Source organism: Ranitomeya imitator, chromosome 2, assembly GCF_032444005.1.
Source record: "Ranitomeya imitator isolate aRanImi1 chromosome 2, aRanImi1.pri, whole genome shotgun sequence".
In the NCBI taxonomy this organism is placed as follows: Eukaryota; Metazoa; Chordata; class Amphibia; order Anura; family Dendrobatidae; genus Ranitomeya; species Ranitomeya imitator.
The window spans coordinates 448860653-449004831 of record NC_091283.1 but is presented as its reverse complement, the minus strand read 5'-3'; the positions used below and the strand labels follow the sequence as shown (position 1 = coordinate 449004831).

Sequence of the window (144179 nt, the reverse complement as noted above, 5' to 3'; positions counted from 1 at the left end):
CACCCTCTCCTCCACCACCCCCATGCGTTTGTCCATCTTCTGCATGGCTGCGTTTATCTGTGCTGTGTCTCCTTTAACCTCCTGTATCTGGAGGGTCAAGGACTGTTTGCATGAGGAAACCAGCACAAAGACATCCCTGAGGGTCGGCTCAGCTCCTGATACCATATCTTCAGGTCCCCCTACTGCCACTGCCATGCTGCTTTCCTCTCTTCCCTCCTGTACCTCTTGCTCTCCTGCTGGGATCTCCTCCTCCTCCTCGATATCAGCTCCAGCTCCCTTCTCTGCCTCCTCCGCTGCTTCCACTCTGGCGAACTGCTGGAGCTTTGCCGCCACCTCCATGCGCTTCTGACATGCGGCATTAGCTTTATCAGCCTCTTCTCTGGCCTCGGCGCCATCTTGGACAGCACCTGCATCTCCGACTCCCGCATCCCTCTGCCGTCTCCTGGTCATTTCCTCCATTGTCGGGGCAGCTACTCAGCACCGTTGCGCTCCCCAGACCTTTAACCAGCCAGTAAGCCCCAACAGAGACCGGTCAGAGGCGACCGCACAGGATTAAAGTATAAATCAGCAGCGGGAGCGCTCTGCTGTACGTCCGCTTACATGGACAGTTAGGCCACGCCCCCCTCACCTTCATTTCTTAAAGTAATGATGGCCAACAAGTGCTAAGCATCTCTGGGAACTCCTTCAAGATTGTTGGAAGACCATTCCTGGTGTCTACCTCTTGAAGCTCATCAAGAGAATGCCAAGAGTGTGCAAAGCAGTCATCAAAGCAAAAGGTGGCTACTTTGAAGAACCTAGAATATAAGACATATTTTCAGTTGTTTCACACTTTTTTGTTAAGTATATAATTCCACATGTGTTAATTCATAGTTTTGATGCCTTGAGTGTAAATGTACAATTTTTATAGTCATGAAAATACAGAAAAATCTTTAAATGAGAAGGGTGTCCAAACTTTTGGTCTGTACTGTATGTTATATTACAGCTATGAAAAATACAAACGCGAAAGACACCTCACCTCACCTCCCCTGTGTACCCCACCAATACCAATTGCTGTATCACAAGAAACTAGTGTGAAACCAAACAGGGTCTTTTCCCCCCATTGCCTAAGCATTACACCATGCCTCAGTTGTAAGCCCATGCATTTCTATGCCATCACTGGGCCATGCTACTATGGTAGACAACACATGTACTATGTATCCTATACTTAATATTAAAGTGCAGAGTTCGCAGCTAGAGGTAGGGAACAGTTCACTAGTTTATTGTGATACAGCAATTGGTATTGGTGGGGTACACAGGGGGGTGAGGTGCCTTTCACATTTGTATTTTTCATAGCTGCAATATAACATACAACTGTCAATTTCTTTTTTAATTTTTCTAATAAAGATTATATAAATTTTACATTGGACTAGTACATCTTTGTTCCCTAGTGGAAGTGGGTTGTCATGTTGCGTTTGCAGAGCCCCTGATGTGCCTAAACAGTAGAAACTCCCCACAAGTATCCCCATTTTGGAAACTAGAGCCCCCAAGGAACTTATCTAGATATGTGGTGAGCACTTTGAACGCTCAAGTGCTTCACAGAAGTTTATAATGCAGAGCCGTGAAAATAAAAAAAAAAATTTCCACAAAAATGATTTTATTAGCCCCCAATTTTTTTATTTTCACAAGGGTAACAGGACAAACTGGACCCCAAAAGTTGTTGTCCAATTTGTCCTGAGTACGCTGATGCCCTATATGTGGGAGAAAACTACTGTTTGGGTGCATGTCGGGGCTCGGAAGGGAAGTAGTGATGTTTTGGAATGTAGACTTTGATTGAATGGTCTGCGGGCATCATGTTGCATTTGAAGAGCCCTTCATGTACCTAAACAGTAGAAACCCCCAACAAGTGACCCCATTTTGTAAACTAGATCCCCCCAAGGAGCTTATCTAGATGTGTGGTGAGCACTTTGAACGCCCAAGTGCTTCACAGAAGTTTATAACGCAGAGCTGTGAAAATAAAAAATCTTTTTTTTCCCACAAAAATGATTTTTTAGCCCACAATTATTTTTATTTTCCCAAGGGTAACAGGAGAAACTGGACCCCAAAAAGTTATTGTCCAATTTGTTCTGAGTACCCTGATGCCGCATATGTGGGGCTAAACCACTGTTTGGGTGCACGGCAGAGCTCAGAAGGGAGGGAGCACCATTTGACTTTTTGAACGCAAAATTGGCTGGAATCAACGGTGGCGAAATGTCGCGTTTGGAGATCCCCTGATGTACCTAAACAGTGGAAACCCCCCAATTCTAACTCCATCCCTAACCCCAATACACCCCTAACCCTAATCCCAACCCTATCCATAATCCTAATCACAACCCTAACCCCAACACACCACTAATCCTAATCCCAACCCTAACCTTAACCCTAATCACAACCCTAACCCCAACACACCCTTAACCCTAATCCCAACCCTAACCATAACCCTAATCAAAACCCTAACCCCAACACACCACTAACCCTAATCCCAACCCTAACCATAACCCTAACCACAGACGTAACCCTAATCCCAACCCTAATCCCAATACACCCCTAACCCTAATCCCAACCCTAACCATAACCTTAATCCCAAACCTGACCCTAATCCCAACCCTAACCCTAATCTCAACCCTAATCCAAACCTAACCCTAATCCCAAACCTAACCCTAATCCCCAACCCTAACCCTAATCTCAACCCCAACCCTATTCCAAACCCTAACCCCAACCCTAACCCTAATCTCAACTCTAAAGGTATGTGCACATGTTGCTGATTTTGATGCGTTTCCACAGCGTTTTTGGACTCGCGGAATTGCCTCAAGTCTACAGTACACACAATGTTAATGAATGGGAAATGCAAAAACGGCTGTGCACATGTTGCAGAAAATTCTGCGCAGAATCGCAGCTGTTCTCTCTCTCTCTCCCAGAAGCGCAAGACACAAAGTTCACAACAAATCTGCACAGCAAAAACGCACTAGAATCCGCATCTATTCCGCAGAAAAAAAACGTAAGAAATCGGCATCAATTACGCTGGAAAAACGCAAGTGTTTTACCCTTTGTTTTCGGCAAAGAGATGCAGATTCTCTGCAGAAAAATCCGCAGGCTAATCCGCAACGTGTGTACATATCCTAACCCTAATTATAGCCCCAACCCTAACCCTAACTTTAGCCTGACTAACTTTAGCCCAACTGTAACCCTATTTGGAAAATGGAAATAAATACATTTTCTTTATTTTATTATTTTTTCCTAACTAAGGGGGTGATAAAGTGGAGGTTTATTTACTATTTTTTTTTATCCCTGTGATAGGGTCTATCACAGTTAACAAAATGAACCAATTGGAAAAATCTTCCTATTGTGCTCGGTGCCGGCCGCCATTTTCTTCCTGGAAAAAGATGGCGGCGCCCATGGGGGGATGCACGATGGCCAAGGAGCACTTGGAGTTACCGGGGAGGATTGGGGACCCTATTTCTCTGTCCTGTGATATTCGATCACATCGGAGGACAGAGAAATTAAATGGCACATCAGACTTTTTTTTTTTTGCGGTTGCCGGTATATAGTTAATACCAGCTATTGCAACCTGGGGGTTGGTAAAAACCGACCCGAATCATGTTCTTTGGGGGTCTCGGCTACCCCTGGCCCGAGATCTGCTGGGTGCATGGTGGGCGCACTGCACATGCACCCGCAATTTTTTCCTGGGAGGACGATGTAAGCAAATTTGAGGAGCTGCATCCTGAGAGCTGTAAGAAGAGCAGCAGAATTCCGCCGCGGATTTGATAAATCCGCAGTGCAAAACCGCTGCGGATTTACCGCGGTTTTTCTGCGGTTTTACAACTGCAGTTTTCCATAGGGGCAGCTGTAATACCAAACTGCGGAATGTAAACCGCTGCATTTCCGCACGTTTTTTTTCCGCAGCATGTGCACAGTGGTTTTTGTTTCCCGTAGGTTTACATTGAACTGTAAACTTATGGGAAACTGCTGCGGACCCACAGCTGCGGAAACGCTGCGGATCCGCAGCGTTTTCCGCAGCGTGTGCACATGCAGCGCCCCAGAGTCCTGGTCATTGCACTAATGTCGCTCTGCCACTAAGGGGAGTGATGTTATGTCTGATTGCACTAAAGGAGTTTACCTGACTAGGTATCACAGGCACACATTACACTTCACACTCCGGCCACCAAGGGGAGCAAAAGGCACTATGTATTAGGCCACTCCTCACACTGGTAAAACTAGGGGTTGGATAGGAAGTTAGGACAGAAAGCAGCCTGGGAGAGCTCCAGGGAGGACCTGTCAGAGGTGGGTTCCTGACAGGGGCCTAGCAGAAAGGACCGATTGTTACAGAGCCGCGCCTGCACTACCTTGCGGCGGCATCTTAAGAAAAGACACGAAGCGAAGTATATTGTGAAGCAGTGAGAAATGGGCTCAGAGTACGAAGGAGGTAGAACCAGAAGGAGTCGTGCCCCTAATACCGCGGCAACATCCTTCTGAGGCGCGTAGCCGGTGGCCGGTGGCAGGTAAAAGTCCTGCGGTTTTGATGCATTTGTTTGTGCGGTTTTTCATGCGGATTTTCATGCTTTTTTGTAGGCTAAATAAAGATTTATTATTCAACAACAAAAAAAAGAATTGTGATGTCATTTCTTGTCCAACCTCTTCATTTACATACTCCATTGAAGAATAATGTTTAATAATAATAATAATAATTTTTATTTATATAGCGCCAACATATTCCGCAGCACTTTACAATTAAGCGGGGACATGTACAGACAATAAATTCAGTACAAGTTAAGACAATTTAAACAGTGACATTAGGGGTGAGGTCCCTGCTTGCAAGCTTACAATCTACAAGGAAATGGGGGGACACAATAGGTAAAAAGTGCTTGTTATTTCAGGTCTGGCAATTATAATAAATAGGGATTTTCGTATAAAGCTGCATGATCCGGTCATCAGCCCGTGTGTTTAAGTGCAATAGTCAAGTATCAAGTGCAGTTATCGTGTGCATGGAGGGTGTGGAGACAGATGAATAGTAGGGTGCAGGTTCACATGCAGATATTTTGAAGGAGGGAACAGGACAAAGTTAGTTTACTAAGTAGTTGATGTGGTAGGCTTGTTTGAAGAGATGGGTTTTCAGAGCGCGCTTGAATAGGTCGGGGCTAAGTATCAGTCTGATCGTCTGGGGAAGTGCATTCCAGAGAGCTGGTGCAGCACGAGAGAAGTCTTGGGGACAGCGGTGCGAGGATGGGATTACAGGAGATGTTAGTCTTAGGTCATTTGTAGAATGGAGGGCACGTGTAGGGCAATAGACAGAGATGAGAGAGGAGATATAAGGCGCTGCAGAACTGTGGAGAGCTTTGTGGGTGAGAGAGATGAGTTTATACTGGACCCTGTAGCTGCAGCGCCCCTGAGACCTGGTCATTGCAGTAATGTCGCTCTGCCGCTAAGGAGGGTGATGTTATGTCTGATTGCACTAAAGGAGTTCACCTGACCAGGTATCACAAGCACACATAATACTTCACACTCCGGCCACTAGGGGGAGCAAAAGGCACTATGTATTAGGCCATTCCTCACACTGGTAAAACTAGGGGCCGGATAGGAAGTTAGATCACAACGCAGCATGGGAGAGTCCAGGAAGGACCTGTCAGGGGTGGGTTCCTGACAGGGGCCTAGCAGAACGAATAGAAAGCAACGGAACCGCGCCTGCACTAACTTGTGGCGGTATCCTAAGAAAGGACACAAAGAGAAGGATATTGTGGACAGTGAGAAACGAGATCAAGCACAAAGGAGAGCCAGTAGGAGTCGTGCCCCGAGAACGGCAACATCCTACTGAGGCGCGTAGCCGGTGACCGGAACACCGAGGAAGTAACTGACTCTATGCCTTACTTCAAATACCGCAGGACAGTTAATTATAGGTTGGCTGTCTACCATACATCACCTAAGCAGACATAGGGGGCAAGCATGGAGAGGGGCGTCTCTAGGGTCCCAGAATAGCTCCGAGCCTTCCCGTCAAACGGGTGCGTCCTATCCAGATAAACTTGGGGGACAGAGAGAGAGAGAGAGAAAGAGAAAGAACGAGAACAGAAGTTGTGAGGACTATCCCGAATGCTCCGCAGGGAAGGACTACAACACACAGGTGCTAGTGGTAGGCACTGATTTCCACCTGCAAAGGGAACTCTGGATGTGCCTTCGGACCGGCCGGTCTCAGACAGCCCTGTTGACAGTGCTCTGGATTGCGGATCCCGAAGTCTTCAGTAAAAGGTAAAGAGACTGCAACCCTGTGTCCTCGTTATTGACTGCACACCACACCATCGCCACCTACATTACTGGGAAGCCCTGGGGATATACTTCACCTGTGGGAAGGTATACCATCTGGCTGCCATCACATCACCCCAGTGGACCCCAAGCAGCGTCGGTCGACCTGACCGAATACCACAGGTGGCATCACGAAACTTTAGCCGACTTTCATCACCCATTTTATTGGACGCCCCTTAGCAGGGTCACGGACTGGGTCCAGTCACCTTGACAACCCAAGAACTGAGACAGAGAGGACCGGTACCGAGTAACCCGCGGCCCTGCGTCTGGGGGCGCTCCAACTTGGCGTCACGAACAGGATCATACTTAAGCCTGAAGAATTGGGTCATGTGTGCCTTGGAACTTTGTTGGAACTGTGCTTGAACTGTGATTTATTGCAAAGACTGTGTATTGCTATTTGCCGCCAAGATTCCCGCCAAAACTGCCGCCATTATAGCACCATGAGGAGCGCAGGAGAAGAAGAAGGAAGTGGAGTTGTGGGTGTGAACGAACTGAGAAGCGCAAAAGTAATGGCAGCCCAATCTAAATATTTCTGTGCCTTGAGGACGTGTCCGTCAGCGGCCGAGATCCGCCTCCTGATCCTCAATGGTGGGCGGGGACCAAAGAAACGAAACCGCCCACGAAGAAGAGAGCGGGAAAAGGATAAAGAGGACAGCAGCCACGTGGAGGACGCCATGACAAGTCACCCGGAGCCGGAGTGTGGGGTCGAAGCCGGAGACTCCCCCGGCTACCCGGAGGAGCATCGTGGCAAAGCCTTCGCTGCTGATACCGAATCCCTGCAGCTTGGAATGGAGGAGCTGATTGATCAACTCCTGCAGCTGCAGGTGGAGACCAAGTCCTCACACTCGGTGGCGCCTGCGGAGGATCCATCATCGCTGATATCGCCCCTTGTGCCGCGACCGGAGCCCCTGCCGATCCCATCGCCGAGCCCGTCGTCGGCAGAGTCGGCCAACCCCGAGGACGTCGTGGTGGCAGGTAAAGACGCCGACCCTGCCCCGGCGGCTGAGGACCTGTTAGTGGGCCCTGTAGCAGCGCCACCTCCCCATGGCACTCACCGCCTCCAGCGCTTTCATCCCTGGGACCAGGTCACGGGTATGGAGCGATTCCTTAAGGCCCCGATGGAGCCCACTATGCTGTCGGGAGAAGTTTATGCTGAGCGGACCGTGTACCGCTGGGTAAACCCCGGGTCAGACTTCATGGGGTTCCCAGGGGCTGAAAAGCAGGAGGGAGAGAAAGTGGAGGTCCTCAGCTAGGAAAGATACCAGGCCCAACTTGCCCAGGAGTGGGAGGAAAAGGAGGCCGAATATCAGGCCAAGCGCCAGGCCTACGACTGGAGAGATCGAGCGGTCAAGGCCAAGGCCCGTAAGGACCACAGCACGGGTCCGGCCCCGTGGAAGCAGGGCCAAGTGGTAGCCTTCCGACTCCGTGGAGGCTGGGGCTTCATTAAATAACTGGGGCTGTACGCTGAGGTGTTCGTCAACCGCAGGGATGTAGAGTCGAATCTCCTGGAGGGACACCCGGACCGGGACCTCTACCCGGGAGACATTGTTACGTACACCAGACACTTTGGGGAGAAGGGCTGGTTTGCATTGGATGTGCATAAAAAGAAAAGCCCGGTGGCGCACCCGACCAAGGCGCCGACCCAGCTGACCCCGGCAGCGACAGTGTCCCCTGGTGGCCAAGCTCCCGCAGTTACCAAGACTACCGTGAACCCTCCGGCATGCACCATTGTTAGGACCACTACCTGCACTGTCACCACTGCAACCGCCGTAGTTGCCAAAGAGTTGGCCGCCCTGACGACTGGTACTCCAGTGACCCCCCAGCGAAGAACTGTGGGTACACAGATCCCTGTGTGGAGTGAAGGAGTCCCTTCTGTGGCACCATGTAGCTGCCGTTGCCTAGCTGGGCTATCCCCTGAGTTGAAATAAACCTCAAAAACCTGACACATGTATATAGTTGACTGTCCCCTGCTCCTAGCTATTAAACCCGTCTAGGGTTAATCCTTCAAGGGGTCCCTTTGTTTACCTGGGATCCCTATTGTTTTATATTTTCTCTTTTGCACAAGTTCATCACTGTTTAAAAGACTGCCGAATCATGGGCGGTGAATGGTTCACAAACTGTGTTGTAAATAGTTTGCACCCTCTTAAGGGTGCTCTCTACTGGTTTTACAAGGAAAAAAGACTTTGCGAAGACACGATTCCAGATGACGACGTGGAAGTTTCTTGAGTCTTGCAGTTCCTTAGTGACTTGATAAATGTTTGAACTACCTCAGAAAAGACTGATCTCCCCTCTTAAAGGGAATGTTATTTGTTATAGTAAGATAGTGATAATGTTTGCATAGTAGATGCCATGTAGCTAGACGAGCTAGAAAGTGAACCCGTAGGGGTTAGTGAGTCTGAAAACCATAGAGAGATGGTTGCTGTGGACCTACTGTAGAAGAAGAGAGGCAGTAAGCCCGGACGAATAGCCAGGCGGTCCTGCATCTGTGTGAAATTAGAGGAAGTAAAGAAAACGTTAGATTTGTACTGTAATATTTTGTAGTAGGCCTTTAGTGGGTTCAGCTTATACGCCCTTAAAGGAGAAGTTAAATTATTGTTCAAAGATTTGCACTTAGTAGAATACCCGGCTGGGTAATAGGAATTATTTATAGTCTGTAGAATAGAATGTTATTTAAAATATTTAAACATGTTTCCGTTTGTAACGTTCAAGTGACCTCACCTCCCATAAAGGTAAGCATTGTAATGTTTACATTGCTTAAAGCATTCCAAAAATTTTGTATGTCCTTTTCTAATAACTATTGTTGTTCTTCTTTTCCCAGTCCGGGAGTACTGGATTTAACCGGGGAGGAGTGCAGCGCCCCAGAGACCTGGTCGTTGCAGTAATGTCGCTCTGCCGCTAAGGAGGGTGATGTTATGTCTGATTGCACTAAAGGAGTTCACCTGACCAGGTATCACAAGCACACATTACACTTCACACTCTGGCCACTAGGGGGAGCAAAAGGCACTATGTATTAGGCCACTCCTCACACTGGTAAAACTAGGGGTCGGATAGGAAGTTAGATCACAACGCAGCCTGGGAGAGTCCAGGGAGGACCTGTCAGGGGTGGGTTCCTGACAGGGGCCTAGCAGAACGAATCGAAAGCAACGAAACCGCGCCTGCACTACCTTGCGGCGGTATCCTAAGAAAGGACACGAAGAGAAGGATATTGTGGACAGTGAGAAACGAGATCAAGCACAAAGGAGAGCCAGTAGGAGTCGTGCCCTGAGAACGGCAACATCCTACTGAGGCATGTAGCCGGTGACCGGAACACCGAGGAAGTAACTGACTCTATGCCTTACTTCAAATACCGCAGGACAGTTAATTATAGGTTGACTGTCTACCATACATCACCTAAGCAGACATAGGGGGCAAGCGTGGAGAGGGGCATCTCTAGGGTCCCAGAATAGCTCCGAGCCTTCCCGTCAAACGGGTGCGTCCTATCCAGATAAACTTAAGGGACGGAGAGAGAGAGAGAAAGAGAAAGAACGAGAACAGAAGTTGTGAGGACTATCCCGAATGCTCCGCAGGGAAGGACTACAACACACAGGCGCTAGTGGTAGGCACTGATTTCCACCTGCAAAGGGAACTCTGGATGTGCCTTCGGACCGGCCGGTCTCAGACAGCCCTGTTGACAGTGCTCTGGATTGCGGATCCCGAAGTCTTCAGTAAAAGGTAAAGAGACTGCAACCCTGTGTCCTCGTTATTGACTGCACCCCACACCATCGCCACCTACATTAATGGGAAGCCCTGGGGATATACTTCACCTGTGGGAAGGTATACCATCTGGCTGCCATCACATCACCTGTTATGATCAGGTGACCTTGGAGCAGCATGAAAACTTTCACTGGAGTAGGTGGTAACTATACTGACCGCAAACCCTGATCTTATCATCGCAACTAGAAGTAGCCGTGGGGTGTGCCTAACAAAACCTAGACACCTCGACACAGCTGGAGGACTAAATACCCCTATAGATGGAAATAGGAATTTCTACCTTGCCTCAGAGCAGAACCCCAAAGGATAGGCAGCCCCCCACAAATATTGACTGTGAGTAGTAGAGGAAAAGACACACGTAGGCAGGAAACAGGATTTAGCAAATGAGGCACACACTAGCTAAATAGGAAAGGATAGGACAGCATACTAAGCGGTCAGTATTAAAAATCCTTCCAAAAAAATCCACAGCAGAAAATACAAAAACTCCACCATCTAACTAAAGATGTGGAGTATATCTGCATCTCCAGAGAATCCAACAAGACTGAGAAAACACTGACACAGTCTAAGCTGGACAAGAGAAAAACAAATGAATAGCACAGAATATAAGCACACTGCATGTGTGCCACAGAAACAAAAACCAGACACTTATCTTTGCTGAATTGACAGCTGAGCAGGAGAAGCCAGAAAGAGATCCAACACTTCAGAAGAAACATTGACAACTGGCAAGGACTAATGAATCCTGCACACCTAAATATCCCAGTCAGAACTGCAATCAGCAGAAACACCTGGCCAGGACTGCGAGTCAGAGACAACTGCATTCCCACCTACAACCACTGGAGGGAACCCAAGAGCAGAATTCACAACAGTACCCCCCCCCCCCTTGAGGAGTGGGCACCGAACCCTCACCAGGGCCTCCAGGACGATCAGGATGAGCCAGATGAAAGGCACGGACCAAATCAGCAGCATGGACATCAGAGGCAAAAACCCAAGAATTATCCTCCTGGCCATAACCCTTCCATTTGACAAGGTACTGAAGACTCCGCCTCGAAAAACGAGAATCCAAAATCTTCTCAACCACATATTCCAACTCACCATCAACCAACACAGGGGCCGGAGGATCAACAGAGGGAACAACGGGCACCACATATTTCCGCACTAAAGATCTATGGAAGACATTATGGATAGCAAAAGAGGCCGGAAGCGCCAAACGAAAAGACACCGGATTAATAATCTCAGAAATCTTATAAGGACCAATAAACCGAGGCTTAAACTTAGGGGAAGAAACCTTCATAGGAACATGACGGGAAGACAACCAGACCAGATCCCCAACCTGAAGCCGGGAACCAACACACCAACAACGGTTAGCAAAACGTTGAGCCTCCTCCTGAGACAACACCAAATTGTCCACCACATGAGCCCAAATCTGCTGCAACCTGTCAACCACAGAATCCACACCAGGACAGTCAGAGGGCTCAACCTGCCCAGAAGAAAAACGAGGATGAAAACCAAAATTACAAAAGAAAGGCGAAACCAAAGTAGCCGAACTAGCCCGATTATTAAGGGCAAACTCGGCCAATGGCAAGAAGGCCACCCAATCATCCTGATCAGCAGACACAAAGCATCTCAAATAAGTCTCCAAAGTCTGATTAGTTTGCTCGGTCTGGCCATTTGTCTGAGGATGAAATGCAGAAGAAAAAGACAAATCAATGCCCAGCCTAGCACAAAAGGCCCGCCAAAACCTAGAAACAAACTGGGAACCTCTTTCAGACACAATATTCTCCGGAATACCATGCAAACGAAGCACATGCTGAAAAAACAACGGAACCAAATCTGAAGAGGAAGGCAATTTAGGCAAAGGCACCAAATGAACCATCTTAGAGAACCCGTCACAAACAACCCAGATAACAGACATCTTCTGGGAAACCGGAAGATCAGAAATAAAATCCGTCGAAATATGCGTCCAGGGCCTCTCAGGGACTGGCAATGGTAAAAGCAACCCACTAGCACGGGAACAACAAGACTTGACCCGCGCACAAGTCCCACAGGACTGCACAAAAAAACGCACATCACGCGACAAAGAAGGCCACCAAAAGGACCTACCAAGCAAGTCTCTGGTACCAAAAATGCCAGGATGACCAGCCAACACGGAACAGTGAACCTCAGAAATCACTCTACTAGTCCATCTATCAGGAACAAACAGTTTCCCCACAGGGCAGCGGTCAGGTTTGTCAGCCTGAAATTTCTGAAGAACCCGTCGTAAATCAGGGAAAATGGCAGAAAGGACCACCCCTTCTTTCAGAATACCGACCGGCCCTAAGACCTCAGGAGAATCAGGCAAAAAACTCCTAGAGAGGGCATCAGCCTTAATATTCTTAGAACCCGGAAGGTACGAGACCACGAAATCAAAACGGGAAAAAAACAAGGACCATCGAGCCTGTCTAGGATTCAGCCGTTTGGCAGACTCGAGGTAAATCAGATTCTTATGATCGGTCAAGACCACAATACGGTGCTTAGCTCCCTCAAGCCAATGTCGCCATTCCTCAAATGCCCACTTCATAGGCAACAACTCCCGATTGCCGACATCATAATTGCGTTCAGCAGGCGAAAACTTACGGGAAAAGAAGGCACACGGTTTCATCAAAGATCCAACAGGATCCCTCTGAGACAAAACGGCCCCTGCCCCAATCTCAGAAACGTCAACCTCAACCTGAAACGGAAGAGAAACATCCGGTTGGCGCAACACCGGAGAAAGTAAATCAACGTTTAAGCTCCTGAAAGGCAGAGACAGCCGCAGAGGACCAATTCGCCACATCAGCGCCTTTCTTCGTCAAATCGGTCAAGGGTTTAACCACACTGGAAAAATTAGCAATGAAACGGCGATAAAAATTTGCAAAACCCAAAAATTTCTGAAGGCTCTTCACGGATGTGGGCTGAATCCAATCATGAATGGCCTGAACCTTAACCAGATCCATCTCTATAGACGAGGGAGAAAAAATAAAGCCCAAAAAAGAAACCTTCTGCACCCCAAAGAGACACTTAGACCCTTTCACAAACAAAGCATTGTCACGAAGGATCTGAAATACCATCCTGACCTGCTGCACATGAGACTCCCAATCATCGGAAAAAAAATCAAAATATCGTCCAAATATACAATCAAGAATTTATCAAGATAAGTCCAGAAGATATCATGCATGAAGGACTGAAAAACAGATGGAGCATTAGAGAGTCCGAATGGCATCACAAGGTATTCAAAATGGCCTTCAAACGCAGTTTTCCATTCATCACCCTGCTTAATACGAACAAGATTATATGCCCCCCGAAGGTCAATCTTAGTAAACCAACTAGCTCCCTTAATCCTAGCAAACAAATCGGAAAGCAAAGGTAAAGGGTATTGAAACTTGACCGTGATCTTATTCAAGAGGCGATAATCAATATAGAATCTCAAGGAACCATCTTTTTTAGCAACAAAAAAGAACCCCGCTCCCAACGGTGAAGGAAATGGTCGAATATGCCCTTTCTCCAAAGACTCCTTAATATAGCTCCGCATGGCGGTATGTTCAGGCACAGACAGGTTGAAAAGTCGACCCTTAGGAAACTTACAGCCTGGAATCAAGTCAATAGCACAATCGCAGTCCCTGTGCGGTGGAAGGAAACTGGACTTGGGCTCATCGAATACATCTTGAAAATCAGACAAATACTCTGGAATTTCAGAAGAGAAAGAAGAGGAGATTGACATCAAAGCAACATCATTATGAACCCTCTGACAACCCCAACTAGTCACAGACATGGAATTCCAATCCAACACAGGATTATGTACCTGCAACCATGGAAAACCCAGCACGATAGCATCATGCAAATTATGCAACACCAGAAATCGAGAATCTTCCTGATGGGCTGGCGCCATGCGCATGGTCACCTGTGTCCAAAACTGGGGCTTATTTTTAGCCAAGGTTGTAGCATTAATGCCCCTTAAAGGAATAGGGTTCTGCAAAAACCACAACGCTTGGCAAACTCAAAGTCCATTAAGTTCAAGGCGGCGCCTGAATCCACAAATGCCATGACAGAAAATGATGACAATGAGCAGATCAAGGACACAGATAATAAAAATTTAGGTTGTACAGTACTGATGGTAATTGAACTGGCGCCGGTCAATCTGAATGGCCAGAGACATAGAATCACTCAGACCGGAAGACGTGGGAAACCCCACCATAACATCTTTAACGGATTCAGAAAGACCCTTTCTGAAAATTGCCACCAAAGCATCATTATTCCATTTAGTCAACACCGACCATTTTCTGAATTTCTGACAGTACAATTCTGCCGCCTCTTGACCCTGAGACAGGGCCAACAAGGTCTTCTCAGCTTGATCCACAGAATTAGGTTCATCATGTAACAATCCCAAAGCCTGAAAAAAGGAGTCTACATCAAGCAAAGCCGGATTCCCAGATACCAGGGAAAATGCCCAATCCTGCGGGTCGCCACGCAGCAGGGAGATGACAATTTTTACCCGCTGAATGGAATCACCGGAGGATCGAGGTCTCAAAGCAAAAAAACAGTTTAAAGTTGTTTTTAAAACTCAAAAATTTGGACCTGTCACCAAAAAACAAATCAGGAGTAGGAATCTTCGGTTCTAAAACAGGAGTCTGAACAATATAATCAGAAATACCCTGTACCCTAGCAGCAAGCTGGTCTACACGAGAAGCTAAATCCTGAACATTCATGCTAGCACAAGGCTCTTCAGCCACCCAGAGATTAAGAGGGAGGAGAAGACAAAGTAGACTGAAGAAAAAAAATGGCTCAAGACCTTTCTTCCCTTATTCTGAGATGCATTTAACTCATTATTGGCCAGTTGTACTGTTATGATCAGGTGACCTTGGAGCAGCATGAAAACTTTCACTGGAGTAGGTGGTAACTATACTGGCCGCAAACCCTGATCTTATCACCGCAACTAGAAGTAGCCGTGGGGTGTGCCTAACAAAACCTAGACACCTCGACACAGCCGGAGGACTAAATACCCCTATAGATGGAAATAGGAATTTCTACCTTGCCTCAGAGCAGAACCCCAAAGGATAGGCAGCCCCCCACAAATATTGACTGTGAGTAGAAGAGGAAAAGACACACATGGGCAGGAAACAGGATTTAGCAAATGAGACACACACTAGCTAAATAGGAAAGGATAGGACAGGATACTAAGCGGTCAGTATTAAAAATCCTTCCAAAAAAATCCACAGCAGAAAATACAAAAACTCCACCATCTAACTAAAGATGTGGAGCGTATATCTGCATCTCCAGAGAATCCAACAAGACTGAGAAAACACTGACACAGTCTAAGCTGGACAAGAGAAAAACAAATGAATATCACAGAATATAAGCACACTGCATGTGTGCCACAGAAACAAAAACCAGACACTTATCTTTGCTGAATTGACAGCTGAGCAGAAGCCAGAAAGAGATCCAACACTTCAGAAGAAACATTGACAACTGGAAAGGACTAATGAATCCTGCACACCTAAATATCCCAGTCAGAACTGCAATCAGCAGAAACACCTGGCCAGGACTGCGAGTCAGAGACAACTGCATTCCCACCTACAACCACTGGAGGGAACCTGTTATGAACAGGTAATTCAGAACCACAATGGACCTAGTGGTTAAGAGCACACAAGTGACCTGATAGTTACTAACATAGGACGAGCTCTGAGACGTGGAAACTCTGCTGACCGCAATCCCTAATCCTATCATACCACACTAGAGGTAGCCGTGGATTGCGCCTAACACTCCCTATGCAACTCGGCACAGCCTGAGAAACTAACTAGCCCTGAAGATAGAAAAATAAGCCTACCTTGCCTCAGAGAAATACCCCAAAGGAAAAGGCAGCCCCCCACATATAATGACTGTGAGTTGAGATGAAAATACAAACGCAGAGATAAAATAGAATTAGCAAAGTGAGGCCCAACTTACTGAACAGACCGAAGATAGGAAAGATTGCTTTGCGGTCAACACAAAACCCTACAAACAACCACGCAGAGGGGGCAAAAAGACCCTCCGCACCGACTAACGGTACGGAGGTGCTCCCTCTGCGTCCCAGAGCTTCCAGCAAGCAAGAAAAACCAATATAGCAAGCTGGACAGAAAAAATAGCAAACAAAAATAACACCAGCAAAACTTAGCTTATGCAGGATAGACAGGCCACAGGAACGATCCAGGAGGAAGCAAGACCAATACTAGAACATTGACTGGAGGCCAGGATCAAAGCACTAGGTGGAGTCAAATAGAGCAGCACCTAACGACTTAACCTCATCACCTGAGGAAGGAAACTCAGAAGCCGCAGTACCACTCTCATCCACCAAAGGAAGCTCATAGACAGAACCAGCCGAAGTACCACTCACGACCACAGGAGGGAGCTTGGCCACAGAATTCACAACAGTACCCCCCCCTTGAGGAGGGGTCACCGAACCCTCACCAGAGCCCCCAGGCCGACCAGGATGAGCCACATGAAAGGCACGAACCAGATCGGCAGCATGGACATCAGAGGCAAAGACCCAGGAATTATCTTCCTGACCATAACCTTTCCACTTAACCAGATACTGGAGTTTCCGTCTCGAAACACGAGAATCCAAAATCTTCTCCACTATATACTCCAACTCCCCTTCAACCAAAACCGGAGCAGGAGGATCAATAGATGGAACCACAGGTGCCACGTATCTCCGCAACAATGACCTAAGGAACACGTTATGGATGGAAAAAGAAGCTGGAAGAGTCAAACGAAAAGACACAGGATTAAGAACCTCAGACATCCTATATGGATCAATGAAACGAGGCTTAAACTTAGGAGAGGAAACCTTCATAGGAATATAACGAGATGACAACCAAACCAAATCCCCCACACGAAGTCGGGGACCCACACAGCGCCTGCGGTTAGCGAAACGTTGAGCCTTCTCCTGGGACAAAGTCAAATTGTCCACTACATGAGTCCAAATCTGCTGCAACCTATCCACCACAGTATCCACACCAGGACAGTCCGAAGACTCAACCTGCCCTGAAGAGAAACGAGGGTGGAACCCAGAATTGCAGAAAAACGGCGAAACCAAAGTAGCCGAGCTGGCCCGATTATTAAGGGCGAACTCAGCCAAAGGCAAAAAGGACACCCAATCATCCTGATCAGCAGAAACAAAACATCTCAGATATGTTTCCAAGGTCTGATTGGTTCGTTCAGTCTGGCCATTTGTCTGAGGATGGAAAGCCGAGGAAAAAGACAAATCAATGCCCATCCTAGCACAAAAGGCTCGCCAAAACCTCGAAACAAACTGGGAACCTGTTATGAAAGGTAATTCAGTACCACAATGGACATAGAGGTCAGCGCACATACAGTGACCTGGCAATAACCCAAAAAACAAGAACGAGCTCTGAGACGTGGGAACTCTGTTGACCGCAATCCCTAATCCTCTCCAACCACACTAAAGGCAGCCGTGGATTGCGCCTAACGCTCCCTATGCAACTCGGCACGGCCTGAGAAACTAGCTAGCCTGAAGATAGAAAATAAGCCTACCTTGCCTCAGAGAAATACCCCAAAGGAAAAGGCAGCCCCCACATATAATGACTGTGAGTTAAGATGAAAAGACAAACGTAGAGATGAAATAGATTTAGCAAAGTGAGGCCCAACTTTCTGAACAGAGCGAGGATAGGAAAGGTAACTTTGCGGTCAACACAAAACCCTACAAAAACCATGCAAAGGGGGCAAAAAGACCCTCCGTACCGAACTAACGGCACGGAGGTACACCCTCTGCGTCCCAGAGCTTCCAGCAAGCAGAAACAAACAAATTGACAAGCTGGACAGAAAAAAAACAGCAAACAAATAGCAAAGAGTAACTTAGCTATGCAGAGCAGCAGGCCACAGGAACGATCCAGGAGGAAACAGGTCCAATACTAGAACATTGACTGGAGGCCAGGATCAAAGCACTAGGTGGAGTTAAATAGAGCAGCACCTAACGACTTCACCACATAACCTGAGGAAGGAAACTCAGAAGCCGCAGTACCACTTTCCTCCACCAACGGAAGCTCACAGAGAGAACCAGCCGAAGTACCACTTGTGATCACAGGAGGGAGCTCTGCCACAGAATTCACAACAGGAACCTCTGTCAGAAACGATGTTCTCTGGAATGCCATGTAAACGAACCACATGCTGGAAAAACAATGGCACCAAATCAGAGGAGGAAGGCAATTTAGACAAGGGCACCAAATGAACCATCTTAGAGAAGCGATCACAAACCACCCAAATGACCGACATTCTTTGAGAGACGGGGAGATCCAAAATAAAATCCATAGAGATATGTGTCCAAGGCCTCTTCGGGACCGGCAAAGGCAAAAGCAACCCACTGGCACGAGAACAGCAGGGCTTAGCCCGAGCACAAATCCCACAGGACTGCACAAAAGAACGCACATCCCGCGACAGAGACGGCCACCAAAAGGATCTAGCCACCAAATCTCTGGTACCAAAGATTCCAGGATGACCAGCCAACACCGAACAATGAACCTCAGAGATAACTTTATTCGTCCACCTATCAGGGACAAACAGTTTCTCCGCTGGGCAACGGTCAGGTCTATTAGCCTGAAATTTTTGCAGCACCCGCCGCAAATCAGGGGAGATGGCAGACAAAATCACCCCCTCTTTGAGAATACCCTCCGGCTCAGGCAAACCCGGAGAATCGGGCACAAAACTCCTAGACAGGGCATCCGCCTTCACATTTTTAGAGCCCGGAAGGTACGAAAGCACAAAGTCAAAACGGGAGAAAAACAGCGACCAACGAGCCTGTCTAGGATTCAACCGTTTGGCAGACTCGAGATAAGTCAAGTTCTTGTGATCAGTCAAGACCACCACGCGATGCTTAGCTCCTTCAAGCCAATGACGCCACTCCTCGAATGCCCACTTCATGGCTAGCAACTCTCGATTGCCAACATCATAATTTCGCTCAGCAGGCGAAAATTTCCTGGAAAAGAAGGCGCATGGTTTCATCACCGAGCAATCAGAACTTCTCTGCGACAAAACAGCCCCTGCTCCAATTTCCGAAGCATCAACCTCGACCTGGAACGGAAGCGAAACATCTGGTTGGCACAACACAGGGGCAGAAGAAAAACGACGCTTCAACTCCTGAAAAGCTTCCACAGCAGCAGAAGACCAATTGACCATATCAGCACCCTTCTTGGTTAAATCAGTCAACGGTTTAGCAATACTAGAAAAATTACTGATGAAGCGACGATAAAAATTAGCAAAGCCCAGGAACTTCTGCAGACTCTTCAGAGATGTTGGCTGAGTCCAATCATAAATGGCCTGAACTTTAACAGGGTCCATCTCGATAGTAGAAGGAGAAAAAATGAACCCCAAAAATGAAACCTTCTGAACACCAAAGAGACACTTTGACCCCTTCACAAACAAAGAATTAGCACGCAGGACCTGGAACACCATTCTGACCTGCTTCACATGAGACTCCCAATCATCCGAGAAGACCAAAATATCATCCAAGTATACAATCAGGAATTTATCCAGGTACTCTCGGAAGATGTCATGCATAAAGGACTGAAACACTGATGGAGCATTAGAAAGCTCGAATGGCATAACCAGGTACTCAAAATGGCCTTCGGGCGTATTAAATGCTGTTTTCCATTCATCGCCCCGTTTAATACGCACAAGATTATATGCACCACGAAGATCTATCTTGGTGAACCAACTAGCCCCCTTAATCCGAGCAAACAAATCAGACAGCAGCGGCAAGGGGTACTGAAATTTGACCGTAATTTTATTTAGAAGGCGGTAATCAATACAAGGTCTCGGCGAACCATCCTTCTTGGCCACAAAAAAGAACCCCGCTCCCAATGGCGACGATGACGGGCGAATATGATCCTTCTCCAAAGACTCCTTCACGTAACTCCGCATAGCGGCGTGCTCAGGTACAGATAAATTAAACAGTCAACCTTTAGGAAACTTACTACCAGGAATCAAATCGATAGCACAATCACAATCCCTATGCGGAGGTAGGGCATTGGACTTGGGCTCATCGAATACATCCCGGTAATCAGACAAGAACTCTGGGACCTCAGAAGGGGTGGATGATGAGATAGACAGAAATGGAACATCACCATGTACCCCCTGACAACCCCAGCTGGACACAGACATTGATTTCCAATCTAATACTGGGTTATGGACTTGTAGCCATGGCAACCCCAACACGACCACATCATGCAGATTATGCAACACCAGAAAGCGAATATCCTCCTGGTGCGCAGGAGCCATGCACATGGTCAGCTGGGTCCAATACTGAGGCTTATTCTTGGCCAAAGGCGTAGCATCAATTCCTCTCAATGGAATAGGACACTGCAAGGGCTCCAAGACAAACCCACAGCGCCTGGCAAACTCCAAGTCCATCAAATTCAGGGCAGCGCCTGAATCCACAAATGCCATGACAGAATAGGAAGACAAAGAGCAGATCAAAGTAATGGACAAAAGAAATTTCGACTGTACCGTACCAATGGTGGCAGACCTAGCGAACCGCTTAGTGCGCTTAGGACAATCGGAGATAGCATGAGTGGAATCACCACAGTAAAAACACAGCCCATTCTGACGTCTGTGTTCTTGCCTTTCAGCTCTGGTCAAAGTCCTATCGCACTGCATAGGCTCAGGTTTATGCTCAGATACTACCGCCAAATGGTGCACAGATTTACGCTCACGCAAGCATCGACCGATCTGAATGGCCAAAGACATAGACTCATTCAGACCAGCAGGCATAGGAAATCCCACCATGACATCCTTAAGGGCTTCAGAGAGACCCTTTCTGAAAATAGCTGCCAGCGCACATTCATTCCATTGAGTGAGCACAGACCACTTTCTAAACTTCGGACAATAAATCTGTATCTCATCCTGACCCTGACACAGAGGCAGCAAATTTTTCTCTGCCTGATCCACTAAATTAGGTTAATCGTACAGCAATCCGAGCGCCAGAAAAAACGCATCAATATTACATAATGCAGGATCTCCTGGCGCAAGGGAAAATGCCCAGTCTTGAGGGTCGCCACGTAATAAAGAAATAATGATCTTAACTTGTTGAACTGGGTCACCAGAGGAGCGGGGTTTCAAAGCCAGAAATAGTTTACAATTATTTTTAAAATTCAAAAACTTAGTTCTATCTCCAGAAAACAACTCAGGAATAGGAATTTTAGGTTCTAACATAGGATTCTGAACCACTAAATCTTGAATATTCTGTACATTTATAGCGAGATTATCCATCAAAGAGAACAGACCCTGAATGTCCATGTCCACACCTGTGTTCAGAACCACCCTGATGTAAAGGGGAAAAGAAAGACAGAACACAGTGCAAAGAAAAAAAAATGGTCTCAGAACTTCTCTTTTCCCTCTATTGAGAAGCATTAGTACTTTGGGCCTCCAGTACTGTTATGAACAGGTAATTCAGAACCACAATGGACCTAGTGGTTAAGAGCACACAAGTGACCTGATAGTTACTAACATAGGACGAGCTCTGAGACGTGGAAACTCTGCTGACCGCAATCCCTAATCCTATCATACCACACTAGAGGTAGCCGTGGATTGCGCCTAACGCTCCCTATGCAACTCGGCACAGCCTGAGAAACTAACTAGCCCTGAAGATAGAAAAATAAGCCTACCTTGCCTCAGAGAAATACCCCAAAGGAAAAGGCAGCCCCCCACATATAATGACTGTGAGTTGAGATGAAAATACAAACGCAGAGATTAAATAGAATTAGCAAAGTGAGGCCCAACTTACTGAACAGACTGAAGATAGGAAAGATTGCTTTGCGGTCAACACAAAACCCTACAAACAACCAAGCAGAGGGGGCAAAAAGACCCTCCGCACCGACTAACGGTACGGAGGTGCTCCCTCTGCGTCCCAGAGCTTCCAGCAAGCAAGAAAAACCAATATAGCAAGCTGGACAGAAAAAATAGCAAACAAAAATAACACAAGCAAAACTTAGCTTATGCAGGATAGACAGGCCACAGGAGGAAGCAAGACCAATACTAGAACATTGACTGGAGGCCAGGATCAAAGCACTAGGTGGAGTCAAATAGAGCAGCACCTAACGACTTAACCTCATCACCTGAGGAAGGAAACTCAGAAGCCGCAGTACCACTCTCATCCACCAAAGGAAGCTCATAGACAGAACCAGCCGAAGTACCACTCACGACCACAGGAGGGAGCTTGGCCACAGAATTCACAACAGGAACCCAAGAGCAGAATTCACAACAATCACCCCAGTGGACCCCAAGCAGCATCGGTCGACCTGGCTGAATACCACAGGTGGCGTCACGAAACTTTAGCCGACTTTCATCACCCCTTTTATTGGACGCCCCTTAGCAGGGTCACGGACCGGGTCCAGCCACCGTGACAACCCAAGAACTGAGACAGAGAGGACCGGTACCGAGTAACCCACGGCCCTGCGTCTGGGGGCGCTCCATAGCGAATGGGTAGCCAGTGTAATGACTGGCACAAGATGGAGGCATCGGTGAAGCGGCTGGACAGAAATATGACCCTGGCTGCCGCATTCAAGATGGATTGGAGAGGAGAAAGTTTGGAAAGAGGGAGACCGATCAGAAGAGAGTTGCTGTAGTCCAGACGAGAATGAATAAGAGCGACAGTAAGAGTCTTAGCAGTTTCAAAGGTGAGAAAAGGTCTGATTCTGGAGATGTTTTTAAGATGCAGGTAACAGGAGCGAGTGATCGGATATAGGGAGTAAAGGAAAGTTCGGTGTCGAATATGACCCCAAGACAGCGGGCATTGTTGTGAATTCCGCTTATGGGCTCCCTCCGGTGGTTTTAAGTGGTATGGCTCTCCTTGGATTTAGCAGTCTGCAGCTGCTTCCACTGATTGTCTTTCTGCTTGGCTATTTATGCCTGGCTCTTTCCTTCAGCCAGTGCCACTTGTCAATGGTTCCTGGTTGGTTTCACATCTCTGCTTGGATTTCCCTGATATCCTGACCAGTTCAGCAAAGATAAGTCCTTGCTTTGCTCTTTTCTGTCCACATGTAGTGGACTTAATTGTTCTGTACATTCTATGTTTTTTTTTGTCCAGCTTGTCAGTATGGATTTATTCAGTTAAGCTGGAAGCATTGGGAAGCAGATTTACCCTCCACACCTTTAGTCATGTGTGGAGATTTTTGTAAACTCTGTGTGGATTTTTCTAGTTTTTTTAATACTGACCGCACAGTATTCTGTCCTGTTCTATCTATCTAGCTAGACTGGCCTCCTTTGCTACATCCTGGTTTCATTCTACGTATGTCATTTCCCTCTCCACTCACAGTCATTATTTGTGGGGGGCTTTCTATCCTTTGGGGATTTTCTCTGAGGCAAGATAGCTTTCCTGTTTCTATCTTTAGGGGTAGTTAGTTCTCTGGCTGTGACGAGGTGTCTAGGGAGTGACAGGAACATCCCACGGCTACTGCTAGTGTTGTGTTAAGCTTAGGAACTGCGGTCAGTACAGGTACCACCTCCTTCAGAGCTCGTCCCATGTTGCTCCTAAACCACCAGTTCATAACAGTACAAGTGGCCAAAAATGAATTAAAGGCATCTCAAAAAAAAATTCTGAGCCATTTTTTTTTCTGCACTCTGTTTTGTCTTATTTTTTCCTCTTAATCTTTGGGTGGTTCAGGATTTTGGCGCTGGCATGGATGTTCAGGGTTTGTTTTCTCGTGTGGATCAACTTGCTGCAAGAGTACAGAGTATCCAAGATTATGTTGTCCAGACTCCGGCTTTACTCCTGATTTGTTTTTTGGGGACAGATCCAAGTTTTTGAACTTTAAAAATAACTGCAAATTGTTTTTTGCTTTGAAACCCCGTTCCTCTGGTAATCCCATTCAGCAGGTTAATATTGTCATCTCTCTGCTGCGTGGTGACCCTCAGGACTGGGCATTCTCCTTTGAATCAGGGGATCCGGCATTGCTGAATGTAGACGCATTTTTTCAAGTGCTCGGATTATTGTATGACGAACCTAATTCTGTGGATCATGCAGAATAAACCCTGTTGGCCCTGTGTCAAGGTCAGGAAGCGGCAGAATTATACTGCCAGAAATTTAGAAAATGGTCTGTGCTCACTAAATGGAATGAGGAGGCTCTGGCTGCAATTTTCAGAAAAGGTCTTTCTGAAGCCCTTAAAGATGTTATGGTGGGCTTCCCTACGCCTGTTGGTTTGAGCGAATCTATGTCTCTAGCCATTCAGATTGATCGGCGTCTGCGCCAGCGCAAAGCTGTGCACCATATGGCAGTGTCCTCTGAGCAGAGTCCTGAGCCTATGCAATGTGATAGGATTTTGAATAGAGCAGAACGGCAGGAATTCAGACGTCAGCATAGGCTGTGTTTTTACTGTGGTGATTCTGCTCATGTTATTTCTGATTGCCCTAAGCGTATTAAGAGGGTCGCTAGGTCTGTTACCATCAGTACTGTCAGCCTAAATTTCTCTTATCTGTGACCCTGATTTGCTCATTATCGTCCTTTTCTGTCATGGCATTTGTGGATTCAGGCGCTGCCCTGAACTTAATGGACTTGGAATTCGCCAGGCGCTGTGGTTTTTCCTTGCAGCCTTTGCAGAGCCCTATTCCTTTGAGGGGCATTGATGCTACACCATTGGCCAAGGATAAACCTCAGTACTGGATGCAGCTGACCATGTACATAGCTCCAGCACATCAGGAAGATTGCCGTTTTCTGGTGTTGCATAATCTGCATGATGTTGTTGTACTGGGTTTTCCATGGTTACAGGAACATAATCCGGTGCTGGATTGGAAAACTATGTCTGTGACTAGTTGGGGTTGTCAAGGGGTACATAGTGACGTTCCTTTTATGTCAATTTCCTCTTCCCCCTCTTCTGAGGTCCCTGAGTTTTTGTCGGATTTCCAGGATGTATTTGATGAGCCCAAGTGCAGTTCCCTTCCTCCACATAGGGACTGTGATTGTGCTATTAACTTGATTCCTGGCTGCAAGTTCCCTAAGGGCCGACTGTTCAATCTGTCTGTGCCAGAGCATGCCGCCATGCGGAGTTATGTTAAGGAGTCTTTGGAGAAGGGGCATATTCGGCCGTCTTCGTCACCATTGGGAGCGGGTTTCTTTTTTGTTGCAAAGAAGGATGGCTCCTTGATACCCTGTACAGATTATCGTCTTCTTAATAAGATCACGGTCAAATTCCAATACCCCTTGCTTTTGCTTTCTGATTTGTTTGCTCGGATTAAGGGGGCTAGTTGGTTTACTAAGATTGACCTTTGAGGGGCATATAATCTTGTTCGTATTAAACAGGGTGACGAATGGAAAACTGCATTTAATACGCCCGAAGGCCATTTTGAATATCTTGTGATGCCTTTCGGGCTTTCTAATGCTCCTTCTGTATTTCAGTCCTTCATGCATGATATTTTCCGCAATTACCTTGATAAATTCATGATTGTGTATTTGGATGATTTTTTCCGATGATTGGGAGTCTCATGTGAAGCAGGTCAGGATGGTATTCCAGATCCTTCGTGATAATGCTTTATTTGTGAAGGGGTCTAAGTGCCTATTCGGAGTTCAGAAGGTCTCTTTTTTGGGTTTTATTTTTTCTCCCTCGTCTATAGAAATGGATCCTGTTAAGGTCCAAGCCATTCATGACTGCATTCAACCCACATCTGTGAAGAGCCTTCAGAAATTTTTGGGCTTTGCTAATTTCTATCGCCGTTTCATTGCCAACTTTTCCAGTGTGGTTAAGCCCCTTACTGATTTGACGAAGAAAGGCGCTGATGTGACGAATTGGTCCTCTGCGGCTGTTGAGGCCTTTCAGGAGCTTAAACGCCGATTTACTTCTGCCCCTGTGTTGCGTCAGCCAGATGTTTCTCTTCCTTTTCAGGTTGAAGTTGACGCTTCTGAGATTGGGGCAGGGGCCGTTTTGTCTCAGAGGAATTCTGATGGTTCTTTGATGAAACCGTGTGCTTTTTTTTCCAGAAAGTTTTCGCCTGCGGAGCACAATTATGACGTCGGCAATCGTGAGTTGTTGGCTATGAAGTGGGCATTTGAGGAGTGGCGACATTGGCTTGAGGGAGCCAAGCACCGCGTTATGGTCTTGACTGATCATAAGAATCTGATTTACCTCGAGTCGGCCAATCGGCTGAACCCTAGACAGGCTCGATGGTCCCTGTTTTTCTCCCGTTTTGATTTTGTGGTCTCGTATCTTCCGGGATCTAAGAATGTTAAGGCTGATGCCCTCTCTAGGAGTTTTTTGCCTGATTCTCCTGGAGTCCTTGAGCCGGTTGGCATTCTTAAGGAAGGGGTAATTCTTTCTGCCATCTCCCCGGGTGCTTCAGGAATTTCAGGTTGATAAACCTGACCGCTGTCCAGTGGGGAAGCTGTTTTTTTCCTGATAGATGGACAAGTAAGGTAATTTCTGAGGTTCATTGTTCAGTGTTGGCTGGTCATCCTGGGATTTTTGGTACCAGAGATTTGGTTGCTAGGTCCTTTTGGTGGCCTTCCTTGTCGCGGGATGAGTGTGCTTTTGTGCAGTCCTGTGGGACTTGCGCCCGGGCCAAGCCTTGCTGTTCCCGCGCTAGTGGGTTGCTTTTGCCTTTGCCGGTCCCTGAGAGGCCCTGGACGCATATTTCCATGGATTTTATTTTGGATCTTCCTGTTTCCCAGAAGATGTCTGTTATCTGGGTGGTTTGTGACCGGTTCTCTAAAATGGTGCATCTGGTACCTTTGCTTAAGTTGCCTTCCTCCTCAGATTTGGTTCCATTGTTTTTTCAGCATGTGGTTCGTTTGCATGGCATTCCGGAGAATATTGTGTCTGACAGAGGTTCCCAGTTTGTTTCTAGGTTTTGGCGGGCCTTTGGGCTAGGATGGGCATTGATTTGTCTTTTTCTTCGGCGTTTCATCCGCAGACAAATGGCCAAACTGAGCGAACTAATCAGACCTTGGAAACCTATTTGAGATGCTTTGTGTCTGCTGATCAGGATGATTGGGTGGCTTTCTTGCCGTTGGCCAAGTTTGCCCTTAATAATAGGGCTAGTTTGGCTACTTTGGTTTCACCTTTCTTTTGTAATTTTGGTTTTCATCCTCGTTTTTCTTCGGGGCAGGTTAAGCCTTCTGATTGTCCTGGTGTAGATTCTGTGGTGGACACGTTACAGCAGATTTGGACTCATGTGGTAGACAATTTGACGTTGTCTCAGGAAAAGGCTCAACGTTTTGCTAACCGCCGTCGGTGTGTTGGTCCCCGGCTTCGTGTGGGGGATTTGGTTTGGTTGTCTTCTCGTCATGTTCCTATGAAGGTTTCTTCCCCTAAGTTTAAGCCTCGGTTTATTGGTCCTTATAAGATTTCTGAAATTATCAATCCGGTTTCTTTTCGTTTGGCCCTTCCAGCCTCTTTTGCCATTCATAATGTTTTCCATAGATCTTTGTTACGGAGATATGTGGTGCCCGTTGTTCCCTCGGTTGATCCTCCTGCCCCGGTGTTGGTTGAGGGAGAGTTGGAATATGAGGTTGAGAAAATTTTGGATTCTCGTTTTTCGAGGCGGAGGCTTCAGTATCTTGTCAAGTGGAAGGGTCATGGCCAGGAGGATAATTCTTGGGTTGTTGCCTCCGATGTCCATGCCGCCGATTTGGTTCGTGCTTTTCACTTGGCTCGTCCTGATCGGCCTGGGGGCTCTGGTGAGGGTTCGGTGACCCCTCCTCAAGGGCGGGGGTACTGTTGTGAATTCCACTCTTGGGCTCCCTCCGGTGGTTTTAAGGGGTATGGCTGCTCCTTGGATTTAGCAGTCTGCAGCTGCTTCCACTGATTGTCTTTCTGCTCAGCTATTTATGCCTGGCTCTTTCCTTCAGCCAGTGCCACTTGTCAATGGTTCCTGGTTGGTTTCACATCTCTGCTTGGATTTCCCTAATATCCTGACCAGTTCAGCAAAGATAAGTCCTTGCTTTGCTCTTTTCTGTCCACATGTAGTGGACTTAATTGTTCTGTACATTCTATGTTTTTTTGTCCAGCTTGTCAGTATGGATTTATTCAGTTAAGCTGGAAGCTCTGGGAAGCAGCTTTACCCTCCACACCTTTAGTCAGGTGTAGAGATTTTTGTAAACTCTGTGTGGATTTTTCTAGTTTTTTAATACTGACCACACAGTATTCTGTCCTGTTCTATCTATCTAGCTAGACTGGCCTCCTTTGCTACATCCTGGTTTCATTCTATGTATGTCATTTCTCTCTCCACTCACAGTCATTGTTTGTGGGGGGCTGTCTATCCTTTGGGGATTTTCTCTGAGGCAAGATAGCTTTCCTGTTTCTATCTTTAGGGGTAGTTAGTTCTCCGACTGTGACAAGGTGTCTAGGGAGTGACAGGAACATCCCACGGCTACTGCTAGTGTTGTGTTAAGCTTAGGAACTGCGGTCAGTACAGGTACCACCTCCTTCAGAGCTCGTCCCATGTTGCTCCTAAACCACCAGTTCATAACAGGGCATGCTGTTTGGGAGTTATGGTTGAACCCTCCAGGGTAATTTCGATGTTGGGTAGAGTGAGGTTAGTAGAAGGGAGAAATACAAGTAGTTCAGTTTTGGAGAGATTTAGTTTCAGATAGAGGGAGGACATGATGTTAGAGACAGCAGACAGGCAATCCTTGGTATTTTGAATTAGGGTAAGGGTGATGTCGGGGGAAGAAGTGTATAATTGGGTGTCGTCAGCATAGAGATGGTACTGGAACCCAAATCTGCTGATTGTTTGTCCAATAGGGGCAGTGTATAGAGAGAAGAGGAGGGGGCCCAGGACTGAGCCCTGCGGAACCCCGATATTTAGGGGACGAGGAGAGGAAGAGTAGCCGGAAAAAGATACAGTGAAGGAGCGGTCAGAGAGGTAGGAGGAGAACCAGGAGAGGGCTGTGTCCTTGAGGCCTATGGAGCGGAGCATGGTGAGAAGGAGCTGGTGATCCACAGTATCAAATGCGGCAGATAGATCAAGGAGAATCAGCAGAGAGCTGATTTAGCTGTTATTAGATCATTAGAGACTTTTGTGAGGGCAGTTTCAGTAGAGTGTAAAGAGCGGAAACCAGATTGTAAGGGGTCAAGAAGAGAGTTATCCGTGAGATAGCGGATTAGACGGGAGTGGACCAAGCGTTCCAGGAGTTTAGAGATGAAGGAAAGGTTAGAGACAGGTCTGTAGTTAGCCGTGCAGTTCTGGTCCAGGGATGGCTTTTTAAGTAAAGGGGTAATGATGGCATGTTTAAATGAGGAGGGAAAGATGCCTGAGGAAAGAGAGTGGTTAAATATTTTAGTCAGGTGAGTGGTGACCACTGGTGAGAGAGACTGCAGGAGAGGTGAAGGAATGGGGTCACTATAGCAGGTTGTAGGCCATGCAGAAGTGAGGAGCTTGGAAACTTCTTCTTCTGAAACAGGCTCAAAGATGTCTAATGAGCTTGAGGTGCGGCAGGGAAGGGGATCCAGGCACTGAGGAGATTGGGCTGAGATATCCTGATGGATGTGGTTGATTTTTTCTAGGAAATAAGTGGCCAGATCCTCACCACTGAGATTGGAGATGGGGGCCTGTACTTTAGGTTTCAGGAGGGAGTTTAAGGTTTCAAAAAGTAGTTTTTGGTTGTTGGATAGTGAGGTGATGAGGGTGGTGAAGTAGGATTGTTTGGCCAGAGAAAGGGCAGAGTTATAGGCTTTGAGCATGAACTTATAGTGGATGAAGTCTTCTGCTAAGAGAGATTTTCTCCACTGCCACACTGCACACCTTGAGCAACGCTGAAGAAAGCATGTTTCCATAGTGTGCCAGGGCTGCCGTTGTCTGTGTCGGGTCTTTCTGCGTGTAGAAGGTGCTGATTCATCCAGGGCATTCTTCAGTGTAATATTGAAGTTTAACAATGCTAAGTCTGGACAGGAGAGTGAGGAGATGGGGGCTAAAGATGTGTGGGGGTTGTCCATAAGCTGCTGGGTATTAATGGTACGTGTATTCCGATAAGTGTGGTTGCGAAGGAACATATTAAGAAAGATTCTCCATTTTGTGCTTTTCGACTCCATTTTGTTGTTTTGATATACATTTTGTTGGTAGGCTACAGTTTACAGATGTTATGAGACCTTGATGAGACCTTGATTGTTGCAATCTTCCAGGACATGAGACTGAGGGTGCATTGTTCTACGAGACTTTGACGTACAGACTGTTCCTGCATTCTTATAGGTTAAGAACTCTGAACGTGTTCTTATGCTGATTGGTTGAAGTATAATTTCTATGACTATGAAAAGTCAGACAATAAACGGGGGCCCAGAGATCTGCTCGATCCCCCACACAGAGGCACGCGTCTCCGTCTGGTCATTTTCAGTTTCCGGCAACGCCCTGTAGATTAATTTGGAAATCACTGAGTTAACCGTGAAGGATCACTTTAGATCCTCCCTCGACAGTTGGCGCCCGAAACGTGGGGCCCCAACCAGGAACGCCTCTGCCCCCCGGAGGACAACAAGGCAAAGGACCCTTGGAGCGGACACAGGCACTGGAAATTGGGACTGATCACCCTGATCATCCCCCACAACAACCACGGTAAGTTGGCAGTTATACTGCCAGACTGACCGTTTGGTGTGGTTTTCCAGTGTTTGTTGCTGCAAAGAGAATCTGAGGTTTGTCCCCGATGGTGGGGTGATTCTTGGGTGGAATCATATAGAGGTGTAGTTCCGTTGGGAGCCCAGTGCTTGAACCGTACCTCATAAGGGACGGACACCCCGGATTGACCAGTGATTAAATTCTCTTTATAGTCAAAATATCCTGAATTCCTGATCACTGTTAGAATCAGATGCGGTGAGGTGATCGAAGATGGGTAGGATGCGTAACTCAGGAATATATAGATATATATGTGTATTTCTAGAGGTATCCGGAGGGTTAGTTTGAGACACCCTCCTCCTTTCGCTGAGTACCGCGTTTTTGGGTTGTCCCAGAGGGGGACAGGTAAACCTAGTGAAACAAACTAAAACGGCCGCTCTGGTATTGTGCACGACAAAGTAAGGATATTTAGCTCTAAAGTAGAATCAGTTTCCGTGTGTGTGATGAATCTGATATTGTTAGCCCAAAGATGGGGAAAGAAATCTGTCAGGAATGCAGGAAATTATTCTGAATCATTGGTTTTTCTAAGGTGTTCTGGCATGTGAATTGTGTGATGAAGGTTTTGTAGAAATTAATTAAGTCTGAGAACTGCTGTATTCTGTTTCTGTGTGTAGATTTCCAAAATATCCGATGGGAGGGGTAGGTCAAACAGCTGCGCTGTGCCTTTCTTCTTTCTGTGTTGAGGAATGCTGTAAATTCTTATCTCTGTTTCTCTGGTATGGAGGGGGCACCTCGCTGCATTCTCTCTGAATTTTATGTCCTTGTTGTAGAACGCGCTGGGAGATCCGTGTTTTGTTTAAAACAACAATATTGTATTGAATTACAAAGAATTAGGCCATGTTCACACAATGCGTTTTTTACTGCGGAACCGCCGCAATTTTGCCGCTGCGGGTCCGCAGCTGTTTTCCATGCAGGGTCAGTACAATGTACCCTATGGAAAACAGGAACCACTGTGCCCACATTGCGGAAATGCAATAAAAAAGCCGCGCTGAATAGCTGCGGTAAAAAAGAAGGACCATGTCACTTCTTTTTGCGGAACTGCAGTGGTTCTGCACCCATTGACCTCCATTGTGAGGGTCAAACCCGCAGTAAAACCCGCAGACGAAAAAAATATCTGCGGGTTTTCTGCGGTTTGTGGTGCAGAACCGCTGCAGCAGGAAGTGCGTGGGCGGAGTGTGGCTGTCCCCCCGTGCCCCAATCCCACCCCCCCATGCTCCGATGCCACCCCCCGTGCTCCGACGCCCCCCGTGCCCTCATCTCCCCCCCTTATACTTACCGGGCCTCCCGGTGTCCGTCCGTCTGTCTTCTCCCTGGGCGCCGCCATCTTCCAAAATGGCGGGCGCATGCGCAGTGCGCCCGCCGAATGTGCCGGCCGGCAGATTCGTTCCAGGCACATTTTGATCACTGCGATAACCTCACAGTGATCAAAATAAAAAAAAAAGTAAATGACCTCCCCCCCCCTTTATCACCCCCATAGGTAGTAACAATAATAAAATAAAGAATTTATTTTTTTTTTTCCCCCACTACAATTAGAACTAGGGTTAGGGTTAGGGGTAGGGTTAGGGGTATGGTTAGGGTTAGGGTTAAGGGTAGGGTTAAGGGTAGGGTTAGGGGTAGGGTTAGGGGTAGGGTTAGGGTATTTTCAGCCATTTTAATCCTAAAAAAAACTTCCTAGAAAGCACACAGACTCTGCAGAGAAAACTGCATAAAAAACCGCACTAAAAACCGCATAAAAAACGCATCAAAAAACGCACCAAAAACGCACCTGCGTTTTCTGCCAAGAGCTGCGGTTTTTAGTGCAGAAAAAACAGCAGGGAAATCAGGAACGTGTGAACATGGCCTTATTGTAAGTTTAAAGTAAAATATGGTGTCTTGATTTAGAAGGAAACTTGTAAGTGATAGTTTGGTTATCAGTGTGATTGAAAGATTGGTAAAAGATTCACCTGCTTCAAGTTGAGTGGTTGATATATAGCAAATTAAGGATTAACAGAGGACGTGAATTCGGATTTGTTTTTGTTACGTTGAAAAAGGAAAGTTGTCTATTACTATGACAAAAAACTGGATGTTTGTGGTGCAAGAAGGAACTGAGAAAGTGACTGAGATTAATGTGTTGGGAAAGCAAACAATTAAAAATTTGGGACAGGGGGGCTCCCTGCTAGATAATATTGTCCCTACCTAGGAAATTAAGCCTCTACTCCCGACTGTAAGCCCTATGCCCCTTAACCCCAAGGCACCAATATATCCTGGACTGGGCTTCTTATGGTAGTATTTAAAGATCTGGGATTCTCATTGTAAAATAAAGCTCATACACACGTTTTTGTAGTAGCTTTGATGTCCGGCCTTAAATCTGAATCGAAAGAGGCAATAATGTCAGTCAGATCCGATATTGAGACTTCCACTCCGGATGATGCATTAAAAGTAGTAAGAAAGAAAAAAAAAAAAAGTTTTCAGAACTTAACCTGCTCTGCATCAACAGGGAAAGCAAGGGTTAAACCAGTAGCCATAGCGATTTCTGCTCCAATCTCAGCCCCCCCCCCCCACAGTTACAAGGACGCAGCTGATTCCTTATCAGTGGCTCAGACTCCAGCTCCAGCCCTCCTGCCTTACACAAATCCAGTCCCATACTCTCCCTCCCAAGCCCTGCCATATTAATTCTCAGATCAAGAGCTTGTTTTAATTAGAGTAGATGGCAGACCCAATAAATATACTCTCACAAAACCCATCCCTGTGGGACCTTTCCCTGAAGTTACTGCTCAGTTCGTAATCTCTCTCTCATGTCCGGTAAATTTACAGGGGGCAGATTTATTATCACAGTTCCGCTCCAGAATATAATTCCAAGATGATAGTGAGATGGTACTTACGTTATATAACCCCTATGTAGATGAACATAATGAGATGTGTATCTTACATGCCCTTCCCACGGTTATGATGGCCCTGATAGGCCCAGATCCACCCCCAATAATGGCTATAGAACCAGTAAAAGTGTTTCTCAAATCTGGTGCCCCTTTGCCCAAAGTCCATCAGTACCCATTGAAACATGATCAGGAGCGGAGCCTCAAAGGTCAAATACAAACGTTACTCGATAATGGTACAGTGTTTCCCCATGTAACACACGCCTTTGTTTTCCATTAACAAAAAGACCCCACCCGGCCAACCCCCTGTGTACCAGCTGGTACAAGATCTATGGGCAGTTAATGCAGCTACTGTTCTGGAAACTCCGGTGCCTAATCCATATACTCTCTTGTCCCAGATATCTCAGGATGCTGCTTGGTTCACAGTCATCGACCTCTCCAATGCCTTCTTCAGCATTCCATTACACCCAGATTGCCAGTTTCTGTTTGCATTCACTTATCAGGGATGACAATTGACGTGGACAGTTATGCCACAAGGGGCCCAAAACAGTCCCAATCAGTTTGCAAAAAATATGGGCGAGTGTCTATTACCCTGGCAATTAGAATATCCTTATGTCACGCTGCTTCAGTATGTGGATGATCTTTTGTTGTGTGCACGGACAGAGCGGGAAGCCATTGTTGCCACTGTTAGTCTCCTCAAGTATCTGGCAGATCTGAACTGTCGGGTTTCGGCCTCGAAACTTCGGTTCTGCCTTGGTCAAGTGATATTTTTGGGTCACTGTCTCCTTCAGGGTGCCAGACACCTCACAGAAGAAAAAACAAAATAGCCGTCAGCTCCCTTCCTTTCCTAAAAGATGAGACTGAACTCCAGCGTTTTCTTGGACTATGTACTTATTGTGTCAGTGCATACCGGACGCATCCCGCATAATGCTACCCCTCTACAATGCCCTGAAAGACGGTTCAAGGTATGATGAGTTTGGCAGATTCCACACTGGATACGCTGTTACTACGGAAGACACTGTAGTGCACGCAGCTGCACTCCCTCCCTCCCTGTCAGGACAAGAAGCAGAACTTCAGGATCTGTCTACTGCATGTGTTCTGGCCAAAGACAGGTGGGCTAATATGTACACGGACTCACAGTATGCATTTGGAATTGCTCATGATTTCGGAGCCCTATGGGCCAATCGAGGGTTTATTACCACCGCCGGGACTCCAGTGAAGAATGTTGAAGCTGTTAAAACCCTCATGGACTCAATCAAATTACCTACCCAGGTGGCCATTATCAAAGTTAAGGCACACGGTCCTAGTAACAGTCCACAGACTGTTGGTAACGCCTTTGCGGATATGCAAGCAAAAGCTGCTGCTCTCCTAGCCGTTGAATAGACCATATCAGCTATGGTGACCACACGCTCTCAGTGTAAACAGTTACAAGAAACACTGACTCTACAGAAACCTGATGATCCACGACAGACTGAGGTTTTCTGTCGGACCCCGCGAGACCGCTTAATGACGATGCAGAGAATGTCCCCAAAAGGAAGAAGTGAAGCGGTGGAAGGCTGATGGAGCACGTATGGACATGGTCTCTGGAAAAAGGACGTACCCTGCTATTGCCATGTGGGCACATGGGCCCACACATCGAGGAAAAAACAGGCCCTAGCCCTGGTACAAAAATTCTACTGGACTCCAGGTGTTTCTACAGTCCTGACAGCACTCAACCGTGCATGTAACATCCCGGTCAACTGCAATCCCGGTCAACTTCAACGTGTACCCCCGAAGCATCTTGCTACGCCTGACTATCCTTTCCAAAAGCTCCAGGTGGACCACATCATGTTGCCTAAGTCTGGAAGGTATGAATATTGTCTGGTGGTTGTCGATATGTTCTCCAGTTGGCCAGAAGCATTCCCCGTTACCAACATGACTGCAAAGACCACAGCAAAGAAACTGATTATGGAAGTTATATGCAGATATGGTGTTCCAGAAGTTGTTGAAAGTGACCAAGGCCCGGCCTTTTCTTCTCATGTGTATCAGGAGGTTCTGACAATGCTTGGATCCACTGTAGCCCTCCATACGCCTTACCATCCACAATCTAGTGGGAAAATTGAGAGGCTGAACGGCACACTGAAGGGACAATTGACCAAAATGATGTAGAAGACTACGGCTCCATGGCTAGAGCTCCTACCCATTGTACTGTACCACATTCGTACTACCCCTATTGCAAAACATGGCCTGTCCCCTAATGAGATATTGTTTGGTGCTAGGCCCCCAGTTGCAATTTTCCAGTCTCAGTAGTTGTCAGAAGAAACTGACCGTGCTATTCAATATGTTATTCAGCTTAGTAAAAATCTTGCTAACACCCATGTTTTAGTTTATTCTTCCCTTCCAGATTCAGCAGAAACCGACACTTGTCACAATTTGAAGCCTTGTGGTTTTGTGGTCGTGAAAAAGGCATGTCAGAAAACACGGACTAGAACCCTTGTATGACGGTCCCTACCAAGTCCTCCTCATTACTCCTATGTCAGTAAAGCTGGAAGGAAGGCCGACGTGGATCCACGTATCGCACTGCAAGCTGGTCAAACAGACTAGTAGCAAATAAGGGGGACAATGTTTTGGTTTTTCGTGTTTCCATATAATAATATTGATAACCGCATGGGACAGCCTAAATTCCCCAACATCCTTGAATAATAAGTTTGTACAATATCATGAAAGATTAGTAATACAGATGGGTATAGCCAATAAAATTGTCAGTTCTATTTTCATTTACCCTATGATTACACAAATATGGGATAAATTGCTTAGGACCACAGATTATCTAGATGATCAAATTTGGTGATATATTGGATATATACTTAATACTACTACTGTTGTCCAAAACCAACTTATCATAGTCACTAATCAACACACTGTAGTACTGGACTACTTAACAGCACAGGGTGGTATGTGTCAGGTTATTGGACCCGCATGCTGTGATTATATAGATCCTAATAGTACTCTAAAGTTAAAATTAGAGGATATTCAAAGACTCAGAGATCAATATGATAAAGACAATGACCGTAATAAGGACAGTTGGTGGGCAGACACCTTCTCCTTTCTTAATCCAGCCAATTGGTTTGAGGGACTTTGGGGCTGGATAGCTGGAATCTTGCAAAGTTTGTTACACATCGTTGCCTTTATCCTTGTCATGTATGTAATACTAAAACTTGTTTTTTGGTGTATTTCTGTATGTATTAGGAAATTCTGCACTAAGACAACTAATGATGAAACCAAAAGCGTTGCCACCCCTGCTCTTCTCTATACCGATTTCACAAAGTTACCTGATGAAGATGTTGAAGCCAAGCGCATGGCTATCTTCAAAAGATCCCAATCACTGTTATCAATAATTGTTATTCGTAAATTCTAGTATACAGGGGGGGGATGGGTACGTCGCAACAGCCATGGCTGGTAACATGGCACCAGTCATGTGAAGACCAGTACCCCTCGAGCTTATAGCTTGGGATAGTACCTGTGATGCTGGACATTAGTTAACAAAATTTATCAAGGGGGGAATGCGAAGGAACATATTAAGAAAGATTCTCCATTTTGTGCTTTTCGACTCCATTTTGCTGTTTTGATATAAATTTTATTGGTAGGCTAAAGTTTACAGATGTTATGAGACCTTGATGAGACCTTGATTGTTGCAATCTGCCAGGACATGAGACTAAGGGTGCATTGTTCTACGAGACTTTGACGTAAAGACTGTTCCTGCATTCTTATAGGTTAAGAACTCTGAACGTGTTCTTATGCTGATTGGTTGAAGTATAATTTCTATGACTATGAAAAGTCAGACAATAAACGGGGGCCCAGAGATCTGCTCGATCCCCCACACAGAGGCACGCGTCTCCGTCTGGTCATTTTCAGTTGCCGGCAACGCCCTGTAGATTAATTTGGAAATCACTGAGTTAACCATGAAGGATCACTTTAGATCCTCCCTCGACATGGTAAGTGGGGGTGTCCCGGGTGAGGAGACAATTCTTGACAGAGAAGGAAAGAAGGCTGTGGTCCGATAGCGGGAGAGTGGAGTTAGTAAAGTCATGCAGCGATCCGGGATGGGAGAAAACCAGGTCCAGAGTATTCCCGTCCTCATGCGTAGGAGAATTAGTAAACTGTGAGAGGTTGAATGAAGAAGTTAGAGAGAGAAGATGAGGCAGATTGGGAGAGGGGATCATTGATGGGGATGTTAAAGTCTCCCATGATGAGGGTGGGGATGTCACAGGATAGAAAGTGAGTAAGCCAGGTGGCAAAGTGGTCTAGAAACAGGCGGGAGGAGCCTGGAGGGCGATAAACAACCGCCACCCCCAAGGGGAAGGGCTTAAAGAGTCTGACGGCGTGGACTTCAAAGGAAGGAAATGTAAGTGAGGGAACCGGGGGATGACCTGGAAAGCACATTGTGATGAAAGGAGTAAACCAACACCTCCACCCTGTCTGTTCTCAGGTCTGGTGGTATGTGAAAATTTCAGCCCACCAAACGAGAGAGCGGCAGCGGCGGTGGTGTCTGAGTGCTGGAACCAGGTTTCTGTAATAGCTAGAAGGTTAAGGGAATACACAGCTAGCTAGATAGATAATAGATAGATGATAGATAGATCTATAGATAGATAGATAATAGATATGAGATGGATAGATAAGATAAATCTATAGATAGATATGTAGCAGGCATAGCTGGATGGGAATAGTAGTTCCATCGGATAATGCCTGCCTACACACAGACATGCACACACACACAGCCCTGCACACATACAGATACACACAAACACCCGCACACAGACACACCCATTTTCTCCGCTCACACACAGTATCTGCCCACACACAGACTCTGCCCACACACTCTTCCCCCTCCGGATCTGCAGCCTTTCTCACAGGCACATCTGAAGCAAATCCGCAGATCTCTTTTAACCCCTTAACCCCCGAAGCTTTTTTCGTTTTTCACTCCCCTTCTTTCCAGAGCCATAACTTTTTTATTTTTCTGTCAATATGGCCATATGAAGGCTTATTTTTTGCGGGACGAGGTGTCCTTTTGAATGATACCATTGGTTTTACCATGTCATGTAACAGAAAACGGGAAAAAAATTCCAAGTGTGATGAAATTGCAAAAAAGTACAATCCCACACTTGTTTTTTATGTTTGTTTGTTTTGGTTCACTAAATGCTAAAACTGACCTGCCATTATGATTCTCCAGGTCATTATGGGTTCATAGACAACAAACATGTCTAGGTTCGCTTTTATCTAAGTGGTAAAAAAAAAATTGTGCAATTTTCTGATACCAGTAGCGTCTCCATTTTTCATGATCTGGGGTCGGGGGAGTGCTTATTTTTTGTGTTTTTAATTATACCACTTTTGTGCAGATTCGTTCTTTTGATCGTCTGCAACCAAAAAAAATGTAATTTTGGTGTTTTGATTTTTTTTCTCGTTACACCGTTTAGCGATCAGGTTAATCTTTTTTTTATTGATAGATTGTTCGATTCTGAATGCGGCGATGCCAAATATGTGTAGGTTTGATTTTTTTTTTATTGTTTTATTTTGATTGGGGCAAAATGGGGGTGATTTGAACTTTTAGATTTTTTCATATTTTTAAACACTTTTTTTATTTTTATTTTGGCATGCTTCAATAGCCTCCAAGGGAGGCTAGAAGCATCCACTACTCGATTGCCTCTGCTACATAGAGGTGATGCACACATCACCCCTATGTAGCTGAATTACAGCATTGCTATAAGCGCCGACCACAGGGTGGCGCTCACAGGAATCCGTCATCAACAACCATAGAGGTCTTCAGGAGACCTCTGATTGTGATGGCAACGCACCGATGACCCCCGATCATGTGACGGGGGTCAGCGGTGCGTGTACTTCTGGCTGCGCGGCCAGCAGCGCTTGTTAAATGGCGCTGTCAGTTTGACAGCGGCATTTAACTAGTTAATGGGCGTGAGCGAAGGCATCGGATGGATCCCCGCAGCTCCGCTTCGCTGCTGTCAAGGCTCCCGGGTGGAACTACTGCCAGGAGGTTATTCACCGCGGTAAGGTTGCCCAGAGCAGAACGGCGGAGAACTCACCGGGTAGCAAGCAGGACCTGAACCATGTGACAGAGGGGAGTGGCCAGGGGTAGAGCCAGGTGCCAGGGTGCAAAGGAGGTGAAAAGCATCGGAGAGTAGTCAAACGTGCTGAGGTCAATAACTAGGGGACAAGCAAGGCACTGGAGGGTGAGACAGAAGGATAGTCAGGTGGAATCCGGAGGTCAGAAAGCCCAGTAAACAAATGAATAGAAAGACAAAAAGCAGAGAAGCCGAGAGGATCAGACAGACCAGATCAAGCTTGAGAGCAAACAACACAGTATGCACAAGCACACCAGGGGGCCAGGCATACAGACAAAAGGAAAGTATAACTGACAGAGAATCCTAGTCCAGCTTGGGTATAAATATCCTTCCCAGATCCAAAAGGAGGCCACAACAATTAACCCTGAGAGGGCAGGGCATTAACCCTGTCCAAATCATGACAGCTGCCAAGCTGCAGGGATTAGCCGCACTGCAGGGGCCCATCTCCGTGGCCCCAGTGCAGCCGCTCCAGATTTACATGCGGGCAGAGTTAGCCTCAGCCTGCGGCTAACACTCCCCGTTATGTGAAATGAATACTCACTTCTCTCCATGCCCATGGGGGTTTGGGAAGCGTGAATATTCATTTCTCTTTAGCAGGGGACAGGCTCCTGTCTCCAGCTGCTGCTCAGCTGACACTGGGCAGGCCCCCCTGGCTCAGGGGCCCCTTAGCTGCTGGCTGTGCTATTAGGGACACACCACTGGCTGGGGGCCCCTGAAGCCGTGGGGGCCCTAGGCAGCTGCTGGCCAGTATGCCAGCAGGTGTCAGTGCCTGGGCCCACCGGAGAATCCTCTGGTTCTCCAATGGGCCAGTCCGACCCTGCGCAGAAGACATCATAGAAAAATGTCAACTACATGAAGTGCAAGGTATTGTGCTGCCAATCCGGTCACAACTTTTTGCATCAGTAGAATTACATGAAATTCACTACTGCCACTTTTACTGACTACTGCAGTCTTACAATTATTCACGAACCCCCCACACACACCTCCCGTCAGGACAAGCATTATTAGTAATAGAGCCCCTTTGGTTGTTAGAACCTGTCTCAAACGTGATGCATAGCCAGTCACCAGCTTCTGGCAGGGTTCCTAAGGGATCACAGCCCATTGCTCATGACCTGCTGCTTCTAAATCACTAATATTCCATAGTATGCTTGTGGTAACCATCTTCAAATCCCACCAAAAAGTTTTTCAATGTGATTTAAGATAGGCGACTGTGATGATCATTCCAGAATCTTCCAGGATTTCTTCTGAGCTTAACCTTGGCGAACTGTGAGTTCTCCTTGGTAGTTTTGTACTATTGGAAGGTGCAATGACAACCAAGTTTCAGCTTCCTAATAGAAGACATGAAGTTTTCTACTGGATTTTCCTTGTTACTTGGTTTATTGTAGGTATCACTGAGCCTCCACCATGCTTCACTGTTAGAAGGGTGTTTTTATCAGCAGATGCTTCATTCTTTCTTCTAAATACATACTACTGATTGACAGGACTGTAAAGTTCTAGCTTTGTTCCGTAGCTTCATAGAACAGAATCCTAAAACTTCTGTGGCTTATCTATATGGTTTTGAGCATAGTGGAGCAGACTTTCTTTGGGTTTTTGGGTCAGTATTGATGTCTTGGAGTCTAGGCATGGCATTTAGTTGACCCTTATTGTATATACCAACTGTATATACCTCGGGGCCTGCTGACACCAGATCATGCTGTAGCTCCTCAAGGTTTTTGACCACCTGCTTCCTCAAGAATCTAGTGGCAGCCGGTGACTGCTCCCTTTTTTTTGCCTTGTCCAGGAAGTGTTCCTGTAACTTTGACCTTATGAATTTTGCTTCCAACTGTATCTCTAGGAACATTCAATGCCTTTGTATCTTTTTGCATTCTTTACTTTGTGCAAAGCAATAATCTCTTCCCTTAAAGGGTTTGTCTGGTCACAACATGTTGATAACCTATCCACAAAGTAAGGCATCGGTATGAGATCGATGGGGTACAACACCTGGAATTTCAACCGATCTGTTATTTGCTCTGGCAGCCACTGGATGTAAAGATTGTAGGGTGAGCCACGCAACCCAGTTACAATCAGTGTTCTGCAGTTCCTGGCAGCAAGAACTGCAAAACATGGAGTTCAACAAAGAGTTTTGCCAGTTTTCTGGTATAAAACACCTCGAAATGTTGCAAAATGTTTACACAAAGCGAAGCTGCTCAAAAAATTTGTGATAATTGTAGTTTTTACACCAGTCACAGCCAGCTTAGCTTAAGAGAGCAGAGCTTGGACAGGGCAAGCTGAAGCCTGCCCAGCAAATTCATCAAAATTTAGGTCACCTTAGTGGCATAAATGGTGCCAGAAATGCACTCCAGTCCCTGACTGTAGTAACATCTCTGTCAGAGGCTCGCACAGCAGATGGGGATTAAATATTTCTGAGACCACAATAGGCAGAAAAAACTTAATCATTAGATCCTAATTTAATAAGACTGGAGATTTGTACATCACCATTCAGGAATAAGATGCAAATTCATTAAGAACTACACACCACTTACTAGTCTGCTGGTGGAGACACTGTGTACATACATTACATTACTTATCCTGTACTGATCCAGAGTTACACCCTGTATTATACTTCAGAGCTGCACTCACTATTCTGCTGGTGGAGTCACTGTGTACATATATTACATTACTTATCCTGTACTGATCCTGAGTTATATCCTGTACTAGATGGTAGCCCGATTCTAACGCATCGGGTATTCTTGAATATGTATGTAGTTTATTTATGAAGATTAATGGAATAATAATGCAAGAATAATGCAATGAATACACAGGATTCGGCCGGGCGCGACCAATTAGGTTCAAATCCCGCGCCAATTCACGGCCAGACTCAGGGGCAGATTATAAGAGGGTCAATCTGGGCGGTAGCCCAGGGCCCAGTGGTGTGGGGGGGCCCTGGGCTACCGCACAGATTGCCCGCCGTCATCAGGGCATTACTATCCGTGCCCTGACTGGCGTATCATTTATGGGCCCGGTGGGCAGAGAGAGGGGGCCCGCATTGGGCCCCGTCTCATCTGCTCACCGGGCCCCTACCGGCGTTGCGGCGGTTTCCTATTGACGTGCGGGCGACGCGCCCGCACATCAATGGTTAACAACAGCCGCCAGCCAATTGGAGGCTGGCAGCTGAAGTCGGCCACAGGCGCAGCGCACACGTCGCCGGCGTCTGACGTTATTGTCAGTCGCTGGCGAGTGCGCACTGCTGGAGGGAGCTCGCCGCCTGGAGCGCTGGTCAGGTGAGGAGAACTCGGTTTGTTTTTTTTGTTTTTTGCTAACGGCAATCCAAGCGGGCCAGAATTCTGGACAGTGACACTGTTTGACTGGGGGCAATATGCTGGAGCCGGAGGACACACTGGGGCAGATGATAGCTGGACACACTGGGGCAATGCTGGAGACACTGGGGCAGATTGCTGGACACACTGGGGGCAATGCTGGAGGACACACTGGGGCAGATGATTGCTGGACACACTGGGGCAATGCTGGAGACACTGGGGCAATGCTGGAGACACTGGGGCAGATTGCTGGACACACTGGGGGCAATGCTGGAAGACACACTGGGCCAGATGATTGCTGGAGACACTGGGGCAGATTGCTGGACACAGTGTCTGAGGGCAATGCTGGACACTCTGGGGCAATATGCTGGAAATACTGGGGCAGATTGCTGGACACACTGGGGGCGGGACTGGAGGCATGGGCAGAATGTAGATACGGGGCATGATTGGAGACACGGGGCAGAATGAAAGACATGGGGCAGGATTGGATCATGGGGCAGGATGGATACGATAGAGACAGATGGGGCAGGATGGGGAGATCATATGGGGTAGAATGGATACTCATGAGGGTAGGATGCGAGAACATATTGCAGGAGCCAAGAATGAGATACACGGGGCCAGGATGGGGAATATTATTACCATAGGGGCTAATTAAGGGATATTATTACTGCAGTGATGTATTTATTTTATTTTTTGAGTATACTGTTTTAAATGGGGGGGCGGTCCTGTAACTGTGCAGAGTGACACTATATTGCCTTTTTTTCTTCATGTGGTGTAATGTAGAAATTGGGAAAAATTAAGTAATGTGTTCTGCAAGCGGACCTTGAGATAACTGTGTTATTTTCTGCAGAAACGAGCCCTGGCTGGAAGAAATGATGGCGGTCTGTGCTGAATGAAAGATGAAGGACTTCACCTAGAGACGTCACTGGTGAGTCAGTGTTACCTATACACTGACACTATACACTGTATACTATATACAGAGCTCCTGTGTAAAATGTCACCGGTGATCACTGTATTACCTCTACACAGACACTGCATACTAAGTACAGAGCTTCTGTGTATAATGTCACCAGTGATCACTGTATTACCTGTATACTATATACAGAGGTACAGAGGTGCTGTGTATAATGTCACCAGTGATCGCTGTATTACTTGTACACAGACACTGCATACTAGGTACAGATCTCCTGTGAATACTGGCACTTATGGCGATATTATTGTGTTTTTTTTTTTATTACTGATCCGTATTGTAGTATTCAGTCACTATGTGGTGGTAATATGTGGTCTGGAAATGGTGTTGCGGTATTTGTCCCTTGTACGTGCTACTTGGTCACCAAGTGGTGGTAATATGTGGTCTTGACATGGTGTGGTGGTATTTGTTCCGTGTATGTGAGAATATTCGATCACTGTGGTTGTAATTTGTGGTCTGGTCATGGTGCGGTGGTATTTGTTCTTTGTATGTGATATTGGTCATTTTAAAAATTGAAAAATAAATCAAAATATACCTAAATTGTATTGCATATTTTAACAAATATTTAATAGGTTACACTAGAGTAGGGCCCAGCCATTTTTCTGGAATAATCTGGTTCAGGTATATCATGACCCCCGTCACATGACCCCCGTCACATGACTCCCGTCACATGACCGGGGGGGCCCACAATGTCTGAACAGCCCGGGGCCCTGGCTACCCTTAATCCACCCCTGGCCGCACTGCGTCTGTCGCTGATTGTTCGTGGCCGGCCGGGCACAACCAATCAGTGAAGCCAGGGCAGGCTCCAGGTTTTTGAGGGCCCCGGGCGAAAGAGTCTCACAGCCCACGTAGCATATAACAGCCCACATAGTATATAGCACAGCCACGTAGTATATAGCACAGCTATGTAGTATATAACACACCAATGTAGTATATAGCACAGCCTTGTAGTATATTGCACAGCCACGTAGTATATTGAACAGCCACATAGTATATAGCACAGCCCCGTAGTATATACACAGCCCACACAGTATTTAACACAGCCCACATAGTATATAGCACAGCCCACGTAGTATATAGCACAGCACACGTAGTATATAGCACAGCCCACGTAGTATATAGCACAGCCCACGCAGTATATAACACAGCCCAGACAGTATATAACACAGCCCACGTAATATATAACACAGCCACGTAGTATATAGCACAGCCACGTAGTATATAGCACAGCCCACATAGTATATAGCACAGCGATATAGTATATAACACAGCCCACGCAGTATATAACACAGCCCACCTATTATATAGCAATGTGGGCACCATATCCCTGTTAAAAAAAGAATTAAAATAAAAAAATAGGATAGCGATGCTCCTCGTGATGCTCTGTTCCCAGTGATGCTTTGCGGCAATAACCCGTGATGATGTAGCGGTCTCGCAAGACCGCTACGTCATCTGGGGTCATTGCCGCAATGCATTCTTGGGACCGGAGCATCGCGAGGAGCGGGAAAGGCTGCCGCGGACGCCGGAAGGTGAGAATATAATGATTTTTTTATTATTATTTTTAACATTATATGTTTTTACTATTGATACTGCATAGGCAGCATCAATAGTAAAAAGTTGCTCACACTTACAGGGTTAATGGCAGCATTAACAGACTGCGTTACACCGCGTTATGCCGCAGTGTAACGCAGTCCGTTTAACGGGCTGCTAAAACGCTATGTGGGCGCTGACTGGAGGGGAGTATGAAGAGGGCACTGACTGCAGGGGAGTTTGGAGGGGGCCGGACTGGTGGGGAGTAGGGAGGGGCCAATTTGCGGCCGGACTGTGCCTGTTGCTGATTGGTCACGCCCAGCCGGCCGCGGCCTATCAGCGACGCGGGATTTCCGTGACAGACAAACAGACAGATAGACAAACAGACTGAAGTAGACCTTAGACGATTATATATATAGATTATACTCCAGAGCTGCACTCACTATTCTGCTGGTGGAGTCACTGTGTACATACATTACATTACTTATCCTGTACTGATCCTGAGTTACATCCTGTATTATACTCCAGAGCTGCACTTACTATTCTGCTAGTGCAGTCACTGTGTACATACATTACATTACTTATCCTGTACTGATCCTGAGTTACATCCTGTATTATACTCCAGAGCTGCACTCACTATTCTGCTGGTGGAGTCACTGTGTACATACATTACATTACTTATCCTGTACTGATCCTGAGTTACATCCTGTATTATACTCCAGAGCTGCACTTACTATTCTGCTAGTGCAATCACTGTGTACATACATTACATTACTTATCCTGTACTGATCCTGAGTTACATCCTGTATTATACTCCAGAGCTGCACTCACTATTCTGCTAGTGCAGTCACTGTGTACATACATTACATTTCTTACCCTATACTGATCCTGAGTTACATCCTGTATTATACTCCAGAGCTGCACTCACTATTATGCTGGTGGAGTCACTGTGTACATAGATTACATTACTTATCCTGTACTGATCCTGACTTACATCCTGTATTATACTCCAGAGCTGCACTCACTATTCTGCTAGTGCAATCACTGCGAACATGCATTAAAGGGAATCTGTCACCTCATTCTTTGTATATAAGCTGCGGCCACCGCCATTAGGGGCTTATCTACAGCATTATGTAAATAAGCCCCTGATGTAACCTGAAAGATAAGAAAAACAAGTTATATTATACTCACCCATGAGCGGTTCGAGTCCGATGGGTGTCACAGGTTCGGGTCCGGCACCTCCCATCTTCATCCTCCTTGCTTCGTGTCGCGGCTCCTGCACAGGCGTACTGATTTGCGCTGTTGAGGGCAGAGTAAAGTACTGCAGTGCGCAGGCGCTGGGCCTCTCTGAGCTTTCCCAGCGCCTGCGCACTGCAGTATTTCGATCTGCCCTCAACAGGGCAGAGAATTACACCTGCGCATGAGCCGTGACAGAAGGAGGAGGACGTCATTGCATGAAGATGGGAGGCGCCGGACCCGGACCGCACCAGACCGCCCCTGGGTGAGTATAAATCTAACTTGTTTTTCTTATTTTCAGGTTACATCGGCAGCTTACCTACAGCATTATAGAATGCTATAGATAAGCCCCTAATGGCGGTGGCCGCAGCTTTTAAGCGAAAAATGAGGTGACAGATTCCCTTTAATTACATTACTTACTTACTAGTGCAGTCACTGTGTACATACATTACTTATCATGTACTGATCCTGAGCGAAACATAGAAGAAAACAGAAGACTGTCATTCGAAAGGATAGAAGAATAGCCAGAATGGCAAAGGCTCAGCCAATCATCAGCTCCAGGATGGTCAAAGACAGTCTTAAGTTACCTGTGACATGAGTACTGTGACAGTTAGAAGACACCTGTGTGAAGCTAATCTCTTAGCAAGAAGTTCCCGCAAATAATAATAATAATAATAATAATAATAATAATAATAATAATAATAATAATAACATATACACTACCATTCCAAAGTTTAGGGTCACCCAGACAATTTTGTGTTTTCCATGATAACTCATACTTTTATTAATCAAATGAGTTGCCAAATGAATTGAAAATCTAGTCCAGACATTGACAAGATTAGAAAAAAATGTTTTTATTTGAAATAATAATTTTCTCCTTCGCACTTTGCTTTCGTCAAAGAATGTTCCCATTGCAACAATTACAGCATTGGAGACCTTTGGCATTCTAACAGTTAATTTGCTTAGGTAATCTGGAAAAATTTCACCCCATGCTTCCAGGAGCCCCTCCCACAAGTCGGTTTGGCTTGTTGGGCACTTTATGCGTACCATACTGTCAAGCTGCTCCCACAACAGCTCAATGGGGTTGAGATCTGGTGACTGTGCTGGCCACTCCATTACAGATAGAATACCAGCTGCCTGCTTCTTCCCTAAATAGTTCTTGCATAATTTGGAGGTGTGCTTCGGGTCATTGTCCTGTTGTAGGTTGAAATTGGCTTCAATCAAGCGCTGTCCACAGGGTATGGCATGGCGTTGCAAAATGTAGAGTTAGCCTTCCTTATTCAAAATCCCTTTTACCTTGTACAAATCTCCCACTTTACCAGCACCAAAGCAACCCCAGACCATCACATTACTCCCACCATGCTTGACAGATGACATCAGGCACTCTTCCAGCATCTTTTCAGTTGTTCTGCGTCTCTCAAACGTTCTTCTGTGTGATCCAAACACCTCAAACTTGGATTCGTCTGTCCATAACACTTTTTTCCACTCTTTCTCTGTCCAATGTCTGTATTCTTTTGCCCATATTAATCTTTACTTTTTATTAGTCAGTCTCAGATATGGCTTTTTCTTTGCCACTCTGCCCTGACGGCCAGCAAATCGGAGTTGCCTCTTCACTGTAGAAGTTGACACTGGCGTTTTGCGTGTACTATTTAATGAAGTTGCCAGTTGAGGACCTGTGAGGCGTCGATTTCTCAAACTACAGACTTTATTGTACTTGTCTTGTTGCTCAGTTGTGCAGCAGGGCCTCCCACTTCTCTTTCTACTCTGGTTAGAACCTGTTTGTGCTCTCCTCTGAAGGGAGTAGTACACACCATTGTAGGAAATCTTCAGTTTCTTGGTAATTTCTTGCATGGAATAGCCTTAGGCTATGTGCACACGTTGCATATTAGGCTTAGGAATTTCTGGTGCGGATTCTGCCTCTCCTGGCAGAAAACGCACCTGCGGTTCCGCAGCGGTTTTTGTGCGGTTCCGCAGCATTTTTTTTGCGTTTTTGCTGCGGTTTTCTTGCAGATTTGCTGCGGTTTTTACCCCTGCGGTTTTCTATAATGGAATGGGTACAAAAATGCTGCAGATTCACAAAAAAGAAGTGACATGCTACTTCTTATAAACCGCAGCGTTTCCGCAGCGGATTTTCCGCAAAGTGTGCACAACATTTTTTTTTCTCATTGATTTACATTGTACTGTAAATCAATTGCTGATCTGCAGCGTTTCTGCACCTCAAAAAACGCTGTGGATCCGCAGAGAATCCGCAACGTGTGCACATACCCTTAATTTCTAAGAACAAGAATAGACTGTCGAGTTTCACATGAAAGTTCTTTTTTTCTGGCCATTTTGAGAGTTTAACCCCTTAACCCCCAAGGGTGGTTTGCACGTTAATGACAGGGCCAATTTTTACTATTCTGACCACTGTCCCTGTATGAGGTTATAACTCTGGAACGCTTCAATGGATCCTGATGATTCTGACATTGTTTTCTCATGACATATTGTACTTCATGATAGTGGTAAAATTTCTTTGATATTACCTGCATTTATTTGTGAAAAACATGGAAATTTGGCGACAATTTTGAAAATTTTGCAATTTTACAACTTTGAATTTTTATGCCCTTAAATCACAGAGATATATCACACAAAATACTTAACCCTTGTCAGGCTGCATAATTTTACAACCTTAACAGGCTGCATAGGTACAATTGTACCTTCACATATACCTCCACTGTGGGAAGACTTTACTTGGTTTCAGAAACTAAAGTTCATTCAGCTACAAATGTTATGCTGATATCTATTGTTCAGTGTTGTTACTGGTCACTTATTTTGCTGTCAATTAAGTTAATTCAAACTGGGAGTGGCTTCTACTTGTCTTCCTGCCTCCCTCCTCTCATTAGCCATTTTGCTGTTCATCTCATTGCTGTGAGCACACATTTCTAGGCTTGTGAAGTCTTCAATTTCTTGGAAACGAAGGTAGGAAAGTCTCACAGCATCTAACAGCCAGTTATACCTTTATTCTCATTATGTGGGGACAGAACAGTCAAATTGTCTTTCAGCCTGGACTTGGCTTACATATATTTTGTATGAAACTTATCACTATAGGTATAATTTTTATACGAAAAATGGATAATAATTAGTATCTACATATTGTTTTACGATGTTTTATTTATATTCAGCACAAAATACGAAGCCAAAATTCATCTAGCAAGTCATCATGAGTGATAGTAATGCTGGATCTAGTTTCCGCCATAATCCAAGAAAACGTGTTTGCAGGTTAGTATAATTTTGTGAAAAGCCAATAATGTAGTATTTCGGAAAATTATTTATTTTACATTTTTTCATATTTACAGATTTACGTCTGACGAAATAATGCGAATGCTAGAAGAATCTGATTCTGAGCATGAGGATGAACCATATGTTCCATCTGATGATGAAAACTATGTACCACAAGTGGATGTTACTGAAGAAGATTCAGACATTGAACAAGAAATGGTCATAGAGCATGAAAATGAATACGAATCAGACGAAAGTGTTGAGGATGATTCTGTGCCTCAAAGTGCAGGCGACATTTGGACTGCTAAGGATGAAACTCAATGGTGCAGTAATCCACTGCCAAATGCACAAACAAAATCTCGTAATGTCCTACGACAAAGAGGTGGCCCTGCAGCAATCAGCAACCTATATACAGCAAAAGAGCTATTCAAGTCCATCATGACTCCCGAGATGTGTGACATCATATTACGGGAAACGAATCGAAAGGCCAAGAGAGTTTGTGATGCTTACAACAACGAACTGGTACAACGTTTTCCTGATTCTTCCAAACGGCCACCACAAAAAACATTCAAGCAATTTACTGAAACTGAACTTCATGCATTTTTGGGCATACTGATTGCTGCTGGTGTGCACAGAGCCAACAAAGAGAATCTGGAGGAAATGTGGAATGTTGCTGCTCTGCCTCTTATACGTGCAGCCATGTCTCGTGACCGCTTCAAGATGATACTCAGATTTATCAGGTTTGACAACGAAAATACACGTGCAGAACGTGTGCAAACAGATAAAGCTGCACCAATACGGGACATCTGGACAATGCTGAACAGTAATCTGGAGAGAGCCTACAAGCCATATCATTGTATCACCGTCGACGAGCAATTATTTCCATTTAGAGGTCATACTAAATTTACCCAGTATATACCTTCAAAACCAGCTAAATATGGCATAAAGATTTTCTGGGCTTGTGACTCATCAAATGCCTACCCTTTACAAGGTCAGCTCTACACTGGGAAACCAACTGATGGTCCTCGACAAGTAAACATTGGAGAACGAACAGTATTGGACCTAGTGAGCTCGTATAAAGGCTCTGGAAGAAATGTCACCACCGATAACTTCTTTACAACCATGGAACTAGCTAAGGTATTGAACTCCTGGAACATGACACTAGTTGGTACAGTGAGAAAAAACAAAAGGTTCCTACCTAACAACATGCAGCCTGCCAAAGAAAGGCCTGTATACTCGACAAATTTTGCCTACAATCATGATGCAACAGTCTGTTCATATGTACCAAAGAAGAACAAATCAGTCGTGCTTCTATCATCTATGCACATGACGGGAGAAGTTGAAGAGACACTAGCAGCCAAGCCAGAGATAATAAAATACTACAACATAACAAAAGGTGGCGTTGATGTTATGGATAAAATGTTGGGAGAGTACACTGTGAAACGACGAACATCACATTGGACTTTGGCATTTTTCTACAATATGATTGATGTCAGTGGGTTAGCATCCTACATCATCTACAGAGAACACAATCCAAGCTTCAGGGCAAAGGATCAACGAAGAAAGTTCCTGAAAGATCTCGCAAATCAGCTGTGTATGATTGCAATTGAAGATCGTAGTACAAACAAAATGATAATGAGAAACCATTTTCTTCGAGGTGCAGTAGAAATGGTGCTTGGACGATGCATTGTGGTAGCATCGCAGCCAGCAGCTGGCCCCAAAATACCTCATGGTAGTCGTGGACCCTCCCCTGTTGTTGGTAGTTGCTATGTCTGCAGAGACCTGAGGCGAAAACAACGCAAGACTAGAAAGTCTTGTGTGGTTTGTGTGAAACCCATTTGCGATGAACACTCTGTAGCAAAGCCAACATGCATTACTTGCAAAGAAAATCAATAAAAAAAAGTTTCTTACATTTTCTTTTATAATGTAAATGAACAGTTTTCTACTTGTTTATAATAGTTAAATAGCATTATCATTAAAAAAAAATTTATGCTTTTTCCCTTGCATTATCTTCATTCAAAATATATGAGGTACATTTGTACCTATGCAGCTTGTTATGGATGCAAAAAGATCTCGACCCCTTATCTCGGAAGCGGGTGGAGATATTTTATTGAAATTTGGCCAATATATTCTGGACCAAAAATGTAGAGATGTCACGAAATTTCAGCCCTCTACGTCTTTTCAAAAAAAAGTTATTGCAATTTTAAAACGGAATAGTTACAATTGTACCTATTCAGCCGGATAAGGGTTAATAAGCAACATTTCCCACATGTCTACTTTACATCAGCACAATTTTGGAGCCAACATTTTTTTTAGTTGACCAGCAATTTCTCATTTTTTCAACACCATTTTTTTTTAGGGACATCACATTTTGAAGTCACTTTGAGGGGTCTATATGATAGAAAATACCAAAGTGTGACACCTTTCTTAAAAATGCACATCTCAAGGTGCTCAAAACCACATTTAAGAAGTTTATTAACCCTTCAGGTGTTTCACAGTAATTTTTGGAATGTTTTTTTTTTTTTTTTTTTAAAAGAACATTTAACTTTTTTTCACAAAAAACTTACTTCAACTCCAATTTGTTTTATTTTACCAAGGGTAAGAGGAGAAATTGGACCCTAAAAGTTGTTGTACAATTTGTCCTGAGTACGCTGATACCCCATATGTGGGGTAAACCACTGTTTGGGCGCATGGCAGAGCTCGGAATGGAAGGAGCGCCATTTGACTTTTCAATGCAAAATTGACTTGAAATGGGATGCCATGTCGCATTTAGAGAGCCCCTGATGTGCCTAAACATTGAAACCCCCCACAAGTAACAGCATTTTGGAAAGTAAACCCCCTAAGGAACTTATCTAGAGGTGTGGTGAGCACTTTGACCCAACAAGTGCTTCACAGAAGTTTATAATGTACAGCCGTAAAAATAAAAAATCATATTTTTTCACAAAAATGATCTTTTCGACCCCAATTTTTTATTTTCCCAAGGGTAACAGAATAAATTGGACACCAAAAGTTGTTGTGCAATTTGTCCTGAGTACACTGATACCCCATATGTGGCGGTAAACCACTGTTTGGGCGCATGGCAGAGCTCGGAAGGGAAGGAGCGCCGTTTGACTTTTCAATGCAAAATTGACAGGAATTGAGATGGGACGCCATGTTGCATTTGGAGAGCCACTGATGTGCCTAAACATTGAAACCCCCCCCACAAGTGACACCATTTTGGAAAGTAGACCCCCCTAAGGAACTTATCTGGATGTGTGGTGAGCACTTTGACCCACCAAGTGCTTCACAGAAGTTTATAATGCAGAGCCATAAAAATAAAACATTTTTTTTCCACAAAAATTATTTTTTAGCCCCCAGTTTTGTATTTTCTCAAGGGTAACAAGAGAAATTGGACCCCAAAAGTTGTTGTCCAATTTGTCCTGAGTACGCTGATACCCCATATGTGGGGGGAACCACTGTTTGGGCGCATGGCAGAGCTCGGAAGGGAAGGAGCGCCGTTTGGAATGCAGACTTGCATCACGTTGCATTTGCAGAGCCCTGATGTACCTAAACAGTAGAAACCCCCGACAAGTGACCCCATATTGGAAACTAGACCCCCCAAGGAACTTATCTAGATGTGTTGTGAGAGCTTTGAACCCCCATGTGTTTCACTACAGTTTATAACACAGAGCCATGAAAATAAAAAATCCTTTTTTTTCCACAAAAATTATTTTTTAGCCCCCGGTTTTGTATTTTCCCAAGGGTAACAGGACAAATTGCACCCCAAAAGTTGTTGTCCAATTTGTCCTGAGTACACTGATACCCCATATTTTGGGGTAAACCCCTGTTTGGGCGCACGGAAGAGCTCAGAAGGGAAGGAGCACTGTGTTACTTTTTCAACGCAGAATTGGCTGGAATTGAGATCGGACACCATGTCACGTTTGGAGAGCCCCTGATGTGCCTAAACAGTGGAAACCACCGAATTCTAACTGAAACCCTAACACAAACACACCCCTAATCCCATCCCTAACCATAACCCTAACCACACTCCTAACCCGAACATGCCCCTAGCCCTAATCCCAACCACACCCCTAACCCCAACACACCCCTAACCCTAATCCCAACCCTAACCACACCCCTAACTCCAACACACCCTTAACCCTAATCCCAACCATAACCCTAACCACACCCCTAACCCTAATCCCAACCCTAATTCCAACCGTAAATGTAATCCAAACCCTAACTTTAACGCCAACCATAACTTTACCCCAACCATAACTTTAGCCCCAACCCTAACCCTAACTTTAGCCCAACCCTAACCCTAACTTTAGTCCCAACCCTAACTGTAGCCCCAACCCTAACTTTGGCCCCAACCCTAACCCTAACTTTAGCCCCAACTCTAACCCTAACTTAAGCACCAACCTTAACCCTAACTTTAGCCCCAACCCTAACCCTGACTGTAGCCCCAACCCTAACTGTAGGCCTAACCCTAACTTTAGCCCCAACCCTAACTTTAGCTCCAACCCTAGCCCCAACCCTAACTTTAGCCCAAACCTTAACCCTAACTTTAGCCCCAACGCTAACCCTAGCCGCAACCCTAAACCTAGCTCCAACCCTAACCCTAGCCCCAACCCTAACCCTAACTTTAGCCCAAACCCTAACCCTAACTTTAGCCCCAACCCTAACTTTAGCCCGAACCCTAACCCTAATAGGAAAATGGAAATAAATACATTTTATTATTTTTCCCTAACTAAGGGGGTGATGAAGGGGGTTAGATTTACTTTTATAGCGGGTTTTTAGCAGATTTGTATGATTGGCTGCCGTCACACACTAAAAGACGCTTTTTATTGCAAAAAATAGTTTTTGCGTCTCCACATTTTGAGAGCTATAATTTTTTCCATATTTTGGTCCACAGAGTCATGTGAGGTCTTGTTTTTGTGGGACGAGTTGACGTTATTATTGGTACCATTTTCGGGCACGTGACATTTTTTGATCGCTTTTTATTCCTATTTTTGTGAGGCAGAATGACCAAAAACCAGCTATTCATGAATTTCTTTTTTTTTTGGGGGGGGGGAGGGGGCGTTTATACCGTTCCACGTTTGGTAAAATTGATAAAGCAGTTTTATTTTTCGGGTTAGTACGATTACAGCGATACCTCATTTATATTTTTTTTTATGTTTTGCGCTTTTATACAATGAAAACTATTTTATATAAAAAATTATTATTATTGCATCGCTTTATTCTGAGGACTATAACTTTTTTATTTTTTCGCTGATGATGCTGTATGGCAGCTCGTTTTTTGCGGGACAAGATGACGTTTTCAGCGGTACCATGGTTATTTATATCTGTCTTTTTTATCGCGTGCTATTCCACTTTTTGTTCGGCGGTATGATAATAAAGCGTTGTTTTTTTCCTCGGGTTTTTTTTTACGGTGTTCACTGAAGGGTTTAACTAGTGGGACAGTTTTATAGGTCAGGTCATCATGGATGCGGCGATACTAAATATGTGTACATTTATTGTTTTTTTATTTAGACAAAGAAATGTATTTATTGGGACAATATACAGTTAGGGCCAGAAATAGTAACATACATAGTAACATAGTTAGTAAGGCCGAAAAAAAGACATTTGTCCATCCAGTTCAGCCTATATTCCATCATAATAAATCCCCAGATCTACGTCCTTCTACAGAACCTAATTGTATGATACAATATTGTTCTGCTCCAGGAAGACATCCAGGCCTCTCTTGAACCCCTCGACTGAGTTCGCCATCACCACCTCCTCAGGCAAACAATTCCAGATTCTCACTGCCCTAACAGTAAAGAATCCTCTTCTATGTTGGTGGAAAAACCTTCTCTCCTCCAGACGTAAAGAATGCCCCCTTGTGCCCGTCACCTTCCTTGGTATAAACAGATCCTCAGCGAGATATTTGTATTGTCCCCTTATATACTTATACATGGTTATTAGATCGCCCCTCAGTCGTCTTTTTTCTAGACTAAATAATCCTAATTTCGCTAATCTATCTGGGTATTGTAGTTCTCCCATCCCCTTTATTAATTTTGTTGTCCTCCTTTGTACTCTCTCTAGTTCCATTATATCCTTCCTGAGCCCCGGTGCCCAAAACTGGACACAGTACTCCATGTGTGGTCTAACTAGGGATTTGTACAGAGGCAGTATAATGCTCTCATCATGTGTATCCAGACCTCTTTTAATGCACCCCATGATCCTGTTTGCCTTGGCAGCTGCTGCCTGGCACTGGCTGCTCCAGGTAAGTTTATCATTAACTAGGATCCCCAAGTCCTTCTCCCTGTCAGATTTACCCAGTGGTTTTCCATTCAGTGTGTAATGGTGATATTGATTCCTTCTTCCCATGTGTATAACCTTACATTTATCATTGTTAAACCTCATCTGCCACCTTTCAGCCCAAGTTTCCAACTTATCCAGATCCATCTGTAGCAGAATACTATCTTCTCTTGTATTAACTGCTTTACATAGTTTTGTATCATCTGCAAATATCGATATTTTACTGTGTGAACCTTCTACCAGATCATTAATGAATATGTTGAAGAGAACAGGTCCCAATACTGACCCCTGCGGTACCCCACTGGTCACAGCGACCCAGTTAGAGACTATACCATTTATAACCACCCTCTGCTTTCTATCACTAAGCCAGTTACTAACCCATTTACACACATTTTCCCCCAGACCAAGCATTCTCATTTTGTGCACCAACCTCTTGTGCGGCACGGTATCAAACGCTTTGGAAAAATCGAGATATACCACGTCCAATGACTCACCGTGGTCCAGCCTATAGCTTACCTCTTCATAAAAACTGATTAGATTGGTTTGACAGGAGCGATTTCTCATACACCCATGCTGATATGGAGTTAAACAGTTATTCTCATTGAGATAATCCAGAATAACATCCCTCAGAAACCCTTCAAATATTTTACCAACAATAGAGGTTAGACTTACTGGCCTATAATTTCCAGGTTCACTTTTAGAGCCCTTTTTGAATATTGGCACCACATTTGCTATGCGCCAATCCTGCGGAACATTTCAAAAACCTGACCTGCACATCCAAACATGTTTGGATGTGCAGGTCAGGTTTTTGAAATGTATTCTCTAGCCTTCTGATCGTGCACTCCCCGCCTCCTAGCTTCAGGTGTTTTAATTATAGTAGGTCCAATACCCCTCCACATAGAGAGAGAATTTGAGTCCAAGAAGAGGTTTTTACATGTACCCATTCAGATGGAGACGTTTATTCTCAGTGAGGTAGGTCAAGCGTAGGACCTCGTATAAGAGAGATGCCTTAACGTGGCTACGAGGTACACATAAAATTGGCCATTTTTGTGCGCTAAAAGCTCTCATTTTTCATATTTCTAGTGCAGTAATGCAGTTCAAATTTCGTTTTTTCAAGTTTGCATGTTTTGGCGCTGCAGTGTGCTGCCCTATTTATTTAACTAATCCTGCGGAACAGACCCTGTCGCTATAGAGTCCCTAAAAATAAGAAATAATGGATTATCTATTACATTACTTAGTTCTCTTAGTACTCGTGGGTGTATGCCATCCGGACCCGGAGATTTATCTATTTTAATCTTATTTAGCCGGTTTCGCACCTCTTCTTGGGTTAGATTGGTGACCCTTAATATAGGGTTTTCATTGTTTCTTGGGATTTCACCTAGCATTTCATTTTCCACCGTGAATACCGTGGAGAAGAAGGTGTTTAATATGTTAGCTTTTTCCTCGTCATCTACAACCATTCTTTCCTCACTATTTTTTAAGGGGCCTACATTTTCAGTTTTTATTCTTTTACTATTGATATAGTTGAAGAACAGTTTGGGATTAGTTTTACTCTCCTTAGTAATGTGCTTCTCTGTTTCCTTTTTGGCAGCTTTAATTAGTTTTTTAGATAAAGTATTTTTCTCCTTATAGTTTTTTAGAGCTTCAATGGTGCCATCCTGCTTTAGTAGTGCAAATGCTTTCTTTTTACTGTTAATTGCCTGTCTTACTTCTTTGTTTAGCCACATTGGGTTTTTCCTATTGGACAGTGACACAATTTTCGCGAGTTGGGCTCTGCATGCCACCACATTGGATTTGAAATGAAACCTCTACAACAGAATTCAAGTGCAGATTGTAACGTTTAATTTGAAGGGTTGAACAAAAATATCTGATAGAAAATGTAGGAATTGTACACAGTTCTTTACAAACACTCCACATTTTAGGAGGTCAAAAGTAATTGGACAAATAAACATAACCCAAACAAAATATTTTTATTTTCAATATTTTGTTGCAAATCCTTTGGAGGCAATCACTGCCTTAAGTCTGGAACCGATAGACATCACCAAACGCTGGGTTTCCTCCTTCTTAATGCTTTGCCAGGCCTTTACAGCCGCAGCCTTCAGGTCTTACTTGTTTGTGGGTCTTTCCGTCTTAAGTCTGGATTTGAGCAAGTGAAATGCATGCTCAATTGGGTTTAGGTCTGGAGATTGACTTGGCCATTGCAGAATGTTCCACTTTTTGGCACTCATGAACTCCTGGGTAGCTTTGGCTGTATGCTTGGGGTCATTGTCCATCTGTACTATGAAGCGCCGTCCAATCAACTTTGCAGCATTTGGCTGAATCTGGGCTGAAAGTATATCCCGGTACACTTCAGAATTCATCCGGCTACTCTTGTCTGCTCTTATGTCATCAATAAACACAAGTGACCCAGTGCCATTGAAAGCCATGCATGCCCATGCCATCACGTTGCCTCCACCATGTTTTACAGAGGATGTGGTGTGCCTTGGATCATGTGCCGTTCCCTTTCTTCTCCAAACTTTTTTCTTCCCATCATTCTGGTACAGGTTGATCTTTGTCTCATCTGTCCACAGAATACTTTTCCAGAACTGAGCTGGCTTCTTGAGGTGTTTTTCTGCAAATTTAACTCTGGCCTGTCTATTTTTGGTATTGATGAATGGTTTGCATCTAGATGTGAACCCTTTGTATTTACTGTCATGGAGTCTTCTCTTTACTGTTGACTTAGAGACAGATACACCTACTTCACTGAGAGTGTTCTGGACTTCAGTTGATGTTGTGAACGGGTTCTTCTTCACCAAATTAAGTATGCGGCGATCATCCACCACTGTTGTCATCCGTGGACGCCCAGGCCTTTTTGAGTTCCCAAGCTCACCAGTCAATTCCTTTTTTCTCAGAATGTACCCAACTGTTGATTTTGCTACTCCAAGCATGTCTGCTATCTCTCTGATGGATTTTTTCTTTTTTTTCAGCCTCAGGATGTTCTGCTTCACCTCAATTGAGAGTTCCTTTGACCGCATGTTGTCTGCTCACAGCAACAGCTTCCAAATGCAAAACCACACACCTGGAATCCACCCCTGACCTTTTAACTACTTCATTGATTACAGGTTAACGAGGGAGACGCCTTCAGAGTTAATTGCAGCCCTTAGAGTCCATTGTCCAATTACTTTTGGTCCCTTGAAAAAGAGGACGCTATGCATTACAGAGCTATGATTCCTAAACCCTTTCTCCGATTTGGATGTGGAAACTATCATATTGCAGCTGGGAGTGTGCACTTTCAGCCCATATTATATATATAATTGTATTTCTGAACCTGTTTTTGTAAACAGCTAAAATAACAAAACTTGTGTCACTGTCCAAATATTTCTGGCCCTAACTGTATATATATATTTTTCTTTATTTAGGAATTTTTTTTTTTTACACATGTAATTTTTTTTTTTTACTTTTTAACATATGGCCCATCCCAGGTGGGGGCATCATACTACAGTGTCAGATCGCTGATCTGACACTTTGCAAAGCAGTGTGTCAGATCAGCGATCTGGCAGGCACTGCAGGGAGGCTTCCCAGCACCTGCTCTGAGCAGGCGCTTGAAAGCCATTTTGGATCTGGGGCCTGCAGGGAGGAGGAGGTAGGAGACCCTCGGAGCAACGCGATCACATCACTTTGCTCCGAGGGTCTCAGGGAAGCACGCAGGGAGCCCCCTGCCTGCGCGATGCTTCCCTATGCCGTCGGAACGCTGCGATCATGTTTGATCGCAGTGTTCCGGGGATTAATGTGTCGGGAGCGGTCGGTGACCGCTCCTGGCACACAGTGCCGGATGTCAGTTGTAATAATTAGCTGACACCCGGTGGCGATCAGCCGCGCTCCCCCCGTGAGCGCGGCCGATCGCCTATGGCGTACTATCCCGTCACTGGGAATTAAGTCCCAGGTCACCTTGATGGGATAGTACGTCATATGGGATAAAGGGGTTAATGAATGCAACAAATGTAATGCTCCAGATTCTCAACTAGCTCAAAGGAAGGTCAGGTTTATAGGTTCTCTAATCAGCCAAACTGTTTTCAGCTGTGCTAACATACTTGCACAAGAGTTTTCAAGGGTATTCTATCCATCCATTAACCTTCTTACACAATTAGCAAACACAAAGTACCATAAGAACATTGGAGTGATGGTTGTTGGAAATGGGCCTCTATACACCTATGAAAATATTGCATTCCAAATCAGACGTTTGCAGCTAGAATAGTCATTTACCACATTCATAATGTATACAGTGTATTTCTGAATCATTTAATGTTAGCTTCATTGGAAAAAACTGTGCTTTTCTTTCAAAAATAAGGAAAATTCTAAGTGACCCTAAACTTCTGAACAGTAGTGTATATATACCGTATATACTCGAGTATAAGCCGAGAATTTCAGCCCATTTTTTAGGCTCAAATTGCCCCTCTTGGCTTATACTCGAGTCATTCCCAGGGGTTGGCAGGGGAGGGGGAGCGGCAGCTGTCTAATAATACTCACCTGCTCCCGATGCAGTCCCTGCAGGTCCCTGGTTCCCTGGGCGCTGACAGCTTCTTCCTGTATTGAGCGGTCACATGGCACTGCTCATTACAGTAATGAATATGGACCCGACTTCACTCCCATAGAGGTGGAGCCGCATATTCATTACTGTATTGAGTGGATCCAAGTGACGACTCAATACAGGAAGAAGCTGTCAGCGCCCGGAGAACCAGGGACCGCGCCGGGAGCAGGTGAGTATAACGGGGCATATTCACCTGTCAAACGTTCCACTGTCGGCGCCGCTCCGTTTTCCGCGTCCTCTGCAGTGACACTCAGGTCAGAGGGCGCGATGACGCAATTAGTGTGCGCGCCGCCCTCTGCCTGAACGTCAGTGCAGAGGACGCGGAAGACACAGCGGCGCCGATGGTAGAACGGGAAAGGTGAGTATAGCAAGTGCCGGGGGCCTGAGCAATGAGAGGTGAGCATGTGATTTTTTTTATCGCAGCAACAGCATATGGGGCAAATATCTCTATAGAGCATCTTATGGGGCCATGTGCAGCATTATATGGGGCAAATATTTCTATGGAGCATCTTATGGGGCCATGTACAGCATTATATGGGAGCAAATATCTCTATGGAGCATCTTATGGGGCCATGTGCAGCATTATATGGGCAAATATTTCTATGGAGCATCTTATGTGGCCATGTGCAGCATTATATGGGGCAAATATTTCTATGGAGCATCTTATGGGGCCATGTACAGCATTATATGGGGGCAAATATCTCTATGGAGCATCTTATGGGGCCATGTGCAGCATTATATGGGGCAAGTATTTCTATGGAGCATCTTATGGGGTCATGTGCAGCATTATATGGGGGCAAATATCTCTATGGAGCATCTTATGGGGTCATGTGCAGCGTTATATGGGGCAAATATTTATATGGAGCATCTTATGTGTTATGTTTGCTAATGACAGGTGTTATGAAGGCAATCCAGAAACACAGTGTGCTTAGCGATCAGAGCGCACACAGTGATCTGACAAATACCCAAAAATACAAGAACGAGCTCTGAGACGTGGAAACTCTGTAGACTGCACACCTGATCCTATCCTAAACACAACTAAAAGCGGCTGTGGATTGCGCCTAACAACTACCTAGGCAACTCGGCACAGCCTAAGAAACTAGCTAGCCTGAAGATAGAAAAATAGGCCTGACTTGCCCCAGAGAAATTCCCCAAAGGAAAAGGCAGCCCCCCACATATAATGACTGTGAGTAAGATGAAAAGACAAAACGTAGGGATGAAATAGATTCAGCAAAGTGGGGCCTGATATTCTAGGACAGAGCAAGGACAGTAAAGCGAACTTTGCAGTCTACAAAAAACCCTAAAGCAAAACCACGCAAAGGGGGCAAAAAAAACCCCACCGTGCCGAACTAACGGCACGGCGGTACACCCTTTGCGTCTCAGAGCTTCCAGCAAAACAAAAGACAAGCTGGACAGAAAAAAAAGCAACAAAAAAGCAAAAAGCACTTAGCTATACAGAGCAGCAGGTCACAGGAACAATCAGGAGAAGCTCAGATCCAACACTGAAACATTGACAAGGAGCAAGGATAGCAGCATCAGGCGGAGTTAAGTAATGAAGCAGTTAACGAGCTCACCAGAACACCTGAGGGAGGAAGCTCAGAAGCTGCAGTACCACTTGTGACCACAGGAGTGAATTCAGCCACAGAATTCACAACACTTATGGGGCCATGTGCAGCATTATATGGGGCAAATATCTCTATGGAACATCTTATGGGGCCATGTGCAGCTTTATATGGGGCAAATATTTCTATGGAGCATCTTATGGGGCCATGTGCAGAGTTATATGGGGCAAATATCTCTATGGAGCATATTATGGGGCTATAATCAGCATTTGTACAGCATTATACGGGGACAAATGTGTCTATGGCGCATCTTAGGATACTTTCACACTAGCGTCGTTTGGCCTCCGTCACAATGCGTCGTTTTGGAGAAAAAATGCATCCTGCAAAGTTGACTGCAGGATGCGTTTTTCTCCATAGACTTTCATTAGCGATGCATTGCGACGGATTGCCACACGTTGCATCCGTCGTGCGACGGATGCAACGTGTTTTTGCAGTCCGTTGGGACAAAAAAACGTTGCTTGCAACTTTTTTTGTCCGTCGGTTCCGCTTTTTCCGACCGAGCATGCGCGGCTGGAACTCCGCCCCCTCCTCCCCGGACCTTACAATGGGGCAGCGGATGCATTGTAAAACTGCATCCGCTGCCCCCGTTGTGATTTTACTTCACAGCATGCGTCGGTACGTCGGCCCGACGCACTACGACGGGCCCGTACCGACGCTAGTGTGAAAGTAGCCTTATGGGGCCATAATCAGTATTTGTGCAGCATTATATGGGGGCAAATTTCTCTATGCAGCATCTTATGGGGCCATAATCAGCATTTGTGCGGCATTATATGTGGCAAATGTGTCTATGGAGCATCTTATGGGGCCATAATCAGCATTTGTGCATCATTATATGGGGCATATTTTAAGGTGGAGCATCTTATGGGGCCATAATCAGCATTTGTGCAGCATTATATGGGGCAAATGTGTCTATGGAGCATCTTATGGGGTCATAATCAACATTTGTGCAGCATTATATGGGGCATATTTTAAGATGGAGCATCTTATGGGGCCATAATCAGCATTTGTGCAGCATTATATGGGGCAAATGTGTCTATGGAGCATCTTATGGGGTCATAATCAACATTTGTGCAGCATTATATGGGGCATATTTTAAGATGGAGCATCTTATGGGGCCCATCATAAACTGTATGGAGCATAATATGGGGGCATATTTTGTATGGAGCATTATATGGGGCCCATCATGAACTGTATGGAGCACTATATGGGGCTCCTGATACAATATGGATATTCAAAAACACTTAACCTACTGATGTCTCAATTAATTTTACTTTTATTGGTATCTATTTTTACTTTTGACATTTACCGGTAGCTGCTGCATTTTCCACCCTAGGCTTATACTCGAGTCATTAAGGTTTCCCAGTTTTTTTGTGGTAAGATTTGGGGTCTCGGCTTATACTCAGGTCGGCTTATACTCGAGTATATACAGTACATTCGGACTGTTCAGAAAAAGACATGTACTGAAGTGGATACAATTTGCCAAAGAACACATCAACTGGCCCAAAGAGAGATGGAGAAACATTTTGTGGACAGAACAAAGTAAAATTGTTCTTTTTGGGTCCAAGGGAAGCAGACAGTTCATCAGACGACCCCGAAACTCTGCATTCAAGCCACAGTGAGGCATGGTGGTGCAAGCATCATGATATGGGCATGTTTCTCTTACTATGGTTCTAGACCTATTTACCGCATACCAGGGATCATGGAACAGTTTCCATATATAAAATAGTGAACACACCAGCGCTAACTAAACCAAAGTGTACTCCTTTGCAGCTGGACTCAAACCGGGAAGACGCCACCCCTGATATAAACAATGTATAAAAAAAAAAAGCTAGAGACCGTGCATAAGGGAAAAACACTAGGAGAAAAGAAGGGAATGTGTTAAATCCTAACACAAAGAGTCCCACAGTGGACCCAAACAAACCCCTGAATTAATGTAAGCCCAGGTAAAAAGACTGGTGCGCTGGCGCAAACACATAAGACATAATAAACAGTACTGTGTCAGACTCAAACAGAATCAGCAATGCCCCCGACCCCGTGTAGAAACAATACCTGTAACCATAAGGATGTACCGAGCAGTGTGGCTGGGCGATGGATCGGAGGGAGGCCCCGCTGGATCCAGTGCGGAGCTGAGCCTGGCGCCGCAGAAAGAGTTGTCCGACGTGAAGTGTAGAGATGCGGTGGGGGTCTGCAGGGTCCTGGTGCGGAGCTGCACGCGGCAGTAGCAGGGAGGCTGCGTAGAGCCAGGGAAAGCCCCGGCCGGTGGTGTCACTGGATACGAGCACAGGAAAGATGGCTGACGGAGAACTGAGCGTGTGACGTCACAGCTGGAGAGCTACGGAGTGGCACTGAGGACAAGGTAGAAACCAACGCATTTCGAAGGAACAGCGTCCTTCTTCGTCAGGGTTACAACCTGTTCCAACCCTGACGAAGAAGGATGCTGTTCCTTCGAAACACGATGGTTTCTACCTTGTCCTCAGTGCCGCTCCGTAGCTCTCCAGCTGTGACGTCACACGCTCAGTTCTCCGTCGGCCATCTTTCCTGTGCTCGTATCCAGGGACGCCACCGGCCGGGACTTTCCCTGACTCTACGCAGCCTCCCTGCTACTGCCGCGTGCAGCTCCGCTCCAGGACCCTGCAGACCCCCATCGCATCTCTACACTTCACGTCGGACAACTCTTTCTGCGGCGCCAGGCTCAGCTCCGCACTGGTTCCAGCGGCGCCTCCCTCCGATCCATCGCCCAGCCACACTGCTCGGTACATCCTTATGGTTACAGGTATTGTTTCTACACGGGGTCGGGGGCATTGCTGATTCTGTTTGAGTCTGACACAGTACTGTTTATTATGCCTTATGTGTTTGCGCCAGCGCACCAGTCTTTTTACCTGGGCTTACATTGATTCAGGGGTTTGTTTGGGTCCACTGTGGGACTCTTTGTGTTAGGATTTGACACATTCCCTTCTTTTCTCCTAGTTTCCATATATGAAAATACTTGAAGAGGTCATGATGCCTTTCGCTGAAGAGGATATGCCCTTCAAATGGTTATTAGAAGACTTGTGGGGTGACATTAAAAATGTCGTTTCTGAGGCAAAGCCAACAAATGCCACAAAATTGTGGGATGTAGTCCAAGCATCCTGGGCTGGAATAACAGATCACAGGGACCAGAAGTTGGTTGACTCCATGCTATATGTGAACCAGCTCTAAAAAAAATGTGGGTGTACAACTAAATATTAGGTAAGTTCTAAAAAAAATTTGGGTGTACAACTAAATATTAGGTAAGTTCTAAAAAAAATTTGGGTGTACAACTAAATATTAGGTAAGTTCTAAAAAAATGTGGGTGTACAACTAAATATTAGGTAAGTTCTAAACAACTGTGGGTGTACAGCTAAATATTAGGTTAATGATCCTCAAACAAAAAAAAAGTTAATATTGTACTGTAATTTTGTAAATACAAATGCAGACACCATTATTTTTTCAGAATAGCCCAATGTTCATTTCTGTAAAGTAGTTAAAAGTCTTATACATTTCTCCATGTTTTGAATTAGAAAGCAGTGTGCAATGTTCCCAATGCTGGAAAGGAAACAGAAACTAGTATAAAGATTTTGTGATTAACTCATGTTTTTGAACACACAGCGATTATTTTGAACGCACTGCATCATTGTGATGTATGAGGGAAGGCAGGTGCCATATTCCCTCTGAATACAATTGGGCATTCAGGGCTGGGCCCAGTGTGTGGGCGGTGGGCCCGCTCTGTGTCTATTCATGTGCACACAGTATGTATCAGTGCATATGTGTACATGCTGTAGATGTGTCACAACAAGTCTGTTTACAAGTCAGTCTTGGCATTTTCTGTCTTGCATCTTGTAGGGGCATCTGTCCCTTTGTTCCTCTCTGCAGGGGGCTTCAAATGATACAGGACTGCAGACTTGCTGGAGTCAGAACTTCATTGACTTTCATACCTTGATTTAAATGTATCTGATGTTTCAGGGGGTGTGGTGTGAACACCTCTGCCCACCCAAGGATCTGATCCCAAGAAAAGGGTAGATAGGCACAGACACATGGATGGGGAGGTTGTTTAACCTTGAGTCTTGGAAGGTTGAAGATCTCCTGCTGAAGCCAGATCATGGTGCCACTGTATGGACTATAGGAGATTTGGGATCATCTACCAGGTACTGTTGTCACCCGCTTGAGCTATCAATCTATCACACTACATTTGTGCCCCCTTTTCTTCCACTACCCCATGAGCTCCCACACCCCATTACACCTGGTCCTCCTCTTTCCCCCTGAGCTCTCATTACATGTATGTGCCCCTTCTTGCTCCCATTACATCTGTGCTCCCTCTTATCCCCATTTCACTTGTGCCCCTTCTTTCCCCCATTACACCTGTGCTTCCTCTTCCCCAAGCTCTCACACTCCATTAATTCTGTGCACGTTCTTGCTCCCATTACATCTGTGGTCCCTATTCTCCATTACACCTGTGCCCCCTCCTATCCTCATTTCACCAATGCCCCTTCTTAATCCACTACACCTGTGTCCCTTCTTTCCTCCATTACCCAAGCTCTCTCCTCCATTACACATTTGCCCCCTCTTCCTCCAATATGCCAGTGTCCCCTCTTTACCACATTACCCCTGTGCCCCCTCTCTCCCATTACACTTGGGCCCCCTCTCCCCCATTACATCAGTGACCCCTCTTTACCCTATTACCCCCTTTCCCCCATGACATCAGTGACCCCTCTTTACCCCATTACACTTGTGCCCCCTCCATTTCCCCTGTGCCCCCTCTCACCCATTACACTTGTGCCCTCTCTCTCCCATTACACTTGTGCCCCCTCCCTCCCATAACATCAGTGACCCCTCTTTACCCCATTACACTTGTGCCCCTTCATTACCCCTGTGCCCCTCTCCCCATTACATCCGTGTCCCCTCATTACCCCTGTGCCCCCTCTCCTCCATTACATCAGTGACCCCTCTTTACTCCATTATACTTGTGCCCCCTCCATTACCCCTGTGCCCCCTCTTTACCCCATTACACTTGTGCCCCTCTCCCCATTAGCCCTGTGCCCCTCTCTCCCATTACCCCTGTGCCCCTCTCCCCCATTACCCCTGTGCCCCTCTCTCCCATTACACTTGTGCCCCCTCTCCCCCATTACCCCTGTGCCCCCTCTTTACCCCATTACCCCTGTGCCCCTCTCTCCCATTACACTTGTGCCCCTCTCTCCCATTACCCCTGTGCCCCTCTCCCCCATTACCCCTGTGCCCCTCTCTCCCATTACACTTGTGCCCCTCTCTCCCATTACACTTGTGCCCCCTCTCCATTACCCCTGTGCCCCCTCTTTACCCCATTACCCCTGTGCCCCTCTCTCCCATTACACTTGTGCCCCTCTCTCCCATTACCCCTGTGCCCCTCTCCCCCATTACCCCTGTGCCCCTCTCTCCCATTACACTTGTGCCCCTCTCTCCCATTACCCCTGTGCCCCTCTCCCCCATTACCCCTGTGCCCCTCTCTCCCATTACACTTGTGCCCCTCTCTCCCATTACCCCTGTGCCCCTCTCCCCCATTACCCCTGTGCCCCTCTCTCCCATTACACTTGTGCCCCCTCTCCCCCATTACCCCTGTGCCCCCTCTTTACCCCATTACACTTGTGCCCCTCTCCCCCATTAGCCCTGTGCCCCCTCTTTACCCCATTACACTTGTGCCCCTCTCCCCCATTAGCCCTGTGCCCCCTCTTCTCCTGAGCTCTCCCCCACTACACTTTATCGCTGTTTCCTTCTCCCCCGAGCCCAGGATCGTTTCTCCGGTCTCCAGCACACACATCGCCCCCGCTCCTCACCATCACCACGGTGTCGCCCCGGTCAGGATAACGACTCCCGGGCGAGGCTGCGGTGACGAGAGCGAGAAGTCACATCCCAGAGAGAGGAAACGAAACTACAGACGTGAATCACACGATAGACTGTAAAGAGAGAGCAGCAGCACAGAGAGAGCAGAGGCGGCAGACATCACCGGGCTGCGGGAGGGACTGTAATCCCGGGGAGAGGAGACACCGCAACCGCCGAGACTGCTCAGGTGAGAGAGAGGGCGGCAGGACGGGGAGAAGAGAGACACTGCAGCCACAGGGAGAATGTGAAGCGGAGACTGCTCATTATATAGAGAGACGCCATCCTGCCGGCAGGGACCGCAACACTGGTAAATAGCAACAGAGTCCTATGTACACAACAACAGCCACAATGTAACCGCGCAGACACGTGGCTCCAGGACTGAGACAGTTAAAGGGAACCTGTCACCCTGTTTTTTGAGATTGAGCTATAAATACTGTTAAATAGGGCCTGCGCTGTGTGTTCCTATAGTGTATGTAGTGTACCCCGATTCCCCATGTATGCTGAGAAATAACTTACCAAAGTCGCCGTTTTCGCCTGTCAATCAGGCTGGTCAGGTCGGGAGGGCGTGGTGACATCGCTGGTTCTTCCTCAGCTTTACGTTGGTGGCGTAGTGGTGAACAAGCAGCGCGCGATCTGCGCTGCAAACCCATCGCGGTTTTTACTGCGGATTTATCGCGGTTTTTACTGCGTTTTCTTCTGCGGATTTCTATTTGAGCAGCTGAAAATCCGCAGAAAAGAAGTGACATGCTGCGGAATGTAATCCGCAGCGTTTCCGCGCGGATTTTTCTGCAGCATGTGCACAGCGTTTTTTGTTTCCCATAGGTTTACATTGAAATGTAAACTCATGGGAAACTGCTGCGGATCCGCAGCGGTCAAATCCGCTGCGGATCCGCAGCAAAATCCGCAAAGTGTGAATATAGCCTTAGGGTATGTGTCCACGTGCAGGAAACGCTGCGTGTCTGGCGCTGCATAGAGCCGCAGCGTCAGACACGCAGCGTCCAGATGTTACAGCATAGTGGAGGGGATTTAATGAAATCCCGTCTCCACTATGCGTGGTAACACGCACGCGGCGGCCCTGCGACTCCGGACATGCTGCACGTCTTTTCAGATCGCAGCATGTCCGTATATCTTGCGGCGACGCTGCGTCGCCGCAAGATATAGCACAGGGCCCTATGGTGGGGAGCGATGATGCCGGATGTGTGCTGTGAACACATCCGGCATCATCGCGTCCCAGAAAGGGGGCGGGGCTACCGCAGAGCGGCTAAGCCGCTCCGGCGATACCGCCGGCCATCCTGAAAGTGGACACATACCCTTAGAGGAAAAGTATAATAGAAACATATGCACCACTTCTGTATTTATCACCCACTCCTGGTTTTGGCTTACAAATACTGAGGTAAAATACTGACCAAATACTGCTAGTGTGACGGCAGCCTAATACTTGGGATACAGAACAATGACACTGACACTTGGGGTACAGGACACTGATACTTGGGGTACAGGACACTAATACTTGGGGTACAGGACACTGATACTTGGGGTACAGGACACTGATACTTGGGATACAGAACAATGACACTGACACTTGGGGTACAGGACACTAATACTTGGGGTACAGGACACTAATACTTGGGGTACAGGACACTAATACTTGGGGTACAGGACACTGATACTTGGGGTACAGGACACTGACACTTGGGATACAGAACAATGACACTGACACTTGGGGTACAGGACACTGATACATGGGGTGCAGGACACTGCAACTTGGGGTACAGGATAGTAACACTGATACTTGGGGTGCAGGACAATGACACTGACATTTGGGGTACAGGACACTGATACTTGGGGTACAGGACAGTAACACTGATACTTGGGGTACAGGACAATGACACTGATACTTGGGGTACAGGACACTGATAGTTGGGGTGCAGGACACTGATACTTGGGGTACAGGATAATGACACTGATACTTGGGGTACAGGACACTGATACATGGGGTGCAGGACACTGCAACTTGGGGTACAGGATAGTAACACTGATACTTGGAGTACAGGACAATGACACCTACAGTTGGGATATAGGACAGTAACACTGATACTTGGGGCACAGGACAGTAACACTGATATTTGGGGTACAGGACAGTGACACTGATACTTGGGGTACATGACAGTAGTAACACTGATACTTGGGGTGCAGGGCACAGATACTTGGGATACAGGACAGTAACATTGATACTTGGGGTACAGGACAATGACACTGATACTTGGGATGCAGGACACTGATAGTTGGGGTGCAGGACACTGATACTTGGGGTACAGGATAATGACACTGATACTTGGGGTACAGGACACTGATACATAGGGTGCAGGACACTGCAACTTGGGGTACAGGATAGTAACACTGATACTTGGGGTACAGGACAGTGACACTGATACTTGGAGTACAGGACAATGACACCTACAGTTGGGATATAGGACAGTAACACTGATACTTGGGGCACAGGACAGTAACACTGATATTTGGGGTACAGGACAGTGACACTGATACTTGGGGTACATGACAGTAGTAACACTGATACTTGGGGTGCAGGGCACAGATACTTGGCATACAGGACAGTAACATTGATACTTGGGGTACAGGACAATGACACTGATACTTGGGATGCAGGACACTGATAGTTGGGGTGCAGGACACTGATACTTGGGGTACAGGATAATGACACTGATACTTGGGGTACAGGACACTGATACATAGGGTGCAGGACACTGCAACTTGGGGTACAGGACACTGATACTTGGGGTACAGGACACTGATACTTGGGATACAGAACAATGACACTGACACTTGGGGTACAGGACACTAATATTTGGGGTACAGGACACTAATACTTGGGGTACAGGACACTAATACTTGGGGTACAGGACACTGATACTTGGGGTACAGGACACTGACACTTGGGATACAGAACAATGACACTGACACTTGGGGTACAGGACACTGATACATGGGGTGCAGGACACTGCAACTTGGGGTACAGGATAGTAACACTGATACTTGGGGTGCAGGACAATGACACTGACATTTGGGGTACAGGACACTGATACTTGGGGTACAGGACAGTAACACTGATACTTGGGGTACAGGACAATGACACTGATACTTGGGGTACAGGACACTGATAGTTGGGGTGCAGGACACTGATACTTGGGGTACAGGATAATGACACTGATACTTGGGGTACAGGACACTGATACATGGGGTGCAGGACACTGCAACTTGGGGTACAGGATAGTAACACTGATACTTGGAGTACAGGACAATGACACCTACAGTTGGGATATAGGACAGTAACACTGATACTTGGGGCACAGGACAGTAACACTGATATTTGGGGTACAGGACAGTGACACTGATACTTGGGGTACATGACAGTAGTAACACTGATACTTGGGGTGCAGGGCACAGATACTTGGGATACAGGACAGTAACATTGATACTTGGGGTACAGGACAATGACACTGATACTTGGGATGCAGGACACTGATAGTTGGGGTGCAGGACACTGATACTTGGGGTACAGGACAGTGACACTGATACTTGGGGTACAGGACAGTGACACTGATACTTGGGGTACAGGACAGTGACACTGATACTTGGGGTGCAGGACACTGATACTTGGGGTACAGGACAGTAACACTGATATTTGGGGTACAGGACAGTGAGACTGATACTTGGGGTGCAGGACACTGATACTTGGGGTGCAGGACAGTAACACTGAAACTTGGGGTGCAGGACACTGATACATGAGGTGCAGGACAATGACACTGACAGTTGGGGTATAGGACAGTAACACTGATACTTGGGGGAGAGGACACTGATACTTGGGGTACAGGACAGGACACTGATACTTGGGGTACAGGACAGTAACACTGATATTTAGGGTACAGGACAGTGACACTGACACTTGGGGTACAGTGACTCTGATACTTGGGGTACAGGACAGTGACACTGATACTTGGGGTACAGTACAGTGACTCTGATACTTGGGGTACAGGACAGTGACACTGATACTTGGGGTACAGTACAGTGACTCTGATACTTGGGGTACAGTACAGTGACTCTGATACTTGGGGTACAGGACAGTGACACTGATACTTGGGGTACAGGACAGTGACACTGATACTTGGGGTGCAGGACACTGATACTTGGGGTACAGGACAGTAACACTGATATTTGGGGTACAGGACAGTGAGACTGATACTTGGGGTGCAGGACACTGATACTTGGGGTGCAGGACAGTAACACTGAAACTTGGGGTGCAGGACACTGATACATGAGGTGCAGGACAATCACACTGACAGTTGGGGTATAGGACAGTAACACTGATACTTGGGGGACAGGACACTGATACTTGGGGTACAGGACAGGACACTGATACTTGGGGTACAGGACAATGACACTGACACTTGGGGTGCAGGACACTGATACTTTTGGTACAGGACAATGACACTGACACTTGAGGTACAGGACAGTGACACTGATACTTGGGGTGCTGGACACTGATACTTTTGGTACAGGACAATGACACTGACACTTGAGGTACAGGACAGTGACACTGATACTTGGGGTGCTGGACACTGATACTTTTGGTACAGGACAATGACACTGACACTTGAGGTACAGGACGATGACACTGACACTTGGGGTACAGGGTATTCAGTCACCGTACAGGATAAAGACACTGACACTTGGGGTACAGGACAATGACACTGACACTTAGGGTACAGAATATTCAGTTATCGTACAGGATAAAGACACTGACACAGGATACAGGACAGTGACACTTGGGGTACAGGATAATGACACTGACACATTGGGTTCGGGATAATAACACGGACGCTTGGGGTACAGGACAATGACAAGAACACTTGGGGTACAGGGCATTGATATTTGAGGTATATGATACTGATACTTGGTGTACAGGATAACAGCACATTGATATTTGGGGTACAAAATAATGACAATGGTACTTTGGGTACAAGATAATGACACCATGATACTTGAGGTACAGGACAATGACACTGACACTTTGGGTACACGACAATGACTCTCGGGGTACAGGAAATTGATATTTGGGTACAAAACACTGATACTTGAGGTACAGAATAATGGAACATTGATATTTGGGGTACAAAATAATTGCAATGGTACTTGGGGTACGAGATAATGACACTGACTCTTTGTTCAGGATGATAGCACATTAATATTTAAGGGACAAGACATTGACTCTGATACTTGGGCTACAGGATAATGACACTGACACTTGGGGTACAGAACAAAGATACACTGATTCTTGGGGTACAGGGAAATGACACTGACACTTGGAGCACAGGAGAATGGCACACTGATACTTGAGATACAGGACAATGACACTTGACGTACAATATAATGGCACATTTATATGTGGAGTACAGGATAGTGACACACTAAAGGTACTGTCACACTAGACGATATCGCTAGCGATCCGTGACGTTGCAGCGTCCTCGCTAGCGATATCGTCCAGTGTGACAGGCAGCAGCGATCAGGCCCCTGCTGGGAGATCGCTGGTCGGGGAAGAAAGTCCAGAACTTTATTTCGTCGCTGGACTCCCCGTAGACATCGCTGAATCGGCGTGTGTGACACCGATTCAGCGAAGTCTTTGCTGGTAACCAGGGTAAACATCGGGTAACTAAGCGCAGGGCCGCGCTTAGTAACCCGATGTTTACCCTGGTTACCATCCTAAAAGTAAAAAAACAAACACTACATACTTACCTACAGCCGTCTGTCCTCCAGCGCTGTGCTCTGCTCTCCTCCTGCTCTGGCTGTGAGCGTCGGTCAGCCGGAAAGCAGAGCGGTGACGTCACTGCTCTGCTTTCTGGCTGCCCGGCGCTCACAGCCAGACCAGAGAAGCAGAGCGCCGAGGACAGACAGCGGAAGGTAAGTATGTAGCGTTTGTTTTTTTACTTTTTAGGATGGTAACCAGGGTAAACATCGGGTTACTAAGCGCGGCCCTGCGCTTAGTTACCCGATGTTTACCCTGGTTACCGGGGACCTCGGGATCGCTGGTCGCTGGAGAGCTGTCTGTGTGACAGCTCTCCAGCGACCAAACAGCGACGCTGCAGCGATCCGGATCGTTGTCGGTATCGCTGCAGCGTCGCTATGTGTGACGGTACCTTAACACTTGGGTACAGGACAATGACACTGACACTTGGATTATATGATAATGACCCTTGGTGTGCAGGACAATAGCACTGACACTTGGGATACATGATAATGACACTGACATTTGGGGTCCAGGACAGTGACACTTGGATTATAGGACAATGACACTTGGGGTACAGTATAATGGCACATTTATAAGTGGAGTACAGGATAATGAGACTGACTCTTGTGGTACAGGATAATGACACTGACACTTGGATTATAGGACAATGACACTGACATTTGGGTATAGGACAATGACACTTGGTACACTGTATAGTGACACTTGCGGTACAGGATAATGACACTGACACTTGAATTATAGGACAATGACACTTGGGGTACAAGACAATGACAATTGGATTATAGGACAATGACACTTGGGGTACAGGACAATAACACAACAACATTCGAGGGAGTACACAGTGATGACCAGAACAACAGATCTTGGTTGCTTGCCCCATAGGTTAGTAAATGTCAGTATCTGAGATGATAACTATTTAATGGAATCTTTATTATTGTTCTAGGAACAGCGATGGGGCAATCTCTGGTGCCAGATCTCCCCAATCTGACAAAACTTCTAGAAAAGGTGGAATTACACTTGGCTTGTGTCACCTGCAGCAGAAAAAAGCAAATAATCACGTACATCTACCAACCCTTGCAGCACAACTGTTTTGCTCAGCTTCTCCTTGCAAGAAGTAAGGAACGTAGTAGTGAAGAAGATTGGTATGAGGTGAGACAGCGCCCATCATACCCACTGCCCGCCCGCTATGATTTGTGCTGGCACTATCGACCTGGAAAGGGTTGTATTAAGCATCAACAGAATTGCACATTTGCTTGGTCTAAAGAAGAAATTCTTGTTTGGTCTTACGAGAGGGAAAATAATCTTGAAAGTCAGCAACTCAGGTCCATTTTACTTCCAACACCATCACCTGCCACTGCTGGTAAGAAACCGGAGAACTTGAAAGATATTTCGAGTCAATTTGGGGGCCAATTTCGGGACATTTGTGAGCAATGCTTCTATCAGAGCCCACCAAAGGTCATCCTTACTGATTCATGCCAATGTCATCCTCGCCCTATTCCACTACTCGCTCACATTGTGATAGACGACACTAAGAAACAGTGTGACATCATTCGTCCATTGCCTTCTTCTTCACACCACATCCGCTTGTGTAGCCAACGTTCTCGTGGACTTCTGTGCTCAACTGAGAAAGGACAGTGCCCAAATGCCCACAGCGAGGTAGAGCTTGCAGTTTGGAAAGCAGAACAGACCTGTGGATTCACCCGTGGGAAGATTAAGGAGGACCAAGAGTTGAATATGGGTTTTTACTGTCGTCTGTGCCTGATTAGTGCCAACACTCAAGAAAGTTTTGAGGTTCACTGTGCTTCTTTGGAACATGGGCGCATGATGGCAGCTGATTCTTTGTCAGGATGGAATCATCGCGCACCACCATATGGCATCAGTCGATTTTCTCTCTGTGAAAGGTGAGTCTCGCTTAAGAAAAAATTAGCTGTCAAAGAATAGGAGTTGATGTCCGGTCTTGAAAATAGAAAATTACTACCAATCTACAGCATAAAGGGGCTGTGATGCCTAAGAGAGGGTGCAGATAAACACGGGAAACATGTACCACAGCTATTCCTAATAATTATAAATTTAATTAGAGTAGGACGTCAACATGTCCTATTCTTGTTCTCTTCTTTTACCCTTTGTCATTGATGACTCATCAGACATCATTTGCCTGGGGAACTTTTTCATGTTCTCTTCCTGTTTTTGACTGAGAGTTACAGAACCATAATGGGGGTATACACTACCCCATTTAGTTTAGTCATTGTTGAATATACCTGAAGAATATTGGGGGAGTTGTCTTTATATTCTGTCAGAATTTAAAAATTCATTGCATAATTATCAGACTGTATTTCACAAAACATTGAATGCAAATGAACCTAAAGCATATGGTTTGATCCCATTACTTTAGCACACCAATAATGTAGTCTTCTACTGGAAATGTATCGAGCAATTTTTAATTGGAATGTGTTTTTTACTTTTTGTTATGTTAAGCCCTTTGCAGTGTATATATGGGCATGCTTGTCAGAAAGCTCACAGCCAGGAAGAGTTGCAGGAGTGGATTCTCAGGGTCAAAGTCAGCAGACGAACTAAGCAGTTAGTGGTGGAAGAGGGTCTCCAGTCTTATCAGGACCGCCTTGTTCAGGAATATCAGCTCTACAACAGTGAAATGGAAGTGGTGAGTTGTACACAGTCTACCTTCAGTAGACATATATTGCACCTATGAGTGTTTTGTGTTAATAATTGGAACCGTTGTTGCCTTTTGTACAACCGGTTTTATTGACGTATTGCAGTGAACAATTAAAATTTGCAATTTCTTTGTGTTCAGGGGTTATTTTCAGTCTCTTAGTGATCTGAACTTTTAGAGTTTGATCTGAATATGTTTCGATTTTTTTCATTGCAGCTTTCAGAAAAAGTAGAAGGCGTTAAAATAATATGTAACCAACTTCTAAAAATCCATTCCAAAGATAAGGATGTGCAAAGAACATGGGATTTTACTCTACAATCAAAGGTAACTTTTGTGATGTCTGAACATGTGCAGGGCATATCCATGGTGGAGTTACTCTAGTGATGTAATCTATGCTATTTGTGCCTGCCCTAAGATATAACTTGTTATTTACTGTAGATGCCACTCCTCCATGTTGCCTTGTTGAAGACCGATCCTGGAGCCATCTTTTCTTTGAATGCTGAGGGTTATCAAAAACCCTGCCATTATGCCGGAGGACGTTGTTTCCTGGTTAAAGGGTCTCGGACACAATATAAACTGACCATACATTTCCAATCCTTGGCCTTTGGATTTTTCGAGCAGTGGTTGACTTTGGATTTTGGAATTCGTCCAGTTTTGCTTCAGAAGATCTGCATACAGGTTGGTGGTCAAGAAGAAACCGTGAGTTGCCAGGTTGAAAACTCATGCCAACATGAAAGACCACTATCATCCTCAGAACGTTGGTACCCAGACAAGATCCTCTGCATCCCATGCAAGGAGAGGACACTTGAGGAAAAAAATCTTCTTGAATTATACAAACCTCCTTCCAGGAATCCTTATTATGTTCCATCAACTGCTGATAGGTTGCCACTAACGGTGGAAAACTACCGCCATATGATGCATGGTGGTCTTCTCCAGGAGGAAGCAGCAAGAGAACAGGTGATATCCAGGTGAGATAAAGTACAACAAAGCTCCATCAATAGCAGAGACCTTGCATTAACACCTCTCTTATAGTGCCATAGTGGTAGATAATCACATCCTTTCTGCAGTCATCATTAGCGGGATCGTAGTGCATATAGATTTACACAGCTCAGGATTAATTTAATAGGAATTTGTCACCAAGTTTTTGCTATGTCATTTGAGAGCAGCCTGGTGTAGTGTAGGGGCTGAAACCCTGATTCTATTGATGTGTCACTTGCTGGTAACATGCTGTCACTTTAATACAATCACAGTTTTCTCTACTGCTGATCAAGCAGTGATAAGAATGCTGAGCCCTGTATAAATGTGCCCATACCACTGATAGGCAGCTTTTTGTGTATACTGTGCATAGGCAGAAAGCTGTGAATCAGTGGTGGGGATGTGTTTTGATTAGGAGGCACAGGACACCCAGTCCAGCAGTGATAATCTCCTGCTGATAAAACACTGATTTTATTGAAACAGCAATACACATCCTAGTAAGTGAAACATCACTGGAATCGGGGTCTTGGGCCCTACATCATGCTGCTATCAGATTGCCTGCTATCAGATTGCATAGCAAAAAACCTGCTGACAGATTTCAGTGAGTTCCCTGTAGTGGTAACTGCAAGGAGCTAACAATTTATTGCTGTCCATGCTGGGAATTTGGTGCTGTGATTAGTAAAGTGGAACTCCAGTCAGATTGTGAAGCGTAGCACCACTAACCATAGCGATGTGTCCTTTTTCATAGGTTAAACTTAAAAGTCTCAATAACCTTTATGAAAATGGTGAATGCTCAAAATGGAATGAAGATTGCAGCTCCCGGCGAGCTCTTCGCAGAGGTTCCTCTACCTACTGGGATGACTCAAGATACTGAAGAAGGGTATTTACTGCAAAGATCTGTGTCCACAGCCCTCATTGCCCCTTGCCCTATGCAAAATGACAAAGTCTATGAAGTCCTCAAGGACTGCAATGTCGAGTTAGAGGGCAGTGTTTTACTGACATTAACAGAGAGGTGTTGCAAAGAGCTGTCTTTGGAGCTAAATGCATCTGCGCAGCTGGAGATCCAGTTCCAGATCGATCGTCACGAGTTCTGCATTTACCATGAAGCCGTTGACCGCTTATTGGATGAGAAGTTAATACTACCAGATCTGTCCAAGTGCCAATTACCAGTCTACCAGGAGAACATGTCATGGGGCAACAAGAAACAGCAGCGGGCAATCTCTTACATAGCTGGATCAGTGACGGGGGATAAGCCAGTAGCCCCTCTCATTATCTATGGACCATTCGGTACAGGGAAAACATCTACTCTGGCCCAGGCTGCTTTACACGTGATAAGACAACCACACACCAGAGTGCTGATCTGCACCCGTAATAACAGGTACCAGCGATGTCATTGCGTGATTTATAGGGAATGTGTTAGTTTAGATAATACTTGTATCAAATCATTCTGGAGCATCTTTTCTTAGAACTCTACGTTGTTTCATTCCTCTGTTATTCCTCCTGGGAATGTATGAACACATTGAGAACTTAGTGTTTTAATTTCCCTAGTCATTGGGATGTGCCCCAACACATTCTAAGGGTATGTGCAAAAAGTCGTAAAAATTAACCTTTCAGTCCATTCTAAAAAATATGAATATGAAACTAGCAAAGTATTTTATTAATCACACTGCAGTAAATTAGTGGTGAATATCTACGGCAATTGGACAACATATAGGTTTCCATTCATTGTCCACTGAAGTATGATCTGCCAGTTCATTAAGAAGTGTGTCAGGACTGGAATACTTTATGATGAACTTAGCTGTGCCTGGCCATGTACCCATACTGGCAAGTTTGTTACAAAAAAAATGGCAAAAGTCAACAAATTGTTTGCACAAATTGTGCAACAATTCTAGCAGATAGAGAATTTGGCCCAAAGGATTTTCTGCAGATTTGAAAATGTATTCGCATGGATTCCATAATTGAAAATCCTCAACAAATAAGTGGAGAATCTACCATGACACCGTCTATGGTTGGAAACATCATGATAAAATAATTTGCAGGACTAATAACAGACGAGAATACTAAAGTATGCATTGATCTATAGCTATAAAATATAACTAAGGAACTCCTACTAATAAATTTTCTTAACCACATCTCAGTAGAGATCAATTTTCGATACTCTAATTGCCCTTAAGTAATGTATATACTTTACTTGGCTTGTCATTTGGGCCCTAGTGCTTTAAGGGTGTGTCCACTTTTGGGTTAGGCTAATGGGGGGCAGTACCATAACAAATTACCCTTGTTATTGGAAAGGTGGCTTTAAGGTACCTTCACACTAAACGATATCGCTAGCGATCCGTGACGTTGCAGCGTCCTCGCTAGCGATATCGTTCAGCTTGACACACAGCAGCGATCAGAATCCTGCTGTGATGTCGTTGGTCGGGGCTAGAGGGCCAGCACTTTTCTTTGGTCGCTGGCTCTCCCGCTGACATCGCTGAATCGGCGTGTGTGACACCGATTCAGCGATGTCTTCGCTGGTAACCAGGGTAAACATCGGGTTACTAAGCGCAGGGCCGCGCTTAGTAACCCGATGTTTACCCTGGTTACCATCCTAAAAGTAAAAAAAAACAAACGCTGCATACTTACCTTCGGCTGTCTGTCCCCGGCGCTGTGCTTTCCTGCACTCACTGTGAGCACAGCAGCCGGAAAGCAGAGCGGTGACGTCACCGCTCTGCTTTCCGGCCGCTGTGCTCACAGCCAGTACAGAGAAGCAGAGCGCCGGGGACAGACAGCGGTAGGTAAGTATGGAGTGGTTGTTTTTTTTTACTTTTAGGATGGTATCCAGGGTAAACATCGGGTTACTAAGCGCGGCCCTGCGCTTAGTAACCCGAAGTTTACCCTGGTTACCGGCATCGTTGGTCGCTGGAGAGCGGTCTGTGTGACAGCTCTCCAGCGACCAAACAGCGACGCTGCAGCGATCCGGATCGTTGTCTGGATCGCTGCAGCGTCGTTTAGTGTGAAGGTACCTTTAGAGTCTGGGTCTAAAGGTACCTTCACACTAAACGATATCGCTAGCAATCCGTGACGTTGCAGCGTCCTCGCTAGCGATATCGTTTAGTTTGACACGCAGCAGCGATCAGAATCCTGCTGTGATGTCGTTGGTCGGGGCTAGAGTGCCAGACCTTTCTTTGGTCGCTGGCTCTCCCGCTGACATCGCTGAATCGGCGTGTGTGACACCGATTCAGCAATGTCTTCGCTGGTAACCAGGGTAAACATCGGGTTACTAAGCGCAGGGCCGCGCTTAGTAACCCGATGTTTACCCTGGTTACCATCCTAAAAGTAAAAAAAACAACCACTACATACTTACCTACCGCTGTCTGTCCCCGGCGCTGTGCTTCTCTGCTCTGGCTGTGAGCACAGCGGCCGGAAAGCACAGCGGTGACGTCACCGCTCTGCTTTCCGGCTGCCCGGCGCTCACAGCCAGAGCAGAGAAGCAGAGCGCCGGGGACAGACAGCGGTAGGTAAGTATGTAGCGTTTGTTTTTTTTACCTTTAGGATGGTAACCAGGGTAAACATCGGGTTACTAAGCGCGGCCCTGCGCTTAGTAACCCGATGTTTACCCTGGTTACCGGCATCGTTGGTCGCTGGAGAGCGGTCTGTGTGACAGCTCTCCAGCGACCAAACAGCGATGCTGCAGCGATCCGGATCGTTGTCTGGATCGCTGCAGCGTCGTTTAGTGTGAAGGTACCTTTAGGACATTGATGGACAGTCGACTTGCATATTCATATTACTCCTTTTCTTTTGCTTTGTCTTCATAGTGCCGCTGACCTGTATATCCAGGAACATTTCCATCCATATGTGGAGAAAGGCCACCCTGAAGCTACGCCTCTGAGAGTGAAATTCATTGATAGTCCCATAAACAGAACACAGCCTATCACACTCCAGTACTGCCCACTCAGCCCCGATAATTCTACCTTTGTCATCCCCCTTCAGCACACTCTTGACAATTATCGCATTATTGTGACAACCGCGGTCACTTCCCGAGATCTGAATGTGCCGCGGGGTTACTTCAGCCATATCCTAATAGATGAGGCGGCACAAATGATGGAGAGTGAGGCTTTGATCCCGTTGGCTTTGGCAAACCATCATACACGTGTGGTCGTGGCTGGAGACCACATGCAGGAGACCCCACGGTTCTTCAATAAAAAAGCTGAAGAGGAGCACACTATACTCACCCGTCTGTTCTCCCATTACCAAGGTAAAGACTCTCAAGTGGCCAAAAGTGGACGTATAATCTTCCACCAAAACTACCGCTCTGTCCCCGACATCATCTCATTTGTGTCACGATGCTTCTACGTTGGCCGCAAGAATGCTATTGAGGCTTGTGCAGACAAACCAATGGAACCGCCAAATGGCAGCCACGCGCTGGGGCTTTACCATTGTCATGGCACTTGTTCACTTGAAGGAAATTCATGGGTGAATCAGTCAGAAATGTTTCAAGTGATTGAGATTGTCCAAGATATTCTCAAACGATGGCCTGAGCAGTGGGGAAGAGTGGACAGAAGGAAAATTTGTGTGGTGTCCCATGGAAGTCAGGTACTGTGGAAAAAGTAATTTCTACCTTTTCTAGATTTCATCTCATTGAATGGTGTTTAAAGTAGTTATATTCTTGTACATAGGGGGCAGTATTATAGTAGTTATATTTTTGTACATGGGGCAGTATTATATTAGTTATATTCATATACATAGGGGGGCAGTATTATAGTAGTTATATTCTTGTACATAGGGAGCAGTATTATAGTTATATTCTGTACATAGGGAGCAGTATTATAGTAGTTATACTCTTATACATAGGGGCATTATAAAATAATTATACTCTTATATATGGGAGGCAGTTTTATAGTAGTTATATTCTTGTACATAGGAGCAGTATTATAGTAGTTATATTTTTCTACATAGGGGCTGTATTCTAGTAGTTGTATTCTTGTACATAGGGGGCAGTATTATAGTAGTTATATCCCTGTACATAAGGGCAGTATTATAGTAGTTATATTCTTGTACATAAGGGCAGTATTATAGTAGTTATATTCTTGTACATAGGAGCAGTATTATAGTAGCTATATTCTTGTACATAGGAGCAGTATTATAGTAGTTATATTCTTGTACATAGGAGCAGTATTATAGCAGTTATATTCTTGTACATAGAAGGCAGTATTATGGTAGTTACATTCTTGTACACAGGTGGCAGTATTATAGTAGTTATACTCTTGTACATGGAGCAGTATTATAATAGCTATTCTTGCACGTAGGGGCAGTATTATTGTCATTGTATTCTTGCCCATAGAAGCACTATTATAGTAGTTATATTCTTGTACATAGGGGCAGTATTATTGTAGTTATATTTTTGTAAATAAGAGGCGGTATCATAGTAATTGCGTTCTTGTACATAGGGGCAGTAGTAGATTTATACTTGTACATAAGGGACAGTATTATAGTACTATTGTACATAGGAACAGTATTATAGTATTTATATTCTTGTACATAGGAACAGTATTATAGAAGTTATGTTCTTGTACATAGGGGCAGTATTATAGTAGTTTTTCTTGTACATAGGGACAGTGTTATAGTGGATGTCTTGAATTGTGTTTCTTGCTTTTTTCCCTCACTCTTCAGGTGAAGCTGATCCGACAGGAGCTTCGCAAGTTAAAGCTATCTGATGTCACAGTAACAAACTACAGCAACATTATTGGTATGCACTCCCTATAATGAAACAGTTCAACTTTTTAAAAGGCTCTTCAGAAGTTTTTAAATTGCTTTAGTTAGACAGCGTGAAAATAAGCAAGTTTGCATTTGACTTGCTTTTTCTATCTGCTGTCTCTACTGTCATTCTCTTGCACTGAGCTTGGCTTCTATTGCATGGAGAGTGTGCAGTAGCTACATTGCAGGAGAGAGGTTAGCTCCTAACATACCAGCCACCTCTATCCAGACCATTTATTTCAGTAAGCTGCTCATCTCCATCCCCCCTATCTTTCATCTTCTGGTGAGTTATAGTTATACATCATCAGTCGGCAGCTTTCAGAGCAAGTCTCTTAGGCTGGGTTCACATTGCGTTAATAGCAGCCCGTTAAACACATACGTTAACTGGCTGCTGTTAACGCAAGTGTCGTTATGACAGCACACTAGCGCAGATAGAGCATCTGCTAGCTCTATTTGCGCTAGCAGTGACGGACCCGGAAACGCTGCAGACCGTGTCTCGGGGTCCGTCACTCAATGACGGCACATCGCTAGCGCACGCCCATTGTGGGCGTGCGCTAGCGATGCGTCCGACATTGCATTCAATGGCGGCGCTAGGAACGCAATGTGAACCCAGCTTTAATTTCAGTTCCCAGAGCTGTATGATTGTTTAAATGCATTGTCTCTATATGTAAATGCAGGTATAACAGTGACAAACCACTGATAACTGAATGTGTTTCAGCAGAATGTGTGCTGAGCTTTATAGCTCTACTAATACTACAGTTCTATTCACCAAAAATGTCACTCGAGGAGGTGAGGCCTTTTAGAAACCAGGAAGTCAGGAGAATACCTCTTTAAGTTCATTCCTAAGTGACAGGTGTAGGGTTAGTTTCACTGAAACCTATATAACCAGAGAGTTACCATGTGAACACCATGCTAATGTTGCTCTAGATAGATTTAAATGCACATCACCAGTAACAACTGAGTCCAACCAACTGCCCAATTGTTCAACCTATGGCAATTTTGATCAGTTTCTAATGTTTTATTTTATATTACATTTTATTCAGCTTTTTCCTTTAACTGTACTAATCTTTTTTTACAATTCTCCTTTACAGGTTGTGAATACTTTGTCATCATTCTTAGCACTGTTCGGTCTGTGGACAGTCTGCCTGTTCAACCTCCATCCACATCTACCTTCAGCTTAGACTTTTTCTGCGATCCTCGAGTTCTGAACACGATCCTGACACGTGCTCGTGCCCAGGTCATAGTAGTTGGAGATGTGGTGGCCTTGTGTTCATTTGGTGGGTGCAGCCGTATCTGGAGGAACTACCTGCGGGATTGTGTGAAGGCAGGGAGTGCAGTGCCAACAGACCTTAATGTGGAAGAAATAAAACAGGTCGTGTGTGACCTGGAAGCCTGGAGGCTACCGCAAGGAGAAAAATACACTGATGGAGACACCGACTCTTGGATATCTGACTTGGACATCATTGCTGAAGATGCGATTCTTCAGGAATTGCTGGATAGCAAAACAGAAACTTTTGTCAGTGTGACAGAGGAAGGAATGGTGGAAATTGAGCCAAGAACCAATATAGTACAAAAAAGAGACCAATATACCCACTTTTCTACTCATAAACTTGAGCAGTACCTGAAGTTGCAACCCAATACCTACAAAGTTTGTCAATTGATCAAGGAAAGCTTTGACCGTGGCTATGCTGTCACTGTTGAAGAGCGTCCACCCCGACGCATAAATATTACTGGTCGCCTCAACTGTGGACTCGCATTTAGTGGGGACAAAGTGGTTGTCCAGTTGTTTCCAAACACTAATAATCAAGCTGGAAAAGTTGTTGGAATCTTAGAGGCAGGAGAAGAAAATCGTCGCTTTATATGTGTCATGGACCCTAGGGATCATAAGATTATGATTCCCATTGACAGATCAGTCACCAAGATTTTTTGTCCACATTGTAAAGGAGACCCAAACCTAATTCCAATCCGTAAATTGAAAAGTAGTCTTATTGTTACAGAACGTTTTCAGAAGCTGACCAAGGAAATGGGACGGGACCAATTGTTCCTGGTGGAAGTGGTATGTTGGCGGGAGGGTTTCTACTTTCCCTTTGGCATCGTAAACAGCATTTTACCTCCTGTGCTAAGTTTAGAACAAGGCCTTAACATCCTAAACCTGGAATATGGGATTGAAAATGGCAGTAATTACCCTGACGAAGTCATGGCAGAAGTAAACAAAATTATTTATTTCAACAAGGACAAAGACAGAAAGGACTGCAGAAAGATTCTTACCTTCACTGTGGACCCTGCACATGCCAAAGACTTGGACGATGCCATCTCTGTACAAGATCTAGGTGACCACTACGAGATTGGTGTCCATATCACGGACCTGGCTGCTGTGATTCCCCAGGGTAGTGCTTTAGACACTGAAGCCAGAAGACGAGGAGTCACCTTCTACTCCGCTATACATGATGCAGTCCATATGCTACCACATAAGTTGTGTTCAGATCTATGCAGCCTTAAGCCAAATGTGGACCGGCTGGCAATATCGCTATTTGTGAAAGTGAAGAAGGACACTGATGAAATGGTGGATGGCTATTTTTGTCACACCATTATCTGCTCTAAACGTCAGTTATCCTACGAGGAGGCCAATTCCATTCTGCAAGCTAAGACAGGAGATCCTCCAATATTTAGCACAGTAGAAGGTTGCTTGTGTATCGCTGGGAAGTTTTCAGATGTCCATCGCTTGTTCCGTCTTGAGAAAGCTTCTAATTACAAACAGCCTGATGAAGATCGTCCCCCGGGTTTTAGGAAAGCTCAACTGATGATTGAGGAATTAATGATAATGTATAACAGCTGGGTGGCAGACTATCTAACCAGCAAAGACAAACTGATGAATCTCACACCAGTACGATGCCAGAATGGGCCAAGCTTTTCAAAGATTGAAGAGCTGCGAACCAAGTTTCAGCACCTTTTACCATTTTCTCCCTTCTTGTCACACCATCTGCTGGATGTTCCCGAATTACCAAGTCCCTCATCTAAACACAAAGTCAACATGCTAACCTCAGTCTGGAATCAGCTGCAAGATGCAGCAGAAAAGGAAGACCATGTCAGAATCACTGACCTTCTAGCCACTGAAGACCTGCACCCTCAGCTGAGCTATGCCGTTCGAGAATTTAGAACCCAACTGGGCCGTTCATTTTTCATCCAGGCAGGCTCACCAAATGCCAGTGGGCATTACTCCCTCCAACTATGTGCCTATACCTGGGCTTCATCGCCGCTTCGACGTTACATGGATATTGTGGTACAGAGATTGCTTCGAGGAGATCTAGGAAAAATGTCAACATCCCTCATTTCCCCTAAGGAGATGGACTTGGTATGCCTTAACTTTGATTTGAGGGTTAAAAAGAGTTCATCCTATGAAAGGAGGGGGCATGCACTCAAATTGGCAATATCCCTCCATGAAGAAGTGCAGCAAAAGGTGGCAGTGATCATTAGTGCCGATGCCAGGAATAAAAGTGTTAAGGTAGCTTTCCCACTAAATGGTGATTCCTTGTCGAGTCCAATGTCACTAGATTATAGCAGTTTGCAGCCAGTAGATAAACCAACATCTATAGAAAATGGCTCCAGTTTGACTTGGAGACGCAGGATATATTCCTACTCAACCTACCGAGAAAAACCTCTAAAACAAAATGTACGCAAAGATATGATCTCTTTTAATTCCAAAGCCTGGCATGAAGCAGTCTCCGCAATAAGCCAGGGGAAGTCATTTCAGGCAATAAATGCCTTGAAACAAGGTATTGAAAAATTTGACCCCATGAGTTTTGTGGATCACAGTCACTGTGGCCACTTCTTGGAAGTTACACTCAATTTGCAACCAGGGAACTGTCTTCCTATCCAGCTGTGCAGCGTTCTTGACCGCGGGTTACCTTTGCCCAGTCCTCAGCTCTGCTCTCCGGCACCAGGAATAGAACTTTGCTTGGAACATACATCTCGACCCATTGACTGCTTCTCTAGTCTGGCCAAACAAGCTCCTCTTCAACGATACCGAACCATTAAAGAATACCAGTCAGTGTGGTTACCACTCTGTGCCATGGAAGCAGTGGATTCAGCTGTCGGTGAAGGTGGTGGAATATTCTTGAGAGATGTCCCTGTGAAGTGGAAGAAAACGGGAGGTAGCACGCAAGCGGTGGGACTGAAAGGATCCTTTAAACTGTCCTTGCATATAATTCAAGATTGTGACCTTGACATGGACTTTCGTAATTGTTACCTTTGCATTCGGATGGAAGGGTTGAAGAGATGCATCACCTCAGACCTTTCAGAATATGACACCTACACATGGGTGGCACACGGCCTGACTGAAGTCAGCAACGATATTTCCAAAGAGGAAGGTGGCAGAGTGTCCTTCTGTATACATCAGGCCACCATGAAGGAAGTTCCCAAAGCAGCCTTAGGACAGGATGCCAGATTCACTGTGGAAATCATACCGAAGCTGCTACCAGACATGTAAGGAAAAAAATCCTATTTCTAAATTTCTAAATGGTAAATCTTCCAATGTATGCTGTAGAGACCTAATCTATCTCACGTCTGAAGGTTTGTTACAGTTGTATCCAGTCTACACAATCCCGTGTGACACCAGAATGACACATTGTACCTGTACTGATACACTGTAACTATCAGGACAGAGAATTGTGCTGCCGATCTGTTCACTCATAGATGGCACTGTCTAGAATAGATATATTGTAACAAACATTCAGCTGTGAGAAGTATCGGTTCCGGACTGGTTTTCACCCACTGGACGTAATCAGAATGTCTTCCTTCAATGAAAACAAGCGGAGAACCTGAAAATTACTAAAAAATTGAAGCACAGAGTATATTGGGAAGTTGCAGAATATTTTTGCTTAATGATTAACTCCTATAATGAATACAGTTAAAGAATGTGAGCTGAAAAGTACAGTTGTAAGGATATCAGTATCTGTAAGGCACTTAAAGGGAACCTGTCACCTGAATTTGGCGGGACTGGTTTTGGGTCATATGGGTGGAGTTTTCAGGTGTTTGATTCACCCTTTCCTTACCCGCTGGCTGCATGCTGGCTGCAATATTGGATTGAAGTTCATTCTCTGTCCTCGTTAGTACACGCCTGTGTAAGGCAAGGGTGAATCAAACACCTGAAAACTCCGCCCATATGACCCAAAACCAGTCCCGCCAAATTCAGGTGACAGGTTCCCTTTAAGTGGGTTTTCCAGGCTTATCATATTGATGACCTGGTGGTCTGACACCCTGCACTCCCACCAATAAGCTGTTATTAGCTTCAGATGGGGCTGGATATAAACAGTGAAGGAAGCTGACCGGCACAGCGCCCTTCACTGTGTAGTGGCCGTTCCCGAGTACTGCACGACATCACGTATTCAGGAGCTGAGCTGCCGAAACACTACAGGACATCAATAACCTTGAAAACCCCTTTATGGCTGGATCTAAAGACCTCATTAGGATGGCTTATCACAACTGTTAAATTGCACAAGAATGCAGCCCAAAATCCTGTGCTATACTTGTTCTGCATTTTGGGCTACATTCCCACAATGAGATTTTGGTGCGGTTTTTGATCTTTCATATTTTTTTTATATCAAATTCGCAGCGTCGTAGGCCTCTTTCACACTTTCGTCTTTCAGCTCCCGTCACAATCCGTCGTTTTTTGAGAATGCAGGATCCTGCATTTTCTCATAGACTTGTATTAGCGATGGATTGTGACGGATGGCTATCCGTTCCATCCGTCTTTCACTGGATCCTGCATAAAAAAACGGGAAATTCTTCCATGCACGCTCTCTTTGAAAAGACGGGACCCATCGCTGGATTCCTGCTTTTCACAGTCAGCGGCGCTGCCCGTCACTGGCTACAATGGAATCCTATGGGCGCAGGATGCGTCGCTGTGAAAAGCAGGAATCCAGCGACGGGTCCCGTCTTTTCAAAGAGAGCGTGCATGGAAGAATTTCCCGTAAGGGAAATTCTCTCTCGCTCGCTCTCTTTCTCTTTTTACTATTGATGCTGCCTATGCAGCATCAATAGTAACAAGATATAATGTTAAAAAAAATAAAAAATCGCAATATTCTCACCTACCGGAGTCCCGCACAGACTCACCGATGTTCCCGGCAGCTAGCGTTTACTTCCTAGTAATACATTGCGAAATCTCGCGAGATTTCGCAATGTATTACTAGGAAGTAACGCTAGCTGCCGGGAACATCGGTGACGCTGCGCGGGAACTCCGGTAGGTGAGAATATTTCAATTTTTTTATTGTTTTTAACCTGGTTTGTGTTGTGTATGCGGAAAACCGCTGCGAAGACTCATACACAACAGGTGCACATAGGCTAGACAGGTCCGTCAGAAAGACGGGCCCAGTGCACACGTTTTCCACAATCTGCACAGGATCCGTCATTTCAACGTCTTGACGGATCCTGTGCAGATTTGGAAGACGGAAGTGTGAAAGAAGCCTTACAGTTCCAGCAAAGTGGATGGGATTTCTAGAAATATTGTGGCCATTGCGCTTTTATTTTACTTGGCGTAAACTGACCTGCGGTGCAAGGTTCACATCTGCAGCATGTCAATCTCTCTTGTGGGTACGCTGAGGTTTCTGTGCAAATTTTCCCTATAGACTTGCGTTAGATGCGGAACATCCGCAGGTAAAAATCGCACATGCATTTCCACTGCAGAAATAGATAAAAAAAACGCGATAAAAACGCAGTGAAAATAATGCAAATGTCCTAATTTAAATAATATATTTAGAAATTCTGGAGCATCAAAAACTCACCAAAAGCTCACTGTGTGAACATAGCCTTACGGAATGAGGCCTCGGTGAGCCAAAGCTGGGCCAAACAGGATTCCCTTTAACAATTAATGCCTTCATTTTAAAATTATATATATACATTTTTTTCTGCGTATGTCATATCTGTTGTTTATCCCTTCAGACGTAAGGAGGAGGCTGTGAATCAGCTAAATGGCGCCTCAGACCTGGCGAAATGTATTGTCCTGGGAAAGCAGGTTCCTGATAAAGGTGCGTAATGACTGGCAGGAGGGGAGATGAGGACGTGTGGCTGGACGGAGACCAGTGCAGGAGTGACTGTGCGCTGTGATACTATCGTCACATGTCAGATACGGATATTAATTTCTGATTTCCTGTATTGTAGATTTGAACGTGAAATTCAAGAAGCAAAACTCGTTCACCGTCCCCGAGCTCTCTGCCGGGCTGAATGTCAGTCAGACTAGAGCTGTAAGCAAAGCCCTGATGCAGCCCTTCACTCTCATACAGGGACCCCCTGGTTAGTGCATCTAAAACCATCATGTGATAATGCCTGCTGAGCTTCTGTATCTAACCCTATCATGTGACAATGTCTGCTGAGCTTCTGTATCTAAGCCTATCATGTGTGATGCTATATGCTGAGCCTCTGTATCTAAGCGTATCATGTGATAATGTCTGCTGAGCTTCTGTATCTAAGCCTATCATGTGTGATTCTGTATGCTGAGCCTCTATATCTAAGCGTATCATGTGATAATGTCTGCTGGGCTTCTATATCTAAGCCTATCATGTGTGATTCTGTGTGCTGAGCTTCTGTATCTAAGCCTGTCATGTGATACCTGCTGAGCTTCGGTTTCTAACCCTATCATGTGTGATACTGTCTGCTGAGCTTCTGTATCTAAGCCTACCATGTGTGATTCTGTGTGATGAGCTTTTGTATCTCACCCTATCATGTGTGATTCTGTCTGCTGAGCCTCTATATCTAAGCGTATCGTGATAATGTCTGCTGGGCTACTATATCTAAGCGTATCATGTGATAATGTCTGCTGGGCTTCTATATCTAAGCGTATCATGTGATAATGTCTGCTGGGCTTCTGTATCTAAGCCTATCATGTGTGATACTATCTGTGGAGCCATGTGCCTAAACCTATAATATATGAAACTGCTGAGCTGTGTATCTAAGCCGGTCATGTGTCATACTGTCTAGTGAGCCATGTAAGTAAGCAAATCATGTATGATATGGGCTGTCGAGCTGTGTGTCTAAGCTTTTCATGTGTGATACAGTCTGATCAGCCATGTATCTAAGCAGATCATGTATGATAAGGCCTCTTTCACACTTCCGTCTTTCATTTTCCGTCATTATGCGTCATTTTGTGAAAAAAAAACGGATCCTGCGAATTTGCCCCAGGATGCGTTTTTTTCTCTTTCTCATAGACTTGTATTAGCGATGCATGGCCACACGTTTCGTCCGTCGTGCACTGGATCCGTCGGAATTTGTTGACACGTCGTCTGGAAAAAACATACAAAGAAACGTTTTTTGTCTGTGTCGGAAAAATGTGCCACAACGGATCCTGCGGCATACGTCGTTGGCTAGAATAGAAGCCTATGGACGCAGGATCCGTCGTGGTACGTCATGTGAATCCAGCGCTGGATTCCGTTTTTTTACATTGAGCATGCTCCAAATCAGTATTTAGTAGCCAATTGGCCAGACAGAGCCAAATGTATAAAAACCTGGCCTGTGGCTTCATTCCTCAATGTGCCAGCAAGAAGCATACAAGCAAGAAGCCTGCCGGCAGCCTGCCTGATGGATAGATGCATAGACCAAAAAGGTCTATCTTCCTCTCATCAGACCAGAGACACTTATTTCTCATAGTCTGGGAGTCCTTCATGTGTTTTTTACGAAACTATGCTTGCTTTCATATGTCTTGCACTGAAGAGAGGCTTCCGTTGGGTCACTCTGCATAAAGGCTGACTGGTGGAGGGCTGCAGTGATAGTTGGCTTTGTGGAACTTTCTCCCATTTCCCTACTGCATCTCTGGAGCTCAGCCACAGTGATCTCCAAGGCTCTACTCCCACGATTGCTGTTTGGCTGGATGGCCAGGTCTAGGAAGACTTCTGGTGGTCCCAAACTTCCTCCATTTAAGGATTATGGAGGCCACTGTTCTCTTAGGAACCTTGAGTACTGCAGAAATTCTGTTGTAACCATGGCCAGATCTATGCCTTGTCACAATTCTGTCTCTAAGCTCCTTGGCCAATTCCTTTGACCTCATGATTCTCATTTGGTCTGACATGCACTGTGAGCTGTGAGGTCTTATATAGACAGGTGTGTGCCTTTCCAAATCAAGTCCTATCAGTTTAATTAAACACAGCTGGACTCCAATGAAGGAGTAGAACCAGCTCAAGGAGGATCACAAGGAAATGGACAGCATGTGAATTAAAGGGGTTGTCCACTACTTTCAATTAACCCCCCAATGTACCCCCCCCCCCGGGGCCCCTAATGAATTGTGCAATTACCTTCCGTTGCTGTTTTTGCCTGTGAGCGGCGCTATTCTGGCTGCTGAGTCCGGGTGACGTGACCCCCAGGCTGCAGCCGCCGCACATTTCCGCCGATGTCACGTCAATTTCCAGACTCTAGAAATTGACGTGACATCAGCATCAGGCGTGACCAACCTCCACAGTCAGCAGTCACTCATCAAGAGTGACTGGGCTGTGGGCGGTGCTGGGGGGCGGCCTGCAGGGCTGTGCTGGGGGCGGGCGGTGCGGCGGTTGCCGGGGGTCTGCGGGTCGGCGCCGGTGTTTGTGAACCGGCGCCGGTGTCTGCCCGCCGGCGCCGGTGTCTGCGGACCGGCGCCAGTGTCTGCCTGCCGGTGTTTGCGGACCGGCGCCGGTGTCTGCCTGCTGGCACCGGTATGTGCGTGTCGGCGCTGTGTGTGTGTGTGTGCAGGCATCGTCCGATGGGACTACAAGTCCCATCGGGCTATGCCTGCTACACTGACAGTGAGTGACACATTAGCCAATGATGGGACAGTAGTAGTCCCATCATCCGGCTAATGTGTTGAATGTAAAAAAAAAAAAAAACATACACAGTACATTCTTACATACATACAACACACACCATGTGACACCATGCGACGACATGCACCATGCAACATGCACCATGCGACGACATGCTACATGCGATATGCTACATGCACCATGCGACGACATGCACGATTTGACGACATGCGCCATGCGACGACATGCACCATGCGACGACATGCTACATGCTGCATGCACCATCTGACGGCATGCGACATGCACCATGTGACGGCATGCGACATGCTACATGCACCATGCGACGACATGCACCATGCGACGACATGCTACATGCACCATGCGATGACGTGCACCATTTGACATGCGACATGCTGCATGCACCATGTGACAGCATGCGACATGCTACATGCACCATGCGACAACATGCACCATGCGACAACATGCACAATGCGCTGACATGCACCATGCGACGACATGCTGCATGCACCATGTGACGGCATGCGACATGCACCATGCGACGACATGCTACATGCACCATGCGCCGACATGCACCATGCGACAACATGCACCATGCGACGACATGCACCATGCGACTAAATGCACCATGCGACTAAATGCACCATGCGACGACATGCACCATGCGACGAAATGCACCATGCTACGAAATGCACCATGCTACATGCACCATGCGACGACATGCACCATGCGATGACATGCACCATGCGATGACATGCACCATGCGACGACATGCACCATGCTACGACATGCACCATGCAACGACATGCGACATACAGTACATACATACTACAGACATACAGTACATATAACATAGAGTACATACTCACCATCACTTGTCACTTTGTTCCCCGAAGCCATTGTCACCTGTAAAAAATATTAAAATAATAAACAAACACTATACTCCCTGTCCGCAGAAATCCAATTAAAACGAGTGTCCCATGACGATCTCCCGTGGAGAGGAGGAGCATCAGCTGATGCGATCACTCTCCAGGGGCTCCAGGAACACAATGATGGCAGGTATCCTTCCATCATGTATTCCTCACAAGAAAATAGTCCCTAGTCTCACTATTGGCATTGCTGGGTGAGACATTTTCCCACGCAGCAATTGCCATAAAGTGAGACCAGTGAACTAGAGTAACCTCAGTGATGCACTGCAGGAGCCATTGTCTCCTGTCAGTGTGTCACTGACGGTCCTATAGAGCAGTGACATCACCCGATGTCACTGTTCTATAGGGGAGATCGTCGTGGGACACTCGTTATTAATTGGACTACGGCGGACAGGTAGTATACGGTTTATTATTTTACTTTTTTTTGCAGGCGCTGAAGTATGGTAAGTATGGTTAAATGAAGAATATTAAAATACTTTTTTCCAAATGTGTGTGTGTTTTATTAACCCTTTCTTACTATTGGATTAATAATGGATAGGCGTCTTATTGACGCCTCTCCGTTATTAACCCGGCTTAATGTCACCTTACAATAGCAAGGTGACATTAACCCCTTATTACCCCATATCCCACCGCTACTCAGGAGTGGGAAGAGAGGGGCTAAGTGCCGGAATTGGCGCATCTTACATTTTCTGGGGCGGCTGCGGACTGGTATTTGTAGCTGGGGGGGGGCAATATCCATGGCCCCTGTCTAGGCTATGAATATCAGCCTGCAGCTGTCTGCGTAGCCTTTCTGGCTATAAAATAAAGGGGGACCACACGTCATTTTTTTGGGGGTCCCCCTATTTTAATAGCCAGTAAAGGCTGGTTTCATAGCAGGCTACAGATATTGGCCCCGGCCGTCGGCTTTCCCCCTCTGGCGTAGAAAATTGCGCAGGAGCCCACGCCATCTGAATTTGCTGAGTATAATGCAGCCACCCCAGAGTATAATGTAACCCCCCAAAGAATATAATGCAGCCCCCCATAGAGTATGATGCAATCACCCATCATAGAATATAAATATAATACAGCCCCCCATAGAATATAATGTAGCCCCGAATAGAATAGAATGCAGCCCACCTCCCCATAGAATATAATGCAGCCCCATCAAAGAGTATGAGGCAATCATCCCTCATAAAATCTAATACAGCCCCCCATAGAATATAATGCAGCCCACCTCCCCATAATATATAATGTAGCCCCCATTGAATATAATGTAGCCCCCATAGAATATAATGCAGCCCCCCATAGTATGTAAGACAGCCTCCCCCATAGAATATAATATACCCCCCACAGTATATAAGACAGTCTCCCCCATAGAATAGACTATACCCCCGCAATAGTATATAACACAGCCACATAGTATATAACACGGCCTCCCCCATAGAATATAATATACCTCCCATAGTATATATCAAAGCCCGCATATAATATAGCACAACTTGCATAGTATATAGCACAGCCTGCATAATATAGCACAGCCCGCGTAGTAGTATTCAGCACAGCCCGGGTCGTAGTATATACAGCACAGCCCGCGTAGTAGTATATACAGCACAGCCCGCGTAGTAGTATACACAGCACAGCCCACACAGTGGTATATACACAGCACAGCCCACACAGTGATATATACACAGCACAGCCCACACAGTGGTATATACACAGCACAGCCCACACAGTGGTAAATACACAGCACAGCCCACACAGTGGTATATACACAGCACAGCCCTCACAGTGGTATATACACAGCACAGCCCACACAGTGGTATATACACAGCACAGCCCACACAGTGGTATATACACAGCACAGCCCACACAGTGATATATACACAGCACAGCCCACACAGTGATATATACACAGCACAGCCCACACAGTGGTATATACACAGCACAGCCCACACAGTGGTATATACACAGCACAGCCCACACAGTGGTATATACACAGCACAGCCCACACAGTGGTATATACACAGCACAGCCCACACAGTGGTATATACAGCACAACCCACATCTCATCCCCCCGATAATGGCTCCACAGTCCAGTAAAAAAAAAAACCACTCTCCTCACCTCTCCTCTTGCCCGCGCTGCTCCTGGCTCTTGTCTCCAGTCTCGGCGGCTGCAGTCTGCCCGGGACACAGCAGGTGTGCGATGATATGACGTCATCGCGCACCCGCAGTGTCAGAGGCAGAGCGGGGAATGATGGGAGAGGGAGCGTCAGCGGACGCGCTCTCCTCCATCATTGCACTGAACTATACTGGCATCATAGACGCCGGTATAGTTGAATGCGGCAGCGGCACTGGCGGGAGTAGGGGGGAAAGAGTGCAGCGGCCCACTACTGGCACCGGCCCTTCTGGCATTTGCCGGAAGTGCCCGATGGCCAGTCTGGCCCTGGTCACCGCCCACACACTTCCCTCCTCCTGAACTGCAGCGTTTCTCGGACCCACATCCGCAGCAAAACTGCAGATATTTTTTATATCTCAATGAAAGTCTAAGGCCGGAGTCACACTACAGGGAGATACGGCCAAGTCTCGCAGGTTAAATACAAGCTCTGGCACCGGCACTCCGGAGCGGAGCGTGCGGCTCCATGTATTGCTATGCGGCCGCACGCTCCGCTCCGGAGTGCCGCTGCCAGAACTTGGTTTTAATCTGCGAGACTCGGCCGCATCTCGCTGTAGTGTGACTCCGGCCTAAGGGTGCAGAAACGCTGCAGTTCGGCACAAAAGAAGTGACATGCTGCGGAAAAAAAAAAAAAGCTGCGTTTCGGTGCGGCCTATTCCGCAGCATGTGCACAACAAGTCTGTGGCTCCCATAGACTTACATTGGTTGTGCACTACACTGCGGATTTGATGCAATTCCGTACGGCAAAAAACGCTGCGGATCTGCAATCAAATCCGCAACGTGTGCACACAGTCTTAGCATTTAGTGAACCTAGCAAAAAGGCAAGCAAAAAACAAGTGTGGGATTGCACTTTTTTTGCAATTTCAATGCACTTTGAATTTTTTTCACATTTTCTGTTACACAACATGGTAAAAGCAATGGTGTCATTCAAAAGTACAACTTGTCCCGCAAAAGATAAGCCCTCACATGGCCATATTGACGGAAACATTATGGCTCTGGAAAGAAGGGGAGCGATAAACGAAAAAAGTTCCAGGGGTGAAGGGGTTTAGAAACATGGATATGGACATATCTATGGAAATAGATATATAGATATATCTGTATGTATCTATCTATCCCACATCTATCTATCTATCCCATATCTATCTATCTATCTATCTATCTATCTATCTATCTATCTATCTATCTATCTATCCCATATCTATCTATCATCTATCTAATATCTATCTATCTATCTATCTATCTATCTATCTATCTAATATCTATCTATTCATCTATCTAATATCTATCTAATATCTATTTATCTATCTATTTATCTAATATCTATCTATCTAATATCTATCTATCTAATATCTATCTATCTATCCCATATCTATCTAATATCTATCTGTCTATCTATTTATTTATCTATATATTATCTGTATATCTAATATCTATCTATCTATCCCATATCTATCTAATATCTATCTATTTATCTAATATCTATCTATAATCTATCTCTCTATCTAATATCTATCTATCTAATATCTATCTATCTATCTATCTAATATCCATCTATCTATCCCATATTATCTATCTATCTATTTATCTATCTATCTAATATCTATCTATCTATCCCATATCTATCTATCTATCTATGTATCTATCTATCTAATATCTATCTATCTATCCCATATCTATCTATCCCATATCTATCTATCGATCCATCTATCCCATATCTATCTATCTATCTAATATCTATCTATCTATTATCTATCTATCTAATATCTATCTATATATCTCTCTACCTATCCCATATCTATCTATCTATTTATCTATCTAATATCTATCTATTATCTATCTATCTATTTATCTAATATCTATCTCTATCTATCTATTATCTATCTATCTAATATCTATCTATCTATCTATCTATCTAATACCTATCTATCTAATATCTATCTATCTATCTATTATCTAATATCAATCTATCTATCTATCTCTCTATCTATCCCATATCTATCTATCTATCTAATATCGATCTATCTAATATCTATCTATCGATCCATCTATCCCATATCTATCTATTTATCTAATATCTATCTATCTCATATCTATCTATCTATCTATCCCATATCTCTCTATCAATCTATCTATCTATCTATCTATCTATGTATCCCATATCTATCTATCTATCTATCTATCTATTTAGCTATCTATTATCTATCTAATATCTATCTATCTAATATCTATCTAGTTATCTATGTTGTATCTATCTAACATCTATTTATCTAATATCTATCTATCTAATATCTATCTATCTATTATCTATCTAATATCTATCTATCCATCTATCCCATATCTATCTATCTATTTATCTATCTATCTATCTATCTATCTATCTATCTATCTATCTATCTATCTATCTATCTATCTAATATCCATCTATTATCTATCTATCTAATATCTATCTATCTATCTATCTATCCCATATCTATCTATCTAATATCTATCCCTCTATCCCATATCTATCTATCTAATATCTATCTATCTATCTATCTATCTATCTATCTATCTATCTATCTATCTATCTATCTATCCCATATCTATCTATCTAACTATCTATCTATCTATCTATCTATCTATCTAATATCTATCCCATATCTATCTATCTATCTATCTATCTATCTATCTATCTATCTATCTATCTAACATAGTAACATAGTAACATAGTTAGTAAGGCCGAAAAAAGACATTTGTCCATCCAGTTCAGCCTATATTCCATCATAATAAATACCCAGATCTACGTCCTTCTACAGAACCTAATAATTGTATGATACAATATTATCTATCTATCTATCTATCTATCTATCTATCTATCTATCTATCTATCTATCTATCTATCTATCTATCTATGTGTGTAATGGAGTGTGGGTTGGACAAATGTAAAAGAGGAGTTGGACAGAAATGACATCACAAATCTTTTTGAAGAGAGAGGAGGGAGAGGAGGGAGGGGGTTGGGTGTGTTTTTAGAGTGGGTGTGCTAGGTTCAGGCTTAGTGGCAGTGCAAAGCATCATGGAACTTGTAGTATTAGAGCACAATAACTCAGGAGAAAGGAAGTTGTCGATTAACCCCATGAGAGCTGAATCCAGCACTGAAGATGTGCTGCTACAGCATGATAACAGGTAATATTGCTAAAATAAACACAGTAGATGTTTTCAGTGGCACATAATAGCAAGATTTATGAAAAAAAAAAACAACTTTATAGTAGTGGACAACTTCTTTAAGTATGAGTGTCTGAACAAAGGGTCTGAATACTTATGACCATGTGATATTTCAGTTTTTCTTTTTTAATAAATATGCCAACATTTCTACATTTCTGTTTTTTCAGTCAAGATGGGGTGCAGAGTGTACATTAATGTGAAAAAATGAACTTTTTTGAATTTACCAAATGGCTGCAATGAAACAGAGTGAAAAATGTAAAGGGGTCTGAATACGTTCTGTACCCACTGTAATACTGTCTTCCTTGTTACTGTATCTGAACCTGGCTTGTGTGATTCTGTCTGCTGAGCTGTTGTATCTGAGCCTGCCTTGTGTGATACAGTCTGCTGAGCTGTTGTATCTAAGGTGTGCAGGGTACATACAGGTAACCTATGGGCTCTTACCTTCCATCAGGAACTGGGAAAACTGTAGTTGGCGCTCACCTGGTTTATTGGTTCAATGAAGCGAATGAAGATCTAGAGATTGTGACAACGGATGAAGAGGAAGGAAAAGTGGGTGACCGACAGGTGCTTGTATATTGTGGCCCCTCCAATAAGTCTGTGGACGTCGTAGCCGGTAAGTTAGGCGCTTATATGTTGCCTAATTCACCAGACAAGGGCAATTACACCATGTTCCAAATTATTATGCAAATGATATTTTTCTCGGATTTTCCTAAATGGTCGGTGCAAATGACAGTCAGTCTAATAAAAGTCATCACCCGTTAGATTACACATCAAATTTTATTGAAGAAACCTCCCAATGGTAACAGTATAATCTCCATAATGAATAAGAACTCAAAATGCACTGTTCCAAATTATTAGGCACAGTAGAATTTCTAAACAGTTGATATGTTTTAAAGAACTGAAAATGCTCATCTGTGGAATTTGCAGCATTAGGAGGTCATATTCACTGAAGAAATAAACTATTTATCTCCAAAACCTCCTAACAGGCCAAGTTACATGTTAACATAGGACCCCTTCATTGATGTCACCTTCACAATTCTTGCATCCATTGAACTTGTGAGCTTTTGGAGAGTTTCTGCTTGTATTTCTTTGCATGAAGTCAGAATAGCCTCCCAGAGCTGCTGTTTTGATGTGAACTACCCTCATAGATCTTGTGCTGGATGATACTCCAAAGGTTCTCTATAGGGTTGAGGTCATGAGAAGATGGTGGCCACATCATGAGTTTATCCCCTTTTATGCCCATAGCAGCCAATGACTCAGAGGTATTATTTGCAGCATGAGATGGTGCATTGTCATGCATGAAGATGATTTTGCTCCTGAAGGCACGTTTCTGCTTTTTATACATGGAAGAAAGTTGTCAGTCAGAAACTCTATAAACTTTGCAGGGGTCATTTTCACACCTTCAGGAACCTTAAAGGGCCCTACCAGCTGTTTCCCCATCATTCCGTCCCAAATCATGACTCCTCCACCTCCTTCCTGACGTTGCAGCCTTGTTTGGGAAATGGTGGCCATCCACCAACCATCCACTACTCCATCCATCTGGACCATCCAGGGTTGCTCGACACTCATCAGTAAACAAGACTATTTGCAAATTAGTCTTCATGTATGTCTGGGCCCACTGCAACCATTTCTGCTTGTGAACACTGTTTAGGGGTGGCCAAATAGTAGGTTTATGCACCACAGCAAGCCTTTGAAGGATCCTACACCTTGAGGTTTGAGGGACTCCATAGGCACCAGCAGCTTCAAATAACTGCTGCTTTGTAATGGTATTTTGGCAGCTGCTCTCTTAATCCAATGAATTTGTCTGGCAGAAACCTTCCTCATTATGCCTTTATTTGCATGAACTCTGTCTGTGCTCAGATTCAGCCACAAATCTCTTAACAGTACGATGATCACTCTTAAGTTTTCGTGAAATATCTAATGTTTTCATGCCGTCCAAGGCATTGCACTATTTAACGCTTTTCAGCAGCAGAGAGATCCTTTTTATTTCCCATATTGCTTGAAACCTGTGGCCTGCTAAACAATGTGGAACATCATTTTTAAGTAGTTTTCCTTTAATTAGAATCACCTGGAAAACTAATAATCACGTGTTTAAGATTGACTTCAGGGATCCATTGAGCCCTGAGACACAATACCATCCACAAATTTATTTGAAAAACAAAACAAATAAATCTTTATGACTCGTAAATCCAATTTGCATAATAATTTGGAACACAGTGTATGGGCAATGCTTCATTTTAGCACAAGTGTGAACATCATGGGGTCAGGACTGAGGTGACAGAACTGGACAATCCTCATATTGGTCTTATTCTTTCTAGAAAAGCTCCTCCCACTTCGTAACAAACTCCGCCTACTGCGTGTATATAGTGAGCAAATGGAGCTGTCTGAATTTCCTTACCCTGGGAGCAACCTCAGAGTATCCGGATACCTCAGGGAGGGCAAACCACTGGAAGGTCTCAGGTAATGCACTCCTAGACTTCTAGTCATTGTACAGGCAGATGATAGGAGGACTAGTCCCATACAGTACTAAGTGCATGTTGTCTCTCACAGATCGATCACTTTGCATCATCGGATCCGCCAGCCCTTAAATCCGTATTCCAAGCAAATTCAAGAAATGGATGCACAAATTCAGAGAGGAGATGAGATATCACTGGAAAACGTGGCTAAGTAAGGAGCAAGGGGATAAAAGAGGCGGAATGTCTAGTTGTGAGGGGGGAAGGGTGGGAGGGAGAGTTGGGATAGGGGGGGTTAGGGAAGTTAGACAGCTCATGGTCAAGAATAATGATACATTTAGAGAAGATGAGCCAATTGATGGGGGGCCGTTTTAAGATTTTGAGCTGGAATGTGAGAGGCCTGGCGGAGAAATCCAGACGAGCCGCGAGTTTGCAGTATGCAAGAGACCAACGGGCCTCAATGATATGTTTGCTGGAGACGCACTTGGTAAGGGAGAAAGTGGATGTCTTAAATAGATGTTGGATTCAGAAGGGATATCACTCTACCTTCTCCACGTATGCAAGAGGAGTGTCAATTTTGGTTCCAGCGGGAGTACAGTATGAGGAGGTGAAGGTTTGTGTGGATGCGGATGGTCAGTATGTACTAATACAGTGTATATTGTATGGAGTGAGAGTATGTATTGCAGCAATGTATATTCCACCTCCCTACTCAAGCAGGAAGATTAGAGAAGTATTGGAGCGAGTGGAACGATGGGGGCCGACACCACTGATGATTATTGGGGACCTAAATAACATCTGTGATGACTTTTGGGATAAAAATAAAAACACCCAGAATAGGTCGGGGGGACATACTACAACATTTGGCACCTATATACATGAGATAGGTATGATTGACCTTTGGAGGGTCAGACGTGGGGAGAGAGGGTATTCATGTTACTCGCCGGCGCATGCCACGCTCTCTAGAATTGACATGGCTCTGGGTAATAGGCTCTTAGACACACTGGTTGGGGAGGTGAGATATCTGCCAAGGGCCTTATCGGACCACAGTCCAATTGAGGTGGAGTTTAAATTGGCGGGGACACAGTCTGTAAATGGGAGAGAATGGAAGATTCATCCTAGTTGGTTACATAGTATTGAGTTGAAAAGTATAGGACGGGAGGTGGCGGAGTTCTTTGTTTTAAATGATGGGAGTACAGATGCTCTTACGATTTGGGATGCAATGAAGGCGTATCTGAGAGGACTACTGTTTAGAGATATTAGTAGGTGTAAGCGGAGGACGAGAGAGGCAGAAAGGGCGGCAGTTGATGAGTTGAAGGATGCAGAGGATGGGATGGCTACACTGGGAGCTCCTGAGGCTGGGAAAAGGCTGAAAAATGCACAAAATCAATTGGAAAAAGTACTGTTGGAAAATGCTGAGAGGAAGCGGGAATTTCAAAGGGTGCTGTATTATCAGGAGGGATAAACAGTGGGTCATATGCTGTCGCTGGTGGCAGCTGCTCAGAGAAGTACTTCATATGTGCACTCGTTGGAGCCTGTAAGTGGAAGCAGAGTATCTGAAACACCTGAGATTTTGAGGATTTTTGCGGACTTTTATGCAGACTTATATTCCTCCCGGTTTGATGAGTCGGTCGGAGATACATTGACTTTCTTGGAGGGTCTGGATCTGCCGAGACTGAACGAGGTAGATAGGGAGAGCTTGGAAGCCCCTATCACGGAGGAGGAACTGAGTCGGGCATTGATGTCCATGGCCAATGGGAAGGCGCCTGGTGTCGATGGATTACCCGCCGAGATCTATAAAAGTTTGGGAGAAGTGTTGATTCCTAGATTAAAGACGGTTCTGGAGGAAGCTAGGTCCCGGGGGTGTTTGCCAGCTTCTATGAGAGAGGCCATTATAGTGGTTATTCCAAAGGAGGATAAGGATTTGGGGAAACCTGAGTCATATCGCCCAATCTCTTTGCTAACTATTGATGTCAAGCTTCTGGCCAAGGTGTTAGCTTCCCGTCTGTCTAGTGTCATTACGGGCCTGGTGCATCCGGATCAGTCTGGCTTCATGCCTGATAGGTCAACGGCGATTAATCTACGGAGGTTATATGTGAATCTGCAGATGAAGTCTTGACAACTGTGGCCGGAGGGTGATTGCGTCATTGGATGCCCATAAGGCGTTCGACAGTGTAGAGTGGGGATATCTCTGGCAGGTGTTGAAGTGTATGGGTTTTGGTCCGCAGTTTGTGGCTTGGATTCAGCTGTTGTATTCATTACCGACGGCCAGAATCAGAGTGAACGGGGAATTGTCTCAGCCTATAAAGTTGGCTAGAGGCACTAGGCAGGGATGTCCGCTTTCGCCTCTCTTGTTTGCTTTGGCTGTGGAACCTCTTGCCGCCAAGATTCGACAATCTGATGGGGTCCCTGGGTTTAGATATGGGGAAGTTGAGGAAAAGATAGCGTTATATGCAGATGACGTTTTGCTGTTTCTGGCTGATCCGGATGATTCACTGAGAGGGGCCATTGAAATTGTTGAAAGATTCGGTTCCGTATCGGGGCTAACAATTAACTGGGGCAAATCGGTTCTGTTTAGGGTGGATGGCGTAGGAGAGAATGCGAGTGAGACTGTGGGTGATGAGCGGCTTAAGGTGGTATCTCATTTTAAATACCTTGGGATATGGATTTCGGTTCCAATCGCGGAGTTCTTACATAGGAATCTGACTCCTGTTATGGGGGTGCTCAAGGCAAAAGTAGATGCTTGGAATAAGTTACATTTGTCGGTGGCTGGTAGGGTTAATCTTATTAAAATGGTCCTGATGCCTAAAATTCTATACGTTTTACATAACGCGCCAATTTGGATCCCGCGGGGGAAATTCCGACAGATTAATGCCCTCAGATTAATGCCCTCTTTAGAAGCTTGATATGGGGGAGACAATACCCACGTATTAGCCTGGAGACGCTTCAGCGACCCAAGGAAGATGGTGGTTTGGCTTTGCCCAACCCTGAAATATATTTTCTGCAGCCCAGAGTCAGCATTTGAAGGGCTGGGCGCGGGAGGCGTCATCCAGTGCAGTACAACACCTGATGGAAGGGGTGACAGGCCGACGCCCGGTAATACAATGTTTGGAAGACGGCTCCTTGGGAGCATTGGGGAAACTATATCCAACCCCGTTTCTGATACGTAAATTGTGGAACAGACTGAGGCAGATTCGGGGGGTTACAGGGCTAACCAAATTTACACCGATATGGTCTAACAATAACTTAAAGGAATTTGCGGCTCTGGGAGGTCTGATAGAGTGGCAGACTAAAGGAATTTGCTTTGTATACCAGATAGTCCAACAACGAGTGTTGAAATCCTTTTCCCAATTGCAGGCAGAGTTTGGTCTGAGGCCCACAGGGGAATATCAGTATGCACAGATGAGACATGCTTTTGGAGCTCAAAATAAGAGTACTGACATCAGGATTCAGGAGGACATAGTATTGGAGTATGTGTGTGGTGACGGGACTACAAGGGGAGTTATTTCCACCCTATATAAGGACCTTATGCACACGTATCTGTTAGATTTCCCTATAAAGGCAAGAGCTAAGTGGGAGAGGGACTTGGGTCCGGTGGAGAATGAAACCTGGGAATCTGTGCTGGAGTGGGTTCCACGATTATCATTGAGTGAGCCGTATAGGCTGTCGCAGCTCTATATTTTGCACAGAGTATATAAATCTCCGGAAGTGTTACACAGAGCGGGGTTGCGTGCCGACTCTGAATGCCCGAGGTGTGGGAGTGAGAATGCAGGAATATATCATATGATGTGGACGTGTCCTAGACTGGCCGCTTTTTGGGTGGTGGTTTTGAGTCGGGTGGAAGGAGCGTATAAATGTAGAGTCCTGAGAGATCCGATAATATGTTTGTTGGGATATGTGGATGAAATAGGAGTGGACAACACCTGGAAGATTGCAATTGCTAGGTTACTATATATGGCTCGGAGAGTGATAGAACGGAACTGGATAAAGGTAGAACCACCTGCGAGGAGGGAATTTCTTCAATATGTACAACACGGTCTAAAGCTGGAAAAAGGGGTTTACAAGAGACGGGGGAAAATAGAAATGTTTAATAAAATGTGGTCTCCATGGCTTGAGTTGGGATGAGGAGTAATAGAAGTTGGGAATTATAGGCTTCTGATAGGCGAGAACTACTTGAGGCATTGGCGGCCTCAGGGGAGTTTAGATTGGGGATGAGCTGTCCTGTGGGGGGGGGGGGGGAGGGTTGTTGTGGGTATGTTGGGGTTTCTTAAAATTAAGAAAAGGTATATGTAACATATTGAAATGTGGATCAGAATGTGATGTTTTTTCGTTTATTGTTAATAAAAATCTATTTAAATTAAAAAAAAGGAGCAAGGGGATGCCTCGTCACCTGGGTCTTGTCCCCTCTCTTCTCACCTGTCTGTACCTCCTCTCCATCTGCACTCACCTGTCTGTATCGCCTCTCCCCCTGCACTCACCTGTCTGTATCTCCTCTCCCCTGCACTCTCCTATCTGTATCTCCTCTCCCCCTGCACTCACCTGTCTGTATCTCCTCTCCCCCTGCACTCACCTATCTGTATCTCCTCTCCCTCTGCACTCACCTATCTGTATCTCCTCTCCCCCTGCACTCACCTCTCTGTATCTCCTCTCCCCCTGCACTCACCTATCTGTATCTCCTCTCCCCTGCACTCACCTATCTGTATCTCCTCTCCCCCTGCACTCACCTGTCTGTATCTCCTCTCCCCCTGCACTCACCTATCTGTATCTCCTCTCCCCCTGCACTCACCTATCTGTATCTCCTCTCCCCCTGCACTCACCTATCTGTATCTCCTCTCCCCCTGCACTCACCTCTCTGTATCTCCTCTCCCCCTGCACTCACCTATCTGTATCTCCTCTCCCCCTGCACTCACCTCTCTGTATCTCCTCTCCCCCTGCACTCACCTATCTGTATCTCCTCTCCCCTGCACTCACCTATCTGTATCTCCTCTCCCCCTGCACTCACCTGTCTGTATCTCCTCTCCCCCTGCACTCACCTATCTGTATCTCCTCTCCCCCTGCACTCACCTATCTGTATCTCCTCTCCCCCTGCACTTACCTATCTGTATCTCCTCTCCCCCTGCACTCACCTCTCTGTATCTCCTCTCCCCCTGCACTCACCTATCTGTATCTCCTCTCCCCCTGCACTCACCTCTCTGTATCTCCTCTCCCCCTGCACTCACCTATCTGTATCTCCTCTCCCCCTGCACTCACCTATCTGTATCTCCTCTCCCCCTGCACTCACCTGTCTGTATCTCCTCTCCCCCTGCACTCACCTATCTGTATCTCCTCTCCCCCTGCACTCACCTCTCTGTATCTCCTCTCCCCCTGCACTCACCTATCTGTATCTCCTCTCCCCCTGCACTCACCTGTCTGTATTTCCTCTCCCCCTGCACTCACCTATCTGTAGCTCCTCTCCTCTTGAGCTCACCTGTCTGTATCTCCTCTCCCCCTGCACTCACCTATCTGTATCTCCTCTCCACCTGCACTCACCTCTCTGTATCTCCTCTCCCCCTGCACTCACCTATCTGTATCTCCTCTCCCCCTGCACTCACCTGTCAGTATCTCCTCTCTCCCTGCACTCACCTATCTGTATCTCCTCTCCTCTTGAGCTCACCTGTCTGTATCTCCTCTCCCCCTGCACTCACCTGTCTGTATCTCCTCTCCCCCTGCACTCACCTGTCTGTATCTCCTCTCTTCCTCCACTCACCTATCTGTATCTCCTCTCTCCCTGCACTCACCTGTCTGTATCTTCTCTCTCCCTGCACTCACCTGTCTGTATCTCCTCTCCCCCTGCACTCACCTGTCTGTATCTCCTCTCCCCCTGCACTCACCTGTCTGTATCTCCTCTCCCCCTGCACTCACCTGTCTGTATCTCCTCTCCCCCTGCACTCACCTGTCTGTATCTCCTCTCCCGCTGCACTCACCTGTCTGTATCTCCTCTCCCCCTGCACTCACCTGTCTGTATCTCCTCTCCCCCTGCACTCACCTGTCTGTATCTCCTCTCCCCCTGCACTCACCTGTCTGTATCTCCTCTCTCCCTGCACTCACCTGTCTGTATCTAGTCTCCCCTTTCCTAACCTGTCTGTATTTAGCAAACTGGTCTAGCTTCGCACCTTTGTACTCACTTCTGTTTGCTTTTCTGTGTTCTTCTGTCCTATATTTCTACCCTTACATTTTTTTATCAGTCTGTGTAACTCCTTATTTACAGCTGGGATGCAAAAACTATGTATCCTTTCCCTCCAAGTTCTCATCTTTATGCCCTCCTGCTTAAATATTTCCCCTGGCCATCACTCCTCCCCTCAGTAGTCACCTACCCATCACTCCTCCTGTCAGTAGTCACCTGCCCATCACTCCTCCCCTCAGTAGTCACCTACCCATAACTCCTCCCCTCAGTAGTCACCTGCCCATCACTCCTCCCCTCAGTAGTCACCTGCCCATCACTCCTCCCCTCAGTAGTCACCTGCCCATCACTCCTTCCCTCAGTAGGCACCTGCCCATCACGCCTCCCCTCAGTAGGCACATGCCCCTCATTCCTCCCCTCAGTAGGCACCTGCCCATCACGCCTCCCCTCAGTAGGCACATGCCCCTCACTCCTCCCCTCAGTAGGCACATGCCCCTCACTCCTCCCCTCAGTAGGCACATGCCCCTCACTCCTTCCCTCAGTAGGCACCTGCCCATCACGCCTCCCCTCAGTAGGCACCTGCCCATCACTCCTCCCCTCAGTAGCCACCTGCCCATCACTCCTTCCCTCAGTAGTCACCTGCCCATCACTCCTCCCCTCAGTAGTCACCTGCCCATCACTCCTCCCCTCAGTAGTCACCTGCCAATCACTCCTCCCCTCAGTAGGCATCTGCCCATCACGTCTCCCCTCAGTAGGCACATGCCCCTCACTCCTCCCCTCAGTAGGCACCTGCCCATCACTCCTCCCCTCAGTAGGCACATGCCCCTCACTCCTCCCCTCAGTAGGCACATGCCCCTCACTCCTACCCTCAGTAGGCACCTGCCCATCACGCCTCCCCTCAGTAGGCGCCTGCCCCTCACTCCTCCCCTCAGTAGGCACATGCACTCACTCCTCCCCTCAGGCACCTGCCCATCACACCTCCCCTCAGTAGGCACCTGCCCATCAGTCCTCCCCTCAGTACGCACCTGCCCATCACTCCTCTCCTTTTAACTCATCTGTATTTTCTGAAATAGGTACAAAAAATTACTGGCCGATGCTCGAAAATGGGAACTTGAACACCACGACATCATTCTGTGCACCTGCGTTACCTCATCCAGCAAAACCCTGACAAATTTGCCAGTGTCTCAGATTATTATAGATGAGAGTGCGATGTGCACGGAGCCAGAGACGCTGGTTCCCATTGTCAGCCACAAGAATGCACAATCCGTAAGTGAGCCTATAGCTGCTGCCCATCATTTTCCGAGCTTTATGATGTGACTGTCACTCATAGACTTTCTCTACCACAGATTGTTCTGATTGGAGATCACCGCCAGCTGCGGCCTGTGATCAAGAATGAAGTTTGCCGTACTTTGAAAATGGATCGTTCACTGTTTGAGAGATACCAGGAGAGGGCGCTGATGCTGGACACACAGTACCGCATGGTGAGTGGCTTTTACCTACCATAGAGGCGGATCTCGCTACTGCGAAATAGCAGTGTTATAAATTTACCTGTAGACACCTCTACTGGGTGTTAACTACAAGCAGAGTTCTACTGGTCTCTGTACCAGCTGCCAGGATTAGAATAACATGGCTGTTCTCAGAACAACACCACCTTGTCTAAATGAGTGTCTGAGCAATTTAATTGAATCAGAGTACAAGCTAGCGAAGGGGATGGCTGCCGCAGGCTATACACTTAGAGGGGCCCACTAGCAAATTGGTGAGCTGATGCTCGAGCAGATCACTCAATACTTCATTATGATGGCTCTGGGCCCCACCTCATCTGTGGCGCAGCTAAGGTCCCTGCCTCCTCAATGGCATGGCGCAGAGCCTCCACGGTGGCACCTTTCAGGGTCCTGCCTCCTCAGTGGCACTGTTCAGGGCCCTGCCTCCTTGGTGGCACCACTCAGAGCCCCACCTCACCTGTGGAGCAACTAAGGGCCCCACCTCCTCAGTGGAATGTCTCTCGGGGGGGCTCCTTTGTGGCACCTTTCAGGGCACTGCCTCCTTGGTCGCACCCTGCCTCCTCGGTGGCACTCTTCAGGGCCCTGCCTCCTCGGTGGCACCACTCAGAGCCCCACTTCATCTGTGGAGCAACTACGGGTCCCACCTCCTCGGTGGAATGGCTCGGGGCCTCCTTTGCGGCACCTTTCAGGGCCCCATCTCCTTGGTCTCACTCCTCAGGGCCCTGCCTCCTCGGTGGCACTGTTCAGGGCCCCACCTCCTCGGTGGCACCACTCAGGGCCCCGCCTCCTGCAAACAGCAGTGTGGGCATGCACATTCCCAAGGCTCTCTTGCGGTGGAATGACACGTGACCTGGCAGCCAGTCAGCGTCACTGTCTCCGCCTTCGGACAAATCAAACATCAAGAGGAAGTCCGGGCTGCAGCTGCTCTCACTTATTCTTGATGCTCGATTCATCCAATGGTGGGGACAGTGACGTCAGTGCTGATTCGGTACTGGGCTCACATGTCATAACAACCGCACGAGAGCGCCAAGAATTTGCCGACACTTCGGGAACGGCGCCGGTACAGGAGGTGAGTATAGGCTTTATTATTTTATTGGTGCCAAGCATTTAGATGAAGAAGAGGTTGTCCTACTAGTGGACAACCCCTTTAATAGATTTTAGCCGCTGAGGCCTTGAGCGGGTCGGTCATTATAAGTAGCAGATTGTAATAAAGCTCATGTCTCCTGCTTTCTCTCTGTCTCCAGCATTCGGATATCTGTGAATTCCCGTCCAATCAGTTCTACGATGGTCGGTTGCGCACTTCAACCTCAATCACCCTACAGCCCAGTCTATTCTACTACCAAAACTACTGCTGCCCCCTGCTGTTTGGGAAGGTGTTTGGACAGGAGCAGAGTCTGACAGTAACCAGTGAAGAAGGGAATATTAACTCAAAAGCAAACACTAAGGAGGCTGAGCAGGCGGTATGTATACATCGCCCCCTGTCCCTTTACTTTGCTGCCTAAAGTGGCCATCCTGTAGCTACCACTACCGTACAATATACTATAAAACTGCTTCTTAACAGGTCTGTGCAATATAATGGTGACCTGAATGGAGTGAAAAGGATTATTCCCAGGGCTATTTAATTTCTAATCCATAATTTGGTATTTACTAGGCGCATGCTCACACAGTTAAATTATAGCATTTGTTCTGACTTTAGCCACCACTAGGGGCAGGAGTGGGATGAGAATTGTTTAACAGGTTTCTCTATTCGTGTTAGGAAACCGTGCCCATTTAATTGCCATGACCCTTTTGGTAGCCACACGTATTTTCAAGCACATTTTCCTCAACCAGAAAATACAAGTAACAGTAACTAAAAGTAAAGGTGCTTTACCCTCTTTACCCCACCTCATATTCTCATTGCCGCCTGTCAAGTATATGCTGTTCCAGTGAACCTGTCAATCACGTCTTACTATAGTGAATAGTATTAAAGAGGTTTTCTACAAGTTTTTAAAATTGGTACCAAAGGAACCCTGCTCAAATTGGAAAGGGTGACCTCCTGTCCACCTGTCACCTCAACTGTCTGCTACACCTAATCTTTCACCTCAGAAGCCAAATATGCACGAAATAACATCACACTGTGATCAGACCATATATTATCACTATACCAAATAATACCACATACAAGGAACAAATACCGCCACACCATGACTACATATTACCACCACATAGTGACCAGATATTACAATACTGAACATTAATAAAAACCACAATAGTAATAACACTAATATTACTATCAGTGCTATTATATGTAAATGCTCTGTATATAGTGTAAGTGTACAGGTAATAAATACAGGGATCATTAGTGACATTATGCACAGGATCTCTATATATAGTGTACAGGTAATACTGTGATCACTATAAACAGGAGCACTGTATAGTGTATAGTGTACAGGTAATACAGTGATCACTAGTGAAATTATACACAGGAGCTCTGTATGTAGTGTACAGGAAATACAGTGATCACTAGTGACATTATACACAGGAGTTTTGCATATAGTGTCAGTGTACAGGTAATATAGTGATCACCAGTGACATTATATAGATAAGTTCTGCATATAGTGTCAGTGTACAGGTAATATAGTGATCACCAGTGACATTATACACAGGAGCTCTGTATATAGTGTAAGTGTACAGGTATTAAATACAGTAATCACTAGTGACATTATACACTAGAGCTCTGTATATAGTGTATAGTGTACAGGTAAAACTGATCACAAGTGACATTATGCTGTATACACTATATAGTGTACAGGTAATACAGTGATCATTGGTGACATTATGCAGAGGAGCTCTATATATAGTGTACAGGTAATACAGTGATCACCATTGACATTATACACAGGAGCTCTGCATATAGAGTATAGTGTACAGGTATTGCCGTAATCTCCGGTGAAATTATACACAGGAGCTCTGTATATAGTGTATAGGTAATACAATAATCACTGGTGACATTATACACAGGAGTTCTGTATATAGTATACAAGTGTGAACTGGAGTGTTCTATATACTGTATAGTGTAAGTGTACAGTGACTCACCAGTGACATGTCTAGTTGAAGTAATTTATCTTCACTTTTCTTCTTCATCTTGCGCAGAAGGCTATCACTTCTTCATCTTAGCTGATCGTTTCCTGGACATATTCCCCAATTTTTTCCCCCCGACTTCAACACTTCACTAGATGGAAGAAAAAAAGCAAGAGAAGCAATAGTGTGTGATAATCACACCATACATATACCCTCTGGCTCAAGACAGAATCAGCTGTGGAGGATATCCACTAATAAAACATAACCTTTAATGATAAATACTAAAATATGCACACCCAACAGGACACAAACAAAAAGAAAATATAAAGTGCTCAGGTGAACCAGTGCTCAATTTAAAATGTAATGGTTTGATCTCACCCAAGCTGCCGGACACTGTATGCTTCCGCACGACACAGTAGAGATCCAGGTTTGTGAAAGGAGGCAGGGCTGAAATTCACATATCTACCCTGTAGCCCCTGTGTAACTCCTGTCCTGACAAGGACAGGCCCCAAATGGACCTCACTATAGGGGACCAACACACCCAATGTATATGAAGGCAGGGTCCCAAATCCTCTTGAAATATAGTTTCCTCCTCCCTACGCGTTTCAGCTCTGGTCATGGAGAATCATCAGGGGAGTCACATAGAAGGAAGTGCCAACAGGCACAGAAATTATAAGTGTAAGTCCGTACAGAATATGGGGCCTGCAGTGGCTAGGCATCCCAAGCTGGAGGTGACAGACGGTGAGATCAAACCATTACATTTTATATTGAGCACTGGTTCACCTGAGCACTTTATATTTTCTTTTTGTTTGTGTCCTGTTGGGTGTGCATATTTTAGTATTTATCATTAAAGGTTATGGAAGAAAAAAAGCAACATAGTGAAGCCCTGCACACTAACAGGACATCCCTCCTCCCCCATTGAAAACAGTATCCTCAAAAGTAAAATATATTATAGCAGTAATAATGTCCCTTAATTGGCCCCTACCGTAATTATGTCCCCCACTTGCCACCATAAACTAATTATGTAATGTTCCTCATTCTGGCCTCTATACAGTAAATATGTCACTCATCTTGGCTTATTCCTGTAGTAATGTCCCCCATCCTATAATAATGTCCCCATTGTGGACCCATCCTGTAATAATATCCCCCATACTGGGCCCCTTTCTGTAATAATGTCGCCATCATGGGCTCTTCCTGTAATATCCCTCATCCTGGGTCCCTTGCTGTAATAATGTCCTCATCCTGGGCTTTTCCTGTAATGTCCCTCATCCTGGGCCTCTTCCTGTAATAATGTCCCCATCTTGGGCTCTTCATGTAATGTCCCTCATCCTGGGCCTCTATATAATAAAGTTCCTCATCCTGGTCCCCACGTGTCACCAATATTGCTGGTCTTCTGTAGCAAAAAAAAAAAGATTCTTCTTTCTTGTCCTCAGGCTTGTGGCGTCCTCTTTCTGTTCCATATACAGTGTGGACGGGCTGGAGCATGGCAGTGCCACCATATGCTGGTGACTTTGCACCGACGTCAGCTGCCAGCCTCTGGTGGCTATTTTAACTGTTTTCTCAATTACGTTTTCAGGTGCGTTTGGCAAAACTTCTGATCAGTCGGTCTGTTTCTGCCAAAGACATCGTTATCCTGACCCCTTACAATGCCCAGGTGGCATTGGTCACAAAGAAACTGCAAGAACAGGGACTGAGGGAGGTCACCGCCTGCACCATCATGAAGAGCCAAGGTTACTATTAGCCCATTATATGGGTATTACGGTATATTAGTGGTGTCTTACAGCAGTATTACATATACCTTTCCTCCACCTGCAGGGAGTGAGTGGCGATATGTCATCTTTTCCACCGTCCGTACAACTTCGGCTGAAGAGTACGATTCTCGACCTACGTACAGTTGGCTGCGGCATTATCTTGGTTTTCTTTCAGACCCAAACCAGATAAATGTGGCACTTACAAGAGCAAAGGAGGGACTGTGTGTCCTAGGTAAGGAGAATGCATACATGGCGGAGCACGTCATCTATCACAGTATACAGAGCAGAGCACGTCACCGATCACACAGTATACAGAGCAGAGCGCGTCACCGATCACACAGTATACAGAGCAGAGCACGTCACCGATCACACAGCATACAGAGCAGAGCACGTCACCGATCACAGTATACAGAGCAGAGCACGTCACCGATCACACAGTATACAGAGCAGAGCACGTCACCGATCACACAGCATACAGAGCAGAGCGCGTCACCAATCACAGTATACAGAGTAGAGCACGTCACCGATCGCACAGCATACAGAGAAGAGCACGTCACCAATCACACAGTATACAGAGCAGAGCACGTCACCAATCACACAGTATACAGAGCAGAGCGCGTCACCGATCACACAGTATACAGAGCAGAGCACGTCACCGATCACACAGTATACAGAGCGCGTCACCGATCACACAGTATACAGAGCAGAGCACGTCACCGATCACACAGTATACAGAGCACGTCACCGATCACACAGTATACAGAACAGAGCGCGTCACCGATCACACAGTATACAGAGCAGAGCACATCACCGATCACACAGTATACAGAGCAGAGCACGTCACCGATCACACAGCATACAGAGCAGAGCACGTCACCGATCACACAGTATACAGAGCAGAGCACATCACCGATCACACAGTATACGGAGCAGAGCACGTCACCGATCACACAGCATACAGAGCAGAGCGCGTCACCAATCACAGTATACAGAGCAGAGCACGTCACCGATCACACAGCATACAGAGCAGAGCGCGTCACCGATCACAGTATACAGAGAAGAGCACGTCACCGATCACACAGTATACAGAGCAGAGCACGTCACCGATCACACAGTATACAGAGCAGAGCGCGTCACCGATCACAGTATACAGAGCGGAGCACGTCACCGATCACACAGTATACAGAGCAGAGCACGTCACCGATCACAGTATACAGAGCAGAGCACGTCACCGATCACACAGTATACAGAGCAGAGCGCGTCACCGATCACAGTATACAGGGCAGAGCACGTCACCGATCACACAGTATACAGAGCAGAGCGCGTCACCGATCACAGTATACAGAGCAGAGCACGTCACCAATCACACAGTATACAGAGCAGAGCGCGTCACCGATCACAGTATACAGAGCAGAGCACGTCACCGATCACACAGTATACAGAGCAGAGCGCGTCACCGATCACAGTATACAGAGCAGAGCACGTCACCGATCACAGTATACAGAGCAGAGTGCGTCACCGATCACACAATATACAGAGCAGAGCACGTCACCGATCACACAGTATACAGAGCAGAGCACGTCACCGATCACACAGTATACAGAGCAGAGCACGTCACCGATCACACAGCATACAGAGCGGAGCACGTCACCGATCACAGTATACAGAGCAGAGCACGTCACCGATCACACAGTATACAGAGCAGAGCACGTCACCGATCACAGTATACAGAGCAGAGCACGTCACCGATCACACAGTATACAGAGCAGAGCACGTCACCGATCACACAGCATACAGAGCGGAACACGTCACCGATCACACAGTATACAGAGTGGAGCACGTCACCGATCACACAGTATACAGAACAGAGCACGTCACCGATCACACAGCATGTGGCACTTACAAGAGCAAAGGAGGGACTGAGTCCTAGGTAAGGAGAATGCCTACATGGCGGAGCACATCATCTATCACAGTAAACAGAGCAGAGCACGTCACCGATCACACAGTATACAAAGCAGAGCATGTCACCGATCACACAGTATACATTGCAGAGCACGTCACCGATCACAGTATACAGAGCAGAGCACGTCACCGATCACACAGTATTCAGAGCAGAGCACGTCACCGATCACACAGCATACAGAGCGGAGCACATCACCAATCACAGTATACAGAGCAGAGCACGTCACCGATCACACAGCATACAGAGCGGAGCACGTCACCGATCACACAGTAAACAGAGCAGAGCACGTCACCGATCACACAGTAAACAGAGCAGAGCACATCACCAATCACAGTATACAGAGCAGAGCACGTCACCAATCACACAGTATACAGAGCAGAGCACGTCACCGATCACACAGTAAACAGAGCAGAGCACATCATCAATCACAGTATACAGAGTGGAGCACGTCACCGATCACACAGTATACAGAGCGGAGCACGTCACCGATCACACAGTATACAGAGCAGAGCACGTCACCGATCACACAGCATACAGAGCGGAGCACGTCACCGATCACACAGTAAACAGAGCAGAGCACGTCACCGATCACACAGTATACAGAGCAGAGCACATCACCGATCACAGTATACAGAGCAGAGCACGTCACCGATCACACAGTATACAGAGCAGAGCACGTCACCGATCACACAGTAAACAGAGCAGAGCACATCATCAATCACAGTATACAGAGTGGAGCACGTCACCGATCACACAGTATACAGAGCGGAGCACGTCACCGATCACACAGCATACAGAGCAGAGCACGTCACCGATCACACAGCATACAGAGCGGAGCACGTCACCGATCACACAGCATACAGAGCAGAGCACATCACCAATCACAGTATACAGAGCAGAGCACGTCACCGATCACACAGTATACAGAGCAGAGCACATCACCGATCACACAGCATACAGAGCGGAGCACGTCACCGATCACACAGCATACAGAGCAGAGCACATCACCAATCACAGTATACAGAGCAGAGCACGTCACTGATCACACAGTATACAGAGCAGAGCACGTCACCGATCACACAGCATACAGAGTGGAGCACGTCACCGATCACACAGTATACGGAGCAGAGCACATCACCAATCACAGTATACAGAGCGGAGCACGTCACCGATCACACAGTATACAGAGCAGAGCACATCACCGATCACACAGTATACAGAGCAGAGCACGTCACCGATCACACAGTATACAGAGCGGAGCACGTCCCTGATCACACAGCATACAGAGCAGAGCACGTCCCCGATCACACAGTATACAGAGCGGAGCACGTCACCGACCACACAGTATACAGAGTAGAGCACGTGACCGATCACACAGCATACAGAGTGGAGCACGTCACCGATCACACAGCATTCAGAGCGGAGCACGTCACCGATCAGACAGTATACAGAGCAGAGCACGTCACCGATCACACAGCATACAGAGCGGAGCACATCACCAATCACAGTATACAGAGCAGAGCACGTCACCGATCACACAGCATACAGAGCGGAGCACGTCACCGATCACACAGTAAACAGAGCAGAGCACGTCACCGATCACACAGTAAACAGAGCAGAGCACATCACCAATCACAGTATACAGAGCAGAGCACGTCACCAATCACACAGTATACAGAGCAGAGCACGTCACCGATCACACAGTAAACAGAGCAGAGCACATCACCAATCACAGTATACAGAGCGGAGCATGTCACCGATCACACAGTACACAGAGCGGAGCACTTCACCGATCACACAGTATACAGAGCAGAGCACGTCACCGATCACACAGCATACAGAGCGGAGCATGTCACCGATCACACAGTATACAGAGCAGAGCACATCACCGATCACAGTATACAGAGCAGAGCACGTCACCGATCACACAGTATACAGAGCAGAGCACGTCACCGATCACACAGTAAACAGAGCAGAGCACATCATCAATCACAGTATACAGAGTGGAGCACGTCACCGATCACACAGTATACAGAGCGGAGCACGTCACCGATCACACAGTATACAGAGCAGAGCACGTCACCGATCACACAGCATACAGAGCGGAGCACGTCACCGATCACACAGCATACAGAGCAGAGCACATCACCAATCACAGTATACAGAGCAGAGCACGTCACCGATCACACAGTATACAGAGCAGAGCACATCACCGATCACACAGCATACAGAGCGGAGCACGTCACCGATCACACAGCATACAGAGCAGAGCACATCACCAATCACAGTATACAGAGCAGAGCACGTCACCGATCACACAGTATACAGAGCAGAGCACGTCACCGATCACACAGCATACAGAGTGGAGCACGTCACCGATCACACAGTATACGGAGCAGAGCACATCACCAATCACAGTATACAGAGCGGAGCACGTCACCGATCACACAGTATACAGAGCAGAGCACATCACCGATCACACAGTATACAGAGCAGAGCACGTCACCGATCACACAGTATACAGAGCGGAGCACGTCCCTGATCACACAGCATACAGAGCAGAGCACGTCCCCGATCACACAGTATACAGAGCGGAGCACGTCACCGACCACACAGTATACAGAGTAGAGCACGTGACCGATCACACAGCATACAGAGTGGAGCACGTCACCGATCACACAGCATTCAGAGCGGAGCACGTCACCGATCAGACAGTATACAGAGCAGAGCACGTCACCGATCACACAGCATACAGAGCGGAGCACATCACCAATCACAGTATACAGAGCAGAGCACGTCACCGATCACACAGCATACAGAGCGGAGCACGTCACCGATCACACAGTAAACAGAGCAGAGCACGTCACCGATCACACAGTAAACAGAGCAGAGCACATCACCAATCACAGTATACAGAGCAGAGCACGTCACCAATCACACAGTATACAGAGCAGAGCACGTCACCGATCACACAGTAAACAGAGCAGAGCACATCACCAATCACAGTATACAGAGCGGAGCACATCACCGATCACACAGTACACAGAGCGGAGCACTTCACCGATCACACAGTATACAGAGCAGAGCACGTCACCGATCACACAGCATACAGAGCGGAGCATGTCACCGATCACACAGTATACAGAGCAGAGCACATCACCGATCACAGTATACAGAGCAGAGCACGTCACCGATCACACAGTATACAGAGCAGAGCACGTCACCGATCACACAGTAAACAGAGCAGAGCACATCATCAATCACAGTATACAGAGTGGAGCACGTCACCGATCACACAGTATACAGAGCGGAGCACGTCACCGATCACACAGTATACAGAGCAGAGCACGTCACCGATCACACAGCATACAGAGCGGAGCACGTCACCGATCACACAGCATACAGAGCAGAGCACATCACCAATCACAGTATACAGAGCAGAGCACGTCACCGATCACACAGTATACAGAGCAGAGCACATCACCGATCACACAGTATACAGAGCAGAGCACGTCACCGATCACACAGCATACAGAGCAGAGCACGTCACCGATCACACAGTATACAGAGCAGAGCACATCACCGATCACACAGTATACGGAGCAGAGCACGTCACCGATCACACAGCATACAGAGCAGAGCGCGTCACCAATCACAGTATACAGAGCAGAGCACGTCACCGATCACACAGCATACAGAGCAGAGCGCGTCACCGATCACAGTATACAGAGAAGAGCACGTCACCGATCACACAGTATACAGAGCAGAGCACGTCACCGATCACACAGTATACAGAGCAGAGCGCGTCACCGATCACAGTATACAGAGCGGAGCACGTCACCGATCACACAGTATACAGAGCAGAGCACGTCACCGATCACAGTATACAGAGCAGAGCACGTCACCGATCACACAGTATACAGAGCAGAGCGCGTCACCGATCACAGTATACAGGGCAGAGCACGTCACCGATCACACAGTATACAGAGCAGAGCGCGTCACCGATCACAGTATACAGAGCAGAGCACGTCACCAATCACACAGTATACAGAGCAGAGCGCGTCACCGATCACAGTATACAGAGCAGAGCACGTCACCGATCACACAGTATACAGAGCAGAGCGCGTCACCGATCACAGTATACAGAGCAGAGCACGTCACCGATCACAGTATACAGAGCAGAGTGCGTCACCGATCACACAATATACAGAGCAGAGCACGTCACCGATCACACAGTATACAGAGCAGAGCACGTCACCGATCACACAGTATACAGAGCAGAGCACGTCACCGATCACACAGCATACAGAGCGGAGCACGTCACCGATCACAGTATACAGAGCAGAGCACGTCACCGATCACACAGTATACAGAGCAGAGCACGTCACCGATCACAGTATACAGAGCAGAGCACGTCACCGATCACACAGTATACAGAGCAGAGCACGTCACCGATCACACAGCATACAGAGCGGAACACGTCACCGATCACACAGTATACAGAGTGGAGCACGTCACCGATCACACAGTATACAGAACAGAGCACGTCACCGATCACACAGCATGTGGCACTTACAAGAGCAAAGGAGGGACTGAGTCCTAGGTAAGGAGAATGCCTACATGGCGGAGCACATCATCTATCACAGTAAACAGAGCAGAGCACGTCACCGATCACACAGTATACAAAGCAGAGCATGTCACCGATCACACAGTATACATTGCAGAGCACGTCACCGATCACAGTATACAGAGCAGAGCACGTCACCGATCACACAGTATTCAGAGCAGAGCACGTCACCGATCACACAGCATACAGAGCGGAGCACATCACCAATCACAGTATACAGAGCAGAGCACGTCACCGATCACACAGCATACAGAGCGGAGCACGTCACCGATCACACAGTAAACAGAGCAGAGCACGTCACCGATCACACAGTAAACAGAGCAGAGCACATCACCAATCACAGTATACAGAGCAGAGCACGTCACCAATCACACAGTATACAGAGCAGAGCACGTCACCGATCACACAGTAAACAGAGCAGAGCACATCATCAATCACAGTATACAGAGTGGAGCACGTCACCGATCACACAGTATACAGAGCGGAGCACGTCACCGATCACACAGTATACAGAGCAGAGCACGTCACCGATCACACAGCATACAGAGCGGAGCACGTCACCGATCACACAGTAAACAGAGCAGAGCACGTCACCGATCACACAGTATACAGAGCAGAGCACATCACCGATCACAGTATACAGAGCAGAGCACGTCACCGATCACACAGTATACAGAGCAGAGCACGTCACCGATCACACAGTAAACAGAGCAGAGCACATCATCAATCACAGTATACAGAGTGGAGCACGTCACCGATCACACAGTATACAGAGCGGAGCACGTCACCGATCACACAGCATACAGAGCAGAGCACGTCACCGATCACACAGCATACAGAGCGGAGCACGTCACCGATCACACAGCATACAGAGCAGAGCACATCACCAATCACAGTATACAGAGCAGAGCACGTCACCGATCACACAGTATACAGAGCAGAGCACATCACCGATCACACAGCATACAGAGCGGAGCACGTCACCGATCACACAGCATACAGAGCAGAGCACATCACCAATCACAGTATACAGAGCAGAGCACGTCACTGATCACACAGTATACAGAGCAGAGCACGTCACCGATCACACAGCATACAGAGTGGAGCACGTCACCGATCACACAGTATACGGAGCAGAGCACATCACCAATCACAGTATACAGAGCGGAGCACGTCACCGATCACACAGTATACAGAGCAGAGCACATCACCGATCACACAGTATACAGAGCAGAGCACGTCACCGATCACACAGTATACAGAGCGGAGCACGTCCCTGATCACACAGCATACAGAGCAGAGCACGTCCCCGATCACACAGTATACAGAGCGGAGCACGTCACCGACCACACAGTATACAGAGTAGAGCACGTGACCGATCACACAGCATACAGAGTGGAGCACGTCACCGATCACACAGCATTCAGAGCGGAGCACGTCACCGATCAGACAGTATACAGAGCAGAGCACGTCACCGATCACACAGCATACAGAGCGGAGCACATCACCAATCACAGTATACAGAGCAGAGCACGTCACCGATCACACAGCATACAGAGCGGAGCACGTCACCGATCACACAGTAAACAGAGCAGAGCACGTCACCGATCACACAGTAAACAGAGCAGAGCACATCACCAATCACAGTATACAGAGCAGAGCACGTCACCAATCACACAGTATACAGAGCAGAGCACGTCACCGATCACACAGTAAACAGAGCAGAGCACATCACCAATCACAGTATACAGAGCGGAGCATGTCACCGATCACACAGTACACAGAGCGGAGCACTTCACCGATCACACAGTATACAGAGCAGAGCACGTCACCGATCACACAGCATACAGAGCGGAGCATGTCACCGATCACACAGTATACAGAGCAGAGCACATCACCGATCACAGTATACAGAGCAGAGCACGTCACCGATCACACAGTATACAGAGCAGAGCACGTCACCGATCACACAGTAAACAGAGCAGAGCACATCATCAATCACAGTATACAGAGTGGAGCACGTCACCGATCACACAGTATACAGAGCGGAGCACGTCACCGATCACACAGTATACAGAGCAGAGCACGTCACCGATCACACAGCATACAGAGCGGAGCACGTCACCGATCACACAGCATACAGAGCAGAGCACATCACCAATCACAGTATACAGAGCAGAGCACGTCACCGATCACACAGTATACAGAGCAGAGCACATCACCGATCACACAGCATACAGAGCGGAGCACGTCACCGATCACACAGCATACAGAGCAGAGCACATCACCAATCACAGTATACAGAGCAGAGCACGTCACCGATCACACAGTATACAGAGCAGAGCACGTCACCGATCACACAGCATACAGAGTGGAGCACGTCACCGATCACACAGTATACGGAGCAGAGCACATCACCAATCACAGTATACAGAGCGGAGCACGTCACCGATCACACAGTATACAGAGCAGAGCACATCACCGATCACACAGTATACAGAGCAGAGCACGTCACCGATCACACAGTATACAGAGCGGAGCACGTCCCTGATCACACAGCATACAGAGCAGAGCACGTCCCCGATCACACAGTATACAGAGCGGAGCACGTCACCGACCACACAGTATACAGAGTAGAGCACGTGACCGATCACACAGCATACAGAGTGGAGCACGTCACCGATCACACAGCATTCAGAGCGGAGCACGTCACCGATCAGACAGTATACAGAGCAGAGCACGTCACCGATCACACAGCATACAGAGCGGAGCACATCACCAATCACAGTATACAGAGCAGAGCACGTCACCGATCACACAGCATACAGAGCGGAGCACGTCACCGATCACACAGTAAACAGAGCAGAGCACGTCACCGATCACACAGTAAACAGAGCAGAGCACATCACCAATCACAGTATACAGAGCAGAGCACGTCACCAATCACACAGTATACAGAGCAGAGCACGTCACCGATCACACAGTAAACAGAGCAGAGCACATCACCAATCACAGTATACAGAGCGGAGCACATCACCGATCACACAGTACACAGAGCGGAGCACTTCACCGATCACACAGTATACAGAGCAGAGCACGTCACCGATCACACAGCATACAGAGCGGAGCATGTCACCGATCACACAGTATACAGAGCAGAGCACATCACCGATCACAGTATACAGAGCAGAGCACGTCACCGATCACACAGTATACAGAGCAGAGCACGTCACCGATCACACAGTAAACAGAGCAGAGCACATCATCAATCACAGTATACAGAGTGGAGCACGTCACCGATCACACAGTATACAGAGCGGAGCACGTCACCGATCACACAGTATACAGAGCAGAGCACGTCACCGATCACACAGCATACAGAGCGGAGCACGTCACCGATCACACAGCATACAGAGCAGAGCACATCACCAATCACAGTATACAGAGCAGAGCACGTCACCGATCACACAGTATACAGAGCAGAGCACATCACCGATCACACAGTATACAGAGCAGAGCACGTCACCGATCACACAGCATACAGAGCAGAGCACGTCACCGATCACACAGTATACAGAGCAGAGCACATCACCGATCACACAGTATACGGAGCAGAGCACGTCACCGATCACACAGCATACAGAGCAGAGCGCGTCACCAATCACAGTATACAGAGCAGAGCACGTCACCGATCACACAGCATACAGAGCAGAGCGCGTCACCGATCACAGTATACAGAGAAGAGCACGTCACCGATCACACAGTATACAGAGCAGAGCACGTCACCGATCACACAGTATACAGAGCAGAGCGCGTCACCGATCACAGTATACAGAGCGGAGCACGTCACCGATCACACAGTATACAGAGCAGAGCACGTCACCGATCACAGTATACAGAGCAGAGCACGTCACCGATCACACAGTATACAGAGCAGAGCGCGTCACCGATCACAGTATACAGGGCAGAGCACGTCACCGATCACACAGTATACAGAGCAGAGCGCGTCACCGATCACAGTATACAGAGCAGAGCACGTCACCAATCACACAGTATACAGAGCAGAGCGCGTCACCGATCACAGTATACAGAGCAGAGCACGTCACCGATCACACAGTATACAGAGCAGAGCGCGTCACCGATCACAGTATACAGAGCAGAGCACGTCACCGATCACAGTATACAGAGCAGAGTGCGTCACCGATCACACAATATACAGAGCAGAGCACGTCACCGATCACACAGTATACAGAGCAGAGCACGTCACCGATCACACAGTATACAGAGCAGAGCACGTCACCGATCACACAGCATACAGAGCGGAGCACGTCACCGATCACAGTATACAGAGCAGAGCACGTCACCGATCACACAGTATACAGAGCAGAGCACGTCACCGATCACAGTATACAGAGCAGAGCACGTCACCGATCACACAGTATACAGAGCAGAGCACGTCACCGATCACACAGCATACAGAGCGGAACACGTCACCGATCACACAGTATACAGAGTGGAGCACGTCACCGATCACACAGTATACAGAACAGAGCACGTCACCGATCACACAGCATGTGGCACTTACAAGAGCAAAGGAGGGACTGAGTCCTAGGTAAGGAGAATGCCTACATGGCGGAGCACATCATCTATCACAGTAAACAGAGCAGAGCACGTCACCGATCACACAGTATACAAAGCAGAGCATGTCACCGATCACACAGTATACATTGCAGAGCACGTCACCGATCACAGTATACAGAGCAGAGCACGTCACCGATCACACAGTATTCAGAGCAGAGCACGTCACCGATCACACAGCATACAGAGCGGAGCACATCACCAATCACAGTATACAGAGCAGAGCACGTCACCGATCACACAGCATACAGAGCGGAGCACGTCACCGATCACACAGTAAACAGAGCAGAGCACGTCACCGATCACACAGTAAACAGAGCAGAGCACATCACCAATCACAGTATACAGAGCAGAGCACGTCACCAATCACACAGTATACAGAGCAGAGCACGTCACCGATCACACAGTAAACAGAGCAGAGCACATCATCAATCACAGTATACAGAGTGGAGCACGTCACCGATCACACAGTATACAGAGCGGAGCACGTCACCGATCACACAGTATACAGAGCAGAGCACGTCACCGATCACACAGCATACAGAGCGGAGCACGTCACCGATCACACAGTAAACAGAGCAGAGCACGTCACCGATCACACAGTATACAGAGCAGAGCACATCACCGATCACAGTATACAGAGCAGAGCACGTCACCGATCACACAGTATACAGAGCAGAGCACGTCACCGATCACACAGTAAACAGAGCAGAGCACATCATCAATCACAGTATACAGAGTGGAGCACGTCACCGATCACACAGTATACAGAGCGGAGCACGTCACCGATCACACAGCATACAGAGCAGAGCACGTCACCGATCACACAGCATACAGAGCGGAGCACGTCACCGATCACACAGCATACAGAGCAGAGCACATCACCAATCACAGTATACAGAGCAGAGCACGTCACCGATCACACAGTATACAGAGCAGAGCACATCACCGATCACACAGCATACAGAGCGGAGCACGTCACCGATCACACAGCATACAGAGCAGAGCACATCACCAATCACAGTATACAGAGCAGAGCACGTCACTGATCACACAGTATACAGAGCAGAGCACGTCACCGATCACACAGCATACAGAGTGGAGCACGTCACCGATCACACAGTATACGGAGCAGAGCACATCACCAATCACAGTATACAGAGCGGAGCACGTCACCGATCACACAGTATACAGAGCAGAGCACATCACCGATCACACAGTATACAGAGCAGAGCACGTCACCGATCACACAGTATACAGAGCGGAGCACGTCCCTGATCACACAGCATACAGAGCAGAGCACGTCCCCGATCACACAGTATACAGAGCGGAGCACGTCACCGACCACACAGTATACAGAGTAGAGCACGTGACCGATCACACAGCATACAGAGTGGAGCACGTCACCGATCACACAGCATTCAGAGCGGAGCACGTCACCGATCAGACAGTATACAGAGCAGAGCACGTCACCGATCACACAGCATACAGAGCGGAGCACATCACCAATCACAGTATACAGAGCAGAGCACGTCACCGATCACACAGCATACAGAGCGGAGCACGTCACCGATCACACAGTAAACAGAGCAGAGCACGTCACCGATCACACAGTAAACAGAGCAGAGCACATCACCAATCACAGTATACAGAGCAGAGCACGTCACCAATCACACAGTATACAGAGCAGAGCACGTCACCGATCACACAGTAAACAGAGCAGAGCACATCACCAATCACAGTATACAGAGCGGAGCATGTCACCGATCACACAGTACACAGAGCGGAGCACTTCACCGATCACACAGTATACAGAGCAGAGCACGTCACCGATCACACAGCATACAGAGCGGAGCATGTCACCGATCACACAGTATACAGAGCAGAGCACATCACCGATCACAGTATACAGAGCAGAGCACGTCACCGATCACACAGTATACAGAGCAGAGCACATCACCGATCACAGTATACAGAGCAGAGCACGTCACCGATCACACAGTAAACAGAGCAGAGCACATCATCAATCACAGTATACAGAGTGGAGCACGTCACCGATCACACAGTATACAGAGCGGAGCACGTCACCGATCACACAGTATACAGAGCAGAGCACGTCACCGATCACACAGCATACAGAGCGGAGCACGTCACCGATCACACAGCATACAGAGCAGAGCACATCACCAATCACAGTATACAGAGCAGAGCACGTCACCGATCACACAGTATACAGAGCAGAGCACATCACCGATCACACAGCATACAGAGCGGAGCACGTCACCGATCACACAGCATACAGAGCAGAGCACATCACCAATCACAGTATACAGAGCAGAGCACGTCACCGATCACACAGTATACAGAGCAGAGCACGTCACCGATCACACAGCATACAGAGTGGAGCACGTCACCGATCACACAGTATACGGAGCAGAGCACATCACCAATCACAGTATACAGAGCGGAGCACGTCACCGATCACACAGTATACAGAGCAGAGCACATCACCGATCACACAGTATACAGAGCAGAGCACGTCACCGATCACACAGTATACAGAGCGGAGCACGTCCCTGATCACACAGCATACAGAGCAGAGCACGTCCCCGATCACACAGTATACAGAGCGGAGCACGTCACCGACCACACAGTATACAGAGTAGAGCACGTGACCGATCACACAGCATACAGAGTGGAGCACGTCACCGATCACACAGCATTCAGAGCGGAGCACGTCACCGATCAGACAGTATACAGAGCAGAGCACGTCACCGATCACACAGCATACAGAGCGGAGCACATCACCAATCACAGTATACAGAGCAGAGCACGTCACCGATCACACAGCATACAGAGCGGAGCACGTCACCGATCACACAGTAAACAGAGCAGAGCACGTCACCGATCACACAGTAAACAGAGCAGAGCACATCACCAATCACAGTATACAGAGCAGAGCACGTCACCAATCACACAGTATACAGAGCAGAGCACGTCACCGATCACACAGTAAACAGAGCAGAGCACATCACCAATCACAGTATACAGAGCGGAGCACATCACCGATCACACAGTACACAGAGCGGAGCACTTCACCGATCACACAGTATACAGAGCAGAGCACGTCACCGATCACACAGCATACAGAGCGGAGCATGTCACCGATCACACAGTATACAGAGCAGAGCACATCACCGATCACAGTATACAGAGCAGAGCACGTCACCGATCACACAGTATACAGAGCAGAGCACGTCACCGATCACACAGTAAACAGAGCAGAGCACATCATCAATCACAGTATACAGAGTGGAGCACGTCACCGATCACACAGTATACAGAGCGGAGCACGTCACCGATCACACAGTATACAGAGCAGAGCACGTCACCGATCACACAGCATACAGAGCGGAGCACGTCACCGATCACACAGCATACAGAGCAGAGCACATCACCAATCACAGTATACAGAGCAGAGCACGTCACCGATCACACAGTATACAGAGCAGAGCACATCACCGATCACACAGCATACAGAGCGGAGCACGTCACCGATCACACAGCATACAGAGCAGAGCACGTCACCGATCACACAGTATACAGAGCAGAGCACGTCACCGATCACACAGTATACAGAGCAGAGCACGTCACCGATCACACAGCATACAGAGTGGAGCACGTCACCGATCACACAGTATACGGAGCAGAGCACATCACCAATCACAGTATACAGAGCGGAGCACGTCACCGATCACACAGTATACAGAGCAGAGCACATCACCGATCACACAGTATACAGAGCAGAGCACGTCACCGATCACACAGTATACAGAGCGGAGCACGTCCCTGATCACACAGCATACAGAGCAGAGCACGTCCCCGATCACACAGTATACAGAGCGGAGCACGTCACCGACCACACAGTATACAGAGTAGAGCACGTGACCGATCACACAGCATTCAGAGCGGAGCACGTCACCGATCAGACAGCATACAGAGCGGAGCATGTCACCAATCACACAGCATACAGAGCAGAGCACGTCACCGATCACACAGTAAACAGAGCAGAGCACGTGACCGATCACACTGTATACAGAGCAGAGCACGTCACCGATCACACAGTATACAGAGCGGAGCACGTCACCGATCACACAGCATACAGAGCGCAGCACGTCACGATCACACAACATACAGAGCGCAGCACGTCACCAATCACACAGCATACAGAGCAGAGCACGTCACCGATCACACAGCATACAGCGCAGAGCACGTGACCGATCACACTGTATACAGAGCAGAGCATGTCTTATATTTTTTTGCCTTTTAATCATTATTGCATGCTTTATCTCTGCAGGAAATCCTCTCCTACTGAGATGTTCTTACCTCTGGGATCAGCTGCTGCAGCACTACAGTCAGAATGCGGTAGTTGTAGATTGTACTGACATCAATGTTCGAGCTCCGCGTCGTCGCTGAGAGTCTCCGGACGGGTTGAGAGCACAATCACCAACCAGGCGGCATCACTTTAGAAATGAACTAATGTGTCTCGGGTGTAAATATTCCAGAAATAGTGGAACGTTCCTTAGTAGCCCACAGGCCGATGTAACTGCTTCCTCAAAATTCTATTAATGGAACATTCCTGTAAAACTCTCCATGGGGGCAGACAGGGTAACTATAGGGGGCTTCAGTGATAAACTTTATACATGTAACTCAGTGCAGGCACTGATAGCATGAAATGGAGTGATATGTGCTGCTACTCTGTGGTCATATACGGAACGCAGGTTTTAAATTATTAATTTTTTTTACATTTTCTGATATTTTTTGGGAATGGGGTCAGATAATAACAGCCATCTGTACCCTCCACTCCCCCACCATTCATTGTATTCATGTGTGGACCAGCGGAATGGGGGTAAATGAAGCACTTTTCAGATTTGGACTAAAAAATTATGTTGTTACCAGCAGCAAGTTGTCTCCTTACAGTTTTCGAAACTTTTTTATTCTTGTGTAAAACATTCCATTACCCAATGATCACCAGCGTATTCAGGATCTGTACATATCTAGCATTAGATTGCTAGCTCCTCAGGTAAACACTGATATTTGCTGACTGCCTTCCCCCTTTTTTTAAGATTTTTATCTATTTATGAACAAATGTTATACATTTTAAAACTACTAAGATTTTAATGTTTTATTGTCCTTTTAGGATGGGGTTAGGAATAGATCTAAAGGAAAAATCCAAACAAAAATGGTACATGGTGGCATGTCTGGTGTAGGGTTCAGGGCGTGGGGGGATGCCATACCACAAGGTGTTCTTTAATCATGTGTCATGCTCTGCCCCCTTGTGGCCTGCAGTAGGCATAACACTGTGTTTGGACTGGTGTGTTCCTTTAAGATTTTATGAGCTCTTTCTGTTTCCGGACAGAGCTATGGCGGTATAAATACATTGTCGGTGTTTTTTGTTTTAATCTTTTTAATTTGTATTTTATAAATTGGAACAATGTTTGTAATTTTAACTAGAATTAAAAGATGAATTGTGAAATAAATGTCCATTAGCTGCAATATCTGTTGTCATTTGATCAGTATCATCACCGAAATGTGCCGCTTTATTTCTCACCTAAATATATAACCATATAGTCCCTGCGATTACATCCTCTGCAAGGAAAAGGAAAATGTATAGTCTTAATTAAAAATATCCTATTGTTTTGTGTATACAGTTCTCATGTACAGTACAGAGCAAAAGTTTGGACACACCTTCTCATTTAAAGATTTTTCTGTATTTTCACGACTATGAAAATTGTACATTCACACTGATAGCATCAAAACTATGAATTAACACATGTGGAATTATATACTTAACAAAAAAGTGTGAAACAACTGAAAATATGTCTTATATTCTAGGTTCTTCAAAGTGGCCACCTTTTGCTTTGATGACTGCTTAAGTATATAATTCCACATGTGTTAATTCATAGTTTTGATGCCTTCAGTGTGAATGTACAATTTTCATAGTAATGAAAATACAGAAAAATCTTCAAATGAGAAGGTGTGTCCAAACTTTTGGTCTGTACTGTAGATCTGTGTGTCGCTAAGGTTGCAGACTACAAAAAAAACCCTATGGGGCTAATTCATTAACGTTTTTATTCCAGAAAAGTGGTGTAAAGGCTTTGAAAATTTGCTATTTTTTTGCGCCAACTGGGAAAATTTGGCAACTTTTGGCAACATTTCTAGAGCAGGGCACGGAAAATAATTAGGCACCGTGTACTCTAGCAACACTGGTGGACTGGTGTAGTGCGAGTGTGCTCTCTGCCAGTCTTGAATCCACCCCAACGTATCACCACACCCTATGGCCTCGAATCATCAATACCGACAATTTTCTTTCCGCTCTTAACCCCTTCATGACCCAGCCTATTTTGACCTTAATGACCTGGCCGTTTTTTGCAATTCTGACCAGTGTCCCTTTATGAGGTAATAACTCAGGAACACTTCAATGGATCCTAGCGGTTTTGAGATTGTTATTTCGTGACATATTGGGCTTCATGTTAGTGGTAAATTTAGGTCGATAATTTTTGCGTTTATTTGTGAAAAAATGGAAATTTGTCAAAAATTTTGAAAATTTCGCAATTTTAAAATTTTGAATTTTTATTCTGTTAAACGAGAGAGTTATGTGACACAAAATAGATTATAAATAACATTACCCACATATCTACTTTACATCAGCACAATTTTGGAAACAAAATTTTTTTTTCTAGGAAGTTATAAGGGTTAAAATTTGACCAGCGATTTCTCATTTTTACAGCAAAATTTACAAAACCATTTTTTTTAGGGACCACCTCACATTTGAAGTCAGTTTGAGGGGTCTATATGGCTGAAAATACCCAAAAGTGACACCATTCTAAAAACTGCACCCCTCAAGGTGCTCAAAACCACATTCAAGAAGTTTATTAACCCTTCAGGTGCTTAACAGCAGCAGAAGCAACATGGAAGGAAAAAATAAACAGTTAACTTTTTAGTCCCAAAAATGATCTTTTAGCAACAATTTTTTTATTTTCCCAAGGGTAAAAAGAGAAACTGGACCCCAAAAGTTATTGTACAATTTGTCCTGAGTACGCCGATACCTCATATGTGGGGGGGAACCACAGTTTGGGCGCACAACAGGGCTCGGAAGGGAAGGAGCGCCATTTGACTTTTTCAATTAAAAATTGGCTCCAATCTTTAGCGGACACCATGTTGCGTTTGGAGAGCCCCTGTGTGCCTAAATATTGGAGCTCCCCCTATAAGTGACCCCATTTCCACATGGGCAATAGGATAAAATGGATCCTAAAATGTGTTGGGCAATTTCTCCTGAGTACACCGATACCTCATATGTGGTCACAAACCACTGTTTGTGCACACGGCAAGGCTTGGAAGTGAAGGAGCGCCATTTGACTTTTGAATGAAAAATTAGCTCCAATCATTAGCGGACACTATGTCGCGTTTGGAGAGCCCCTGTGTGCCTAATCATTGGAGCTCCCCCACATGTGACCCCATTTTGGAAACTAGACCCCACAAGAAACTTATCTAGATGCATAGTGAGCACTTTGAACCCCCAGGTGCTTCACAAATTGATCTGTAAAAATGAAAAAGTACTTTTTTTCCCCAAAAAATTCTTTTAGCCTCAATTTGTTCATTTCCACACGGGCAACCAACAGGATAAAAGGAATCCTAAAATTTATTGGGCAATTTCTCCTGAGTACAGTGATACCTCACATGTGGGGGTAAACCACTGTTTGGGCACACGGCAGGGCTCGGAAGGGAAGGAGCGCCATTTGACTTTTTAAATGAAAAATTAGCTCCAATCATTAGCGGACACCATGTCGCGTTTGGAGAGCCCCTGTGTGCCAAAACATTGGAGCTCCCCCACATGTGACCCCATTTTGGAAACTAGACCTCCCATGGAACTAATCTAGATGTGCAGTGACCACTTTAAACCCCCAAGTGCTTCACAGAAGTTTATAACGTAGAGCCGTGAAAATAAAAAATCATTTTTCTTTCCTCAAAAATTATTTTTTAGCCCGCAATTTTTTATTTTCACAAGAGTAACAGGGGAAATTGGACCCCCAAACGTTGTTGTCCAGTTTGTCCTGAGTACGCTGATACCCCATATGTGGGGGGGAACCACTGTTTGGGCACACGTCGGGGCTCGGAAGGGAAGTAGTGACGTTTTGGAATGCATTCTTTGATGGAATGGTCTGCGGGCATCATGTTACGTTTGCAGAGCCCCTGATGTGCCTAAACAGTAGAAACCCCCTACAAGTGACCCCATTTTGGAAACTAGACCCCCCAAGGAACTTATCTAGATATGTGGTGACCACTTTGAACCCCCAAGTGCTTCACAGACGTTTATAACGCAGAGCCGTGAAAATAAAAAATCATTTTTCTTTCCTCAAAAATTATTTTTTAGCCCGCAATTTTCACAAGAGTAACAGGAGAAATTGGACCCCAAAAGTTGTTGCCCAGTTTGTCCTGAGTGTGCTGATACCCCATATGTGTGTGTGTGTGTGTGTGTGTGTGTGGGGTTAACCACTGGTTGGGCACACGTCAGAGCTCGGAAGGGAAGTAGTGACGTTTTGGACTGCAGACTTTGATGGAATGGTCTGCGGGCATCACGTTACGTTTGCAGAGCCCCTGTTGTGCCTAAACAGTAGAAACCCCCCACAAGTGACCCCATTTTGGAAACTAGACCCCCCAAGGAACTTATCTAGATACAGTACACACCAAAAGTTTGGACACACCTTCTCATTTAAAGATTTTTCTGTATTTTCATGACTATGAAAATTGTAAATTCACACTGAAGGCATCAAAACTATGAATTAACAGATGTGGAATTATATACTTAGCAAAAAAGTGAGAAACAACTGAAATTATGTCTTATATTCTAGGTTCTTCAAAGTAGCCACCTTTTGCTTTGATGACTGCTTTTCACACTCTTGGCATTCTCTTGATGAGCTTCAAGAGGAAGTCACCGGGAATGGTTTTCACTTCACAGGTGTGCCCTGTTAGGTTTAATAAGTGGGATTTCTTGCCTTATAAATGGTGTTGGAACCATCAGTTGTGCTGTTCAGAAGTCTGGTGGATACACAGCTGATAGTCTTACTGAATAGACTGTTAGAATTTCTATTATGGCAAGAAAAAAGCAGCTAAGTAAAGAAAAACGAGTGGCCATCATTACTTTAAGAAATGAAGGTCAGTCAGTCCGAAAAATTGGGAAAACTTTGAAAGTGTCCCCAAGTGCAGTGGCAAAAACCATCAAGTGCTACAAAGAAACTGGCTCACATGAGGACTGCCCCAGGAAAGGAAGACCAAGAGTCACCTCTACTTCTGAGGATATATTTATCCGAGTCACCGGCCTCAGAAATCGTAGGTTAACAGCAGCTCAGATTAGAGACCAGGTCAATGCCACACAGAGTTCTAGCAGCAGACACATCTCTCTACAACAACTGTTAAGAGGAGACTTTGTGCAGCAGGCCTTCATGGTAAAATAGCTGCTACGAAACCACTGCTAAGGACAGGTAACAAGCAGAAGAGACTTGTTTGAGCTAAAGAACACAAGGAATGGACATTAGACCAGTGGAAATCTGTTCTTTGGTCTGATGAGTCCAAATTTGAGATCTTTGGTTCCAATCACCGTGTCTTTGTGCGATGCAGAAAAGGTGAACGAACGGACTCTACATGCCTGTTCCCACTGTGAAGCATGGAGGAGGAGGTGTGATGGTGTGGGGGTGCTTTGCTGGTGACACTGTTGGGGATTTATTCAAAATTGAAGGCATACTGAATCAGCATGGCTACTACAGCATCTTGCAGCGGCATACTATTCCATCCAGTTTGCTTTTAGTTGGACCATCATTTATTTTTCAATAGGACAATGACCCCAAACACACCTCCAGGCTGTGTAAGGGCTATTTGACCAAGAAGGAAAGTGATGGGGTGCTATGCCAGATAACCTCGCCTCCACAGTCACCAGACCTGAACCCAATCGAGATGGTTTGGGGTGAGCTGGACCGCAAAGTGAAGGCAAAAGGGCGAACAAGTGCTAAGCATCTCTGGGAACTCCTTCAAGATTGTTGGAAGACCATTCCCGGTGACTACCTCTTGAAGCTCATCAAGACAATGCCAAGAGTGTGCAAAGCAGTCATCAAAGCAAAAGGTGGCTACTTTGAAGAACCTAGAATATAATACATATTTTCAGTTGTTTCACACTTTTTTGTTAGGTATATAATTCCACATGTGTAAATTCATAGTTTTGATGCCTTCAGTGTGAATGTACAATTTTCATAGTCATGAAAATACAGAAAAATATTTAAATGAGAAGGTGTGTCCAAACTTTTGGTCTGTACTGTATGTCGGGTGCACTTTGAACCCCCAAGTGCTTGACAGAAGTTTACAACGCAGAGCCGTGAAAATAAAAAATCATTTTTCTTTCCTCAAAAATGATTTTTAGCAAGCATTTTTTTATTTTCACAAGGGTAACAGGAGAAATTGGACCCCAATAGTTGTTGCCCAGTTTGTCCCGAGTAAGCTGGTACCCCATATGTGGGGGTAAACCATTGTTTGGGCAGACGTCGGGGCTCAGAAGGGAAGTAGTGACGTTTTGAAATGCAGACTTTGATAGAATGGTCTGCGGGCGTCACTTTGCATTTGCAGAGCCCCTGATGTGCCTAAACAGTAGAAACCCCCCACAAGTGACCCCATTTTGGAAACTAGACCCCCCAAGGAACTTATCTAGATATGTGGTGAGCACTTTGAACCCCCAAGTGCTTCACAGAAGTTTACAACGCAGAGCCGTGGAAATAAAAAAATCATTTTTCTTTCCTCAAAAATGATGTTTTAGCAAGCAATTTTTTATTTTCACAAGGGTAACAGGAGAAATTGGACCCTAATAGTTTTTGCCCAGTTTGTCCCGAGTATGCTGGTACCCCATATGTGTGGGTAAACCACTGTTTGGGCGCACGTCGGGGCTCGGAAGGGAGAGAGCACCATTTGACTTTTTGAACGCAAGATTGTCTGGAATCAATGGTGGCGCCATGTTGCGTTTGGAGACCCCTGATGTGCCTAAACAGTGGAAACCCCTCAATTCTAACTCCAACACTAACCCCAATACACCCTAACCCTAATCCCAACTCTAGCCATAACCCTAATCACAACCCTAACCCCAACACACCCATAACCCTAATCCCAACCCTAATCCTAACCCTAATCCCAACCCTAACCCTAATCCCAACCCTAACCACAACTTTAACCCCAACACACCCCTAACCCCAACCCTAATCCCAACCCTAACCACAACCCTAACCCCAACACACCCCTAACTATAACCCTAACCACAAGCCTAATCTTAACCCTATTTCCAACCCTAGCCCTAATTCCAACCCTAACCCTAAGGCTATGTGCCCACGTTGCGGATACGTGTGAGATTTTTCCGCACCATTTTTGAAAAATCCGCAGGTAAAAGGCACTGCGTTTTACCTGCGGATTTACCGCGGATTTCCAGTGTTTTTTGTGCGGATTTCACCTGCGGATTCCTATTGAGGAACAGGTGTAAAACGCTGCGGAATCCGCACAAAGAATTGACATGCTGCGGAAAATACAACGCAGCGTTTCCGCGTGGTATTTTTCGCACCATGGGCACAGCGGATTTGGTTTTCCATAGGTTTACATGGAACTGTAAACCTGATGGAAAACTGCTACTAATCCGCAGCGGCCAATCCGCTGCGGATCCGCAGCCAAATCCGCATCGTATGCACATAGCCTAATTCTAAGGAAATGTGCACACGCTGCGGAAAATGCTGCGGATCCGCAGCGTTTCCGCAGCTGCAGGTTCACAGCATTTTCCCATGAGTTTACAGTTCAATGTAAACCTATGGGAAACAAAAATCGCTGTGCGCATGCTGCGGAAAAAAACCGCGGACATGCAGCGGTTTACATTCCACAGCATGTCACTTCTTTCTGCGGATTCCGCAGCGGTTTTACAACTGCTCCAATAGAAAACCGCAGTTGAAAAACCGCAGTGAAATCCGCAGAAAAACCGCGGTAAATCTGTGATAAATCCGCAGAGGTTTTGCACTGCGGATTTATCAAATCCGCTGTGGAAAAATCCGCAGAGGACCAGAATACGTGTGCACATAGCCTTACCCTAGCCCTAACCCTAGTTCTAATCCTAGTTCTAACCCTAACCCTAGTGGAAAAATATATATACAGTTAGGGCCAGAAATATTTGGACAGTGACACAATTTTCGCGAGTTGGGCTCTGCATGCCACCACATTGGATTTGAAATGAAACCTCTACAACAGAATTCAAGTGCAGATTGTAACGTTTAATTTGAAGGGTTGAACAAAAATATCTGATAGAAAATGTAGGAATTGTACACATTTCTTTACAAACACTCCACATTTTAGGAGGTCAAAAGTAATTGGACAAATAAACATAACCCAAACAAAATATTTTTATTTTCAATATTTTGTTGCAAATCCTTTGGAGGCAATCACTGCCTTAAGTCTGGAACCCATGGACATCACCAAACGCTGGGTTTCCTCCTTCTTAATGCTTTGCCAGGCCTTTACAGCCGCAGCCTTCAGGTCTTGCTTGTTTGTGGGTCTTTCCGTCTTAAGTCTGGATTTGAGCAAGTGAAATGCATGCTCAATTGGGTTTAGATCTGGAGATTGACTTGGCCATTGCAGAATTTTCCACTTTTTGGCACTCATGAACTCCTGGGTAGCTTTGGATGTATGCTTGGGGTCATTGTCCATCTGTACTATGAAGCGCCGTCCAATCAACTTTGCAGCATTTGGCTGAATCTGGGCTGAAAGTATATCCCGGTACACTTCAGAATTCATCCGGCTACTCTTGTCTGCTCTTATGTCATCAATAAACACAAGTGACCCAGTGCCATTGAAAGCCATGCATGCCCATGCCATCACGTTGCCTCCACCATGTTTTACAGAGGATGTGGTGTGCCTTGGATCATGTGCCGTTCCCTTTCTTCTCCAAACTTTTTTCTTCCCATCATTCTGGTACAGGTTGATCTTTGTCTCATCTGTCCATAGAATACTTTTCCAGAACTGAGCTGGCTTCTTGAGGTGTTTTTCTGCAAATTTAACTCTGGCCTGTCTATTTTTGGTATTGATGAATGGTTTGCATCTAGATGTGAACCCTTTGTATTTACTGTCATGGAGTCTTCTCTTTACTGTTGACTTAGAGACAGATACACCTACTTCACTGAGAGTGTTCTGGACTTCAGTTGATGTTGTGAACGGGTTCTTCTTCACCAAATTAAGTATGCGGCGATCATCCACCACTGTTGTCATCCGTGGACGCCCAGGCCTTTTTGAGTTCCCAAGCTCACCAGTCAATTCCTTTTTTCTCAGAATGTACCCAACTGTTGATTTTGCTACTCCAAGCATGTCTGCTATCTCTCTGATGGATTTTTTCTTTTTTTTCAGCCTCAGGATGTTCTGCTTCACCTCAATTGAGAGTTCCTTTGACCGCATGTTGTCTGCTCACAGCAACAGCTTCCAAATGCAAAACCACACACCTGGAATCCACCCCTGACCTTTTAACTACTTCATTGATTACAGGTTAACGAGGGAGACGCCTTCAGAGTTAATTGCAGCCCTTAGAGTCCATTGTCCAATTACTTTTGGTCCCTTGAAAAAGAGGACGCTATGCATTACAGAGCTATGATTCCTAAACCCTTTCTCCGATTTGGATGTGGAAACTATCATATTGCAGCTGGGAGTGGGCACTTTCAGCCCATATTATATATATAATTGTATTTCTGAACATGTTTTTGTAAACAGCTAAAATAACAAAACTTGTGTCACTGTCCAAATATTTCTGGCCCTAACTGTATATGTATATATATATATATATATATATATATATATATATATTTTCTTTATTTTATTATTGTCCCTACATATGGGGGTGATAAAGGGGGGGGTTCATTTACTATTTTTATTATTTTGATCACTATGATAGGTTTTATCACAGTGATCAAAATTTACATGGAACGAGTCTGACGGCTGGCAGATTCAGCGGGCGCACTGCGCATGCGCCTGCCATTTTGGAAGATGGCGGCGCCCGTGGAAAAGACGCACGGACACCGGGAGGCTCGGTAAGTACGAGGGGGTGGGAGGGGAGCACAGGGGGTGGATCGGAGCACAGGGGGGTGGATCGGAGCACGGGGGGAGCGGACAGGACGGGGGAGCAGACAGGAGGACAGAGGGGAGTGGACCACAGAATGGAGGACTGGGGAGGAGATCGGTGGCGGGGCAGATCAGGGTTTCCAGCCATGGCCGATGATATTGCAGCATCGGCCATGGCTGGATTGTAATATTTCACCACTTTTAATAGGTGAAATATTACAAATTGCTCCGATTGGCTGTTGCACTTTCAACAGCCAATCAGAGCGATCGTAGCCACGTGGGGGCAAAGCCACCCCCCCCCCCCCCTGGGCTAAAGTACCACTCCCCCTGTCCCTGCAGATCGGGTGAAATTGGAGTTAACACTTTCACCCGATCTGCAGGGACGTGATCATTCCATGACGCCACATAGGCGTCACTGGTCGGATTGGCACCCATTTTCATGACGCCTACATGGCGTCACAGGTCGGGAAGGGGTTAATGAGGGGGCATTTTGAAGTTAGATGCTCCTGATTCATGAAGATGTGCATTCCTTTTAATATTTCAGAAATGTCTGGCGAGTGGTGTGAGCTCAGTGCACCATGCCAGAAATTATACTCTAGTCCAGAGGTCCCCAACCTTTCTGACCTTGAGAGCCACATCCAGCTATGAAAGAGGGTCGTGATCCACATTCAGCTCTGAGAGAGGGTCGAGAGCCACAGCCAGCTCCTCCCCCACTCTCAGTAGTGACACCGAGAGCCTCCATTATCGGTATAATGACAACCAAAGCTTCTCCACTGAAATCACACCAAGGCAGTATGCCAAGCTCCACTGTTTCCTATCTCACTCCCATTCAAATCTGCTCTTCTGTACAGGGCTACACACAAAAGTAACCATTTAGGGATCTGCTCTTAATAGTTATTCACATCTGGTGATAGTGCACCAAGCTGGCAGGCAGCCGCGAGCCACACATCATAGGCTCGCGAGCCACATGTGGCTCCCGAGCTACAGGTTGAGGACCCCTGCTCTAGTCCCTGACAGGATTAAGATCTCTAGCATAGGAAACGTCACTCTGCCCAATTTGGTGACAGTGCGAGAAACTGGCGTAAAAACGCCAAAAGTCGCAATTTTGTTTTACATAACTGCCGAGTTGCGCACTGTGTTACTACACAGGTTTAGGAGCTGTGGCCACATAATCTACAGCAAATAGCTGCACTGACATACAGGTAACACCCTGCTGTAACTGGAGTTTAGGCTAATCTTGGCCATTTAACCCTTCAGATGCCCACTGCTATGGGTTGTCAGTCAGCCAGTGACCTAATAATGGCCCGCAGGACAGCCAAGTACATGGGGGCCGTGATGTCTTCACTGAGCCAAGATGTCAATCTGCACCAAGAACTCAGAAGAAAACTTCAAATGCTGATTAAACAAGAACCAAAATGTGGATTTTTTTTCACCATATCAATTTAATTAGTATAACAGCGCCATTATGGCCATGTCTTTACATTGCTACATTGTGCTGACAGGTTCTCTTTAAAATGTTATTTAATTAATTAACCCCTTCTTGATGTGTGACAGCTGAGCCTGTACCATGCCTGGCATATGCTGGCCGTGTTACACAGCCAGCATCTATCTTTAACAGCAGCGACCAAAGCTAGCTCTGTTCACTGCTGCTTAACAATTTAAAGGCCACAGTGAATCACTGACAGCAATATTTAAATATAAAAAAAATGTATAACAATTCTAATCACTTGCTCATTTTTCCTCTTTATTAATGAAAAAATAAATAAGCATATTGGCTATCACCTTTTCTGTCTAACAAAATATCTAATTAATCAGTACAATAAATGCCATAAAGAGGAAAAAAAATACGAAGTTACAAAATTGCAGTTGTTCGGTCACCACACCTTCCTAAAAAAAAAGTGCAATAAAACACTATCAAGATGTTTTTTTTTATCCCAAAATGGTAACAATAAAAATCAGCTTGCCACGCAAAATAGAAACCTTCACAAAGTTCCATCAACAGAAAAATAAAAAATGTATAGGTCTCACTTATCATTCATGTACAAATGTTATTTTTTTCCACCAGCACTTATAATTTACAGGACCATTTACAGTTTGCTATGTTACAGAACTGCAATTTATTTGACTGTGGCTCCATATGGCATCCGATTTTTTTTTTTGCACCCATAGATTCGAATGGGCGAGTCTCATCCGATTTCCACAAGAAACTAGTGCAGATTCGGACAGTGAAAAAAAAATTACTCGTGTGCTCTGCCAAATGGAATAACATTGGTCCAAGTGCTTTTCACGGACCCAAAATACGGTTGTCTGAACGTGCCCTTACCGTACATTGAACTTGGTAGAAACAAAAACCCCCAAAAACAATGGTGGAATCACACTTTTTCATCATTTCACCACACATGGATTATATTTTTCCGGTTTTCCAGTTTATTGTAGAGAATTACAGCACAACCCAATAAATGAATCGAACGGCGCTTCAGTACATGCACAGTGTACCAAAACTAGAGAAAATAAAGTGGCTGCAGTGCATCAGTAAGCTCTCAATAGTAGTGATTAGAGGGGGTAATCCGACCCCTGCAGATCAGTGGTTGATAGGACATCTTTGCAAGGCTTGATACTACATGGGTTGTACACAACAGGCCTGGATGCATTCTACTGTGTGGCCAGCAGAGGTCAGCAAAGTTTAAGCAGTGATCGGTCTGTAAATAGGTCAGTGCCCCGGCTCAGAGGCAGTAGCTGTATGTGACAATCTGGCAGTGGGAGGTTTAAATTTAGGAATATATGTGGGTCACTGCGCCATGTGAGGCCAGGTTTGGTGGGGTACACAGCTCTTTCATGGTGGCTGCACATTTGGGTTTTAGCTTTTCCACAGACTGCACAGAACGTACAGTACCTGACTCGGGGCCAGGGATGATCTAGGACCCATTAGAGAAAGATCCCAGCATCCTCCCCACCGTCCGCCTCCACCACTGCTAAACACTAAATCCCAATCAGTCTAATGTGTCCTCACTAGAAGTTCATGTCAGCCCTGCGTGACCCATACAAAACAATCCATGGGTATATGCAAGCAGTGCACCCCAGTGTGTGTATAGCGGGCCATGTCATAATGATTCTGCATCCCGAATATTGATGCCGTATTACAATTATGTAAAAAGTTGTCACTGTGTGCATATATTACTATTACTTATCCTGTATTATACTCCAGAGCTGCACTTCCTATTCTGCTGGTGGAGTCACTGTGTACATACATTACTTATCCTGTACTGATCCTGAGTTACATCCTGTATTATACCCCAGAGCTGCACTCACTATTCTGCTGGTGCAGTCACTGTGTACATACAGTACATTACTTATCTTGTACAGATCCTGAGTTACATCCTGTATTATACTCCAGAGCTGCACTCACTATTCTGCTGGTGGAGTCACTGTGTACATACATTACTTATCCTGTACTGATCCTGAGTTATATCCTGTATTATACTCCAGAGCTGCACTCACTATTCTGCTGGTGGAGTCACTGTGTACATACATTACATTACTTATCCAGAACTGATCCTCAGTTATATCCTGTATTATACCCCAGAGCTACACTCACTATTCTGCTGGTGCAGTCACTGTGTACATATATTACATTACTGATCCTGAGTTACCTCCTGTATTATACTCCAGAGCTGAACTCACTATTCTGCTGGTGCAGTCACTATGTACATACATTACATTACTTATCCTGTACTGATCCTGAGTTACATCCTGTATTATACTCCAGAGCTGCACTCAATATTCTGCTGGTGGAGTCACTGTGTACATACATTACATTACTTATCCTGTACTGATCCTGAGTTACATCCTGTATTATACTCCAGAGCTGCACTCACTATTCTGCTGGTGGAGTCACTGTGGAGATCCTGTACTGATCCTGAGTTACCTCCTGTATTATACTCCAGAGCTGAACTCACTATTCTGCTGGTGGAGTCACTGTGTACATACATTACATTACTTATCCTATACTGATCCTGAGTTACATCCTGTATTATACCCTAGAGCTGCACTCACTATTCTGCTGGTGCAGTCACTGTGTACATACATTACATTACTTATCCTGTACTGATCCTGAGTTACATCCTGTATTATACTCCAGAGCTGCACTCACTATTCTGCTGGTGCAGTCACTGTGTACATACATTACATTACTTATCCTGTACAGATCCTGAGTTACATCCTGTATTATACATCAGAGCTGCACTCACTATTCTGCTGGTGCAGTCACTGTGTACAGTCATGGCCAAAATTTTTGAGAATGACACCAAAATTATATTTTCACATGATCTGCTGCCCTCTGGTTTTTA

General features: G+C 45.9%; 1 protein-coding gene across 2 annotated transcripts; it reads left to right on the top strand.

Annotated features, from left to right (window-relative positions):
• The first annotated feature begins 68358 nt into the window (after positions 1 to 68358).
• Positions 68359 to 131214, top strand: HELZ2 (helicase with zinc finger 2). 2 transcript variants are annotated; one of them, XM_069751053.1, is made up of 20 exons: positions 68359 to 68553; positions 75014 to 75971; positions 76546 to 76729; positions 76955 to 77062; positions 77177 to 77706; positions 78462 to 79091; positions 81511 to 82288; positions 83366 to 83441; positions 84541 to 87931; positions 90386 to 90471; positions 90605 to 90736; positions 99959 to 100120; positions 101826 to 101967; positions 102058 to 102174; positions 109191 to 109383; positions 109464 to 109598; positions 110864 to 111079; positions 114256 to 114409; positions 114495 to 114662; positions 130016 to 131214. In XM_069751053.1, exons 2-20 carry the CDS (start codon positions 75022 to 75024, stop codon positions 130132 to 130134), a joined length of 8271 nt encoding a protein of 2756 aa, XP_069607154.1. In that variant the 5' UTR covers positions 68359 to 68553; positions 75014 to 75021; the 3' UTR covers positions 130135 to 131214. The 2 variants fall into 2 exon arrangements, with proteins under 2 accessions (XP_069607154.1, XP_069607155.1); XM_069751054.1 differs by having other exon boundaries at positions 68363 to 68433.
• Positions 131215 to 144179: the final 12965 nt, after the last annotated feature.

Bases quoted from the DNA above. Each gene is read 5' to 3' on its own strand.
- HELZ2 (XM_069751053.1), top strand. From the start codon at position 75,022: ATGGGGCAATCTCTGGTGCCAGATCTCCCCAATCTGACAAAACTTCTA. The intron at 87,932-90,385 runs GTAAGGAAAAAA...TTATCCCTTCAG, and splicing joins CCGAAGCTGCTACCAGACAT to ACGTAAGGAGGAGGCTGTGA. The intron at 111,080-114,255 runs GTATGTATACAT...TTACGTTTTCAG, and splicing joins CTAAGGAGGCTGAGCAGGCG to GTGCGTTTGGCAAAACTTCT.